This window comes from Oncorhynchus clarkii, chromosome 4 (genome assembly GCF_045791955.1).
Source record: "Oncorhynchus clarkii lewisi isolate Uvic-CL-2024 chromosome 4, UVic_Ocla_1.0, whole genome shotgun sequence".
Classification (NCBI taxonomy): Eukaryota; Metazoa; Chordata; class Actinopteri; order Salmoniformes; family Salmonidae; genus Oncorhynchus; species Oncorhynchus clarkii.
Genome location: NC_092150.1, coordinates 32,539,230 through 32,682,808, shown reverse-complemented (window position 1 = coordinate 32,682,808; position 143,579 = coordinate 32,539,230). Strand labels below are relative to the sequence as shown.

Sequence of the window (143,579 nt, the reverse complement as noted above, 5' to 3'; positions counted from 1 at the left end):
TTGAATCAATGGGGACAACTAATTTGATTTGCAAAAACGAATCAACATCAGGGCATTTCGTTTTTTCCCCACCCAACTTTTAACCTAAATCCAATGACATGGCGAATTTATTTAGTTGATTTCACATTGAATTCACGTTAGTTGAGAACTGTAAATCAAACTGGATGTTGAACTGATATCTGTGCCCATTGTGAGGACACATTATAAAACGAGAGAATGAACAGCAACAAAAACAGCACAAAACAATACAAGCTACCCAGTCATACAAAATGGAAAGTTAATCATAACCGAGAACGTTGTAGCCCTTTCCTGCAGTCAAATGATCTAGTGGCATCATGGGTTGAATGTTATTCATTTGTTTCATAATTTCATAATTAATAAACACAATTGTTTAAAAGACAACAATAATCCAGTGTTTCTATGTCAAACGGGTTTGTTATTGTTCAGTCTTCTGCAATCTATATAAAGTGTAATATTGGGATGCAAACTCCAAATTGAATACATATCACCTCTATATCTGACATGGTACAGGTGTCTTCTTTTTTTTAAAGCCCATGTGTGTGAGGTGTACACTTTTTTTCAACTAGATTTGTATAAAACTACCAAGAAACCCTGATTTAGCCCACTGCAGTAAATAAAAAAAGATTTGATGTATATATATTCCTTTAGTTAACATTCTTAGGCCTGACATACTGTATAGACCTATTTTAGTCAATTACACAATATGCCATATCTTGGGAGGCCTATAGTCTACATCAATGTTATAATTTCATCTCCAGACAAAATTAAATCAGGAAGTGCTTGTTCAAATCAAATCAAATTGTATTTGTCACATGCACCGAATACAACAGGTGTAGTAGACCTTACCTTGAAATGCTTACTTGCAAGCCCTTAAACAATGCAGTTCAAGAAATAGAGTTAAGAAAATATAGGTCCTGGATGGCAGGAAGCTTGGCCCCAGTGAGGTACTGTGCCGTACGCACTACCCTCTGTAGCACCTTACGGTCGGATGCAGTTGCCGTACCAGGCGGTGATAGAACCAGCCAGGATGCTTTCAATGGTGCACCTGTAGAACCTTTAGAGTATCTGGGGACCCATGACAAATATTTTCAATCTCCCGAGAGGGAAAAGGTGCCCTCTTCACGACTGTCTTGGTGTGTTTGGACCATGATAGTTTGTTGGTGATGTGGACACAAAGGAAGTTGAAACTCTTGACCCGCTCCACTAGAGCCCCGTCGATGTTAAAGGGGGCCTGTTCGGCCCTCCTTTTCCTGTAGTCCAGGATCAGCTATTTTGTCTTGGTCACATTGAGGTAGAGGTTGTTGTCCTGGCACCACGCTGCCAGGTCTCTGACCTCCTCCCTATAGGCTTTCTCATCGTTGTTGGTGATCAGTCCTACCACTGTTGTCGTCAGCAAACTTAATGATGGTGTTGGAGTTGTGTTTGGCCACGCAGTCGTGGGTGAACAGGGAGTACAGGAGGGTACTAAGCACGCACCCCTGAGGGGTCCCAGTGTTGAGAATCAGCGTGGCAGATGTGTTGTTGCCTACCCTTGCAACCTGGGGGCGGCCCGTCATTAAGACCAGGATCCAGTTGCAGAGGGAGGTGTTTAGTCCCAAGGTCCTTAGCTTAGTAATGAGCTTTGTGGGCACTACAGTGAAGACCCGTCATACAGGGCAGGTGGGGCAGAGCCTGTTTTGAGCACCACATTTAAAAAAAATGTGTCACATATCAGTTTGCAAACAATGTAAAATATATATACATATCATTGAGTTAATAAAGCCACATACAAACATGGTCTCTTTTTTGTTTTCTTGAGTAATGCAGCTCCAAAATGCATGTATTTCAGCCCAGTTCAGTGCTTTCTGTGATGGTGAGGCAAGCCAGAAGAAAATACGGAGTATTGCGCCATGATTGGCTGTGTTCTGTCGCTCATGGGGAAACTACATCACGCGAACTCTCAAAAATTCTAGCCCTTTGGGTGCTGACAAGAGTTACATTAGAAGAGCCCATCCAAGAAGGCTCAAGGTCATTGGCCACAGATAAAATTACGTCAAATCAATTTATATGTACAGTAGCTTTGATTGAACTGATCATGTCAACGTCATACTTTCAAAATCTTAGCTATCAGTCATCATCATGAATAAAGTCGACAATCTACTGGCAAATCCTTTTCAATCCACGTCATATGAAGATAAATAATGAAGAGAAATTATAGATAAAACGTATTGTGCTCATTGGACATTAACATTACAAAACAAGTTGGAAATCGCATATTCAACAATGAGTGGTTTCGAAGGAAGTGAGCACAGCACAACAAGGTGAGTCTAAAAAATGTCTTGTATGCTGCTGCATAAATGATGTAACATGCCAGGGAGATATGTATACTGTAGCTAAGAAAGTAATACTAAGTGTATGTTGTGTTGTAAGCTGTTAGTAGCCGATGTGACTGACGCTAATATTTTGGTCCCTTTTCCCTTATTCATTTAGTTTACTGTGCTGACTTGGTGGTGCACATGTACATGTAGCCTATGGCCTGTTTTAGAGAAATGTAATCATAGAATATTGTAAGAGCTTTCATTGACTGCTTATATGTCCCCATTATTTATCCTATGGTTCTGACTTGGTGTACAGGGAGAATATTGTAAGAACGGGCCATGTTCTGAATTCTGATGCTGTACATTTCAAAAGTGCTGAACTAATAGTTATGTTGACAAAGTCCGTCCTAGCTTGCTCATTAATGTCTTAATCAAAATTATGGATAGCCTCTTATCCGCTCTTCACTATAGGTTGTACATCTAAATTGTCAGTTGAAACCACATTTGTTTAAACAAGGTAGCCTTATCACCTATGTTTTTTTAAAGGCAGTAAATGAGGCTGAATTAACTGTTTCGCTGCCAGACAAGGCTCCTTTGATAGCCAGGTGTTGCAGTGGAAAGATGTTGGGCTGCTGTTTGTGGGCACCGTTTGTCCACGTTATAGGGCAATTCATGTATTGTTAGTGTTGTGTTGTGTAATGGCTTTGCTGGAAAGCATTATAAAGAAAAAATAAAAAAATGTGTTTGCCCCACCAAGATTTCTATGCTAAATCGCCACTGGGGCACTATGATGTTGAACGCTATGAACAGCATTCTCACATAGGTATTCATTTTGTCCAGGTGGGAAAGGGCAGTGGGGAGGGCGATTGAGATCCCGAAATCTGTGTATCTTTTGGGGCGGTATGCGAATTGGAGTGGGTCGTGGGTTTCCGGGATGATGGTGTTGATGTGAGACATAATCAGCCTTTCAAAGCACTTCATAGATACCGACATGAGTGCTACGGGGCGCTAGTAACTTAAGCAGGTTCCTCTACTACAGGGTTCCCATTTGACCTGCAGGTGATTTTATCCCCCCCCCCTCCATGTTTTCTCAGCAAAAAAATAAATACAGTGCATTAGGAAAGTATTCAGCCTCTTGACTTTTTCCACATTTTGTCATGTTACAGCCTTATTCTAAAATTGATTACATAGTTTTTTTCTCTCATCAATCTACACACAATACCCCATAATTACAAAGCAAAAACAGGCTTTTAGAAATGTTTGCTAATTAAAAAAAAAAACTGAAATATCACATTTACATGTGAATTCAGACCTTTTACTCAGAACTTTGCTGAAGCAATTTGGCAGTGATTACAGCCTTGAGTCTTCTTGGGTATGACGCTACAAGCTTGGCACACCTGTGTTTGGGGAGTTTCTCTCATTCTTCTCTTCTGATCCTCTCAAGTTCTGTCAGGTTGGATGGGGAGCGTTGCTGCACAGTTATTTTCAGGTCTCTCTAGAGATGTTCGATCAGGTTCAAGTCCGGGCTCTGGCTTGGCCACTCAAGGACTTTCAGAGACTTGTCCCGAAGTCGCTCCTGCGTTATCTTGGCTGTGTGCTTAGGGTCACTGGCCTGTTGGAAGTCCTGAGCGCTCTGGAGCTGGTTTTCATCGCTCTGGAGCTGGACCTCTGTACTTCACTCCGTTCATCTTTCCCTCGATCCTGAGTAGTCTCCCAGTCTCATGCCGCTGAAAAACATCCCCACAGCATGATGCTGTCACCACCATGCTACACCGTAGGGATGGTGCCAGGTTTCCTCCAGATGTGAAGCTTGGCATTCAGGCCAAAGTGTTCAAACTTGGTTGTAATAGACCAGGGAATCTTGTTTCTCATGGTCTGAGAATCTTTAGGTGCCTTTTGGCAAACTCCAAGCATGTTGTCATATGCCTTTTACAGAGGAGTGGTTTCCCTCTTACCACTCCACCATAAAGGCCTGATTGGTGGAGTGTTGCAGAGATGGCTGTCCTCCTGGAAAGTTCTCCCATCTCCACAGAGGAACTCTGGAGCTCTGTCAGAGTGACCATTGGTTTCTTGTTCACCTCCCTGACCAAGGCCCTTCTCCCCCGACTGTTTAGTTTGGCCGGGCGGCCAGCTCTAGGAAGAGTCTTTGTGGTTCCAAACTTTTTCCATCTAAGAATGATGGAGGCCACTGTGTTCTTGGGGACCTTCAATACTGCAGAAATGTTTTGGTACCCTTTCCCAGATCTGTGCCTCAACATAATCCTGTTTCTGAGCTCTACGGGCAATTCCTTCTACCTCGTGGCTTGGTTTTTGCTCTGACATGCACTGCCAACTGTAGGACCTTATATAGACAGGTGTGTGCCTTTCTTCAATCATGTCCAAACAATTGATTTTTACCACAGGTGGACTCCAATCAAGTTGCAGAAACATCTCAAGGATGTTCAATGGAAAGAGGATGCACCTGAGCTCCATTTCTAGTCTCATAGCAAATGGTCTGAAAACCTATATAAATAAGGTATTTCTGTTTTTTCTCTATTGTGTGTAGATTGCTGAGGATTTTTTTGTATTTAATCCATTTTAGAATAAGGCTGTAAACATAAGAACATTTGAAAAAAGTCAAGGGGTTTAAATACTTTCCCGAAGGCACTGTTTTTATGTTTTATTGTTGGACATAAAAGACTGTAAAAACACCAGCAAATCAGCTTGAAGTGATATTACTTTTGGAAATCTGTTCCAAAGTATTCCCACGCATAATAAAGAGATATCCGAATGTATATGTGATCGTTTACAAATGTAAGGAAGGTTGGAAATAATTGTTTTAGTGAAATATCATATCTGTTTGTTCCTCTTGCGGTCAATTTGCAGTCTACAAATGATTTGTAATTATATTACGGCCTCCTGACCATCCACTCAAGAACAAATCATCCCGTGGCTGAATCTAGTTGATGATCCCTTCTCTACTAACATTGATTGAAATCACTGACTCACAAGGATTTTACACGCCTCACTTCCCACAAATCTTACAACGTACAGGCCTGCAAAAATACTGAATATTTTAAACCCCCTGACGAATAGACTGAGGAGTACAGGAAAATGCCTGCTTATTTAATGAGGGAGAGAGAGAGGCCAGAGGAAAGGAGTATAGGCTTTGCTTTCGGGCCAACAACTATAGCAGGTAGAGCTTACTTAAGAAATAACCTGTGAATTATTTGGGGAAAGACCAGGACTAACCATGATAGTGGTATGCTACTGTGTATAATAATGATTTACCCTCTCCTTTATCCACTTGCAATAATCAAGGGGCTCTATTCAATCCACATCGCGGAAGTTCAGTTTTACAGCGCGATTGAAATTTAAAGGCAAGGTTCCCGCTTAAGCGGAGGCTGCATTCACGGTAAACGCTGCAATACGTCTGCTCAATCGTTACCTTTACATTTCTATTACGGAATGTGTAACGCTTCAGCAACACAGATTGAATAGAGCCAGAAGATTGTTCAATGTTTTAGAAATAGCCAACGGAGAAGGGACCAATTGTGGAGCTGCATTGAGGGAAAGATAATTTATTAAGTGTGTACTAACTACGAACGTCATAGTAAAATAAAACAAATAAATACAAAGTAAACTGTCATTACTGATCCTATTCTAGACAGCTGATTCTGTCATCATTTGCTAAGTGACAGGAGCCCTCTCCAACAGGGCGGGTGTATGTATGATCTATCCCTCTACATCTGATCTGAGCTGTGTCTGGTTCCATGGGGACTTCTGGCAGAACGAACAGTAGGCAGCTAGCTAGTACTCTATGAAGTGGCTTTAACACCCGGAGGCAGCCTGAAGCTACAACACTATTTAATGCTCCCATCCTCATCGTCATAGCTACACAGTACAACCCAGCCCAGGCCTGTGCCCCTAACACCAAATGGATTCCTTAGTGTCAGCCGGGTCAGGTGGAAAGTGTCATGGGCCGACTTTGAGCGATCGTCAATTTGCAAAGCACTACGTTGAAAGCCTACTGTGAAGAATATGTAAGTCACACGATTTCCTAAATACAATGTCTTTGGGAGACAGAAAGTAATCAATGTTTCGCTCTCCGCATAATGCTGCCATAGTTCAAAATGCTGTGAGATATGTTTGCAACAGCAGAAAGCATTGACAATAACTGAGTAACCTATAGTAACTATGCCTATAAGAGACAGGAGAGCAGTCCTTCATCTTTTCGGCCGAATGACTGACTGTTTGGCTCTAAAATAGACTCAGTAACTCCAATCTTTTGTGGTTTACTCTGAGAGGAGACCGAGGAGGAAGCAAAGCCTTCAAATGAGCCATTAGTCAGTCTGGCCAGATTTTTTCTCCAAGGCCTCTGGCTGCTGCCTGGGCTGAAGTTTTAAAGCATTACCCCATTGCCCCCAGGCATATCAAATATGAATAGAAGAAGTCCTGAAATGGTCCAATCGATTTGAGCTGGCGAATAATCAGAGCACTGCATTCTGTGGCTTAAATCTAGGCCTGCTCTCTCTCTCTCTCTCTCTCTCTCTCTCTCTCTCTCTCTCTCTCTCTCTCTCTCTCTCACACACACACACACACACACAAATACACACACACACACACACACACACACACACACACACACAGTATACTACACACACACAGCTGAGATGAACAGCTGAGACATCTGAGATGAACGAATTTCATCTCTCTTGACGAACATAGTTGTTCAATTAGAGAGTTGAGAGTTGAGTGCGGTGGTTTTGGTGGTTTGGGGCAATTTATTATTGATGTCAAATAACACATGAAATATAAAAGAGATACATTTTAAGTCATGCTTTGGTTTTTGATAAAATTCTTTGCATCTTCCGCAACTACAAGTAAAGAGCATAGTGCATAGCGGTAATACACTGATTTGGAGAGACTAAACAGCCTCCACAACAGCTAAGTTTTGGGTTCAAACACTGTTCCTTCCCAGCATCTTTTTCTCCCCTTTCCATGTACATACAGAGCCAATACAGAAAGTGGCCTGCTGTTGTCCGGTACAGAGTACCGGCACCTATACATTTTCTATTGCTCAAGTACACTTCAGGTACCGTGTAGACTAGAGCGCATCCCTCAATCTGCAGACCCATAGACAGACATACATCACCTTTCTCATCAGGGCCTGTTTGGACAGATCACAGCTCAGCTGTCTGTAGACCAGCCTCCACAATGCTACCTACCTCATAATGTCAACAATCCAGCTGCTGCTGCCGGTGGAGAGAAAACAAATAAATCACACACAGTCATCAGAGCCTGTTTACAGTTTACAATCACTTTAGTGCAATTATCACAAGTAGGCTATGTGGTACATTTTCACAACTCTAAGCACAATAATCTAAGCAGATCATCAAAATGGCTCATGTTTCAAAACTCTAAGCACATTTTCAATTGACTAAGTCACTTGTTTACTGTTCCAAATCCCTCTTTGAAAGTACATACTAATTCAATATACACTGAGTGTGCAAAACATTTTGAATACTTGCTCTTTCCATGACATAGACTGACCAGGTGAATCCAGGTGAACGCTATGATCCATTATTGATGTCACTTGTTAAATCCACTTCAATCAGTGTAGATGAAGGGGAGGAGACAGTTTAAATAAGGATTTTTAAGCCTTGAGACAATTGAGACATGGATTGTGTATGTGGGTGAATGGGCAAGACAAAAGATTTAAGTGCCTTTGAACGGGGTATGGTAGTAGGTGCCAGGCGCACCGGTTTGTGTCAGGAACTGCAACACTGCTGGGTTTTTCACACTCAACAGTATCCCGTGTGTATCAAGAATGGTCCACCACCTGAAGGACATCCAGCCAACCTGACACAACTGTGGGAAGCAATGTAGTCAACACGGCATGCTTTTGACACCTTGTGAAGTCCATGCCCTGATGAATTGAGACTGTTCTGAAGGCAAAAGGGGGAGTGCAACTCAATATTAGGAAGGTGTTGTTAATGGTTTGAACACTCAGTGTATGTATCTGGTTTCCACAATACAATATTCACATGACTTTTTCAATTTGTAATTGTATTTATTGTTTTAGCAAACATTCTTGCACACGAACATAGGATGTAGTTGCACACACAATAATTCATAAAGCAAGAAATATAATTTAATGCGCCCCCACCTGTAACGATCGTTGTTGGAAGGATGGTCGGACCAAGATGTAGGTTAATCATTTTTATTTATGATAACCGGCACAAAACAAGAAAGAGTAACAAACTAAACGTACAGCTTTGTAGGGCTAAAAAGCAACAATACAAAATCAAGATCCCACAAAAAACAGGTGGGAAAAGGCTGCCTAAATATGATCCCCAATCAGAGACAACGATAGACAGCTCTGCCTCTGATTGGGAACCATACCAGGCCAACATAGAAAATAAAAAACTAGACTATCCACCCTAGTCACACCCTGACCTAACCGAAATAGAGAAATAAAAGGTTCTCTAAGGTTAGGGCGTGACACCATCCATTACTTTTTTGTTGTTGTTTGTTAACAGTTCATTTATCTACCACTTAATCACACCGCTCAAAACTGATAATGACTGAACCAAAATTGTATTGTGAAAATTGACCTCATTTTAAGTAGAAATAATCAAAATAATTTATGGATGTGGCTGTAAATACTACATGATCATCCTCCATCAGCCAGTGTGCTTCAATGGGTCAGGGCAAAGTGGAAAGAGTCACTATGCGCTACCAATGGAAATGATGGTGTATAATACAATGCACTGCGGAAATACTTTTGTTGTAAATTACAGTATATTCCACTCATTCTCTAAATTTCATTGATACACTCACTGTAAGCTGGGGATTTTAGTTGGTGATACTGTTGCAGTTAGAGTAACAAGTCATGTATAAAGGTTTATGTTGTGCAATGGGTCAGAAATGGCATACATATACCTAGCCAAATTAATTCAACTCCGCGATTTACGATGGAGTTGAGCAGCGACTAGTTTGGGAGGACTGGACCTCCGACATCACATAAAATGAAGTTTTTATCAAAAACTACGGATTTCAGCAACCAAAGAATAGCATAAACAGGACATTCTCCTGTTTATACGAACAATAAAATGGACATTCATTTTACCCACTGTAGCTGGTTTTAATTGTTAGATCTTGGCAAATCACCCAACAGGTCAGAGAGAAAGATAAGGTAACTCTTCCTCACCTGCCACCCCCTCCTCCCCCCTGACTGGAGAGGTAGGAAGGGGGACAGTGTGGGAGGGAGGGCTTATATGGGGGAGGCATTCATTTGACTTAGCTTTGTTGTAAATGTTAGACCTTGGTTATCCAACAAGTCAGAGAGAAAGAGAAAGTAACTTTTCTCTTCACCTGCCTCCTCCCCCCTGACACGAGAGGTAGGGTGGGGGAGGGAGGGCTCATATAGAAGAACGACTCTGACTTCTTTTGTTACAGGGGGTTATTCATTATTCACCTGATCTAAAAAAAAAAGAAAAAAAATTGACTGAAGCCAACTGCACAGCTGTCATCAAGCAGCAAGACTAAGGCACAAATTATTCATGATTCTGGAAAGATAAAGGAAGGTGAATGAGAGAAAAATAATAACAAGAGACATGGCTGAACCAGGCAGATGACAGGCTGGGCAGGGTAGGGTGAGTGGGAAAGGTGGCATCTACAGGGTAACAAGAATTCTCTGCTCTGAGAGGCTTGGGTCACCTCCATCTTTACTGGCTTACACTGGAGTGGGCTTTATGCACTCTGATAATCAAATTAATTATTTACATCTCCATGCAATACAGCAGCCAATTCACATTATACAGCAGTGCTTTTAAGTCTATATCCATGTTTTTAATGTCATATATTGGCATACATACAGTGGGGCAAAAAAGTATTTAGTCAGCCACCAATTGTGCAAGTTCTCCCACTTAAAAAGATGAGAGAGGCCTGTAATTTTCATCATAGGTACACTTCAACTATGACAGACAAAATGAGAAGAGAAAAAATCCAGAAAATCACATTGTAGGATTGTTTATGAATTTATTTGCAAATTATGGTGGAAAATAAGTATTTGGTCAATAACAAAAGTTTATCTCAATACTTTGTTATATACCCTTTGTTGGCAATGACAGAGGTCAAACGTTTTCTGTAAGTCTTCACAAGGTTTTCACACACTGTTGCTGGTATTTATGCCCATTCCTCCATGCAGATCTCCTGTAGAGCAGTGATGTTTTGGGGCTGTTGCTGGGCAACACGGACTTTCAACTCCCTTCAAAGATTTTCTATGGGGTTGAGATCTGGAGACTGGCTAGGCTACTCCAGGACCTTGAAATACCTTCTTACGAAGCCACTCCCTCGTTGCCCGGGCGGTGTGTTTGGGATCATTGTCATGCTGAAAGACCCAGCCACGTTTCATCTTCAATGCCCTTGCTGATGGTAGGAGGTTTTCACTCAAAATCTCACGATACATGGCCCCACTCATTCTTTCCTTTACACGGATCAGTCGTCCTGGTCCCTTTGCAGAAAAACAGCCTCAAATTATGATGTTTCCACCCCCATGCTTCACAGTAGGTATGGTGTTCTTTGGATGCAACTCAGCATTCCTCCAAACACGACGAGTTGAGTTTTTACCAAAAAGTTATATTTTGGTTTCATCTGACCATATGACATTCTCCCAATCTTCTTCTGGATCATCCAAATGCTCTCTAGCAAACTTCAGACGGGCCTGGACATGTACTGGCTTAAGCAGGGGGACACGTCTGGCACTGCAGGATTTGAGTCCCTGGCGGCGTAGTGTGTTACTGATGGTAGGCTTTGTTACTTTGGTCCCAGCTCTCTGCAGGTCATTCACTAGGTCCCCCCGTGTGGTTCTGGGATTTTTGCTCACCGTTCTTGTGATCATTTTGACCCCAAGGGGTGAGATCTTGCGTGGAGCCCCAGATCGAGGGAGATTATCAGTGGTCTTGTATGTCTTCCATTTCTTAATAATTGCTCCCACAGTTGATTTCTTCAAACGAAGCTGCTTACCTATTACTGATAACAAGTTCAAACAGGTGCCATTAATACAGGTAACGAGTGGAGGACCGAGGAGCCTCTTAAAGAAGAAGTTACAGGTCTGTGAGAGCCAGAAATCTTGCTTCTTTGTAGGTGACCAAATACTTATTTTCCACCATAATTTGCAAATAAATTCATTAAAAGTCCTACAATGTGATTTTCTGGATTTTTCTCTTCTCATTTTGTCTGTCATAGTTGAAGTGTACCTATGATGAAAATTACAGGCCTCTCTCATCTTTTTAAGTGGGAGAACTTGCACAATTGGTGGCTGACTAAATACTTTTTTGCCCCACTGTATACTAAGCTTTTAATTTCCACAAATCCTTTTACCTTGTCTACAGTAGCACCATCTCTAACTCCATGTCATGTAGAGGTCGAAGACGCTGCATCTCAGTGCTAGAGGCGTCACTACAGTCCCTGGTTCGCATCTAGGCTGTATCACATCCGGCCATGATTGTGAGTCCCATAGGGCGGGGCACAATTGGCCCAGCATCGTCTGGGTTTGGCTGGGGTAGGCCATCATTGTAAATAAGAATTTGTTCTTAACTGACTTGCTTAGTTAAACAAAGGTTAAATAAACATTAAAATACTGTGGGAAGATTTACATCTAAATCCAATATGTGATTTGCGATACGTGTTCATACATTTCAGAGATGCTCGTATGTAAGATAAAGACAGCTAAACACCAGCTAAATACTAGATGGACGCTAAACACTAGATTACCCTCTCCCAGCTTGATGTGACACCTCCCTGCCTTCTCAAGAGGAATGGGAGGCTTTACAGACAGCCTACTCTGGGTCTGGGATGTCCCATGTGCACATGATGTGATCTAGACTTTCTGAAGCCCTTGTTTTTTTCAAGCATGTTTACATTGCAAGTCCCCTGTGTGTGTGTGTGTGTGTGTGTGTGTGTGTGTGTTCATGTGTGTGTGTGTGTGTGCATGCATGCGTGTACGTGCAGGAGGGCTAGCCTGAGGGCTGTCAAGCCAGAAGAATGGGGTGGCCAGTGCCCGCAAGCAGGCGGTGACATCACATCAGAGCAAGGCAGGCAAAGGCCAAATGAGAGCGGACGTTTTTGTGGAGCATCATGCCTTGAAAGCTTTCCATTAGTCCTGCAGGGAGGGCTGAGACGGGGCCGAGAGGGGCCCTGAACAGCATGGCTCCTAAAGGAAAGACCTGACCCTGCCCCACTAGGCTGACTGATAAAAAGGTGCGGTCGGATTCTAGTCGGATCCCAAATGGCACACCATTCCCCATATAGTGCACTACTTTTGACTAGATCCCTGGTCAAAAGTAGTGCACTATGAAGGGAATAGGTTGCCATTTGGGGCACATACTCTGACTGACTGCAAGGTCGTCTGCTCATTTAATTTAAAGACATGTTTATCCGCTTCATTTAGCATTACATATCACTACACTATTTGGATGTGAGCTGTCACTCACTCAGTCTGAAGAAAAGAGGGGGCTGGTTTTTCTGCTCAGCATGCAGTGCACTACTGTAGTCTACCGTATGTATCAGTCAGATTCCTCAGCTCTCACTGCTGCAGACACTGACAGACAGGCCTCTTTTCACATTTATGCTCATATTATATTCTGTGCCATCATGTTTCACAAAGCATAGAGACAACCTTCGTCAGATGGGCCATTAAAAGTGTAAAGCGAAGAAGCTTTCATTTCTACAAATCCTTTTACCTTGTCTACAGTGGCACCGTCTCCAACTCCATGTCATGTAGCCTTCGTTTCATCTTGATTTTAAGTTCCGTCTAATGTTAGGTGACTGTGGTGCTAAAAGGATTACATTTGGTTACAAGGGTTGATGACAAAGTGTTTCTCCAGGAGATAAACACGGCATGGAAATCCAGAACACATCAAAGTGTCAGTCAGGGAGGAGACCTTAGAACAACTTGCATTTGAAAAAAAGGGTCATTCTTGAATTGTGGTGGTGATGCTGCCCCCTGGTCTTTGACATTGTGTAAAACCAATTTAAAATGACAAACGATAATTGTTTTGTTTTATTAAACTGTTATTTAATAAGAAAACATATGTATTTCCTTTTACTGCGAAACATAATTTTTTTAAGCATTTGTTTCTTCCAATGATGATGTGTCGAGGTGTAGTACATTTTTTTATTTTTTAAATATACTGACTAAAAATCTAAAAGCAATGTGACGTTTTGGTCCCATGTCTCATGAGCTGAAATAAAAGATCCCAGAAATGTTCCATACATAAAAAAGGCAATTTGTCTCAAATGTTGTGTACAAATATGTTTACATCCCTGTTAGTAAGCCTTTCTCTTTTGCCAAGATAATCCATCCAACCGCAGACCGCGTTGTGATGTTGAGCGGTGTGCTGATGCCAACGTTGTGAACAGAGTACCCTGTGGTGGGCGTGGGGTTATGGTATGGGCAGGCATAAGCTGTGGACCACGAAAATAATTGCATTTTATCGATGGCAATTTGAATGCACAGAGACACCGTGACGAGATCCTGAGGCCCATTGTTGTGCCATTCATCTGCCGCCATCACCTCATGTTTCAGCATGATATTGCACAGCCCAGTTCCCACTAATATCCAGCAACTTAGCACAGACATGTAAGAGGGGTGGGACAACATTCCACTGGCAATAATCAACAGCCTGACCAACTCTATGCGAAGGAGATGTCTCACAATGTGTGAGAAAAATGGTGGTCACGCCAGATACTGACTGGTTTTCTGATCTACGCCCCTACTTTTTTAAAGGTATCCGTGACCAACAGAAACATATCTGTATTCCCAGTTATGTGAAATACATAGATTAGGGACTAATGAACTTATTTCAATTGACCGATTTCCTTTTATGAACTGTAACTCAGTCAAATCTTTCAAATTGTTGCATGTTGCATTTATATTAATGTTCAGTATATACAGTCTATTGTTTTGAATGCCATGAAGTAATAAATAGCATTAAACAGTGCATTCAGGAGAAGTATTCAGACGCCTGGACTTTTTCCACATTTTTGTTACATTACAGCCTTATTCTAAAATGTATTAAATCAATTCTTTCCCTAATCAATAAACACACAATAACTCACAATGACAAAGAGAAAACAGGTTTTTTAGAAATGTTTGCAAATGTATTCAAAATAAAAACAGAAATACTTTATTTACTTTACTAAGTATTTAGACCCTTTGCTATGAGACACGAAATTGAGCTCAGGTGCATCCTGTTTCCTTTAATCATCCTTGAGATGTTTCTACAACTTGATTGGAGTCCACCTGTGGTAAAATCAATTTGGACATGGTCACTGGTCTACACAAAATACCCCGTAAAGTCAAAGTGGAATTATGTTTTTAAGAATATTTAGAAACGAAATAAAAACGAAAAGCAGAATTTTCTTTTTGTCAATAAGTTTTCAACCCTTTTATTATGGCAAGCCTAAATAAGTTCATGAGTAAAAATGTGCTTAACAAGTCACATAATAAGTTGCATGGACTTACTAGATGAGGGAAGCAGCTCAGGGATTTCACATTGAGGCCAATGGTGACTTTAAAACAGTTATAGAATTGAATGGCTGTGATAAAGAAAACTGAGGATGGTTCAACAACATGGCAGTTACTTCACAATACCAACCTAATTAACAGAGTGAAAAGAAGGAAGCCTGTACAGAATAAAAACATTCCAAAACATGCATCCTGTTTGCAACATGGCACTAAAGTAGTACTGCAAAAAATGTGGCAAAGCAATTCACTTTTTTTCCTGAATACAAAGTGTTATGTTTTGGACAAATCCATTACTTAGTACCACTCTCCATATTTTCATGCAAAGTGGTGGCTGCATCATGTTTTGGGTATGCTTGTAATCGTTAAGGACTAGGAAGTTTGTCAAGATAAAAAAGAAATGGAATGGAGCTAAACACAGGCAAACTCCTAAAGGAAAACCTTTATACCAGACACTGGGAGATGAATTCACCTTTCAGCAAGACAATAACATAACCTAAAACACAAGGCCAAATCTACACTGGAGTTGCTTTCCAAGAAGACAGTGAATGTTCCTGAGAGGCCAAGTTGCAGTTTTGACTTAAATCTACTTGAAAATCTATGGCAAGACCTGAAAATGGTTGTCTAGCAATAATCAACAATCAATTTGACAGAGCTTGAAGAAATTTGAAAATAATAAAGACTCTAATAAAGAATAATAAAGAATAAAGAATCACTGCCAAAGGAGCTTCTACAAAGTATAACACAAGGTTGTGAATTCTTAGCTAAATTAAATATTTCTGTATTTCATTTTCAATAAATTTGCCAAAATGTCTAAAAACATGTTTTTACTTCGTCATTATGGGGTATTGTGTGTAGATGGGTGAGAAAAAAATAATGTTTAATACATTTGGAATTCAGGCTGTAACACAACAAAATGTGGAATAAGTCAAGTGGTATGAATACTTTCTGAAGGCTCTTTACATGTGTCTAAATCAAATGTGTCATTGGTGTTGTCATTCTTATGTAAAGAAACATATAATTACGAGACAAAACAATTAATGAAATAACAATTCATGGATGTTCGTATGAATGATTAACTCTGGTAACTCTCTGGTGACTCTCCTGCTGGTAACACCAGTGACTATCAGTAACACCAATGACCTTTTTGTCTATGTAAGTTATTATCAAAGTTCCTACAAATATGCTATCAACACAAACAAGCATTCAGTGTTGTTGTGGTATCTTATCCAAATCCTACTGCGTTACTTTTGTTAGGTATGGACAACTTACGTGCAGCAAAGAAGCAGAAGCTGTACAGACAATGCAGGGAAACTGCAACAACAAAAAATTAGCCTTTTCTATGTCAATTAGTGTTGAGTGCGAAATTGTAACATATTCCTTTGCATTTTCTGTTTTAAGATGTAATAAATGGTTGAATTTATTTTGATTGGTTTTACATTATGTGTGGTGTGTAACAGCATAGGTTGTTGGTATTTTCCATATGTTACAGTACCTAATTATAAAATCATTAAAAAGTAAACATTTTAAGGACACAATTATTACATTTTGATGACTCACCTTTAATTATTGATGACGTTACAGCAAAACAAAGGATAGTACAAATAGAAACATTTTGCACAATACAAACATACACACATAGCTGATTAAGTTCAAATAAATAACAATCAAAACCTTTCTTCAAATTACCATGACCCTTTATCTCCTTGATTAGATATGCAAATTGATTGACAGAAACAGCATTATGGAAAGCCAGAATTGTAATTTAAGGTGTGAATTAAACCAATGGCAAAATGGCAGCACAAGTATTATTTGAATGCATTTATTCAAATAAATAAAATAAATTCAGCTATAATTCATGTTGGTTAATAATGTTAAATAGTTACCTAATATTGTACAATATGTTTTGGTATAGAAACATCTATTTAAACAATTATGCAAGTTGAAATGCCACCGCAATTCAAGGACGACCCCTTCTGAAAGAGTCAGTGCACTAGCTTGTTCATATTTCATAGCATAGGTAATACTGGTGCTCACACACCACTTACAATATGTCATCTACAAGGGGAAATGTCTGGGGTTCATCCCAACCTAATTGAACAGCACATTTCATTTCCGACCTTAACTCACAGAATCTGATAACACACACACATTTGTCAGAAAAGCATAAAATTGTTTTTCACAATGTTCCATTCAGCCCCACTCACATGCCTCTTTCTCTCCATATCTGTAAAAATCTTGTCTATGCAAACAGCATGTGATTTTCAGAGAGAGAGAGACAGAGAGAGACAGAGAGAGAGAGAGAGAGAGAGAGAGAGAGAGAGAGAGCAGCAGATGTTGCTTTGTGATACAGTGTCCCACTTAACCAGGCCTGATTGCAGCTATGAATCTCTTTGAAAAATTTATAAGATCCATTTCGCCAGGCGTGTGTGTGTATCCAAATAGGAGAGAGAGAGAGAGAGAGAGATAGAGAGAAAGAGAAAGACAGTAAGTGTTGGGAGCTTTAAGAGAAGAGAGAGAAACAAACTGGAGGAAAAAAGGAGAACAAAATGACAAAAGATTTATTCTCAGCTATTTATAAAATATTAATGCAGAGGCATTCAAGTAAAGTTACTTTTTGTGTTCTGATTTAATGAATGATTTGAGCGGTTTGAGCGCATGCGGTGCGGGGGAGACACAGATGCTGGGGTAGCTGAAGCCTGGTCTAATGGTCGTTCAGGGGGCTGTGTGGTCATGTGTCAGACTGAGGCAGGATCAAAGCAGCGTAATGCCAGGGCCCAGGCAACGTGGGGACCAGAGTGGAGCGGAGGGGATACACATGGCCGGTAAGTACTTCCACAGCCCTAGAGGCCTTCTCCTCTCTGCGTTGGCTCGTGCAAAACAGGAGAGAGAAGAGAGCCCCAATGAAAACCAGCTGCCATGTTGGGTATAAGTCACCCACGTGCATGGATGGACACGCACGGATAAACACACACACGCAAGCATGCACGGACACGGGCAAAAATCACAAAACACAATGACAAAATACCATAAAGATCAATGTATCAAAATAAACTAGAAAATACTTGTATTTTGAAATGTACTTATTTCAAATACATGTACTTTGTATTTTAATGTACATACACTACCGTTCATAAGTTTGGGACCACTTAGAAATGTCCTTGTTTTTTAAATAAAAGCAAAAAAAATTGTCCATTAAAATAACATCAAATTTATCAAATTAAATAGTACCACCAAAAACACCAGTCTCAACGTCAACAGTGAAGAGGCGACTCCGGGATGCTGGCCTTCTAGGCAGAGTTGCAAAGAAAAAGACATATCTCAGACTGGCCAATAAAGATAAAAGATTAAGATTGGCAAAAGAACACAGACACTGGACAGAGGAACCCTGCCTAGAAAGCCAGAATCCCAGAGTCACCTCTTCACTGTTGAGGTTGAGACTGGTGTTTTGTGGGTACTATTTAATGAAGCTACCAATTGAGGACTTGTGAGGCATCTGTTTCTCAATCTAGACACTCTAATGTACTTGTCCTCTTGCGCAGTCGTGCACCGGGGCCTCCCACTACTCTTTCTATTCTGGTTAGAGCCAGTTTCTTCTTTCTGTAAAGGGTGTAGTACACAGCTTTGTTCAAGATCTTCAGTTTCTTGGCAATTTCTCACATGGAATAGCCTTCATTTCTCAGAACAAGAATAGACTGACGAGTTTCAGAAGAAAGGTCTTTGTTTCTGGCCATTTTGTGCCTGTAATCGAACCCACAAATGATAATGCTCCAGATACTCAACTAGTCTAAAGAAGGTCAGTCTTATTGCTTCTTTAATCCGCACAACAGTTTTCAGCTGTGCTAACATAATTGAAAAAGGGTTTTCTAATGATCAATTATCTTTTTAAAATGATAAACTTGGATTAGCTAACACAACGTGCCATTGGAACACAGGAGTGATGGTTGCTGATAATGGGACTCTGTTCGCCTATGTAGATATTCCATAAAAAAATCTGCCATTTCCAGCTACAGTAGTCATTTACAACATTAACATTGTCTACACTGTATTTCTGATGAATTTTATGTTATTTCAATAGACAAAAAATGAGCTTTTCTTTCAAAAACAATGACATTTCTAAGTGACCCCAAACTTTTGAATGGGAGTGTAAATGCATTAGCAATTAGCAAGGCCGAGCAGCAAAAACATTCAAAGTAATGTTTACAGAAACTTTTTACTTGCTATAACCGTGATAGACCCTCTAGTGAAAGTCTACACACCCCTTGTGAAGTCTTCACATTGTGCTGCCTCAAATTATTTATCTAAAAGGCATTACATTCGATATTTGTCCTACCGATCTTCATATGCTACTCCACATTTCCAAGTGTTAAAAAAAATGTGGAAAAAGTATCAAAAATCAAATATTTTTTTCAACCGAAAATGTCTTGATATGCGTCTGTTTTCAGACCCAAGAGTTAATACTTGGTGGAAGCACCTTTGGCAGCCATTACAGCTGTGAAGCATTTTGAATAAGATTCTCCCAAAGTCGGACAATTCTTAGAGCAACATATCCATTGTTTTTGTCAAAATTGCTCAAGCTCAGTAAATTTAGTTGGGGATCATTGTTGGACAACAATATTCCAACCTTGTCTTTGATTTTCAAGCCGATTTAAGTCAGGACTGAGACTGGACCATTCAGGAACAGTCAACACCTGTTGGAAAGCTATTATTGTGTGTCTTTGGCATAAAAATGTGTGTAATTGTCCTGCTGAAAAATACAACTTTATCCCAGTGTTAGGTTTTCAGAAGACTACGGCAGGTTTTCTTAAAATTTATGCTAGGGCTTTGCTCCTTTCCACCACAATACTGAATAACATATTTATTTTGATCCTGACAAACTCCCCAGTCCCTGCCGGTGACATGCATACCCATAACATGATGCTGCCACCACACCGCTTGAAAATACAGAGGATCAACAACGTTGCACTCACTCCATATTATTGGCCTGTATGAAAAAGTGAAATGAAGGAAGGCTGTGTTAAAAAATCCACTCCAAAACATGCATTCTGTTTGCAATAAGGCCGTTAAGCAATACTGCAAAACAACACAGCAACAAAGGATTTGACTTTTTACCAAAATAAAAAATGACAGGTTCGGGCCAGATCTAATACAGCACAACCCCTCTATATTTTCAAGTATTGTGGTGGCCACATAAGTGCACTCAGGCTACCCGGAAGGCCAAAGTTATTTACTTTAAGGAGGAGTTCTCTCTGTTTGGGTCTAACCCCAAGAAGTTCTGGAAAACGGTTAAAGATCTGGAGAATAAACCCTCCTCCTCACAGCTGCCCATGTCCCTTAATCAATCAATCAATACATCAATCAATCAATCAAATGTATTAATAAAGCCCTTTTTACACCAGCCGATGTCACAAAGTGCTCTACAGAAACCCAGCCTAAAACCCCAAACAGCAAGCAATGCAGATGTAGAAGCACTGTGACTTGGAAAAACTCCCTAGAAAGGCCAGAACCGAGGAAGAAACCTAGAGAGGAACCAGGCTCTGAGGGGTAGCCAGTCCTCTTCTGGCTGTGGAGATAATAACAGAACATGGCCAAGATGTTCAAACGTTCATAGATGGCCAGCAGGGTCAGATAATAATAATCACAGTGGTTGTAGAGGGTGCAACAGGAGTAAACCTCAGGAGTAAATGTCAGTCGGATTTTCATAGCCAATCATTCAGAGTTAGAGACAGCAGGTGTGGTAGAGAGAGAGTCCAAAACAGCAGGTCCGGGACAAGGTAGCATGTCCAGTGAACAAGTCAGGGTTCCATAGCCACAGGCTGAACAGTTGAAACTGGAGCAGCAGCATGTCCAGGTGGACTGGGGACACCTTAATGTTGATGATGTGGTTGTTACTGACAAGGACATGGCTGAGCTCTTTAATCACCACTTCATTAAGTCAAGATTCCTATTTGATTCAGCCATGCCTCATTGCCTGTTCAACATTTTCTCATCTCCCACCCCTTCAAATGCTACTAGCCCCACTGTTCCTCCCTCTTTTTTTCCTGCCTTGCTACAAAGTTTGAGGTGCAAAAGGAGTTCCTTAAACTTGACCCCCAATAAAACATCTGGGTCAGAGGGTTTAGATCCTTTATTCTTTAAGGTTGCAGACCCTATCATCGCCAAGCCTATCTCTGACCTTTTTAACCTGTCTCTCCTCTCTGGGTAGGTTCCCATTGCTTGGAAGGCAGCCACGGTGCGTCCTTTATTTAAAGGCGGAGATCAAGCTGATCCTAACGGTTACAGGCCAATTTATTTTTTGCCCTGCTTATCAAAAGTGTTGGAAAAACTTGTCAATAATCATCTGAATGTCTTTCTTGATGTCTATAGTATTCTCTCTGGCATGCAATCTGGTTTCCGCTCAGGTTATGGACGCGTCTCTGCAACCTTAACGGTAGATGATGTCACCATTGTCCTTGATTCTAAGCAATGTTGTGCTGCTATTTTATTTGACTTGGCCAAAACTTTTGATATGGAAGACCATTCCATTCTTGTGTCTCTGAGGGATCTTTGGCCTGGTTTGCTAACTGCCTCTCAGAACATCTGCTGTCTCAGCCACTGCCTGTCACCAAGGGAGTACCGCAAGGCTCGATCCTAGGCCCCACGCTCTTCTCAATTTACATCAACAACATAGCTCAGGCAGTAGGAAGCTCTCACATCCATTTACATGCAGCTGATACAGTCTTATACTCAGCTTGCCCCTCCCCGGATTTTGTGTTAAATGCTCTACAACAAAGCTTTCTTAGTGGCTAACAAGCTTTCTCTACCCTTAACCTTGTTCTGAACACCTCCAAAACAAAGGTCATGTAGTTTGGTAAGAAGAATGCCCCTCTCTCCACTGGTGTGATTACGTCCTCTGAGGGTTTAGAGCTTGAGGTAGTCACCTCATACAAGTACTTGGGAGTATGGCTAGACGGTACACTGTCTTTCTCTCAGCACAAATCAAAGCTGCAGTCTAAGGTTAAATCTAGACTTGGTTTCCTCTATAGTAATCACTCCTCTTTCACCCAAGCTGCCAAACTAACCCTAATTCAGATGACCATGTTAGATTATGTAGACGTAATTTATAGATCGGCAGGTAAGGGTGCTCTTGAACGGCTAGATGTTCTTTACCATTCAACCATCAGATTTGCCATCAATGCTCCTTATAGGACACATCACTGCACTCCATACTCCTCTGTAAACTGGTCATCTCTGTATACCAGTTACAAGACCCACTGGTTGATGCTTTATTATAAAACCCTCTTAGGCCTCACTCCCCCCTATTTGAGATACGTATTGCAGCCCTCATCCTCCATATAAAACACCCGTTCTGCCAGTCACATTCTGTTAAAGGTCCCCAAAGCACACACATCCCTGGGTCGCTCTTCTTTCCGTTCGCTGCAGCTAGCAACTGGAACGAGCTGCAAAAAACACTCAATCTGGACAGTTTTATATCCATCTTAATTGAAAGACTCAGTCATGGACTCTCTTACTGACCGTTGTGGCTGCTTCGCGTGATGTATTGTTGTCTCTACCTTCTTGCCTTTGTGCTGATGTCTGTGCCAAATAATGTTTGTACCATGTTTTGTGCTGCTACCATGTTGTGCCGCTGACATGTTGTGTTGCTACTAGAGGTCGACCGATTATGATTTTTCAACGCCGATACCGATAACGATTATCGGAGGACCAAAAAAGCCGATAGCGATTAATCGGCCGATTCTTTTATTTATTTATTTGTAATAAAGACAATTACAACAATACTGAATGAACACTTATTTTAACTTAATATAATACATCAATAAAATCAATTTAGCCTCAAATGAATAATGAAACATGTTCAATTTGGTTTAAATAATGCAAAAACAGTGTTGGAGAAGAAAGTAATATGTGCCGATATGCAATTTGTGCCATGTATGTGCCATGTAAAAATGTGTGCCTTGTAAAAAAGCTACCGTTTAAGTTCCTTGCTCAGAACATGAGAATATATGAAAGTTGGTGGTTCCTTTTAACATGAGACTTCAATATTCCAAGGTAAGAAGTTTTAGGTTGTGGTTAATATAGTATTTATAGGTATCTCTATACCATTTGTATTTCATATACCTTTGACTATTGGATGTTCTTATAGGCACTATAGTATTGCCAGTGTAACAGTATAGCTTCCGTCCCTCTCCTCTCCCCTACCTGGGCTCGAACCAGGAACACATCGACACAGCCACACTCGAAGCAGCGTTACCCAGCGCAAGGGGAATAACTACTCCAAATCTAAAAGCGAGTGACGTTTGAAACGGTATTAGCGCACACCCAGCTAACTAGCTAGCCATTTCACATTGGTTAGACCAGCCATTAGGCTGATAGGCTTGAAGTCATAAACAGCGCTGTGCTTGAGAAGAGCTGCTGGCAAAACGCACAAGAGTGCTGTTTGAATGAATGATTACGGGCCTGCTGCTGCTCAGTCAGACTGCTCTATCAAATCAGACTTAATTATAACATAATAACACACAGAAATACGAGCCTTTGGTCATTAATATGGTAGAATCCGGAAACTATCATTTCGAAAAGAAAACGTTTATTATTTCAGAGAAATATAGAACCGTAGGCCTCCCGGGTGGCGCAGTGGTTAAGGGTGCTGTACTGCAGCGCCAGCTGTGCCATCAGAGTCCCTGGGTTCGCGCCCAGGCTCTGTCGTAACCGGCCGCGACCGGGAGGTCTGTGGGGCGACACACAATTGGCCTAGCGTCGTTAGGGAGGGATTGGTCGGTAGGGATCTCCTTGTCTCATCATGCACCAGCGACTCCTGTGGCGGGCCGGGCGCAGTGTGCGCTAGCCAAGGTTGCCAGGTGCACGGTGTAGCCTCTGACACATTGGTGCGGCTGGCTTCCGGGTTGGATGCGTGCTGTGTTAAGAAGCAGTATGGCTGGTTGGGTTGTGTATGTAGCAATGAGACAAGATAGTAGCTACTACAACAATTGGATACCACAAAATTGGGGAGAAAAAGGGGTAAAAATAAAATAAAAAATACGGAACCGTTTGGTATTTTATATAAATTTTCTTGTTACATTGCACAAGCTTCAATGGTATGTCATAATTATGTAAAATTCTGGCAAATTAGTTCGCAATGAGCCAGGCAGCCCAAACTGTTGCATATACCCTGACTCTGCGTGCCATGAACACAAGAGAAATGACACAATTTCACCTGGTTAATATTGCCTGCTAAACTGGATTAGTGATTATGATTGATTATTTTTTATAAGATAAGTTTAATGCTAGCTAGCAATTTACCTTGGCTTCTACTGCATTCGCGTAACAGGCAGGCTCCTCGTGGAGTGTAATGGTTAGAGCGTTGGACTAGTTAACTGTACGGTTACAAGATTGGATCCCCTGAGCTGACAAGGTCAAAATCTGTCGTTCTGCCCCTGAACAAGGCAGTTAACCCACCGTTCCTATAACAAAAATGTTTTTTTTTTAATTGGAAATCGGCGCCCAAAAATACCAATTTCCGATTGTTATGAAAACTTGAAATCGGCCCTAATTAATCGGCCATTCCGATTAATCGGTCGACCTCTAGTTGCTACCATGTTGTTGTTGATGGTTCCCAACCAAACACACACACACACACACACACACACACACACGATTAAGAACACCTGCTCTTTGAGACTGACCAGGTGATTCCAGGTCAAAGCTATGATCCCTTATTGATGTCACTTGTCAATTCCACTTCTGTCATTGTAGATGAAGGGGAGGAAACAGGTTAAAGAGGATTTTTAAGGCCTGAGACAATTGAAACATGGATTGTGTATGTTTGCCATTCAGAGGGTGAATGGGCAAGACAAACGTTTTAAGCGCCTTTGAAAAGGTATGGTAGTAGGTGCCAGGCACAACAGTTTGTGCAACGCTGCTGGGGTTTTCACGCTCAGCAGTTTCCTGTGTGTATGGTTCACCACCCAAAGGACGTACAGCCAAGTTGACACAACTGGGGGAAGCATCCCTGTAGAGTCCATACCCCGACAAATTGAGGCTGTTCTGAGGGCAAAAGTGGGGGGTGCAACTCAATATTAGGAAGGTGTTCCTAATGTTTGGTACACTCAGTTTATACTGGAACAACAAACAATATTGCGTAGTCATAGCAGTAAAGTGTTACCCCTTTACCTAATCTTGTCATTGTGACTAGGCTGAAGGCAGCTGAAGGCATGTGGGAAGCAACAGCAGTGTTGCAGGAGAGGAGGTATATCTCAGGTCACTGCTATCACATAGCCATGTATATTTAATAGGCAGAACAACAAGAAGATAATTATTGTGTAACCTGACCAGCTAATAGATTCATCATGGCTCTGCAGGGTTACACTCCAGGATGATGTTTTTGTTTATCTCTCCTGAAAACAACTATACAAAAAAATATATATATATTATGATATATAATTAATGACGTTATTAATGACATTTATATAGACAAGTAATACAGGGTTGATATAGGTGTTTATAACAGCATTTTATTTGTATGGTCAAGTATATGCAGCAGGGGTATCAAACTCCATGGAGGACCTAGAGTCTGCAGGATTTAGTTTTTTTCCTTTCAATTAAGACCTAGACAACAGGTGAGGGGAGTTTACAGAGACTGGGGAATTTGTCAGGCTTGACTAATTAGTGACCATAATTCATCAATCAAGTATAAGGGTGAAGTGAATACTCTCAGACACTCGGCCATCCGTGGAATGAGTTTGACATGTGATATACAATATACATACAGATTTAAAATACATACAGGAATACAGTACACACATAAAGTGCCTTCAGAAAGTATTTACACCCCTTTTTCTGTCACACCCTGATCTGCTTCACCTGCCTTGTTCTTGTCTCAACCCCCCAACAGGTGTCTCCCATTTGTTCCCATTATCCCCTGTGCATTTATACCGGTGGTTTCTGTTTGTCTGTTGCCAGTTTGTCTTGTCTCGTCAATCCTACCAGTGTGTTTTTCCATACGCATGTTTGTCTAGTCCCTGTTTTCTAGACCTTCTGGTTCTGACCTTTTCTGCCTGCCCTGAGCCCGCCTGCCATACCATTCTGCCTGCCCTGACCTTGAGCCTGCTTGCCTGCCGTCTTGTATCCATCTGACTCTGACCTGGTTTACAAACTTCTGCCTGTCCTCGACCTGCCTCTTATCTGCCCCTTGTATATTAATAAATATCAGAGGCTGCCTCCTGTGTCTGCATTTGGGTCTCGTCCTATGTTGTTATAGTACGAACTGGCCATGACTAATCCAGCAGATTCGGACCAGCTCCGCAACACTGTCTCCCTGCATGGAGCCACCATTGGAAGACATGTGGAGCTACTCCAGAACCTTATGGAAGGACTCCATACTTTGGCTGAACGCCATGACCAGGATTTCAAATCCTTACTGAAGCAATTCCCTGCACTATCTATCAGGCAGCATGCCACAACGGAGACCTCCCGGACGCTCAGTAATCCCCCTACCAGTGGGGATTTTGTCCAGCCTACCTCGGCTTCCCGAGAACCCCACTTACCTCCTCCGGAGCACTATGCTGGGGATCCTGGAACCTGCCAGGCGTTTCTTCCCCAGTGCTCCCTCATCTTTGAGCTGCAGCCCTCTTCATTTCCTTCGGATCGTTCGAAGATAGCGTATGTCATAACGCTGATGTCTGGAAGGGTGCTCACCTGGGCTACGGCGGTTTGGGAGCAACATTTGCCTTTGTCTGGAGGATTTCATGGCAGAGATAATAAAGCTCTGACGAAGGCTGTGAGGCCGATACGTTAATCTTATTAAAGAGCAGTAATACTATCAAGGGCAGTGTGCGGGTTTCTTATTTTTTCTCATGGCAGAGGTGAGGAAGGTGTTCGATTCTCTGGTGTCTGGGAGAGAGGCGACCCCGAAAGCTACCTCTGCTGCGTCAAGACTCCCGTAATGTGGAAGACTATGCTGTAGACTTTTGCACGTTGGCCGCCGAGAGTGCCTGGAACCCAGAGTCCCTGTTCAACACCTTCATTCGTGGATTATTGGAAGAGATTAAAGACGAGCTCGCAGCTCGGGAGTTTCCCTTGGACCTCGAATTCCTCATAGCCTTAACCATAAGGATCGATGGGCGATGGAGAGGAGGACTGTTCTTGGCCACACTCGCACGTTCACGGCTACTTTCTCGCCTCCGAAGAACCCGGGAAATCCCAGATGCCTGCATTCCCGAGAGGAACCGAAGTTACCCGAGCCCCCTCTGGAATCATCGGGGACGGGCAACTCGTTTACTCCAGAGCCTTGTGCTAGTCTCCACCCCCCACCAGGTGTCTCCCATCTGTTCCCATTATCCCCTGTGTATTTACACCGGTGGTTTCTGTTTGTCTGTTGCCAGTTCGTCTCGTCAAGTCTACCAGCGTGTTTTTCCGTACTCCTGTTTTACTAGTCCTCCTGGTTCCGACCTTTTCTGCCTGTCCTGATCCTGAGCCTGCCTGCCGTCCTGTACCCATCTAACTCTGACCTGGTTTACGAACTTCTGCATGTCCCCGACCTGCCTCTTGCATGCCCCTTGTCTATTAATAACGTCAACGATCCACACAAAATACTCTAATGTCAAAGTGGAAGATATTATTTTTATATTTGTAAAAACATTATGAAAAAGAAAACACTTACATATCTTGATTTAGATAAGTATTCAACCCCCTCAGTCATTACATGTTAGAATCCCCTTTGTCAGCAATTACAGCTGTGAGTCTTTCTGGGTAAGTCTCTATGAACTTCACACAACTGGATTGTGAAACATTTGCCCGTTATTATTTTCAAAATTCTTCAAGCTTAGTCAAATTGGTTGTTGATTATTGCTAGACAACCATTTCAGGTCTTTTCATAGATTTTCAAGAAGATTTAAGTCAAAACTGTAACTCGACTACTCAGGAACTTTCACTGTCTCCTTTGTAAGAAACTCCAGTGTAGATTTGGCCTAGTGATTTAGGTTATTGTCCTGCTGAAAGTGAATTAATCTCCCAGTGTCTGGTGGAAAGCAGACTGAACCAGGTTTTCCTGTAGGATTTTGTCTGTGCTTAGCTCCATTCCGTTTCTTTTCTATCCTGAAAAACTCCCCAGTCAACTACAATGTTGTTGATCCATCCTCAGTTTTCTTAGCCATTCATCTCTGTAACTGTTTTAAAGTCTCCATTGGCCTGATGGTGAAATCCCTGAGCAGTTTCCTTCCTCTACGGCAACTGAGTTAGGAAGGACGCCTGTATCTTTGTAGTGACTGGGTGTATTGATACAACATGCAAAGTGTAATTAATAACTTCACCATGCCCAAAGGGACATTTCATGTCAGCTTTTTTTTATTGTTACCCATCTACCAATAGGGGCCCTTTGTGATGCTTTGGAAAACCTGCCTGGTCTTTGTGATTGAATCTGTGTTTGACATTCACTGAGTCGAGCAGTGAATGTCAAACACAGATTCAATCACAAAGACTGGGGGATCTTACATTTGTCTGTATGTGTGAGTTAGTCCACCTCCTAAGGATCCACCCCTTTTTTCAATTTTCGCCTAAAAGGACATACCTAAATCTAACTGTCTGTAGCTCAGGACCTGAATCAAGGATATGCATATTCTTGATACCATTTGAAAGGAAACACTTTGAAGTTTGTGGAAGTGTGAAATGAATTAAGGAGAATATAACACAGTAGATCTGGTAAAATATAATTGTATATTTTTGTACCATCATCTTTGAAATGCAAGAGAAAGGCCATAATGTATTATTCCAGCCCAGGCGCAATTTAGATTTTGGCCACTGGATAGCAGCGGTGTATATCCAAGTTTTAGACTGATCCTATGAACCATTGCCTTTATGTTCAAAATGTTGTATCAAGAGTGCCCAAATGTGCATAATTGGTTTATTAATAACTTTTCAAGTTCATAACTGTGCACTCTCCTCAAACAATAGCATGGTATTATTTCACTGTAAAAGCTACTGTAAATTGGACAGTGCAGTTAGATTAACAAGAATTTAAGCTTTCTGCCAATATCTATGTGAATCGCATTAGCCTATGTTAGCTCAACCGTACAACGTGGGACCCACCGATCCTGTAGAGGTTTTAATACATTGCTACTCCTGAACTTATTTTGGATTGCAATAACAAAGGGGTTGAATACCTATTGACTCAAGACATTTCGCCTTTTCATTTTTTATTAACTTGAAAAATATAATTCCACTTTGACATTATGGGTTATTGTGTGGAGGTCAGCAACAACAAACATCTAAATTGAATCCATTTTAAATTCAAGCTGTAATACGTCAAAATGTGGAAAAAGTTGTGTGAATACTTTCTGAAGGCACTGTACATACAGTACCAGTTAAAAGTTTGGCGACACGCACTCATTAAATTGTTTTTCTTTATTTTTACTATTTTCTACATTGGAGAATAATAGTGAAGACTTCAAAACTATGAAATAACACATATGGAGTCATGTAGTAACCAACAAAGTGTTAAACAAATCAAAATAGATTATATTTTTGAGATTCTTCAAAGTAGCCTCCCTTTGCCTTGACAGCTTTGCACACTCTTGGCATTCTCTCAACCAGCTTCACCCGGAATGCTTTTCCAACAGTCTTGATGGAGATCCCACATATGCTGAGCACTTGTTGGCTGCTTTTCCTTCACTCTATGGTCCAACTCATCCCAAACCATCTCAGTTGGCTTGAGGTTGGGTGATTGTGGAGGCCAAGTCATCTGATGCAGCACTCCATTACTCTCCTTCTTGGTCAAATAGCCCTTACACAGCCTGAAGGTGTGTTTTGGGTCATTGTCCTGTTGAAAAACAACGGATAGTCCTACTAAACAGAAGCCAGATGGGATGGTGTATTGCTGCAGAATACTGTGGTAGAAATACTGGTTAAGTGTGCCTTGAATTCTAAATAAATCACCGACAGTGTCACCAGCAACCCCCCCCCCCCCCCCACCCCCCACCCACCCACACACACCATCACACTTCCTCCTCCTTCACAGTGGGAACCACACATGCAGAGCTCATCCGTTCACTTACTCAGTGTCTCTTAAAGCAAAGGCAGTTAGAACCAAAAATCTCACATTTGGACTCATTAGACCACTTTTCTAATGTCCATTGCTTGTGTTTCTTGGCCCAAGCAAGTCTCTTCTTATTATTCGTGTCCTTTAGTAGTTGTTTCTTTGCAGCAATTTCGACCATGGAGGCTTGATTCACACAGTCTCCTCTGAACAGTTGATGTTGAAATGTGTCTGTTACTTGAACTCTGTGAAGCATTTATTTTGGCTTGAATCTGAGGGGCAGTTAACTCTAATGAACTTATCCTCTGCAGCAGAGGTAACTCTGGGTCTTCCTTTCCTGTGGCGGTTCTGAGAGCCAGTTTCATCATAGCGCTTAATGGTTTTTGCAACTGCACTTCAAGAAACTTTCAAAGTTCTTGAAATGTTCTGTATTGACTGACTTTCATGTCTAAATTGTAATGATAGACTCTCGTTTCTCTTTACTTATTTGAGCTGTTCTTGTCATAATATGGACTTGGTATTTTACCAAATAGGGCTATCTTTTATATACCTCCCTTACCTTGTCACAACACAACTGATTGTCTCAAATGCATTGAGAAGGAAAGAAATTCCACAAATTAACTTTTAACAAGGCACACCTGTTAATTGATATGCATGCCAAGTGACTATCAGGAAGCTGGTTGAGAGAATGCTAAGAGTGTGCAAAGCTGTCATCAATTCAAAGGGTGGCTACTTTAAAGAATCTCAAATATAAAATATATTATGATTTTTTAAAATACTTTTTTGGTTACTACATGATGTGTTATTTTATAGTGTTGATGTCCTCACTATTATTCTACAATGTAGAAAATGTAAAAAATAAAGACAAACCCTTGAATGAGTAGGTGTGTCCAAACTTTTGACTGGTACTGTACATATACTTCCATGAAACAACCCAAAATCCCCTCTCTCCCCCTTTTCCTTATTTTCTCCTTAGTGACCTCTTAGAGAACAAACACACAGAGTGAGTGGACCATTTACCAGCCAGCCATCTATCTCAGCCCTCAACCCAACCCAGTGTGAAGAAACAGGCCCCCAGGGCCCCCTAACAGACTGACTCTCCCTTCTGCTGCTTGTCAAGAAAAACTGCCATGTTTAGGTCCTCTCCCTCAGGTCCCCAGACCCACTTCAGCTGCTGTTTACTGTGGTTGGTCTGGACTGAATGCTGCGTCTGATTTCAAACACAGATATTCTTCTGATATGCTAGCCTTGATTTGCTTCTTTCAATGGATGGTGGTTTCCATTTTATCTCAGAGTACTGTAACTTAAAGAAGAGAAGTAGTAATTGAGCACAGAGTAAATTAGCAGGAATCTCACAGTTTTCTCTCTGATTTGTAGTTCCTTTTTTTTAACCAAAGGTTAGCTAGTATGTGTAGAAATTTCCCACATAAGAAACATGACATTTGCTGAAATATCAGTCTCTACCTTTGCAAAATGTTACTGCAAAGTTGCATCACAAAAATGTGTCAAGTTCCCTTGAGTCAAGTATGAACCCATAGACCACATTTTCTTAAGAATCACCAGCTTCATATGAAGTGCTTTCTTGCACTTCCCAAATTATGTTAAGGAGTCTACACACTCCTCTACAAAACCCAGTCCACATTTTCAAAGTGAAAGAAAATTATCAAACATTTTCCAAATTAATAAAAAAGAAAATTAACAAATACAGTTGAAGTCGGAAATTGACATACACTTGGAGTTGGAGTCATTAAAACTCATTTTTCAACCACTCCACAAATTTCTTGTTAACAAACTATAGTTTTGGCAAGTCGATTAGGACATCTACTTTGTGCAGGACACAAGTAATTTTTCAACAATTGTTTAAAGACAGATTATCACTTCTAATTCACTGTTCATCATCACAATTCCAGTGGGTCAGAAGTTTACATACACTAAGTTGACTGTGCAATTTAAACAGCTTGGAAAATTCCAGAAAATTATGTCATGGATTTAGAAGCTTGCGATAGGCTAATTGACATACCTGTGGATGTATTTCAAGGCCTACCTTCAAACTCAGTGCCTCTTTGCTTGACATCATGGGAAAATCAAAAGAAATCAGTCAAGACCTTAGAAAGAAATTGTAGACCTCCACAAGTCTGGTTCATTGTTGGGAGCAATTTCCAAATGCCTGAAGGTACCACATTAATCTGTACAAACAATAGTACGCAAGTATAAACCCCATAGGACCATGCAGCAATCATACTGCTCAGGAAGAAGACGTATTCAGTCTCCTAGAGATGAACATACGTTGGTGCAAAAAGTGCAAATCAATCCCAGAACAACAGCAAAGGACCTTGTGAAGATGCTGGAGGAAACAGGTACAAAAGTATCGAGTCCTATATCGACATAACCTGAAAGGCTGCTCAGCAAGGAAGAAGCCACTGCTCCAAAACCGCCATAAAAAAGCCAGACTACGGTTTGCAACTGCACATGAGGACAAAAATGTTACTTTTTGGACAAATGTCCTCTGGTCTGATGAAACAAAAATAGAACTGTTTGGCCATAATGACCATTGTTATGTTTGGAGGAAAAAAGGGGACGCTTGCAAGCCGAAGAACACCATCCCAACCGTGAAGCACGGTGGTGGCAGCATCATTTTGTGGGGGTCCTTTGCTGCAAGAGGGACTGGTGCACTTCACAAAATAGATGGCATCATGAGGTAGGGAAATTATGTGGATATGTTGAAGCAACATCTCAAGACATCAGTCAGGAAGTTAAAGCTTGGTCGCAAATGGGTCTTCCAAATGGACAATGACCCCAAGCATACTTCCAAAGTTGTGGCAAAATGCCTTAAGGACAACAAAGTCAAGGTATTGGAATGGCCATCACAAAGCCCTGACCTCAATCCTATAGAAAATTTGTGGAGACCTACAAACCTGACTCAGTTACACCAGCTCTGTCAGGAGGAATGGGCCAAAATTCACCCAATTTATTGTGGGAAGATTGTGGAAGGCTACTCAAAACGTATGACCCAAGTTAAACAATTTAAAGGCAATGCAACCAAAAAGTCTAATTGAGTGCATGTAACCTTCTGACCCACTGTGAATGTGATGAAATAAATAAAGCTGAATTAAATCATTCTCTCTACTATTATTCTGACATTTCACATTCATAAAATAAAGTGGTGATCCTAACTGACCTAAGACAGGGAATTTTTACTAGGATTAAATGTCAGGAATTGTGAAAAACTGAGTTTAAATGTATTTGGCTAAGGTGTATGTAAACCCTGTTATTGTAAAAGAGAATAGAATATGTTTCTAAACACTTCTACATGAATGTGGATGCTACCATGATTGCAGATACTCCTGAATGAATCGTGAATAATGATGAGTGAGAAAGTTACAGATGCACAAATATCATACCCCCCACCCCTCAAAAAATGCTAACTTCCTCTGTTATTGTAATGGTGAGAAATTAGCATGTCTTCGCGGGATGATATTTGTGCGTCTGTAACTTTCTCACTCATCATTATTCACGATTCATTCAGGACTGTCCATAATCATGGTAGCATCCACATTAATGTAGAAGTGTTTAGAAACATATTCTATTCTTATTTACAATAAAAGTGACTCCAAAATTATATTATTTATCATTCATTTCAATTGGGAACATAATCATCTGAAACACAACCAAATTAACGAGCAAATGCACCTAACAAGTTTGTAGAGTCACAAGCTTGATATTATCATTGCATGCTAGGAATATGGGACCAAATATTACACTTTGGACTACTTTAATACACATAAGACAATCTGTCCCAATACTTTTGGTCTCCTGAAATGGGGTGGACTATATACAAAAGTGTTGTAATTTCAAAACAGCTCACCCAATATGGATGAAAATGTCCTCAAGTTGTAGCTGACAGTCTGCACTTTAACCTTATAATCATTGTATCATTTCAAATCAGAGCCAAAACAACCAAACATTTGTCACTGTCCCAATTTCTTTTGGAACTCACTGTATATCAATTGTTTTTGTCCAAATAGCTCTAGCTTGGTGGCAAATTATTGATGCGCGGCTTTGCTCCTTTAATATTTTTTTGATCCTAACAAACTCCCCAGTTCCTGCCAGTGACAAGAATACCCATAACATGATGTTCCCACTTCAATACTTGAAAATATAGAGGGTTTCACTCTGTGTTGTGTTGGATTTGACCTGAACCTGTAGTTTATAATTTAAGCCAAAAAGTTAATGTATTTTCCGTGTTTTCTTGTTGCAAACAGAATTGATGAGTTGGAGTAGATTTCTTAACACAGGCTTCCTTTTCACTTTGTCATACAGACCAGTAATGGGGAGTGAATGCAATGTTGTTGAGCCTCTGTATTTTCAAGTATTGTGGTGGCAGCAATAGCATCATGTTATGGATATGCTTGTCACTGGCAGGAACTGGGGAGTTTGTCAGGATCAAAATAAATATGAAACGAGCAAAGGCCAGGAAAAAAGTTAGAGGAAACCTGAAAACCCGAAAAATCTGAAAACTTCACCCTTGGATATAGTTTTATTTTCCAGTGGGGTAATTACACACATTTTAAATGCCAAAGACACACTAGAATTGCTTTCCAAGAGGTGATGGGTGTTCGTGAATGTTCCAGTCTCAGTCGTGACTTAAATCTGTAATTTTGTAATGTGGGTGAACTTTACCTTTAACTTTGGGGCGTAAAGACATACACAATCAATACATATTTTTATTTTAAATGAATTTGGAAAGTATTCCATCATTTTTCTTTCACTTTGAAAATGTGAAGTAGGTTGTGTAGATCGGTAGGAAGAAATCCAATGTAGTTGCTATTTAGAATTCATTTTAACATTTTAAGGCAGGTAATTGTGAAAACTGTGCAAGGGGTGTGAGACTTTTACTAGCAACTGTATAGGAAGAATTGTGTGTCACTGTCAGGGAAGATTTTAGGAATAGATTTTGAAGAGCAAGACTAGTTTTGACAAGGATAATAACAATAACAACACTTGCATAGCACTTTTCAATGCATGTAACAAAGTGCTTCACATCATAAAATAATCTAATAAAATGACTAACAAAGACACTAGGAAGGAGAATGAAAGAAGATAGACAATTAAATCTTTCATTGAAATCATCTTTATCAAAGTGTGTCTTCAGCAGAGATTTAAAAAGAGATAAAGTGAGATGCCCTAGTGGACTGAGATAATGGAGCTCCGGACCTCACAAGGGAACATCCAGTCCATACCAAAACAATTCAAGGGAGGGGCTGTGCCCCTGTGTGGGAGCAGAGGACAGCTCTAAGTGTGTCAATGCGTTTGTGGGCATTTCTGTGTACTTTGGTGAAGGCTACCGTGCCATGGTACGCATGTTGTCTGGCCCCTTTTTTATCGACATCTTTCAACAGGCCTTAATGCTGCTTCATCCAGCAGAGTAGAGGGAGGTGACAGCATCCAAGGCACAGGGACAAAGGCCCAGACGATGAAGCAGGTTTCACTGTTTCCTGGACACTAGCATTTGCCTGTTTGCCTGTTGTCTGGGGCCGCTGGGGGCTAACACACACCAACAGATCCATACTGACTGCCGCTGTCACTGTACCATGCTTCCTCGACCAGCCTCTGCTCTGCTTGACTGTTTGTAAATCGGCATTTTGATGACAATTACCAGTGTTGAGTTGTTCCCCAATCAATACAGACAGAGAGGGGACCTTTAATAGACAGGGAGGGAGACACTGCTGGCTGTCTGCTGTGTCTCTGAGAATGACACCCTGTCTGGCTGTGATCAATAATCGACTGTGTGTCTCGACTCACAGACATGGGCCATGGTCGAGGCCTCTCTCTCTGCTATGGTGTTCATGGCAACTCAGGCATGGTTACCCCCGGCGACGGAGCCCCGTCTCCCGAGCAACTCTCCAAGGTGGAAGCGTCGGCGATGTTACATATGAACCGGCTGTCAAAGCAATTTTGTCACCCCCCCTCCTCTCTCCCTCTTCCAGTGTATAGAGATGCTGACACACTGAGTTTTGGGGTTATGCTGTCTTGTTGGAAGTGATAGAGGCTTTTAGCCTTTTAGAAAAAAATCTCTCTTCATCCGTTTAAGTGCTCGCTCAAGTGTTAGATTTTCTATTTCACCTGTCACAGACATCTCCTGTCTACTCTGTTTTCCGTTTCTGGTCCACTAGTCCTCCCTTATTCCATTCTCTATCGAGGGGCAGAGTTACATTCTCTGAAATATCTTTCATTTAGCTATTGTTGAGCAATATTCAAATCTGCATTTTGAGCATGTGTGCCAATATATTGCAAAAAAATAAGAATATACAATATAACATAATAATTAATACAGTAGAAAATGTTATTTTTCAAAACATTTCAATGACTATGCTGATTGGCTCTCCTGCTATTCTTATGTAAATACGTCAGTTGCCATTCCTAGTTTGCTAAATAAAAGTCTATCATCAACACAAAGTGCTGTATTTCAGTACTGCTCATCCTGGCCCACGGGCTTCCTATCCACTGGCCTCCTTTTTCAAGCAGTGATGTGAGAAGAGAAGGCTGTAGCTTGGTGGGGCGGTGGTTGAGGTGGAGAGCTGTAAGTGGCATTGGCCAGGCAGATCACATTCTCCTGGTGATCATTAATGTTTCAGGTTGTGCCAGAGGGTGAATGGTAGAGTCACTGCACAGCCAGAGACAGAGAGATACCCTGCCTGCCTGGATCGCTTTCCTCTAACTGGCGCAATGTCATCTGGGAAGAATCCAAACGATACACAGTATACAGCTATAGCAACCAAACCTATTCCACCTTTTGACTGTTTCAGGGTAATCCATTTGTCTCTTTTCAATGGACCGTATTACATGATTTGACAGCCACAGCACTAAAGTTTCCAATAACACAATATGAATGATATTTACAGTTTATTACACAGAACTACAAATATGATTCAACTTTTCTGCAGCTCATCTCACTTATATCTTACTCAGTGTATTCCACGTGTCACATCCATAACATCCCTTGAGATGTGTATTTGTATTTATTATGGATCCCCATTAGCTGCTGCCAAGGCAGTTATACATTTTAAGGACATTACAGTACATTCATAACAGATTTCACAACATATTCAGTCTGTGCTCTCAGGCCTCTACTCTACTACCACATATCTATAACAAAACATCCATGTGTACATGTGTGTATAGGTCGTATGTTATTGTGCGTTTGCATGCTTGTGTCTATGTTTGTGTTGCTTCACAGTCCCTGTTGTTCCATAAGGTGTACTTTTATCTGTTTTTTTTTATCTAATTTTACTGCTAGCTTGAGTTACTTGATGTGGAGTAGAGTTACATGTAGTCATGGCTCTATGTTGTACTGTGCGCCTCCCAAAGTCTGTTTTGGACTTGGGGACTGTGAAGAGACCTCTGGTGTCATGTCTTGTGGGGTATGCATGGGTGTCTGAGCTGTGTGCCAGAAATTCAAACAGACAGCTTGGTGCATTCAACATGTCAATACCTCTCATAAATACAAGTAGTGATGAAGTCAATATCTCCTCCATTTTGAGCCAGTAGAGATTGACATGCATATTATTCATGTTAGCGCTCTGTGTACATCCAAGGGACAGCCATGGTGCCCTGTTCTGAGCCAATTGCAATTTTGCAAGTCCCTCTTTGTGGCACCTGTAGGACATGCCTTGTTGATAGTGCTGTTAAATCAAATCAAATCAAATCAAATGTATTTGTCACATGCACATGGTTAGCAGATGTTAATGCGAGTGTAGCGAAATGCTTGTGCTTCTAGTTCCGACAATGCAGACTTCTCCCCATCCTAGCTACCGTTGTATCAATAGATTTTGACCATGACAGTTTACAATCCAGGGTTACTCCAAGCAGTTTAGTTTCCTCAACTTGCTCAATTTCCACATGATTCATTACAAGATTTAGTTAAGGTTTAGGGTTTAGTGAATGATTTGTGCCGAATAAAATGCATTTAGTTTTAAAAATATTTCGTTTATTCCTGGCCACCCATTCTGAAACTAACTGCAGCTCTTTGTTAAGTGTTGCAGTCATTTCAGTCGCTGTGGTAGTTGACGTGTATAGTGTTGAGTCATCCACATAAATAGAAACACTGGCTTTACTCAAGTCATGCCGTTAGTAAAGATCGATAAAAGTAAAGGGCCTAGACATCTGCCCCGGGGAATTTCTGATTCTGATTTTGCTGGAGAGGCTTCCATTAAGGAACACCCTCTGTGTTCTGTTAGACAGGTAACTCTTTATTGACAATATAGCAGGGGGTGTAAAGCCATAACACATATGCTTTTCCAGCAACAGACTATGATTGATCATGTGAAAAGCCGTACTGAAGTCTAACAAAACAGCCCCCACAATCGTATCAATTTCTCTCAGCCTATCATCAGTCATTTCTGTAAGTGCTGTGCTTGTTGAATGTCCTTCCCTATAAGCGTTCTGAAAGTCTGTTGTCAATTTGTTTAGTGTAAAATAGCATTGTATCTGGTCAAACAGATACTAAGGGTTGGTAACAGGCTGATTGGTCGGCTATTTGAGCTAGTTAAGGGGGCTTTACTATTCTTAGGTAGGGGAATAACTTTTAAACAATGAACAATCATCGGTCACAAATACAATAGCCAGAAGACTCTCATTTCCATGTGTTTTAACATATTTCATCAAGCCACTGAGCAAACTGATTTCTATTCTCAAGTCACAATTTAAAAAAAATCTTATACATTGTTCACCTTATTGCTCAAGTGCTTGGCTCCACTTGAAACCCCGTAGCTCACTTTGAGAAAACAGTGCTCTCTAGAGGTAGAGTTTGGTCATAGGTTACTACTGAGCTAAAAGGGTTTGGCTTTTTACCAAGGCACAATTTAGTAGACCCTCTTATCCAGAGTGATTTACAGAAGCAATTAGGGTTAAGTGCCTTGCTCAAGGGTACATTGACTGATTTTTCAGCAGGGGTGGCAGGGTAGCCTAGTGGTTAGAGTGTTTGGCTAGCAACCAGAAGTTGCAAGTTCAAATCCCTGAGCTGACAAGGTACAAATCTGTCATTCTGCCCCTGAACAGGCAGTTAACCCAAGGCCATCATTGAAAATAAGAATTTGTTATTAACTGACTTGCCTAGTTAAATAAAGATAATCATTTTCAATGCTTATCATTTGGCTTCACGTTATAGCATTTGGCTGTCTCAGACTGCATCATCTAAATGCCTAGTGAAAACAAATGCCCCAACGTATCATTGTGGTTGTTTTTGATATTGAGTGAGTACAGTGCTTGAAAAATAAGTACCACTTTTTTACAAGGCTATCATCCTCTACACCTGATTACTTTCCCATTTCCCTCTTTCCCTTCTCCTTTCCAGATATTTCTTAGACCTACAGAGATCCTCTGTAGCTCAGTTAGTAGAGCATGCCATGCATGCTACGCCAGGATAGTGGGTTTAATTCCTGGGATCACTCATACTTCAAATGCATGCATGCATGACTTTCAGTCACTTTGGTTAAAATCGTCTGCTAAACGGCATTATTTTTTTCATGTATTGTAGTAAGAAGCTTTGAGGTCACAACAATCATCAGCCTCCAATTAAAGATGACTAAATCAGAGTCAACACAAGGTCCCATTTCCTGTCTCTGTGTGTATTTGCTTTGTGGCTTTTGTTCAGAGCTTTGCTTTCATCAAGACGCAATACAGAGAGCAAACCTATCCTAACCAGCAGCTGCCGGCTAAATCCTATCGTTCAAACACGCTCCTGGCTAACCCTATCTATTTATTACAAATAAGGACCAAGGAGAGCAGCCCCTCAACTGGCTACAGCCATGTGTGTGTGTGTGTGTGTGTGTGTGTGTGTGTGTGTGTGTGTGTGTGTGTGTGTGTGTGTGTGTGTGTGTGTGTGTGTTCCTGTCTTTCTATCTGTCTTTCTGGGGCAGCAAGCTGATATTATATTACTCGGCTAGAGCCTTCCAGACAGTTCTGTTGTCTGCCGTGACCATGTAGCACTGCTTAAATCCGATGACATCTCAGGCACATAGGGCTTGATAAAGGTTTACAGAGGGCTCTGGACAGTCCACCTCTACCAGAAGTCATTTTTAAACTGCAACAGAAACTATCTGGTGTCCTTTTTAGGCAGTCATTTAAATACTATTAGTATTTCTTCTGTATTCTGAATATTCAAACTCTTGTTTTTTGGACCCCACACTAATTGTCAGTCAGGACAAACGCTGAGGATGGCTGACCAGCTGCAAGATGTCATCAAGAGATAGGTAAGCTAACATGCCAGCAGCATACCACCCTGCATACCACTGCTGGCTTGCTTCTGAAGCTAAGCAGGGTTGGTCCTGGTCAGTCCCTGGATGGGAGACCAGATGCTGCTTGAAGTGGTGTTGGAGGGCCAGTAGGAGGCACTCTTTCCTCTGGTCTAAAAAAAAATATTGCAATTCCCCAGGGTGGTGATTGGGGACACTGCTATGTGTAAGGTGCTGTCTTTCGGCTGGGATGTTAAAAGGGTGTTCTTACTCTCTGTGGTCATTAAAGATCCCATGGCACTTATTGTAAGTATAGGGGTGTCCTGTCTGAATTCACAACTTGGCATTCAAACCATCACGGTCACCTAATGATCCCCAGTTTACAATTGGCTCATTCATCTCCCCTGTAACTATTCCCCAGGTCATTGCTGCAAATGAGAATGGGTTCTCAACTTACCTGGAAAAGTAATAAATAAATGCTAACAGTGGCTCATATCAGAATGATAACAACTAGCTATGATTAATATGAACTGTTCTCCAATAATATGATGTGTCAGATGCATAACACTGTCAAAACTATTACTTTGAACTAGCTGTCTCTGTGAGTGGTGGTGTCAGACGTGACGTACAGTGAGAAGATATAGTGGAATACGGTTTGAGGCCAGAGGACTGTTCCAGAACACTGGGTTGACATGTATTAATCAGGGTGACACGGCAAAACTGGTGGACTTCATTCAAGATGAGAAGAACCAGGTAAATGCATTGATCACCATCACATGTATGAAAGGTCCTCTCATTTTCTGCCAAAAGAGTAATTCAATTCAAAGATACACCTTATTTCTATATATTTTTTAGCTTGTGTGTTTTTACACATTGACAGTACAGTTACGATTTCTCGTTAAATCCCAGAGGTCGATAATAGTGAAGGCAGACGCAGTCACACTCCAGTCTCCTCTGTGACAACAACAGCAAGTCTACTAGTACAGGCCACTTCGCTACCTTGCCACCATGGACATATAGTGTGCATTCCAAATGGCACCCTATTCCCTACATAGTGCACTACCTTTGACCAGGGCACTATGCACAGTATAGGGTGCCCTTTGGGGATGCATACATATAATAATGATCGGGACTCTGCCACTACCCAGACAGAGCTTGTTGTTGCCTGTTGACCTGAAGGTGTCAGGACTGAACCAGCCGATATCCAGTCGGATTTCTCGCTCCACTGATGGTAACCCTGTTTGCAAAGGCTCTTCTTTAAGTGCCCTTGGTTGTCCCACCTCCCCACGCCTCCCTCTCCTCTACAGCCTACACTTACATGAGCATTTGTCAGGATGGTTTTTCTATGTCTTTCAGGAGCTAAAAGAGCCTCAGAGGGTTTCTGGCTTGAAGAAATTGAATTGACTCACAAATGAGAAATTTGTGGCCTTAAACTTCGATGTCAAGGATTCTCTAACCGTAGTGAAGGGATATTTGCTTTGAAAAGAGAACATGTACTAAAAAATGTAGTTAATTTTGATGAGAGTCATGAAAGGGTCTGTATTCCGCAAGGACGTCAACTAAGCTTTATTGATCGATGTGAAGGGCTACGGTGCTCATTTGCAAGCCCACATGCAACCAACATTTTGTATACCCCCCATGCACTTGTGCAAATGTTCTTTATCACCAGCTGGAGCTTTCTTTCCAAATTTACATAGTAGATACAGAAGGTAGCCTAACGGTTAAGAGCATTGGGCCAGTAACAAAAAGGTTGCTGGTTTAAATCCCCGGGATGACTAAGTGAAAAATCTGTCGATGTGCCCGATCTGCATTTAACCCTAATTGCGCCGGATAATAGTGTCTGCTAAAATGTAAATGACTCAGGAGTCTTCGGTTCTTTCATCTGACTCATGGCATAGTGGAGTCTATGGGCTGTAGCCTCCTGGCTTCCATGGTGGCCGAGATCCTGAAGAAGAAGAAGAGCTCCTCTACCTGTCAGGCCGCTATGGCACACCTGGCCAAGGTAAGCTAAGCACTGTGAATTACCTTTGACAGAAGTGGCTAGCAGGAGGCTAAACAGTGGGTAGATAAACATGGCATGGCATCAGAGTTAACAGTAATGTATACATCTGCTCTCTCAGGCATGCAGCCCAATGGAACTCATGCTGGTTTTGCTAGGCCAAGTAGATGACCTTCATCCGGACCTTATCGCAGATACCATCATACTTATGCCCCGCATCTTCAGACAGGTAATACCGAGCAGTAGTTGAGCTGTTACAGGTAACACTATGCATTGTGAAGTCAATCTGCTGACGATGGTGTCTGCTGCCCACTACTGGACATTACAGTAACTTTCTCGTGATGAGCTTTTTCTTTTCAAATATATATTGGTAAATTCCCCCAAAACAAGTCAGAATGCAGTCAAACAACCTATGCATAATGCATTGCTTAAATTGCTTTTTAAAAAACGTATCATTACCTCTCCTAGTGCTACTCATCTTGGTGACTTTTGAACATCTTATTTTCTCTCGTAGTGCTGCTGTGGCTAATTGTATCAGTCACATGCGCCGAATACAACAGGTGCAGACCTTACAGTGAAATGCTTACTTACGAGCCCCTAACCAACAATGCAGTTTAAAAAAAAATCTGGATGAGAATAAGAAATAAAAGCGACAAGTAATTAAAGAGCAGCAGTAAAATAACAATAGCGAGACTATATACAGGGGGGCACCGGTACAGAGTCAATGTTCGGGGACATCGGTTAACTGAGGTAATATGTACATGTAGGTAGAGTTATTAAAGTGACGATGCATAGATGATAACAACAGAGAGTAGCAGTGGTGTGCAAGGGGGGGGGGGGGGGGGTGCAATGCAAATAGTCTGGGTAGCCATTTGATTAGGTGTTCAGGAGTCTTATGGCTTGGGGGTAGAAGCTGTTTAGAAGCCTCTTGGACCTAGACTTGGCACTCTGGTACCGCTTGCCGTGTGGTAGCAGAGAGAACAGTCTATGACTAGGGTGTCTGGAGTCTTTGACAATTGTTGGGGCCTTCCTCTGACACCGCCTGGTATAGAGGTCCTGGATGGCAGGAAGCTTGGTGATGTACTGGGCCGTTCACTCTACCCTCTGTAGTGCCTTGTGGTCGGAGGCCTTGCAGCTGCCTCACCAGGCAGTGACGCAACCAATCAGGATGCTCTCGATGGTGCAGCTGCAGAACATTTTGAGGATCTGAGGACCCATGCCAAATCTCTTCAGTCTCCCGAGGGGGAATAGGTTTTGTTGTGCCCTCTTCATGACTGTCTTGGTGTGCTTGGACCATGTTAGTTTGTTGGTGATGTGGACACCAAGGAAATTGAAGCTCTCAACCTGCTCCACTGCAGCCCCGTCAATGAGAATGGGGGCGTGCTCGGTCCTCTTTTTCCTGTAGTCCACAATCATCTCCTTTGTTTTGATCACGTTGAGGGAAAGGTCGTTGTCCTGGCACCACACGGCCAGGTCTCTGACCTCCTCCCTATAGGCTGTCTCGTTGTTGTCGGTGATCAGGCCTACCACTGTTGTGTCATCTGCAAACTTAATGATGGTGTTGGACTCGTGCCTGGCCGTGCAGTCATGAGTAAACAGGGAGTACAGGAGGGGGCTGAGCATGCACCCCTGAGGGGCCCCTGTGTTGAGGATCAGCGTGGCGGATGTGTTGTTACCTACCCTTACCACCTGGGGGTGGCCCGTCAGGAAGTCACAGGATCCAGTTGCAGAGGGAGGTGTTTAGACCCAGGGTCCTTAGCTTATTGATGAGCTTTGAGGGCACTATGGTGTTGAACGCTGAGCTGTAGTCAATGAATAGCATTCTCACATAGGTGTTCCTTTTGTCTAGGTGGGAAAGGGCAGTGTGGAGTGCAATAGAGATTGCATAATCTGTGGATCTGTAGGGGCAGTATGAAAATTGGAGTGGGTCTAGGGTCTTCCAGAACAGCTGGTGCTCTCATGCATGTTTCAGTGTTATTTTTCTCGAAGCGATCAAAGAAGTAGTTTAGCTCGTATGGTAGGCTCGTGTCACTGGGCAGCTTTCGTCTGTGCTTCCCTTTGTAGTCTGTAATGGTTTGCAAGCCCTGCCACATCCGACAAGCGTCAGAGCCGGTGTAGTACGATTCGATCTTAGTCCTGTATTGACTCTTTGCCTGTTTGATGGTTCGTTGGAAGGAATAGCGGGATTTCTTATAATCTTCCTGGTTAGAGTCCCGCTCCATGAAAGCGGCAGCTCTAGCCTTTAGATCAGTGTGGATGTTTCCTGTAATCCATGGCTTCTGGTTGGGGTATCACTGTGGGTACGACGTCATCAATGCACTTATTGATGAAGCCAATGACTGATGTGGTGTACTCCTCAATGCCACCGGTGGAAACCCTGGAACATATTCCAGTCTGTGCTAGCAAAACAGTCCTGTAGCTTAGCATCTGCTTCATCTGACCACTTTTTAATTGATCTAGTCACTGGGGTGCTTCCTGCTTTATTTTTTGCTCGTAAGCAGGGATCAGGAGGATATCATTTTGGTCAGATTTACCAAACGGAGGGCGAGGGAGAGCTTTGTATGCATCTCTGTGTGTGGTGTAAAGGTGGTCCAGAGTTGTTTTCCCTCAAGTTACACATTTAACATGCTGATAGAAATTTGGTCAAAAGGATTTAAGTTTCCCTGCATTAAAGTCTCCAGCTACTAGGAGCGCCGCCTCTGGGTGAGCGTTTTCTTGTTTGCTTATGGCGGAATGCAGCTCATTCAATGCTTTCTTAGTGCCAGCCTCTGAATGTGATGGTATGTAAACAGCTAAGACAAATACAGATGAAAACTCTCTAGGTAGGTAGTGTGGTCTACAGTTTATCATGAGGTACTCAACCTCAGGTAAGCAATAGCTCGAGACTTCTTTATATATCTTGCACCAGCTGTTATTTACAAAAATACATAGTCTGCCGTCCCTTGTTTTACCAGATGCCGCTGTTCTATCCTGCCAGCTGTATGTTGATAGTGTCGTCGTTCAGCCACGTCTTCGTGAAGCATAAGATATTAAAGATTTGAATGTCCCGTTGGCAGTTTACTCTTCCGTGTAGGTCATCTATTTTATTGTCCAAAGATTGCATGTTTGCTAGCAGAATGGAAAGAAGTGGGGGTTTATTTGATTGCCTACGAATTCTCAGAAGACAGCCTTTTTCTCTGCCTCCTCTTCACTCAAATCACGGGGATCTGGGCCTGTTCCCGAGAAAGCAGTATGTCGTCTGCCATACGCGTCGGCCTAGTCAGACTTGTTAAAGGAAAAAAGGATTCTGCCAGTCCGTGGTGAGTAATCGCAGTCCTGATGTCCAGGAGTTATTTTTGGTCATAAGAGATGGTAGCGGCAACATTATATACAAAATAAGTACCAAAAATAAGTCACAAACAACGCAAATAAACAAACAAAAAAACGTAATCGTTTGGGGGCGTGTAAAACGTCTGCCTTCTATTCCGTCTCCATCTTCACTTCCCTGGGTAGGCTCTGGCTGCTATACAGAAGGTGGAGGATGCGTACAGTCTGAGCCGTTGCTGCTCAGCCCCTGCCAGGTTCATGGAGCCATTCCTGGAGCAGGTGAAGAGGAGGGACAACCGCAAGGATGGTGGCAATACGTCAGACAATCAGCTAAAGACTGAGCTTCTATCTGTCTAACAGGCCTGTAAATCTGTGTGTGTGCTTGGTTGGATATGAAGGTTGCTTAAAGAAACATTGGTGTGTTGATCTGTAAGACATTATTATTCTTCTCTCTTAGGGCCATGCACACGTTTGGGGGGCATACCAAAAAAAGGCACCCCCCCCCCCAAAAAAAATACTCAACCACGGCCACAGATTCATTGAGCAATTATTACAAGAAGAGGGGAAAGCAGCACGACCTGATGAGTTAGTATTTTGCAATACTATTTTGAATTTGAATAAATGCTGCATTTACTAATAATGACCAACACAATTCCCCTAACAAAAAAAGATTGCAGTTTTTGAAACTGCAGTAAAAGTGCAGTAACTGCAGTCAACTGTGGTATTTGGATGCAGTAATTTCAGAATAACTGCAGTGGTCTAAGGCATCTCATCTTAGTGCTAGAGGCGTCACTACAGACCCTGGTTTTATTCCAGGCTGTATCACAACCGGACGTTATTTAGGAGTCCAATTGTAAGGATCAACGCTGGTAGAGATGAGAAGCAGGTACAGGGAGTGAACATTTAATTACTAACGGACATGGAACAGGACAGGACAGCGTCTGGACAAGAACACCTAACAAAATTAACGCAGACACAGGGAACAAACGGGGAAGCAGACAGTTATAGGCCAGGCAATCAACAAAGGGAAGGAGTCCAAGTGAGTCCAGTGTGCGCTGCTGTGCGTAATGATGGTGACAGGTGTGAGAAATGAAGGACAGCCTCGAGCGCCAGAAGGGGAGAGCAAGAGCAGGCGTGACAGTACCCCCCCTCTAGAGGCGTCACCTGGCGTCCCACCTGGGCGTGCCTGACGAGGCATGGGCACAGGACAAGCCGGCTGGGGCGTAGAAGCCCGACGAACTGGCACAGGCGTGGGAGCCTGGCGAACTGGCACAGGTGTGGGAGCCTGGTGAACCGGCTCAGGTGTGGGAGCCTGACAATCCTGCTGAGGCGTGAAAGCCAGACGATCACGCTGAGGCATGGGAGCCTGATGGGCCGGCTGAAGCATGACATGGGGTGGGCGCCTGCCGAGCCCACCGAGGCAAGACAACCTCTCGAGCCAGCTAAGGCGTGGAAGCCCGACGAGCTAGCTGGTTCCCTCGGCGATAGCACCCGGGCCCAAACTCCCTGAGTTTTGGCTTCTTTTAGTGGTGTGCATTCTATAAGTGTCGACGCTGGTAGAGACGAGAAGCAGGTACAGGGCGTGAACATGTAATTATCAACGCACTTGGAATGGAACAGGATAGGACAGCGTCTGGACAGGAAGCAGACCGGAAGCAGACCGGGAAATCAACAAAGGGAAGGAGTCCAATGAGCACTGCTGCGCGTAATGATGGTGACAGTTGTGAGTTATGAAGGGCAGCCTGGAGCCCTCGAGCGCCAGAGAGGGAGAGCGGGAGCAGGGGTGACAGCCATAGGGCGGCGCACAATTGGCCCAGCGTCGTCCGGGTTATGGTTTAGCCGGGGTAGGCCGTCATTGTAAATATGAATTTCTTCTTAACTGACTTGCCAAGTAAAATAAAGAATAAATGAAAAAATGCAGTTGTACTGCACTCTAACTGCAGTTACACAGCAACATTACTGCAGTAAAAAACGGTGTTATTTTGGACTGCATTTATACTGCAGTCTGACTGCAATCTTTTTTCGTAAGGGTCCAATCAAAATAGAAGATTGTGAGAAATACTGTAGCCTACCATTATTATATCCAACCCAAATCCATTTGTTACCACTATTATGTATCCCAGTGGTTTGCAAACCTTTTGACTCTCGACCCCCAAAAAGGAGTGGTAGACCTACGAAACTTGCTTCAGAACCAAAGAGTTGTGTGTTAATTCTCATAACCTGCAGCATAAGTTCTTCTAAACCTGCAACGAAAAGTCAATTTCGACAAAGGCTGTATCACTTCTAGACAAAACCAGTTCTGCCTGGCAAAAACGTAGTAGCCATAGGCCCAGGTTTATCATCCATATAAACTCAGCAAAAAAAGAAACGTCCCCTTTTCAGGACCCTGTCTTTCAAAGATAATTCGTAAAAATCCAAATAACTTCACAGATCTTCATTGTAAAGGGTTTAAACATTCTTTCCCATGCTTGTTCAATGAACCATAAAAAATTAAGGAACATGCACCTGTGAAACAGTCGTTAAGACACTAACAGCTTACAGACAGTAGGCAATTAAGATCACAGTTATGAAAACTTAGGACACTAAAGAGGCCTTTTTACTGACTCTGAAAAACACCAAAAGAAAAATGCCCAGGGTCCCTGCTCATTTGCATGAACGTGCCTTATTCATACTGCAAAGAGGCATGAGGACTGCAGATGTGGCCAGGGCAATAAATAGCAATGTCCGTACTGTGAGACGCCTAAGACAGCGCTACAGGGAGACAGGACGGACAGCTGATCGTCCTCGCAGTGGCAGACCACATGTAACAACACCTGCACAGGATCAGTACATCCGAACATCACACCTGCGGGACAGGTATAGGATGGCAATAATAACTGTTCGAGTTACACCAGGAACGCACAATCCCTCCATCAGTGCTCAGACTGTCCGCAATAGGCTGAGAGAGGCTGGACTGTGGGCTTGTAGGCCTGTTGTAAGGCAGGTCCTCACCAGACATCACCGGAAACAACGTTGCATATGGGGACAAATCCACCGTTGCTGGACCAGACAGGACTGGCAAAAAGTGATCTTCACTGACAAGTTGCGGTTTTGTCTCACATGGGGTGATGGTCAGATTTGCGTTTATCGTCGATGGAATGAGCGTTACACCGAGGCCTGTACTCTGGAGCAGGATCGATTTGCAGTGGGAAGGTCCGTCATGGTTGTGGTTGTAAGACTGGTTGGACAAAACACCAAATTCTCTAAAATGATGTTGGAGGTGGCTTGTGGTAGAGAAATGAACTTTTATTGTCCCCAGCACAAGGTACAGTGGCTTCCGAAAGTATTCACCCCCTTGGCATTTTTCCTATTTTATTGCCTTTACAACCTGGAATTAAAATAGATTTTGGGGGGGTTTTGAAGATGCAAAATATGTTTTATTGTTGAAACAAACAAGAAATAAGACAAAAAACATAAAACTTGAGCGTGCATAACTATTCACCCCCCCAAAGTCAATACTTTGTAGAGCACCCTTTTGCAGCAATTACAGCTGCAAGTCTCTTGGGGTATGTCTCTTGCTGGTTCCATTTTTCTGTGCTCTGTTTTTTTACTTAACACATGAGGAATACTCAAAATGTGCACTTATAAATCATAACAATTTTAATCGAAATACAGCTGTAGACAGAAGTCAAAGATCAAACATCACACATACAACTGATGTCTCTCCTGAGTTCTGCAAAATAGGAAAGGGTCCAAGTTATTGTATTAAGCCCGAAGTCCAGCCCTAGTGATGTCACTGCATACGTCATTATCTTCTACTCATGAGACCAAGCCCATACATACACAGCTATACAAACAATAGTTTCAGTGTTATCTAAAGGCTCAGCAGTAAATGTCCACTCCTCAAGTTGATTTATAGTGGTATGTCTGACCATATCATGACCCCAAGTTGACCTCATCACTCTATCAGCTTGGCGCATCTAGCCATTGGGATATTTGCCCATTCTTCAAGGCAAAACTTCCCCAGCTTCTTCAAGTTGGATGGGTTCCGTAGGTGTACAGCAATCTTTAAGTCATACCACAGATTCTCAATTGGATTGAGGTCTGGGCTTTGACTAGGCCATTACAAGACATGTAAATGTTTCCCCTTAAACCACTTGAGTGTTGCTTCAGCAGTATGCTTAGGGTCATTGTCCTGCTGGAAGGTGAACCTCCGTCCCAGTCTCAAATCTCTGGAAGACTGAAACAGGTTTCCCTCAAGAATTTCCCTGTATTTAGCGCCATCCATCATTCCTTCAATTCTGACCAGTTTCCCAGTCCATGCCAATGAAAAACATCCCCACAGCATGATGCTGCCACCACCATGCTTCACTGTGTTCTCGGGGTGATGAGAGGTGTTGGGTTTGCGCCAGACATAGTGTTTTCCTTGATGGCCAAAAAGCTCAATTTTAGTCTCATCTGACTAGAGTACCTTCTTCCATATGTTTGGTGAGTCTCCCACATGCCTTTTGGCGAACACCAAACGTGTTTTCTTATTTTTTTCTTTAAGCAATGGCTTTTTTTTCTGGCCACTTCTCTGTAAAGCCCAGCTCTGTGGAGTGTACGGCTTAAAATGGTCCTATGGACAGATACCCCAATCTCTGCTGTGGAGCTTTGCAGCTCCTTCAGGGTTGTCTTTGGTCTCTTTATTGCCTCTCTGATTAATGCCCTCCTTGCCTGGTCTGTGAGTTTTGGTGGGAGGCCCTCTCTTGGCAGGTTTGTTGTGGTGCCATATTCTTTACATTTTTTAATAATGGATTTAATGGTGCTCCGTGGGATGTTCAAAGTTTCTGATATTTTTTTATAACCCACACTGATCTGTACTTCTCCACAACTTTGTCCCTGACCTGCTTGGAGAGCTCCTTGGTCTTCATGGTGCCGCTTGCTTGGTGGTGCTCCTTTCTTAGTGGTGTTGCAGACTCTGGGGCCTTTCAGAACAGGTGTATATATACTGAGATCATGTGACAGATCATGTGACATTTAGACTGCACACAGGTGGACTTTATTTAACTAATTATGTGACTCTTGAAGGTAATTGGTTGCACCAGATCTTATTTAGGGGCTTCACAGCAAAGGGGGATGAATACATATTGCACACACCACTTTTCCATTTTAATATATATGTATTTTTTTGAAACAAGTTATTTTTTCATTTCACTTCACCAATTTGGACTACTTTGTGTATGCCCATTACATGAAATCCAAATAAAAATCAATTTAAATTTAGGTTGTAATGCAAACACAATAGGAAAAACGCCAAGGGGAATGAATACTTTGCAAGGCACTGTACATCTGTATAATGATCATGCTGTTTAATCAGCTTCTTGATATGCCACACCTGTCAGGTGGATGAATTATCTTGGCACAAATTTGTGCACAAAATTTGAGAAATAAGCTTTTTGTGCATATGGAGCATTTCTAGGATATTTTATTTCAGCCCATGAAACATGGGACCAACACTTTACATATTGCATTGATATTTTTGTTCAGTGTAATATAGTAGATATTCTTTGTCCTCTCTCCCTTAGGGTAATGGAGTGTCTCAATCTGTTTTACGATACTTGCTTATGCGAGACAAGGACTGGTCTTTTTTACAGATTCATATCATTCAAAAGATGAAACTTTGCTACAACAGTCAGTTTAAAAAAAATATATATAATATGTGTATTATTTTCCAATGAAAAATACATTTAAAAAGACAGCGATACAAACATTGACATTCATTGTACTGTTGAATGGGGTGGCAAATTTAGAGGACAAAACGAAACATAACTCACACACACACAAAATAAAACTAAATCCTATTAGGTGGTACATGTATAAGAAGACAGAATATAGTCATTACAAGCAGTGTAGTTAAGCCAAAAAGAAACATTGAGAGGAGTGCAGCACAGAATAGCAGCAGATCATCAACCCAGTTATGAAGTGGGACTAGACCATTTATCCAGTATTGGCTGCCATATTTGATAAAACATTGGATATCTATCGGAGGTATTGTATCAAATCTTTTCCATATCTATTACATTCCCTAAATCCCGTAACCACATTTCAAAAGTAGGTACAGTCTCCAGTTTCCAAAATTGCAATATGAGCCTTTTGGCTAATAGAGTACAAAGAGAGACAGCCTTCCCGTCCTGGTTATTCCCATCAACCGTATCAAACAGAGCGATCAATGGGTCTGGGGCTATTACTCTGGGGCTATAACTCTATCAAAGGCTTTAGATAAGTAATCAAAAATGGGAGCCCGGTAAGCATGTAACTTAGGACATGTCCAAAATAAGTGGGTCAACGTCCCCTCGTCCTGCTTGCAACTCTCACACAGTGGTGAGGTGTCCGGGAATATTTTATGCAGTTTCACTTTTGAGTGTATCATCTTAAACAGTACAAGCATTCACTGAACTGTGGTTTATATTCCTGAGATCTTCTTCCCAGTCCTCATCTGAGATTTCTGAACCAAGTTCTTGTTCCCAAGCCCTTTTAATCGTGTCTGTGGATACCTCTATGTGAGCCTGTAGCACACCAGTCTAGAGACCGACCCTTTTGAATGGGGTTTGACACCGGGGGCACACTGTCTGCTCTCCAGGACACCTACAGCACCCGTTGTCACAGGAAGGCCAAAAAGATAATCAAGGACATCAACCACCCGAGCCACGGCCTATTCACCCTGCTATCATCCAGAAGGCGAGGTCAGTACAGTTGCAAGCTGGAACTGAGAGACTGAAAAACAGCTTCTATCTCAAGGCCATCATACTGTTAAATAGCCATCACTAGCACCCGGCTACTCATCCCTGCACCTAGAGGCTGCTGCCCTATATACTGTACAGAGACATGGAATCACTGGCCATGTTACAAAAGGAACACTAGTCACTTTAATAATGTTTACATAATGCTTTACTCATCTCATATGAATATGCTGTATTTTATTCTACTGTATTTTAGTCAATGCCACTCCGACATTGTTTGTCCTAATATTTATATATTTCTTAATTCCATTCTTTTACTTTTATATGTGTGTATTGTTGGGAATTGTTAGATACTACTGCACTGTTGGAGCTAGGAACACAAGCCTTTCACTACACCCGCGATAGCATTTGCTAAAATATGTGTATGTGACCAATACAATTTGATTTGATGCTCGAGGCACATTAGTCCAAAAATTAGAAGGTATCAGACATGACCCCAGAGATGCAGTATCATTATTTGAATTGGCTTTGATAGTAATAATGATTCATTTCGACTTAACAGGTACTGCAGTGTGCTCTGGTGACCTGATGGAGAGTCTTGCGGTCAGTATTGAAGAGACAGAGGAAAAAGTGAAAACTGGGACTGCTGTCTAACAGAAACGGCCCAGTCATTCATTTATTGTTGCTTTATTTTAATTGTAATGTTTTTTATTCTTATTCGAGCTATTTAATAAATACACAATCAACACAAAATGCTCCCTTGTCAAAAAATCCTATAGGATTACCGATTATTCCAATAGAATCCTATAGGATTCTCGCAGTTCTGTAGGATTTTGTGTCACCTGTGTCAGAATCATATTGGACCACTTTTTTCCTATTGGGAATCAAAAGTAATCCTATTGGACCCTATATGACTCTCGCAATCCTATAGGATTGTGTATCACCTTTATCAGAACCCTATTGAACTACTTTTTTCCCTTTTTGAAAGCAACAGTAATCAGATTGGATCCTATACGTTTTTGATAAATATTGTAGGATTGTTTGACCCCAATCAGAATCCTATTATTCCTTTTTTCTTAACGGAACCCATTAAATTATAGTTGGTTGAAATGAGTTCCAGTACAATATAACAACATTGCTAGGAAACAACACTTTTATTTTAATTTCTGTTTTATTCACCTGTAATAAAAACGACAGCCCTTTAAGAGTGACTGAAGGCGTCACAGCTAGCTCAGAGGGGCGCTGTTTCGCTTGGTCGGAGGGCTTTATCTGACATTGACGCCTCTTTCTGCCCGTGCGCGTTTTGGTCAAATTAATGATCATTATTTCAATATTTCATTTGGACGGGCAAGGAGGTAAAGCAGGGCAGCCTGAACTTGAAGCAACAACATTAGTAACAGCGGACACTTTCTCGTGAGCTACGTTTTGCATATAGGATATAGTTTACCATTTAGGAAGACGATTTGGAGGCAGAGACAAATAGATGGGTGGGCTAAACAATATTTGTTGAAAATGAAAGGCGCAACGCTTACTCACGATAGGAGCCGAAGCGCACGTTGCGCCTTTTCCTTTATTATGAACTTTTTTGATTGCACCTCGACTCACGTTCGTTGAGCGCCCTCCACTTCTTCCCATTATCAATATTTATTTACAGACACGAGTGTGTGAATTTGACAATATTTCTATTTTACTAAGCATTCCAAACGTAACAAGTACTTTTGGGTATAAGGGAAAAGTTGTCAAAAACATATAGTAGAGTACAGATACCCCAAAATACAACTTAAGTAAAAAATATTTAAAGTATTACTTAAGTACTTTACACCAATGCCAAAAGGTGATTCTATTTAGTGCATTAGATACAGTAACAAATGCTCAAATATTCATTTTGAAGTGTATCCCTCATTTTAACCGGACATGTGCAATAAAAATCGATATCATTTCACAAATGATCTCTTAATTTTCTAAAATAAATCGAGTATTGTATTTGAATCAACTGTCACTAAACTAAAAACAATCAATGAAACCATTGTATTTAGAAGCACACATTTTTATTTTCATATACAACAATTAATGTAAAGCCAACATGTTCTCTAGTTTCTGTGAAACTCCACTGTCTGACCATCATAAAGACTAAAGAGCATGAGAAAGAAAGCTTTTTTTATTTTCTTCTAAATGTTGCAAACACCAAGTAAACATACAAAAAAATGTCTGCATGCACAACAGCTCATGTGTCTAAACTCTCAGTCCATTAAGTATTAAGGATATAAAGGAAGGTGATGGACTGAATGCAAACAAACAAGCGCAGCTTGAGAGTCCAAAACAACCTCAAGAGTCCCATGAAAAGCAGCATAAAAAGCAGTAAATAAATAGAGGAATCAAACATAATGAAATCAAGGTAGAAAACGGAAGAATTGTTGTACCGTAGTTGTCAAGAGAGACAGAAGACATGTTGTAAAAGTCCAGACAAAGTGTAACAGCTCCCTGATAGACAGTAGCAGTGTAGCAGTGTCAGTCTCCTAAATGCAGTCAGAAGTGTTGTATAGTTCAACGGTATTCAACCGGGGTACTGCAGCGGTCAGCCCAAAAAAATCTAACTTATGATTGGGGGGGGGTCGCCGGTTTGCCTGGGAGGGGGTCCCTGGGCAAGAAAAGGTTGGTACAGTATAGTTGATAAATGTACCAGACACCTGGTACAGTATAGTTGATAAATCCAGAGAGAGGTTAAGAGGCTAGTGTCTCTTTAATCCTTAAAGCCATCAATCAGTCAGTGATGTGTTTCTAGCTCCATGATGATCCATTCACTTCTAATTATTTTTGGTCTTTGTCAGTGATGTGTTTCTAGCTCCACAATGGTCCACTCCCCCTGTGGCGATGCAGCGTCTTCAGGAGAGAAGCTGGTCACAGTTATGCTAGTTGTGGAGTCCTCCAGGGGTGATATGAGCTCCGCCCAGCGTTTAAACGTCTCCTTCTCGTGGGGCAGGAAGATCTGCTGGGCGTCAAGGCAGTCCCGGGAGAGGGACAGGGTCTGCTTGATCAGATACTGGGCTAGGTTCAGGTCCTCAGGGACTGGATTTATGATGCCCAGACTGGACTCCTGGTCTGAGAGGAGTTGCTTCAGCATGCTCCAGTCACGCTCTGCAAACTTACTGCTCTCCTCATTGTAACCTTCATCATTCTCCTCCTCCTCCTCCTGCCCCACTGTGCTCCTCCTGCTCCTGTCCTTGATGTTGTCCGAGGAGCTGAGGTGCTCAAAGGCTTCTCCCACGTCCAGTTCGTAGATGGGAGAGAGGGCTTTGGACGGGCGGCGGTCTTGTGTACAGGTCGGGGTTGTTGTTTGATCCAATCTGTCACAATGTCCCTCATTGTCCCCTAAAAACAATTGACAATACTGCACAATGACTTAACGATTCAGCTTTCCATAAGTCCATAGTCATTACACAGGCATTCTTCTGGTCACTTCTTTCCAATATCATCCCAACATCAACATGACTAAAGTTTCCCCCTTAATGCAACTGTGTCCTCTTAACCATTTAATAATCAATGATTGGATCAGGCAATGGCCTGTATTCTACTAGGAGATGGGGGGGGGGGGGGGGGGGGGGCTCGTTTCACCATTGCATTGGTACTTGCGTTACAGACCAATGGATTATGATATGATATTGTTGATATACTGTACATTTATATCAGGTGTATAAATCACGAGTAATCACTGACCTGGACTGTGGGTGACAGGGAGGATGCACAGCTGCCTTAAAAGGTGAAGCACAGAGGGATGTAGTTGTCTGGATGCGTCTCTTTTATCCAGCAGTAATTAACACAGTAAGCCATGCATTGCATTGCCAGCGCTGGTTAGTTAGCCTAACTCTGCATAACTCCGTTTGCTCAGGCACCAGTGATATGTTTGAGGAAGTAAACCGTGCAGGTCTCTAACTATTGAGCAAACCTTATGTATTGTACAGATATGATTATTATACTGTAACAACAATCTAAATGCAGGCAGAAATGATTTAATTTGTAGCACAAAAGGAAGTATGCACATCACTCGTTTTCTCTGACATTTCCCATTTGTTTTTATATACAGTTTCTTTCTATCATAAACACTGCTTCAATATCACTAAATAAGAGGTCTATACAGTCACGGGCAAAAGTTTTGAGAATTACACAAATATTCATTTTCACAAAGTCTGCTGCCTCAGTTTGTATGATGGCAATTTGCATATACTCCAGAATGTTATGAAGAGTGATCAGATGAATTGCAATTAATTGCAAAGTCCTTCTTTGCCATGCAAATGTACTGAATCCCCAAAAAACATTTCCACTGCATTTCGGCCCTGCCACAAAAGGACCAGCTGACATCATGTCAGTGATTCTCTCGTTAACACAGGTGTGAGTGTTGACGAGGACAGGGCTGGAGATCACTCTGTCATGCTGATTGAGTTCGAATAACAGACTGGAAGCTTCAAAAGGAGGGTGGTGCTTGGAATCATTGTTCTTCCTCAGTCAACCATGGTTACCTGCAAGGAAACACGTGCCGTCATCATTGCTTTGGACAAAAAGAGCTTCACAGGCAAGGATATTGCTGCCAGTAAGATTGCACCTAAATCAACCATTTATCAGATCATAAAAAACTTCAAGAAGAACGGTTAAATTGTTGTGAAGAAGGCTTCAGGGCTAACAAAAAAGTCCAGCAAGCACCAGGACCGTCTCCTAAAGTTGATTCAGCTGCGGGATCGGGGCACCACCAGTACAGAGTTTGCTCAGGAATGGCAGCAGGCAGGTGTGAGTGCATCTGCAAGCACAGTGAGGTGAAGACTTTTGGAGGATGGCCTGGTATCAAGAAGGGCAGCAAAGAAGCCACCTCTCTCCAGGAAAAACATCAGGGACAGTGATATTCTGCAAAAGGTACAGGGATTGGACTGCTGAGGACTGGGGGAAAGTCATGTTCTCTGATGAATCCCCTTTCCGATTGTTTGGGGCATCTGGAAAAAAGCTTGTCCGGAGAAGACAAAGTGAGCGCTACCATTAGTCCTGTGTCATGCCAACAGTTAAGCATCCTGAGACCATTCATGCGTGGGGTTGCTTCTCAGCCAAGGGGGTGGGCTCACTCACAATTTTGCCTAAGAACACAGTCATGAATAAAGAATGGTACCAACACATCCTCCGAGAGCAACTTCTCCCAACCATCCAGGAACAGTTTGGTGACGAACAATGCATTTTCCAGCATGATGGAGCACCTTGCAATAAGGCAAAAGTGATAACTAAGTGTCTCGGGGAACAAAACATCTATATTTTGGATCCATGGCCAGGAAACTCCCCAGACCTTAATCCTATTGCGAACTTGTGGTCAATCCTCAAGAGGCGGGTGGACAAACAAAACCCCACACATTCTGACAAACTCCAAGCATTGATTATGCAAGAATGGGCTGCCATCATGTGGCCCAGAAGTGAATTGACAGCATGCCAGAGCAGATTGCAGAGGTCTTGAAAAAGTAGGGTCAACATTGCAAATATTGACTCTTTGCATCAACTTCATGTACATGTCAATAAAAGCCTTATAAAATAAACTTATGAAATGCTTGTAATAATACTTCAGTATTCCATAGTAACATCTGACAAAAATATCTAAAGACACTGAAGCAGCAGACTTTGTGAAAATTAATATTTGTGTCATTCTCAAAACTTTTGGCCATGACGGTACTGGCAAAATATCATAAAAATGTCCACTTATCGCTGTTGACAGCAGAAACAAGATTGACATGTTTTATTCTAGGATACCCCTACCTAGTATGCATCCAAAATGTCACCATATCCCCTATATAGTGCACAAAGTAGTGCACTATATAGGGAATAGGGTTCCATTTAAGATGTAAACCCCTAACTAAGTAATAGCATAAGGATTTTCTGTATAACATGAGTGAAAAAAGAGAGACATATCAGAACTATGGAAGATAAAGATTGTTCTAGACACACTACACACAGAAGGCTACCAGGCAGCACCACACAAAGGCTATTGAACCAAACCAGTACTACAGAATAAAACTAGTAAAAAAAAAATACAAACACAATAATATTGGGTGAAATAAATAAAAAGACAGACAAGAAATGGCTTGTATTACTGGCATGCAGATGTCTTTACTAGATAAGCAGACTGAGGAACAGACACAGGCTAGGAGGATCTGACAAATTACAACAAAAACAAGCCGATCCTGGGTAGGTAAGGCTCCCTGTAGGTAGGTAACACGTAGATTGACATAAGACTAAACCTTTCTCAAAAGCAATCTGGTCATCGTGACAGCTTAGTACTGTGGTCCATAGTACAACACAGATATTTAGGGATTTACCTTCTAAATCAAATGGCCATATTATTATGTGATTTGATTTGGTAGTAAAAATCATAGCTTGGCTGCATGTCTTTTGCATAAAACACAAATTATAAAGACATCAATCCCAATAAATAATATCATCAGCTATTATCTTATTGGCTTGACAAAGACCAGAAGCTGCTGGAGTTCATGGCATTCAATAAAAGAAACAACGAAAAATCATTGAATAGGCCTATTTGCATTTTTATGTACATCAAAGTGCATCGGTACAACTAGGCCACACCTTGTCACAAGGCAGGTGGTTTATAACCAACACATGGCATAGTACTTGACACTAAATTATTACGTTTTGGTCCCAAAATGGCGCTCTATTCCCTACATAGTGCACTAATTTTGACCAGAGCCCCATGGGCCCTGGTCAAAACTAGTGCACTATAAAGGGAATAGGGTGCCATTTGGGGACTAAAACGTAATAATTTAGTGTCAGTTTTCGCATTGACATTAACATAGCCCCCCCCCCCCCTTTCATATGTAATCTGAGTAGTCAGGGTCAGAATGCCTCTGAAAAAGTTGAATCATTAGGCTGATTATAGCTAAACTACTCCTGCATGTTTTTTGATTGACCAATCTCCATGTTTTAAATTGGTGTTGCAAATTCAAATCAATGGATTGGTACACAAACAGATGTTTTGTGTAATGATAGCAAGGTTTTAGCTATATGGGCATATACAAAAATTATCCCCTCATTGAATTTGAACTAGTTATATAATCTGCATAATATCCTTTTTGAGAGGAATGGGATAGCTAAGTGTACGTTTCATGATGCAAATGAGTAGTCCGAGCATTATATCATATGAGACAGAGGAGATTGTATCTTGCAAAGGGTGAACTAACTAACTATGCCTTGACTGATGGAGTTTGGCTGGGTGGGGAAGGAAAATGGGTGAGGGGTTTGGTTTTAGGGTTTAAATTAGGAGGGGTCCTAAATGTAGATTAGTATACATTACCTGCTGGGGACTGTGGGATAGCTGCATGTGCAGGAGACTCCCCTGTCTGCTGAGGGTAATTTAAGTCTAGATGTAAGTCTGCTCTCTTGCTCTCTGCAGGTACAGATGCTTGGTTAGGCTTGGTTGAGGGGTTCCTGCGTGGTGTCCCTCCGTTGCTGTACTGTTCAGCAGGCCGGAGGTCCAGGTGGCAGGGTCTCTCCCGCTCCTGGGAAGGCAGGTCACTGAGGTCAGGATCCAGGGGAGGGCAACCAGGGCTGGGCTCTACTCCCTCCACCTTGGTGGGGTTATGGTCATCTACCAGAGGATCCTGGATCTCAGTGAGGAAAACAATGGGTTTGGTGTTGGACTCCTGCTCTGTACCTTGTTCCTGCTGAGGTGTGCTTTTGGGAAGGTCAGACGCCAGGTGCTCCCCAGAGTGAGACACGGAGTTGGGGGCCGACTGAGGGGCTGGAGGAGGGTCACTCTCGAAGACTTCGCAGGGTGTGAGGGGGTCGTCAGGCTGTTGCTGGGGTGGAGTCTGCGCCCCGCCCTCCTCTGATCCCAGCTCCTCACACTCGTCCACAGAGATCAGAACAGAGCGGCGGAAGTTAGAGGCTGACTGGTAGTCCTGCTGCTCATTGTCCTGGTCAGGGTCAGCTCCATCCTCGAAGGCCAAGTTGATAATGCCCTGGAACTGAGGGGATGGGTCAACGGGAGGCAGAGGGGCATGATGACAAGGAAGAACCTCCACCTCTGACTTCTCGTCCTCATCCTCCTCTTCCTCAGACTCCTCCGACTCATCGGAGGAGAAGAGCTGGCTGTCGGGGACCTGCTTCACTGTAACATTGGCCTCCACTTTCTCTACCTCCTCCTCAACAGGGACCTCCTCTCTGTCCCTGCTCAGCCAGGAGCGTGGCCGTCGCCTCACCCCTTCCTCCTCACTGGTGGTCTCAACCTCGCGCCCCTTCAGCCTCACCTCGACCCGCAGCCCACCGTCCAGCATCTTCAGCTCCTCGGGCGTACTCGTGTCACTACTACTGCGGCCCAGGAAGTCATGGCAACGCATGGTTCCGCCTCCCTTGGTTCCACCGCGGTCGTTGGAGCAGCAGTCGTCCACGTCGTCCTGCGAGCCTCCGGCATCGTAGTCCTCAGAGCGGGGCTTGATGTCGTCTGAGGAGGTGGTGGCGCTGCCGGACTCTGACTCAGGGCTGACCTGGTGGTGCAGGCCACTCCACGAGTCCTCTAGAGGGTTATCTGTGCTGCTCAGGCTGCCTGGGTTCGGGGTGTCCAGGGGAAGATCTGTGGTTGAGCCAGGAGTGTGTTTACATATGTGTGTTCCCTCTGTGTGCTTAGCAGGCTCTCCGTTTACAAGAGCATTCCCTTGAGAGATGTGGTTGGTTGCTGGTGGCTGACTGGACAGAGCCCTGATTCCTCCTGTGCTGTTAGGTTTACCTGGTTGTTTGGCAGACTTCTGGGGACTCTGCTTAGGACTGGTGCTCAGGGGTAACGAGAGGGAGTCCTCTCCTCCACCGAGGCCCTGGGGGCCTGATGGTAGTATACTGTTATGTGTCGGGCTCTGCTCTGTTGATCCTGCTGCTGGCTCGAAGGCCGCCTCCCTGGGATTTGAATGGGAGGAGACCCTCTCTGCTTCAGCACCAGTGTCATTAGCCTGTTGAGTCTCCACAGAGGTTTTACCATTATATCCCTCTTTCTCTTTAGCTGCAGGCTTTTTAGAAGAAACGACAGAGGAGGAAGAGTTTTTAACTGGCCCTGCTGACTTTGGGGAGGCTTTCTCTGTAGGAGATTCAGAGGTACTTTTCTGCTTAGGTCCAGATTTGGCCATTGCTTGCGGAGGCTGTTTGGAAGGAGCAGAGCTAGAGTTGGATTTTGTTGGTTTAGAAGCAGATTTGGCTGCGGTAGCTGGCGTGGGTTTTGTGGTCTTCCTGGCTGCTTTGTCTGCTGAGGCTTTAGAACCATCCTTATCCTCCTCTTTCCTGGGAGACGCATGCTTTCTGGCACTCAGGGAGGACCCAGGTCTAGAGACTTCATGAGAGGAGAAACAAGAAAAAGGGAAGACTATTTCAATCATTTGGCCCACAGTGAGATGATGTTAGGATTTGTATTGGCACAAACACGCACGCACCATGGTTCTCAGCGGAGCCTGTTGGTGTGCTCCTTCCCTTCGTGTCTGCTCTGGCTCCTGTTCCTCTAGTTGTTGCTCTTCCTATAGAGGGAGGCTTGGCTTTATTGGCCTCTCTAGCACTGGGCTTATTGGTTGGGCTGAGGGAGATTAAAAAGACAATCAAATCAAAAGCATACACAGCCCCAGAGAGCAGAAAATTAAGCCTGACACTCACAGAAATGAAAGCTATTTTTAATTGTAAAAATATATATATTGTAATTTAGGAAAATAACAAAAATCAATACATTATGGGCTTGATACCATTAAGGTACAAAAGCTCATAAACCTCATAAGGCCTTAGCATAAACAAGCACTGTGTTGTTTCATTCATCTCCATCTCTGTATGGACTAGCAACTACCAATATATAACAGTGGAGGGCAGCAGAGCTTTTTCTACCATTTCTCAGGGATGGTCTTCTATCTAAGTAGGAGGTTCTGATTGTGGGTGCAATGCTGCTTACCTGTTGGTCTTTGCAGTGTCTGTTTTCTGGGGGGGTTTCGTCAGTGGAGATTTGGTCAGAAGTTTAGCCTGTGTTTTTGACTTAAGACCTAAAACACAGGATTGTTATAGTGTGCTTTAACCTTGCACCAAAACACTGATATGTATTGTTGGAAAATGAAAACCCCTCATTCTAAGTGAGCAGTTAAGAGGAGGAATAGGATTCGTTTAGCTATACAGCTTAGTGGGGAAGAAGAGTGAAACAATAAACAGACATTGTTTTGGAGGGGAAAAATGCACATTCATCTAAAGAAATTCTCAAACAAAGTACATTACATTTTAGGGAGAGCTAACAGGGATGTCAATATCTGACAAACAATTAGTGTTTTTTTTATTCATATTCAGCAAGCTAAAGGCTAGGAGCTGATAATAGTACTGTACTCCAGAGCCAAAATAATGCACAATCAGGGCCAATAAAACTGATAGAGCTGGAGTAGAGTAGGTGAATAGGGATGACTGGTTTGGTTAGAGAGAGAGAGGGAGGGGGAGGGAGAGCATATGGCACTCCGACTCTCTCTTCTTCTCTTTTGTATGAAAAAGAGAGACAGGCCGGCTGAGGCCCAGTTCCCCAGACAGACAGAGGGTGTTGCTATCAGTCTACACACCACACAACTCCCCTCCTTCTCCAAACTAGCATACACCGTCACCACGGGAGCTTGGACCAGACTGGGTGTGGAGAAATAAATTGGTCTCACCCCTGTGTGTGAGCTATGTTGGTTTTGACCTTCAGCTCTGCGGCTTTTTGGGGTGTCTGTTGCCAGGCTGTGCTACCCATAGGGATATTTATTTCTGTGGTTCTACATTCAACTGATTAATATGCATGAAAAAAAGGAGTGCTTCTTGATTCATATTAATGCACACCATTACTGTATATAATGTGTTTCTACTTCAATGTATTATCTTCCTTCTCTCTAGAACACCTCAGGGTTAAAGCATAACTCATGTAAATCAGTCTGCTACTTATTTCCACAAAACCTGCTGCCAACTATTTCTGCGCCAAGCTAATTTTTCAGATACTCTAACTTCCTACCATAAAATAGAATTATTGTCATCATAAGAAAAAAGAATGAGTGAATTAACCCAGCTGGCAAAACTGGTTCGGATGACTTTATTACAGCGTCATTATCACAACGTCATTAAAACGTAATTACAAAATCATCATGACGTCTTTTCAACCATTTTTCCCCATCTGGGAGGCAAGTAAATAACATTGGATGTTAAAACCTGGAAATTACAGTTATCCAGCTGGCAAAACAAGTTGAACGTCATTACAACGTCATTATGATGTATTTTCAACTAGTTTTGCCCACTGGGGAGCAAGTTAATAACGTTGAATGTTAGACCAGACCTGGGATGGCGTTGCTGTTGCGTGGGCTTCCGGAGCTGTTGTCAGGGGAGGCACTGCCTGATGTGGAGGGGGTGGTGGTGGCGGGGTGGGCTGTGCTGCTGTCTGCCCCCTGAAAAGAGTCACCCTTCCCTGCTGTACTCTTCTGCAGCTTCCCTGGCCTAGCCTGAGCTGTGGAGGTGGTACCTGGAGGAGAGGTCTTGGGCCTGGCTCCAGGGTTAGGCCTCCTGTCCTGGTCCTTAGCCCCTTTACCTCCAGTCGGGGAACCCCTGGCACCGTTAGCAGTGGCTACCTCCTTCCTAGCCCCCCCTGGGCCAGCTGTACCGTTGAGCACTGTGGCGGAGGTTGTAGTCTTGGCTTTAGCCGTGGTGCTTCGGTGGTCGCCTGGCTGCTTGGTCTTGCCGTTCTTTGCCCTGGATGGGTCACTGTCTCCAGGATTGGTAGCGTTAGTCCCTCTCTCTGTGGTGGCTGGGAGGACTGGCGTGCCCAGCCCGTCTGACTTCATGGTGGGTGATGATGCAGCCGTAGTGCAACTTCCTGTTCCTGTGTTCCTGACGACCCGATTGGCCCTGTGGACAGGAGGGCTCTCACACGGAGCTGCAGGACCTGAGGCGCATCTTACACCCCTTGGCTGCTAAAAATAGACGAGAGAGGTTTGAATGGAAAGGTTCCAATCACACAACATCATTTAAAATAATGGCATAGTGGTCTACGGACTCGATTTAACAGCTAAATACCGAGAAGGAAGTCCGACCTAAACTGGAATTAACACGCTATCTAGAAACTGATTAGCCAGATTTTGTAGATACTGGCTAAGAATATTTTACTTGTAATGATCGTGATACGTTGTTATTTAACCTACATTAGTTGAATCAATGGACTGAATGACTAAGTTGATCGCGATAAGAACTTCCGCTAAATTACTCAAATGAAATGGAATTGAATAGAATTGAATAATACTGTTGAGGATGCCTGCAAGCTACTGAGCTGTACTGTATACTCAGGCTTGTAAAACAAAAGCAGCCCCGGCCCTCATCACATCCTTCCAGGTGCTCGCTGCCTTGTGTCACATCAGTCTGATAAGACACAAGGTCTGTGTATTTATCACTGAGGGGCTGAAAAGGTAATTGCTTTCTGTGTCAATTACGAAATGACAGCCGTCAGCAGCCCTGTGTCGGGGTCAGCAGAGCGACAGAAGTATAGCATCCCAAATGGCACCCTGTTTCCTATATAGTGCACTAATTTGGACCAAAGCCCTATGAGCCCTGGTCAAAAGTAGTGCACCACAATATCTGTCAAGTTGATGTTGGCGGGGCCCCTCTCAGCCACTCACGTCACACACACACACACACACGTGTCGCCTCCAGTGTGTGTGTGTGTGTGTGTGGCTGGCTCTAGGTTTTCCACCATTCACATCTCTGTGATGTGTGAAGTGATTACAGGCTTTCAAAAACCAAAAGCCACCCTCCTAGATCATAATCACGCCATTACATCCACATTTGTGTCATTTAGCATCTAGATGCTCTTATCCAGAGTATAATTTGTGCATTCAACTAAAGTAGGTATCACAACCACATATCATAATCATTACACAGGTTTCTCGGTGTTATAGATGGGTTCATATCACCCGACTAAGTGATTTAACGACGAAAAAGAGGAATAAAACAATTGCTTTTAAATTAGACTAAATCAGCTATTATCATACATTACCTGTGAGCTGGTAAAAACAGGCTTTTTCCCAAGTCTTCTACTGTCTCCTTTATCAAGAGCAGCTATAGGAGAGAACACAATTAAAGCAAGGTTTAAAAGATGTTTAAATTACCATTACATTCAAATATACCAACGTTCCTGAAATATCAAATCCAAGACATGTCCATTGAGGATACTGCAATGTGGCTATTCCACCTCAGGCTTCCTGATTTTCATTTCAATGAGATACAGTGGGTGAAACAATGCGTACAATCCTGATGTGGTGAGATTTTCATTTAATCAATGGAACATCAGTCAACTGTGTCTGCCGAGCAAGAAGAGACTTCACAGCTTATCTTACCATATCCCCATGGGAATGCTCCAAATCAAGACCAAACTGCTGCACTGGAATGTAGTCAAGTGTGTGTGTGTGTGTGTGTGTGTGTGTGTCTGGTGGTTGTGTATGATGTGACATGTGTGACTAGATTACTGTATGCAACTACCAGTATGCATATTCATTCTATGTGCCTTGCCGTGTGTATGCATGTGTAAACTAGGGTCTCTATGTGAGAGACAGAGAGGGAGATTCCATCAGTATGAAATGTCAGTGGAATTCTAAAACCAAGTTCAATAAATCATTCACGCAAGGCATTTCAATGAATCGCAAAGCTAAACAGTCAAAACGAAGCAGTACTTCATTCGTTTCTCAGAGAATGCATGTAATTATGTGTGAAAACCACAAAGAGAGAGAAATTCAAGCATCCACCCCCGCCCCTTTTTTTACAACACAGAACATGCAGAGTATGCTGCAGTTACCATGTTAGCCTGGATTACGATTGGCTGAAAATGGGGTGAGAGAGACCGAGGCGGCACCCTCCTCGCCCAAACAATAGATGAACCTTCAGGTTGTGGCTGTGTGTGCTCTGTTCTGTTCTGCAGATGTGCTGAAAGCAGCCATTAATTGTGTGATGTTACCCAGAGGCAGCGGCAACAACATATGCCTCGGGGGGCTTTGGTTCCTTCCTCTCTAACGATACAGAGACAGACCCTGTGTTCCATCACTGAAGCCTGGTTCCAGGTCTGTTTGTGCTGTCCCTTACCATCTCCTATGGTCATTGTCACTATAGCCTGGTCCCAGATCTGTTTTGTGCTGTCGCTTGTCATCTCCTATGGAGATCTAGGACCAGGCTACCATCACTATGTGGTTGGGTTGAATAGAACAAACAAACACACCCTGCATAATATCCCATCTGAGTCGAGAGGAAGAGAGCTCTGGCTCTCCTCTGCAGTGAGGGACAGATCAGATCATCTCCCAGCTACAGCTAAAGCCCCATAGATTAAAGATGGCCGTTTTCCCTTGTCTTACCTGCCAGTATCCGCTCTCTGTGCTTGGAGGGCAGGGTCTCCCATCCCCGCGTGTGGCGGACGGCGTAGAATGACTGGAGCAAGAAGGTCCACAACCTAGCGCGCAGCGCAACAATCTCTCGCCTGAACGGCTGGTTTAGAGAGGAAAGGAGAGAGGGGAGGGAGGAGGAGGAGGAAGAGAGAGAGGGGGAAAGAGAGAGAGCGCGAGCGAGCGAATCAGCAGCTGCTTAAAGTACCCATCACCATGGTAACCATCACCCCCCCTTTCTCTCTCCCTCCCTCTTGCAGAATCCACTTGAGCTCCTTTGAGCTAAATGGATGATGTCATCAGCTGAGGCTGCTGCTGTGCTCCTGCCTCCTCTTCCTCCACATCGCCTCAATGTTTATAAGAAACAGAGCTTCCTCCCTCACACAAACCCTCCCTCCATTCAGTCCTCTCGCTCTCCCACCCTCACACACATACACATCCTCCCTCGCTCACTACCGTCTAACACGCCCACCCTCTTTCCATTCCTCTCACTCGCTCTGGCTCTCACGCCCTCTGACTACTGGCCACAACACAGAGGCAGATTAGAGAAGGCCACTCCCATGTCTCTACATGCTTTCCCTCCCTCTTTCCAACTCTAATCCACCCTGCCATATTCTGCGTAAGGACATGTGACTTAACCCAGCCAGCCTAACCCTGGCTGCAGCTCAAACCCAGCCAGGCCTCTACGCCCCTGGGAGTAATTACACAAGAATCATGGAGCTCTGGAACTGTGAATCTCTACCTTTCACCCAACGTGTGTGTGTGTGTGTGTGTGTGTGTGTGTGTGTGTGTGTGTGTGTGAAAGAGGGAAGAGGGAGGCAGAGAGCATAGCAGGGAATGTTTTAATGTTCACCCTTCACAGCTCTTTCTGTGTCATTTCACCATTATCCTTTGAAATGGAAGAAAACCCTCGTCATGCTTAGTCAACAAATAATAAAAAAGGCAAAATCGGAATAACTAGATTTTTGTTTGGGGGACTGTGAGTGAGTGAATGTGAGTATTCACCTCCTCCCTCTGAACCCTCTCCTCCAGGGGTGTCTCTCCTTCAATGTCTTCCTCCCCAGCCAGGTGATCCACAGCGGTGAACAGGTCACAACAGTTATCCACCGTGACCCTGTCCCGTATGGCTGAGCACAGCTTCTTCAACAGGGCCGGTTCCCGCGTCGACTCCTCTCTCTAAAACACACACACGTTATTTTATTCATTAGCACACCTTAAAAGTAGAGGATTTAAATATAACTAAATGTATGTGAAAGGGAGGTGGAGAAACCCCAAGCTGAATGAAGTTGAGAAACCCCACACCAGACCCTGAGAAACCCCTTGCTTACAACCAAACAGTTATTTCACTGTAGTACAGAACAATTGCTACACTGTAGTACACTGACCACTACACAGCTCAAACACATTAGGATGGATTATAATTACATCTCAGACTCCCATGCTAATACATGAACTGAATCAGACCAATTTCAGAGAGGCTGATGAGGATAATCCTTCAGGAAACCCGTTGTCACCACCGCTGTATAGCTCTGTGTCTGTGATAACAGGGTGGAATGATTGGGATTGGAATGCGTATTTCTATCAGGGCAGAGTCAGACACAGTGAGTTGGCACATTGAGGACAGACACCCACAGAATGAAATAGACCATTTACATGATGTATGCAGACACCAATGATACGAGTGCAAACCTCTTGGACTGTGACTCTGCATCTAGAACTGCCTCAGCGTCCAGCGGGATGTTTACTATGATGTTTTTGTGCATAGCATTAGCCTCATTTAATAAGTAACAATGAACCATCTACAACTGATCAAATGAATCAGTTTATAATTGGCTGTGAGTCTCTGTGTATGTTGTGTGTAGGTGTGTGTATCCGCCACATGTCCTGTGTCTGTCATGAGTGCGTCTTCCCTTACCCGTCGTAGGCTGTGGAAGGCCTGCGTGTGTGAGACCTGGGCCAGGTTTGTGACAATGACAGACAGACACTGGTCCTGCAGCTCTGTAGCCAGCAACACTGTCTGTTTAGCCCACTTGACCTCCGGGAGACTGCCCAGCAACTGCTCACTGCCACACAGCAGAGTCACCGTGTTCTGTACAGTCTGGATAGAACAGGATTATTAACGGTTATGTCTTATTTGAGAGACTTTTGTATTTCTCTCCTTCACATCACAACACACCCAGCAGGAGCCCAGCGCTCTGTACAGTCTGGATGGAAAAATAAAACATTACATCTCTGGGGAACTATTTTTATCAGAGCTCTTACGAGCTCTTTCGCTCTACCTCACAACACCTCCCCCCCCCCCCCCCCCCCCCCTCACCAAGGCAGAGGTGGATACCTGTGCAGAGGTTAGAGTGCATGTCCCAACAGCACGTCTTCAATGTGACAGGGAGGAATCCAGTGGCACGGGGGACACCCAGGACGACAGGCACCCTTTCACAGTTGCAGGAGGCTACCGGAGCTCCAGTTTTCCGGGGGAGCGCCTGTCGTGCGCCGCCAGCACGTTGTTTTTCTCTCAGGGTGAACTCCCCTAGCCTTCGCCTTCCCAGACTTACCCACAGGCAGCGGGACAATGGTTGGCCGATGCCAGGGCGTGCCCACATAACGTGGGCCTGCACACCGCACCCCTGCCGAGTTTGCCTGGGACTGCAGAGACACCCAGTTACTGTGTTGTCACGAGGAAGGCCTGGTAGAAGTTTTGGTGAAGGAGAGGCTGTGTAGTGGCAAGAGGAGGCTTACGCACAGAGCTGCTTCCCGGTTTACCACAAGGACTAGCCAGCGGCAGCAAGCTGTAAGCAGGTGGGAAGTAGGCATGCACATTCCCTCTTACAACCACACACACAGTCCAGTGAACAATATTTCTAGTCAAATCAAATTGTATTAGTCACACACGCCGAATACGAATGCTTACTTACGAGCCCCTAACCAACAATGTAGTTTAAAAAAAATACGGATAAGAAACCTTTATAAAAGTAACAAGTAATTAAAGAGCAGCAGTAAAATAACAATAGTGAGACTATATACAGGGGGGTACCGGTACAGAGTCAATGTGTGGGGGCACCGGTTAGTTGAGGTAATAGGTAATATGTACATGTAGGTAGAGTTATTAAAGTGACTATGCATAGACGATAACAACAGAGAGTAGCAGCGGTTTTAAAGAGTGTGTGTGTGTGGTGGTGGTGGTGGTGGTGGGGGGGGGGGGGGGGGGCAAATAGTCTGGGCAGCCATTTGTTACAGCTCTTATGATCTCTTATTTTAGAGACCTTTCTCATACTCAGTACTTCTCTTTCTCACAACACATACAACCACATACACACATACAAAGTGTTTCACCAACTATCTCATAATTGATCATTCACAGTCTGTGGAACAAGTTATTACGGCTCTTATGTGACCTGTTATCGTAGAGCCATTTCTCAACACATACAACATAGTTTGTGAAACACTGTGCATCTCATCATTCATAATTCATTATATCATGGATGACAAAACACACGTTTACAGTCTTTAACAGTTGTTAAGACATTTACACCTTTGATCAACTCTACTGTGTCCCACCACAGTTGTTCCTTCCGACCCTGCACTTGGCTATCGATGCAGGGGGAAACCCAAATTATGCAACACATTTTGGCAGCAGGCAGGCCCTCCTCAGCAGCAGCAGTAGAAGTAGTAGTAGGCTGAGCTCCAGAGTGGTGTACCCAGGGGAGGCGAGGGAAAGACACGGGCTGTGTCCCAATTCTCTACCCTTTTGTGCACTTGCACACTCCCTGTCATGGACTCCCTCCAGCCAAAACTAGACCAATCCAATGCTTTTAAATCTGGATTACCCTGCTACATCTGTCTGTATCCATACTAGACTCCTGAACACGCCTGCCATGAAGGACTTTGGAAATTGAGGTGAGGAAGTTGGGGTGTGTGTGTGTGTAGACTTGTGAGTGTGTGTATAACCCACCATGGCTCCAGTCACAGCATTTAGACAGGCTCTCTGGACCTCACAAGGCAACAGAGCAAAGTGTCTCTCTGACCAGCTCTTCACATAGTGTTCAGCCACCCACCTGTAACACACAGTACAAACGAGTGTTCGAGAGCCTGTCACTTCAGTACATATTCTGACATATTGCTTGTTAAACACCTTTGAATTGTGTTTTTATAGAAACGGGTATGAACGAAGGGGAGAAAACACTGAGTTGGGTGGAGCGGTGATTTGATGCCACACAGGCAAGGGGGGTCGTACATGTGCTGTAAGCAGCAGCCCTAAGCACAAGACCAAGCCTAGGTACACGCTAAACCACTGATATACAGTAACTATCCACAGAGTATCCAGCAAGGCTCAGCGTGACTGTGCACGGTGTGTGATGATGTTCAGTGTGCGACTGTGTGCTGAAGGTCTGGGTGAGTGGGGATTAATGAGATTGTTGGACTCAGTGAGAGAGCATGTGATTTGCATCAGTAAAACGGGTCAGGTCCGTGAACCAAACCACTTATACAGCCTGACATCACACAGAGAGAGCTGCCAAACTCTATATAAGACACAGGCAGGAGTCCCAAACGGCACGTTATTCCCTATAGTGCACTACTTTTGACCAGAGCCCATAGTGCACTATATAGCGAATCGAATGCCATTTGGGACTCATTCATTAACCTCACTGGTCCTGGTGCTAGGAAGGAACAGCAGCCAGAAGTGTCCAAAAACATGGCACAGCTCCCAATTACATATCAATATCCTGCTGCCCCAAATTTCCCAGGCAATGTGTGGCCACGTTCCAAATGGTACCCTATTCCCTTTATCGTGCACTTCATAGTACTGCACTATAAGGAATAGGTTGCCATTTGAAACACATCCTAGGAATATAAAACAACTTTTAGTTAAGGCAGCGGCACTGAGAGAAGTGATGAGATCCAGTGTCGTTGCGAAACTGAATGATGTGCCATCTCAGTTGTTCAGTCCCATTTTCTCAGTCCCAGCCTCAGGCCCTCAGGGTTGTGGCCAGAGATGGTTGGCTAGCTCCAGAGGCCTGAGGGTTGTGAATAGCAGCACCCCAGGGCTATAAGCTCAGTTCAGCTCGCATTACTATCATACACACAAGGGACGTGACAAATGTAAATAGAATCTTAATGTTTAAACTGACATTTATTAATAGTTTAAACGTTGAAGAAATCAATAAAAATAAAATGACGTGAATTCCCAATCCAGATATGGTTCTGCATATGACCACTAGGAGGCAATGCAGTTCAATCTACCACAGTCCTGGCTACGTACCTACTAGCCACAAAGTCATAAAGCCTGCCTATTTCTACAATTTCTATACTTAAAATGTGATTTTAACCCTAACAATAACCTTAACTACACTGCTATATGTTTTTCTTTTTTTGTTGTTGAATTTTTACCCCTTTTTCTCCCCAATTTCGTGGTATCCAATTGTTGTAGTAGCTACTATCTTGTCTCATCGCTACAACTCCCGTACGGGCTCGGGAGAGACGAAGGTTGAAAGTCATGCGTCCTCCAATACACAACCCAACCAGCCGTACTGCTTCTTAACACAGCGCGCATCCAACCCGGAAGCCAACCGCACCAATGCGTCGGAGGAAACACCATGCACCTGGCAACCCTGGCACTGCGCCCGGCCCGCCACAGGAGTCGCTGGTGTGCGATGAGACAAGGACATCCCTACCGACCAAGCCCTCCCTAACCCGGACGACGCTAGGCCAATTGTGCGTCGCCCCACGGACCTCGCGGTCGCGGCCGGTTACGACAGAGCCTGGGCGCGAACCCAGGGACTCTGATGGCACAGCTGGCGCTGCAGTACAGCGCCCTTAACCACTGCGCCACCCGGGAGGCCTCATGTTTGTTTTCATTTATTTTTACATAGCCAATCTTGACTTTGTGGCTGTGGTAACAAGAGAAAACCCTAACAGACGGCGCTCACCTTACTGCTGTCCCCCACCCACTCAGCAACAATGGTATTAATGCTGTTTTAGGTTCTCTGTTTTGTGCTTCTCCTTCATGTTCTCAATTGTCAGTACGTACTTCATGTCCGACTTCTTGTCAATGTGATGGCTCGTAGCAGTGATGCTTGCGCTTTGTACTTGCAGAGCAATCATTTCTCCATCCGGCCGTCACTTTTTTTTTTAGATGGGATTTTGTAGTCTGGTTCTAGATATGCCATCAGGGCATTGAAGCCAACATTCTATACCTTTGACAATGGCTGCATGACAACTGCAACCATTTCTGTAGTCAGAGCTGTGATTTTCTCACTCTGTCCCTTATCACACTGCTGCCAGCAATGGTTTGGATCTCACAGAGCCGCTCTTTTAGCATTGGACCTGTATTGCCACTGTAGCTCAATTCCACCTCGCAAAATTTGAATTTCATTACCTTCTCAAAGTATTGCCATACAGGACTTAGCTGCTGTCGCCTCCAAGTCGCCCTCTGACATTTTTCCAACTTAACAACGATGTCGTGCAGAGCGCTTTATACCGTGACGAGATCCTGAGGCCCATTGTCATGCTATTCTTCCGTCACCATCATCTCATGTTTCAGCATGATCATGCACAGCCCCATGTCGCAAGGATCTGTATACAATTCCTGGAAGCTGAAAATGTCCCAGTTCTTCCATGGCCTGCATATTCACCAGACATGACACCCATTGAGCATGTTTGGGATGCTCTGGATCAACGTGTACGACAGCGTTTTCCAGTTCCTGCCAATACACAGCAACTTCACACAGCCGTTGAAGAGGAGTGGAACAACATTCCACAGGCCGCAATCAACATCCCGATTAACTCTATGCGAAGGTGATGTGTCATGCTGCATGAGGCAAATGGTGGTCACACCAGATACGGACTGGTTTTCTGATCCAAGCCCTTACCCTTTTTTTAAAAGTATCTGTGACCAACAAATGCATATCTGTATTCCCTGTCACGTGAAATCTATAGATAAGGGCCTAATACATTTATTTAAATGGACTGATTTCCTTCTATCAACTGTAACTAAATAAAACCGTTGAAAAAGTTTGCATGTTGCATTTCTATTTTTATGCAGCTTTTACATTTTACTGGACATCTCCTCCTACTTACAGCATTGTTACATTAGGTATTTAAAAAATAAAAAAAATACCTTTGCCTTTTGGATGATGATTGGGACCTATTAATGGTAGTTTTGTGATAACTGCACTGTGATATCAAAACATTTAATAGAAAAGTGTGAGTTTCGGTTTAGTTTTATTTGCAATGTTAACGATCCCAAATTCATTTAAAACGTCACACCCCTAACACACACAACTCATCAAAAGCTTTCCCCTCAGCGGAGCAGAAGGCAGGCAGCACGGCTCAGCCCACGCACCACGTTTGAGTTGTTTTATGTCTGTATCTTACTGCCAGATGGAATCCACACACAGATGGTGATGTCAGAGTTAGCCCTGAATGACCAGACTTAAACACTATCAAGGCCATAATTATTCATACCACTGCCTGAGGGGTGACTGTTTCTGGCATTAGTGCAATTTAAGTTAAGTTTTCAGAGACTTTTGGACAGCTATTACATAGATTGTGACCCACATAACATGGTGACCTTATGTTGACCCTGTTCCTCCATCTATTGTGCTCTGGATTATGCAGATTAAGCCAAACCCTTCTTATACAACTACAGATGTTGAAGGTGATAAACAGGCTTGGGGTCCATTTCTATTCATTTTCCAATCAATTTACTTCCTGAAGTGACTGAATTGCAATGGAATTGACCCCAACCTCGTCGATAAAAATCTGTCAAACTGACAGCACCTAACTAAAATATAATGTGCCATAGAAATACACTCTAAAATGCTCCATACACACATACACACACACTCACCTCATACACAAGCTGTGGAGGCTCTGGAGTCCAAGGGTGTGGGTGAGGGAGAGGCACTCGAGGATGGTTTTCTGAACCCCATCTATAGGCTGCAGTAAGAATAAAAGGGAAAACGAACATGTCTAAGTGACGGGACTTTTAATGATAGGCCGTATTTTCAATTGGACATGGATTATAAAGGTACTTGCAAGTGAAGGATCTCAAATAAAAGCCTTAATAAACTAAAGGTACAAAAACACATCTACACTGTTTGCAGTTGACACACAGATGAGTAACGTCGTACACTGGTCACAGGAATATTGTTTTGTAATAGGAGTGAAAATAGATCAAAAAGAGAGTTCTCTCTGTGCCTGCTGCGGGGTAAAGTGAAGCTGCCTGTCGCAGTGGGCAGAACGGAACACCCCATATGAACTGTATCTGGGCACATGATGAGGTAAGAGTAATGAAACAGAGGCTGTTCAGAGAACCGGAACACAGCGGGACATTGTTTTAAGGGTGCAGGAATGCCTGTGAGATACAAAACAGTACCAAAACAGCTAAATGTGTTCATACGCATGGCTTTCCTCCTGACGCAGACTGGTATGAGACTACAGCGAGCTCTCTGGAGATGTAGCACTGATCTAGGCTGGTCCCAGATCTGTTCTAGCTGTATAGGCAACTCCTGTGAAGTGTGGCAAGAGAGCACAAACAGATCTGGGACCAAGCTAGGGCAGATCAGAGAAGCACTGCAATGGTAGGAAGAGCTAAAACACTCCACAAGAGAGCCATGTAAAAATAGAAAGAAAAAAAATGTTATTGTGTATGTGTGCGTGTGTAGCGGCAGGTAGCCAAGCAGTTAGAGAGTTGGGCCAGTAACTGAAAAGTTGCTGGTTCGAATACCCAAGCGGTCAAGGTGAAAAATCTGTAGGTGTGTCTTAGTGCCTTGACCAAGGCACTTAACCCTAATTTGCTCCAGGGGTGTCGTATTACTATGGCTGACCCTGTAAAACAACACCTATCGTGTGTATATGACAATAACATTTGATTTTGTGTGTGTGTGTTTGCGTGCATCACACAATACTGCATTAAGACATTAAGACAAAAACAAGTCGGCTTAATTGGCCTGCCAAACAGACATGTCAGACGTTTTCCCTCACATTCAGAAACCTACCTTGGGGAAGAAGCGGCAGTAGTCTCTGGTCAGCACCATCTCCACCACGTCCTTCAGTCCCTCCAGACCCAACATGTCTGCTGCCAACACGACCTGACTGGGAGAGAGGCGAGAAGGCTGGTTGAGGTGGTGTTATGGTTCTGACTGGGAGAGAAGGATGGGTGAGGTTGTGGTTCTGACTGGGAGAGAGGACTGGGTGAGGTTCAAATCAAATCAAATCAAATGTATTTATATAGCCCTTCGTACATCAGCTGATATCTCAAAGTGCTGTACAGAAACCCAGCCTAAAACCCCAAACAGCAAGCAATGCAGGTGTAGAAGCACGGTGGCTAGGAAAAACTCCAAAGGTTGGGTTGTGGTTCTGATGGAGACAGGGGCGAGGTGGTGTTGCGCTTCTGCTTGGGAGAGAGGGCTGGGTGAGGTTGGGTTGTGGTTCTGACTGGGAGAGAGGGCTGGTTGAGGCTGGGTTGTGGTTCTGACTGGGAGAGAGGGCTGGTTGAGGTTGGGTTGTGGTTCTGACTGGGAGAGAGGTCTGGGTGAGGTTGGTTGTGGTTCTGACTGGAAGAAAGGGCTGGGTGAGGTTGGGTTGTGGTTCTGACTTGAAGAGAGGGCTAGGTGAGGTTGGATTGTGGTTCTGACTGGAAGAGAGGGCTGGGTGAGGTTGGGTTGTGGTTCTGACAGAGAGAGGGCTGGGTGAGGTTGGGTTGTGGTTCTGACTGGGAGAGAGGGCTGGGTGAGGTTGGGTTGTGGTTCTGACTGGAAGAGAGGGCTGGGTGAGGTTGGGTTGTGGTTCTGACTGGAAGAGAGGTGCTGGGTGAGGTTGGGTTGTGGTTCTGACTGGAAGAGAGGGCTGGGTGAGGTTGGGTTGTGGTTCTAACTGGAAGAGAGGGCTGGGTGAGGTTGGGTTGTGGTTCTGACTGGGACAGATATGTATACACCAACCTCAACCACTCCAGTAAACCTGCATATTGAGTTATTAGTCACACATTGAGACAGCTTACTTAGAGTATGTTCCTTGTGTAACTTGCTCTTTATTATCTATAAATATGACTTTATTATAGCTAATAATAAGGTTAAGGATTTGCCAGTACTACAACAAATATTTTAATTAAGCCTAATATGGCTAATAAGACAAAAAAGGCCTTATAAGCTACTTATAGACATACTTATAAACTACAAATCAGAGTCTAAAATGTTTACCTTAAAATAAAGCGTTAACTTTGATTCTATTTTCTATTAAGTATATTATGATAAACAATATTACTGCATTGTTGGGAAAGAGCTCAAGTAAGAAATTCACTGCACTGTTTTACACCTGTTGTATCCTGTGCACGTGGAGATAAAACTTTGAAACTTGTTGTGGTTCTAACTGGAAGAGAGGGACAGGTGAGGTGGTGTTGTGGTTCTAACGGAGAGAGTGACAGGTGAGGTGGTGTTGTGGTTCTAACTGGGAGAGAGTGACAGGTGAGGTGGTGTTGTGGTTCTAACTGGGAGAGAGTGGCAGGTGAGGTGGTGTTGTGGTTCTAACTGGGAGAGAGTGACAGGTGAGGTGGTGTTGTGGTTCTAACTGGGAGAGAGTGACAGGTGAGGTGGTGTTGTGGTTCTAACTGGGAGAGAGGGACAGGTGAGGTGGTGTTGTGGTTCTACAGTGCCTTGCGAAAGTATTCGGCCCCCTTGAACTTTGCGACCTTTTGCCACATTTCAGGCTTCAAACATAAAGATATAAAACTGTATTTTTTTGTGAAGAATCAACAACAAGTGGGACACAATCATGAAGTGGAACGACATTTATTGGATATTTCAAACTTTTTTAACAAATCAAAAACTGAAAAATTGGGCGTGCAAAATTATTCATCCCCCTTAAGTTAATACTTTGTAGCGCCACCTTTTGCTGTGATTACAGCTGTAAGTCGCTTGGGGTATGTCTCTATCAGTTTTGCACATCGAGAGACTGAATTTTTTTCCCATTCCTCCTTGCAAAACTGCTCGAGCTCAGTGAGGTTGGATGGAGAGCATTTGTGAACAGCAGTTTTCAGTTCTTTCCACAGATTCTCGATTGGATTCAGGTCTGGACTTTGACTTGGCCATTCTAACACCTGGATATGTTTATTTTTGAACCATTCCATTGTAGATTTTGCTTTATGTTTTGGATCATTGTCTTGTTGGAAGACAAATCTCCGTCCCAGTCTCAGGTCTTTTGCAGACTCCATCAGGTTTTCTTCCAGAATGGTCCTGTATTTGGCTCCATCCATCTTCCCATCAATTTTAACCATCTTCCCTGTCCCTGCTGAAGAAAAGCAGGCCCAAACCATGATGCTGCCACCACCTTGTTTGACAGTGGGGATGGTGTGTTCAGCTGTGTTGCTTTTACGCCAAACATAACGTTTTGCATTGTTGCCAAAAAGTTCAATTTTGGTTTCATCTGACCAGAGCACCTTCTTCCACATGTTTGGTGTGTCTCCCAGGTGGCTTGTGGCAAACTTTAAACTACACTTTTTATGGATATCTTTAAGAAATGGCTTTCTTCTTGCCACTCTTCCATAACGGCCAGATTTGTGCAATATACGACTGACTGATTGTTGTCCTATGGACAGAGTCTCCCACCTCAGCTGTAGATCTCTGCAGTTCATCCAGAGTGATCATGGGCCTCTTGGCTGCATCTCTGATCAGTCTTCTCCTTGTATGAGCTGAAAGTTTAGAGGGACGGCCAGGTCTTGGTAGATTTGCAGTGGTCTGATACTCCTTCCATTTCAATATTATCGCTTGCACAGTGCTCCTTGGGATGTTTAAAGCTTGGGAAATCTTTTTGTATCCAAATCCGGCTTTAAACTTCTTCACAACAGTATCTCGAACCTGCCTGGTGTGTTCCTTGTTCTTCATGATGCTCTCTGCACTTTTAACGGACCTCTGAGACTATCACAGTGCAGGTGCATTTATAAGGAGACTTGATTACACACAGGTGGATTGTATTTATCATCATTAGTCATTTAGGTCAACATTGGATCATTCAGAGATCCTCACTGAACTTCTGGAGAGAGTTTGCTGCACTGAAAGTAAAGGGGCTGAATAATTTTGCACGCCCAACTTTTCAGTTTTTGATTTGTTAAACAAGTTTGAAATATCCAATAAATGTCGTTCCACTTCATGATTGTGTCCCACTTGTTGTTGATTCTTCACAAAAAAATACAGTTTTATATCTTTATGTTTGAAGCCTGAAATGTGGCAAAAGGTCGCAAAGTTCAAGGGGGCCGAATACTTTCGCAAGGCACTGTAACTGGGAGAGAGGGACAGGTGAGGTGGTGTTGTGGTTCTAACTGGGAGAGAGTGACAGGTGAGGTGGTGTTGTGGTTCTAACTGGGAGAGAGTGGCAGGTGATGTGGTGTTGTGGTTCTAACTGGGAGAGAGTGACAGGTGAGGTGGTGTTGTGGTTCTAACTGGGAGAGAGTGACAGGTGAGGTGGTGTTGTGGTTCTAACTGGGAGAGAGGGGCAGGTGAGGTGGGGTTGTGGTTCTAACTGGGAGAGAGTGACAGGTGATGTGGTGTTGTGGTTCTAACTGGGAGAGAGTGACAGGTGAGGTGGTGTTGTGGTTCTAACTGGGAGAGAGTGACAGGTGAGGTGGTGTTGTGGTTCTAACTGGGAGAGAGGGACAGGTGGGGTGGTGTTGTGGTTTAACTGGGAGAGAGGGACAGGTGGGGTGGTGTTGTGGTTCTAACTGGGAGAGAGGGACAGGTGAGGTGGTGTTGTGGTTCTAACTGGGAGAGAGGGACAGGTGAGGTGGTGTTGTGGTTCTAACTGGGAGAGAGGGACAGGTGTGGTGGTGTTGTGGTTCTAACTGGGAGAGAGGGACAGGTGTTGTGGTGTTGTGGTTCTAACTGGGAGATAGTGACAGGTGAGGTGGTGTTGTGGTTTAACTGGGAAAGAGGGACAGGTGGGGTGGTGTTGTGGTTCTAACTGGGAGAGAGGGACAGGTGAGGTGGTGTTGTGGTTCTAACTGGGAGAGAGGGACAGGTGTGGTGGTGTTGTGGTTTAACTGGGAGAGAGGGACAGGTGGGGTGGTGTGGTGGTTCTAGCTGGGAGAGAGGTTCAGGTGTTGTGGTGTTGTGGTTCTAACTGGGAGATAGTGACAGGTGAGGTGGTGTTGTGGTTCTAACTGGGAGAGAGGGACAGGTGTGGTGGTGTTGTGGTTCTAGCTGGGAGAGAGGTTCAGGTGTTGTGGTGTTGTGGTTCTAACTGGGAGATAGTGACAGGTGAGGTGGTGTTGTGGTTCTAATTGGGAGAGAGGGACAGGTGTTGTGGTTCTAACTGGGAGAGAGGGACAGGTGAGGTGGTGTTGTGGTTTAACTGGGAGAGAGGGACAGGTGTGGTGGTGTTGTGGTTCTAACTGGGAGAGAGGGACAGGTGTTGTGGTGTTGTGGTTCTAACTGGGAGAGAGTGACAGGTGAGGTGGTGTTGTGGTTCTAATTGGGAGAGAGGGACAGGTGTTGTGGTTCTAACTGGGAGAGAGGGACAGGTGGGGTGGTGTTGTGGTTCTAACTGGGAGAGAGTGACAGGTGAGGTGGTGTAGTGGTTCTAACTGGGAGAGAGGGACAGGTGTGGTGGTGTTGTGGTTTTAACTGGGAGAGAGTGACAGGTGAGGTGGTGTTGTGGTTCTGGTGCTATACATGTAGGTTTACCATCAAGCCCTATAGTAAGTACTGAAGAAATCCACTATTATTAAAAACACTTAGACAACTGAAGCAAGCTAACACACTGACCTCAGGAAATGTACCTTTACTAGTTGGGGATATTCATTTTTGCTTCTGATGGATTAATTATTTTCTACTCTATATGTATATGGGTTATTCCACAGAGGTGGTGTAAATTGCTATCCCACCCCAAAATAATCTAAGACAAACATATTGTTAAATTAGTAAAGTAGAAAGTCATTGTTTATACACCTATTTCTAATGAGAGGTGGCTGTCCCAAACCCTGACTGCTAAACGTCATGTTTAAAAATAAAGCAATTCATGATTGTCACTTTTCTAACTATTATTTCAATAGAACATATATATATTTGTTCTATTATCACATTGAAAGACACTGATCTAATAATTAGTTGATTTATTTTTAAACATCTTTCTCTGAAAATGCAGACAGACATTATAAAATAAATGTCAAATGAATGTGCCTTAAGCCACAACCCTACAAATATTACCAGGTGATGGGATTGCACCCCTCTCCAATATGGCACAATGTCAGTAGTCTGTATGTCTAAACATTATTAAGAAAATTAGTAAGAAAGTTGCTAAATCTTAATGTAATTTTAAGAAGTGTCACTACCGAACATCTGATATACAGACGGCATCCCCAGCCGCGCCCTTAGAGCATGCGCAGACCAGCTGGCCGGTGTGTTTACGGACATATTCAATCAATCCCTATACCAGTCTGCTGTTCCCACATGCTTCAAGAGGGCCACCATTGTTCCTGTTCCCAAGAAAGCTAAGGTAACTGAGCTAAACGACTACCGCCCCGTAGCACTCACTTCCGTCATCATGAAGTGCTTTGAGAGACTAGTCAAGGACCATATCACCTCCACCCTACCTGACACCCTAGACCCACTCCAATTTGCTTACCGCCCAAATAGGTCCACAGACGATGCAATCTCAACCACACTGCACACTGCCCTAACCCATCTGGACAAGAGGAATACCTATGTGAGAATGCTGTTCATTGACTACAGCTCGGCATTCAACACCATAGTACCCTCCAAGCTCGTCATCAAGCTCGAGACCCTGGGTCTCGACCCCGCCCTGTGCAACTGGGTACTGGACTTCCTGACGGGCCGCCCCCCAGGTGGTGAGGGTAGGCAACAACATCTCCTCCCCGCTGATCCTCAACACTGGGGCCCCACAAGGGTGCGTTCTGAGCCCTCTCCTGTACTCCCTGTTCACCCACGACTGCGTGGCCACGCACGCCTCCAACTCAATCATCAAGTTTGCGGACGACACAACAGTGGTAGGCTTGATTACCAACAACGACGAGACGGCCTACAGGGAGGAGGTGAGGGCCCTCGGAGTGTGGTGTCAGGAAAATAACCTCACACTCAACGTCAACAAAACTAAGGAGATGATTGTGGACTTCAGGAAACAGCAGAGGGAACACCCCCCTATCCACATCGATGGAACAGTAGTGGAGAGGGTAGCAAGTTTTAAGTTCCTCGGCATACACATCACAGACAAACTGAATTGGTCCACTCACACAGACAGCATTGTGAAGAAGGCGCAGCAGCGCCTCTTCAACCTCAGGAGGCTGAAGAAATTCGGCTTGTCACCAAAAGCACTCACAAACTTCTACAGATGCACAATCGAGAGCATCCTGGCGGGCTGTATCACCGCCTGGTACGGCAACTGCTCCGCCCTCAACCGTAAGGCTCTCCAGAGGGTAGTGAGGTCTGCACAACGCATCACCGGGGGCAAACTACCTGCCCTCCAGGACACCTACACCACCCGATGTCACAGGAAGGCCATAAAGATCATCAAGGACATCAACCACCCGAGCCACTGCCTGTTCACCCCGCTATCATCCAGAAGGCGAGGTCAGTACAGGTGCATCAAAGCTGGGACCGAGAGACTGAAAAACAGCTTCTATCTCAAGGCTATCAGACTGTTAAACAGCCACCACTAACATTGAGTGGCTGCTGCCAACACACTGACACTGACTCAACTCCAGCCACTTTAATAATGGGAATTGATGGGAAATGATGTAAATATATCACTAGCCACTTTAAACAATGCTACCTTATATAATGTTACTTACCCTACATTATTCATCTCATATGCATACGTATATACTGTACTCTATATCATCGACTGTATCCTTATGTAATACATGTATCACTAGCCACTTTAACTATGCCACTTTGTTTACATACTCATCTCATATGTATATACTGTACTCGATACAATCTACTGTATCTGCCTATGCTGCTCTGTACCATCACTCATTCATATATCCTTATGTACATATTCTTAATCCCCTCACACTGTGTACAAGACAGTAGTTTTGGAATTGTTAGTTAGATTACTTGTTGGTTATTACTGCATTGTCGGAACTAGCAGCACAAGCATTTCGCTACACTCGCATTAACATCTGCTAACCATGTGTATGTGACAAATAAAATTTGATTTGATTTGATTTACAGTTGAAGTCGGAAGTTTACATACACTTAGGTTGGAGTCATTAAAACTAGTTTTTCAACCACTCCACAAATTTCTTGTTAACAAACTATAGTTTTGGCAAGTCGGATCTACTTTGTGCACGACAAGTCATTTTTCCAACAATTGTTCACAGACAGATTATTTCACTGTATCACAATTCCAGTAGGTCAGAAATGTACAATTGTACAAAACAATTGTAGACCTCCACAAGTCTGGTTCATCCTTGGGAGCAATTTCCAAATGCCTGAAGGTACCATGTTCATCTGTACAAATAATAGTACACAATTATAAACACCATTGGACCACGTAGCCGTCATACCGCTCAGGAAGGAGACGCGTTCGTTCTGTCTCCTAGAGATGAACGTACTTTGGTGCGAAAAGTGCAAATCAATCCCAGAACAACAGCGAAGGACCTTGTGAAGATGGAGGAAACCGGTACATAAGTATCTATATCCACAGTAAAACGAGTCCTATATCGACATAACCTGAAAGGCCGCTCAGCATGGAAGAAGCCACAGCTCCAAAACTGCCATAAAAAAGACAGACTACGGTTTGCAACTGCACATGGGGACAAAGATCGTACTTTTTGGAGAAATGTCTCTGGTCTGATGAGACAAGAATATAACTGTTTGGCTATAATTACAATTGTTATGTTTGGAGAAAAAGGGGCTTGCAAGCCAAAGAACACCATCCGAAGCACGGGGGTGGCAGCATCATGTTGTGGGGGTGCTTTGCTGCAGGAGGGACTGGTGCACTTCACAAAATAGATGGCATCATGAGGAACGGAAATTATGTGGATATATTGAAGCAATATCTCAAGACATCAGTCAGGAAGCTAAAGCTTGGTCGCAAATGGGTATTCCAAATGGACAATGACCCCAAGCATACTTCCAAAGTTGTGGCAAAATGGCTTAAGGACAACAAAGTGTGACCATCACAAAGCCCTGACCTCAATCCCAAATTTGTGGGCAGAACTGAAAAAGCGTGTACGTGTAGGCAAAGAGGCCTATAAACCTGAATCAGTTACACCAGCTCTGTCAGGAGAAAAGGGCCAAAATTCACCCAATTTATTATGGCAAGCTTGTGGAAGGCAACCCGAAACGTTTGACCCAAGTTAAACAATTTAAAGACAATGCTACCAAATACTAATTGAGTGTATGCAAACTTCTGACCTGCTGGGAATGTGATGAAAGAAATAAAAGCTGAAATAAATCATTCTCTCTACTATTATTCTGACATTTCACATTATTAAAATAAAGTGGTGATCCTAACTGACCTAAGCCAGGGAATTTTGCTAGTGTTTTCCTGGCAACCGCCAAACCCATATTTGTTCGTCGGACTGCTAGATGGTGAAGTGTGATTCATCACTCCAGAGAACGCGTTTCCAGTGCTCTAGAGTCCAATGGGGGGCAAGCGTTACACCACTCCAGCTGACACTTGGCATTGGGATCTTAGGCTTGTCTGCGGCTGCTCGGCCATGGAAACCCATTTAATGAAGCTCCCGACGAACAGATGCTTCCAGAGGCTGTTTGGAACATGGTAGTGAGTGTTGCAACTGAGGACAGAACTTTTTACGCGCTACGCCTTTCAACGGTCCAGTTCTGTGCGCTTGTGTGGTCTACCACTTCACAGCTGAACCATTGTTGCCCCTTAGATGTTTCCACTTTACAATAACAGCACTTGCAGTTGATCAGGGCAGATCTAACAGGGCAGAAATGTTGGCAAGGTGGCATCGCTATGACAGTGCCTCATTGAAAGTCACTGAAAGTCGCTCTTCAGTACGGGCCATTGTACTGCCAGTGTTTGTCTATGGAGATTGCATGGCTGTGTGCTTGATTTTATACAACATATAGTGTATACAAAATATGCAAAGTGTGGTTTTGAGAATAAAATATATGTTTGCTGGGATGTACAGTGCATTAGGAAAATATTCAGACCCCTTCACTTTTTCCATGTCAGAGCAAAAACCAAGCCATGAGGTAGAAGGAATTGTCCATAGAGTTCTAAGACAGGATTGTGTCAAGGGCACAGATCTGAGGAAGGGTACTTAAAAATGTCTGCAGCTTTGAAGGTCACCAAGAACGCAGTGGCCTCCATCATTCTTAAATGGAAGTTTGGAACCACCAAGACTCTTCCTAGAGCTTGACACCCGACCAAACTGAGTAACAGGGTAGATGGGCCTTGGTCAGGGAGGTGCCCAAGAACTTGATGGTCACTCTGACAGAGCTCCAGAGTTCCTCAGTAGAGATGGGAGAACCTCCCAGAAGGAAAACCATCTCTGCAGCACTCCACCAATCAGGTCTTTATGGTAGAGTGGCCAGACGGAAGCCACTCCTCAGTAAAAGGCAAATGACAGCCCGCTTGGAGTATGCCAAAAGGCACCTAAAGGACTCTCAGACCATGAGAAACAAGATTCTCTGATCTGATGAAACCAAGTTTGAATTATTTGGCCTGAATGCCAAGCGTCACGTCTGGAGGAAACCTGGTACCAACCCTACGGTGAAGCATGGCGGTGGCAGCATCATGCTGTGAGGATAGGATGTTTTTCAGCAGCAGGGACTGGGAGACTAGTCAGGATCGTGGCAAAGATGAACAGAGCAAAGTACAGAGAGATCCTTGATGGAAAGCTTGTAGCGTCATACCCAAGAAGACTAGAGGCTGTAATCGATGCAAAAGGTGCATGAACAAAGTACTCAGTAAAGGGTCTGAATACATATGTAAATATAATAATACATTTTTTTTCTATAAAAATTTGCAAAAATTTCAAAAAAACTGCTTTTCCTTTACCATTATGAGGTATTGTTTGTAGATTGATGAGGGGGGAAAACAATTTCATCAATTTTAGAATAAGACTGTAACGCAAAACAAAATGGAAAAAAAGTCAAGGGGTCTGAATATGTTACGAATGCACTGTACATCTGTCCAAATGAAAGATAGCAAGCCATATGTTAGCTATGGTGATAAGTAAAAAAATATTTTTTTCCCAAACCGAAACAGTCACAACTGAAACAATTGACACCATAGAGATATATAAAGAGATCTCATCTTTGTATATGTGCCATTATGGAGTTTGTGACAGCCATTGAGGCTACCTTCAATTTAAAGTTGCATGCGCTATACTCTATCCACTGACCTACAGTGGACCACCATGTGGGTAGTGGAAAAGTGCACACTTAAGGAAAAAGTGTAGAGTATTGCGATGCATAGCCAGCAGGGGGGCTGCAACCCTCCAACAGCCCAAACACTGTCTATAATGTGCTCTACTGTACCCTATTCTACTGTTCTGTTATCTACTATACCCTACTCTATTATACTGTACTCTACTGAACTGTACTCGAGTTTACTCCACTTGAGGTTCTTTCAATTTAAGAAAGGGCCCTTGGTCATGGTCTCAACTCACTGGGTCTGGATCTTGGGACCAATGTCCTGGTATAAACATGGTCTTGGCTCCTGGATATTATTTTAGTCTTTGGTTTACAAACCATATGCAACCCAATTCAGGGTTAATACACATTTTGACAGATGGGAATTTCATAACTTCTACATGACTTTTCACCAAATTTCCATGACCAACAATTGGCGGCATCTCGATGTACTTCTTGATGTAAAAAGTATGCGTAATGTGGTATGTTTTTGGGACATAACGAAAACATGAATACATGCTAATAATAGGTAAACAGTTAACGAGAGGGTACAAGATATGTTTTGAATTGGCTAACTAATTATTAGTCTATAGTCAATTATATTTTATAGGCCATGCCTACCTGCAGCTGCAACATCCAACTGTCTCTCCCTCCTTGAGCAACAGCACACTTGTCTCACACACATGCATGCGATGCGCACAAACACAGACGTGCTAGTGTCATTCCGATCCTGGCTGATTTTTATTTGATTGATAAAATATCTAAAAACGGTGCCTAAATAAATTATATTAACAGAAATTACTAAATACATTTCCATGACTTTTCCAAAAACTTTCAGGATATGATCATTTTCCAAAACTTTTCCAGGCCAGGAAAACACCATTTTTGTATTTTCATAACCATATGAACCCTGCCAATTTGAAGAAGATAATGCTCTCTGATAATTGGCTGATCACTCCCGACCCATAGGAATCCACACCCACTTGGACTACTTTTAAATGGTGGAAACCCTTAATAGTAATGTCTATACCAAAACGAGTAATTTCTATCTACAGTCCTCTATTTCTCTCTATGATTGACACTTGACACGAAAACGCCTGGGGTTTTGCCAAAATAAAGAAAGGAAACGTGATAATTTAAACATCTAACAACATAATTAATTAGATGCACAAATACTTCAATCAATCAATGAAGTTTCAGATTCATGCAATCAACATTGAACATTTTACAGAGAACAATCAAGATTATTTGAAATATTTAACTGAATTCTTCATCACCCCACTAAATGGATCAGTACTGAAAATAGTGGTAAAAGTTGCAATAAAAGGGAGAACCATGTACAGTGGTGATCATTTTGATTAACCTTCGATTACAGATTCATTTGAAAGAAACGTTATTTTCATACCAAATTAACAAAATGGTAAACATATTATTTTTAACCTGATTTTCAAAACCTTTCAATTTAATTCAGAGAGATATATGCAATGCAAACAAAGTGTGTAAGAAGTATACAGTGCATTCAGAAAATATTCCAACACCTTGTCTTTTTCCACATTTTGTTACGTTGCAGGATTATCCTAAAATGTATTAAATTGTTTTTTCCCGCTCATCAATCTACACACAATACCTCCATAATGACAAACTATCACATTTACATAAGTATTCAGACCCTTTACTCAGTACTTTGTAGAAGAACCTTTGGCAGTAATTACAGCCTCGAGTCTTCTTGGGTATGATGCTACAAGTTTGGCACACCTGTATTTGGGGAGTTTCTCCCATTCAGAGTGACCATCGGGTTGTTGACCAAGGCCCTTCTCCCCCGATTGTTCAGTTTGGCCGGGCGGCCAGCTCTAAGAAGAGTCTTGGTGGTTCCAAATTTCTTCCATTTAAGAATGATGGAGACCATTTTGTTCTTGGGGACCTTCAATGCTGCAGACATTTTTTGGTACCCTTCCCCAGATCTTCGCCTCGACACAATCCTGTCTCGGAGCTCTACAAACAATTCCTTTGATCTCATGGCTTGGTTTTTCCTCTGACATGCACTGTCAACTTATATAGACAGGTGTGTGCCTTTCCAAATCATGTCCAATCAATTGAATTTACCATAGGTCGACTCCAATCAAGTAGAAACATCTCAAGGATGATCAATGGAAACAGGATGCACCTAAACTCAATTTCGAGTCTCATTGCAAAGGGTCTGAATACTTATGTAAATAAGTTTTGTCATTATGGGGTATAGTGAGTAGTTTGATGAGTAAATTTTTTTATTTAATACATTTTAGAACAAGGCTGAAACGTAACAAAAAGTTGAAAAAGGGAAATGGTCTGAATACTTCCAGAATGCACTGTATATGTCTACCTGACAGTATGTTTGGATACAACTTCACATTTTTTAAGGTACATACCTGGCACTGGCTCTGGGTGGTAGGTCTATTATGGCACCATACATGAACTGTAGGAGAATCTCCATCTCATCTGGACCCAGACTGAAAATAACAACAGTGTTGTTACCTCTGTAGGCAAAGTAGAACCATCATCCCACTTCAAATCTACTGTCTGATCTGCCGTCTGATCTGGGGTGCTGTAGGCTTTTAATTCAAGCTATAAGCGTGAAGAAATTGTACAAGTGTCTCTTGCAAAACTGATTTTATCTTACTGAACTAAAAATAATGGTTCAATAAATAATATCTAAACATCTATTTATTGAGCCAAATTATGTTTTTCATAAAATGCAATTCTAAGTGAAGAGCAGCACTAAAAAACATTGTCACTCGGGCCTACGGGGTATTTCCCCCAGAGTCCTCCAGTACAGTGCCTCAGCACACCCATCCTGCATGGTGACAGAGTGTCATCCCCAATTACTCTCAGATCAGCCAAGCTGAGACGAGTGACATTACTCTCCCCTTAGGAGAGTGCTGCCTCGTTTGTCTCTGCTGCCACACCGCTCTGACGGCAAGGGTAGAGAGGACTTAAAAACAAGGGTAGATGACCTGGTTTGGAAATTATCTGAGTGAGTGGAATCACACTGTCTGTAGTTAGCGGTTTGTTTGCAGTCAATTCAGATAGTATACAAAAAATGTAAATTCCACTTAATGACTTCTCAATAAAGCAGAAGCAATTTATTTTAAACGTTTTTACATTTCTGAATGTTAAATTTAAATAATTTCCTGAAGTGACTGCCTTCAATTCAAATTGAGACTAACCCTGGTGTGTGCATGAAACTCCATAAAGAGCCAGCCTGATATAGGCTAATATATTCTCAGCACCCACAGTATGAATTATTAATACAGTATAGGATAGGCAGCAGACTTCAATTATTGTTGGGAGACAATGAGCCTTGTTATTGATACACCAGAGTGGAGGTATAGGTTACGTCCCAAATGGCAGCCTATTCACTTTATAGTGCACACCTTCTGGCAAAAGTAGTGCACTATATAGGGAATAAGCTGCAATTTGGGACGTAGCCGTAGACATTACCGACAAATAGGCATTATAGACGAAGAAGGACTTCAGTCCTAATCATCCCTTGGCTAGTATGTACAGTTGAAGTCGGAAGTTTACAAACACCTTAAACTGATAAATGTATTTGGCTTTCACAATTCCTGACATTTAATCCTAGTAAAAATTCCCTGGCTTAGGTCAGTTAGGATCACCACTTCATTTTAAGAATGTGAAATGTCAGAACAATAGTTGAGAGAATTATTTCTTTCAGAGTTTATTTCTTTCATCACATTCCAAGTGGGCCAGAAGTTTACATACACGCAATTAGTATTTGGTAGTATTGCCTTTAAATTGATTAACTTGGGTCAAACATTTCAAGCAGTCTCAACAAGTCGGGTTCATCCGTGGGATGAATTTCCAAACGCCTGAAGGTACCACGTTCATCTGTACAAATAATAGTACGCAAGTTTAAACACCATTGGACCACACAGCCATTATACCGCTCAGGAAGGAGACGCGTTCGGTCTCCTAGAGATGAACGTTCTTTGGTGCGAAAGGTGCAAATCAATCCCAGAACAACAGCAAAGGACCTTGTGAAGATGGAGGAAACAGGTACATAAGTGTCTATATCCACAGTAAAACGAGTCCTATATCGACATAACCCGAAAGGCCGCTCAGCAAGGAAGAAGCCACTGCTCCAAAAGCTCCATAAAAATTACAGACTACGGTTTGCAACTGCACATGGGGACTTTTTGGAGAAATGTCTCTGGTCTGTTGAAACAAGAATAGAACTGTTTGGCCATAATGACCATCGTTATGTTTGGAGGAAAAAGCCGAAGAACACCATCCCAACCATGAAGCATGGGGGTGGCAGCATCATGTGGGGGTGCTTTGCTGCCGGAGGGACTGGTGCATGACCAGCACAAAAACATCCTGTGGCGGACTGCAATAGCATCGAATAGTCCCCGCGATATGCAACTGTTCAGGGAAGTTAAGAACCAATACACGCAGTCAGTCAGTCAGGAAAGCAAAGGCCAGCTTCTTCAAGCAGAAATTTGCATCCTGTAGCTCTAACTCCAAAAAGTTCCGGGACACTGTAAAGTCCATGGAGAACAAGAGCACCTCCTCCCAGCTGTCCACTGCACTGAGGCTAGGTAACACGGTCACTACCGATAAATCCATGATTATCGAAAACTTCAACAAGCATTTCTCTACGGCTGGCCATGCCTTCCTCCTGGCTACTCCAACCTCGACCAACAGCTCCGCCCCCCCCCCCCCCCGCAGCTACTCGCCCAAGCCTCCCCAGCTTCTCCTTTACCCAAATCCAGATAGCAGATGTTCTGAAAGAGCTGCAAAACCTGGACCCGTACAATCTGGACCCTCTATTTCTGAAACTATCCGCCGCCATTGTCGCAACCCCTATTACTAGCCTGTTCAACCTCTCTTTCATATCGTCTGAGATCCCCAAGGATTGGAAATCTGCCGCAGTCATCCCCCTCTTCAAAGGGGGCGACACCCTGGACCCAAACTGTTACAGACCTATATCCATCCTGCCCTGCCTATCTAAGGTCTTCGAAAGCCAAGTCAACAAACAGATCACTGACCATCTCGAATCCCACCGTACCTTCTCCGCTGTGCAATCTGGTTTCCGAGCCGGTCACGGGTGCACCTCAGCCACGCTCAAGGTACTAAACGATATCATAATCGCCATCGATAAAAGACAGTACTGTGCAGCCGTCTTCATCAACCTGGTCAAGGCTTTCGACGCTGTCAATCACCATATTCTTATCGGCAGACTCAGTAGCCTCGGATTTTCTAATGACTGCCTTGCCTGGTTCACCAACTACTTTGCAGACAGAGTTCAGTGTGTCAAATCGGGGGCATGTTGTCCGGTCCTCTGGCAGTCTCTATGGGGGTGCCACAGGGTTCAATTCTCGGGCAGCTCTTGCTGCGGGCAATTCCTTGATCCACCTCTACGCAGATGACACCATTCTGTATACTTCTGGCCCTTCCTTGTACACTGTGCTATCTAACCTCCAAACGAGCTTCAATGCCATACAACATTCCTTCCGTGGCCTCCAACTGCTCTTAAAACACTAGTAAAACCAAATGCATGCTTTTCAACCGTTCGCTGCCTGCACCCGCACGCCCGACTAGCATCACCACCCTGGATGGTTCCGACCTAGAATATGTGGACATCTATAAGTACCTAGGTGTCTGGCTAGACTGTAAACTCTCCTTCCAGACTCATATCAAACATCTCAAATCTAAAATCAAATCTAGAGTCGGCTTTCTATTCCGCAACAAAGCATCCTTCACTCACGCCGCCAAACTTACCCTAGTAAAACTGACTATCCTACCGATCCTCGACTTCGGCGATGTCATCTACAAAATAGCTTCCAATACTCTGCTCAGCAAACTGGATGCAGTTTATCACAGTGCCTTCCGTTTTGTTACTAAAGCACCTTATACCACCCACCACTGCGACCTGTATGCTCTAGTCGGCTGGCCCTCGCTACATATTCGTCGCCAGACCCACTGGCTCCAAGTCATCTACAAGTCCATGCTAGGTAAAGCTCCGCCTTATCTTAGTTCACTGGTCACGATGGTAACACCCACCCGTAGCACGCGCTCCAGCAGGTGTATCTCACTGATCATCCCTAAAGCCAACACCCGATTTGGCCGCCTTTCCTTCCAGTTCTCTGCTGCCTGTGACTGGAACGAATTGCAAAAATCACTGAAGTTGGAGACTTTTATCTCCCTCACCAACATCTGCTATCTGAGCAGCTAACCGATCGCTGCAGCTGTACATAGTCCATCGGTAAATAGCTCACCCAATTTACCTACCTCATCCCCATACTGTTTATATTTATTTACTTTTCTGCTCTTTTGCACACCAGTATCTCTACCTGCACATGACCATCTGATCATTTATCACTCCAGTGTTAATCTGCAAAATTGTAATTATTCGCATACCTCCTCATGCCTTTTGCACACAATGTATATAGACTATTTTTTTCTTTTTTCTACTGTGTTATTGACCTGTTAATTGTTTACTCCATGTGTAACTCTATGTTGTTGTCTGTTCACAATGCTATGCTTTATCTTGGCCAGGTCGCAGTTGTAAATGAGAACTTGTTCTCAACTAGCCTACCTGGTTAAATAAAGGTGAAATTAAAAAAATAAAAATAAAAAACTTCACAAATTAGATGGCATCATGAGGTAGGGAAATTATGTGGATATATTGAAGCAATATTTCAGGACATCAGTCAGGAAGCTAAAGCTTGGTCGCAAATGGGTCTTCCAAATGGACAATGACCCCAAGCATACTTCCAAAGTTGTGGCAAAATGGCTTAAGGACAACAGAGTCAAGGTATTGGAGATCACATCACAAAGCCCTGACCTCAAGCCCATAGAAAATTTGTGGGCAGAACTGAAAAAGCGTGTGCAAGCAAGGAGGCCTACAAACCTGACTCAGTTACACCAGCTCTGTCAGGAGGAATGGGCCAAAATTCACCCAACTTATTGTGGGAAGCTTGTGAAAGGCTACCCGAAACGTTTGACCCAAGTTATACAATTTAAAGGCAATACTACCAAATACTAATTGAGTGCATGTAAACTTCTGACCCGCTGGTAATGTGATGAAAGAAATAAAAGCTGAAATAAATCACTCTCTACTATTATTCTCACGTTTCACATTATTAAAATAAAGTGGTGATCCTAACTGACCTAAAACGGGGACTTTTTACAAGGACTAAATGTCAGAAATTGTGGAAAACTGAGTTTAAATGTATTTGGCTAAGGTGTATGTATGTAAACTTCTGACTTCAACTGTATGTATGTATGTATGTATGTATGTATGTGTGCCAGAACCTACCCCTGTAGAGTGATGCATTGTCTGGAGCTCTCCATCCAACTCCCACACAGCATAGCTCGGAAATACTGAGACCGCGCACACAGGACCGCCCTAAAAACAAAACACACACAAGTCAAATTTCAGCTGTGTGGCCTGTGCGTGTGTGTGTGTGTGTGGGGTGTAGCTGGCCCTGAAGGGACACATGGTGACGGTATGTCTGGCACACAGACCTTCAGAGAAGTGACTGATCTGGACATCAAAGAACCATTCTGCAGTCTCTGAACTGAAGCCCATGTTTTTACCAAGATGATGCTCAACTGCCACTGAGATGCACATATGACCCTGCAGCACATTGCATATCTAATATGATCTTCAGATCATCTCTAGCATCATGACAGCTCGGGAAAATCATCAGAGTGGATCCACAGTTTTACAGTCACCATTATTCACTAGCTTATCTTGTCATGGACGAGGAAGGCCCCCCCCCCTCCACAGTCAAACCCCTCTGCTTTTCTCTCACACACCCACATACTGTAAATAGTATAGTCTTTATTTAACCCCCCCTTTGCCATTCTGTGATTCCATATACTTGGAGTGTGCTATAATTCTCAGAGTGATCATTTAACTATACTTCAGGATGGGTGTCCTCTTCTGTAGCAGATCTTATTATAGAAGCAGAAATAGACCATGTGACTGGAGAGAATTGACAGCAAAAAAGGCTGCTGAAAGAATTGTGAATGTCTCGAAGCTATTGCAACACATTTCCATCAATTCTAAGTGATTACTGTCACTATTCCTTAAAACAGTGGCTGCCATCTCCCTGGGGCCACCCATACGAAAATGTATGCACACATGACTAAATTGCTTTGGATAAAAGTGTCTGCTAAATTGCATACACTAAATATACAAAAGTTTGTGGACAGCCCTTCAAATGAGTGGATTCGACTATTTCAGCCACACCCGTTGCAGACATGTGTATAATATCGAGCACACAGACATACAATCTCCATAGACAAACATTGGCAGTAAAATGGCCTTACTGAAGAGCTCAGTGACTTTCAATGTGGCACCATCATAAGACGCCAACTTTTCAACAAGTCAGTTTGTCAAATATCTGCCCTGCTCGAACTGCCCTGGTCACCTCTAAGTGCTGTTATTGTGAAGTGGAAACGTCAAGGAGCAAAAGGGAAAGTGGAAAGCCTTCCCAGAAGAGTGGAGGCTGTTATAGCAGCAAAGGGGTGACCAACTCTATATTAATGCCCATGATTTTGGAATGAGATGTTCGATGAGCAAGTGTCCACATACTTTTGACACATACTTTTGACCATGCAGTGTATATTAAGAATATTGGCCACACTTGTGTTATTGGGTTATTGGGAGACACTAAAGTCGTTTAACAAAAGGTAGTCATGATGGTACAGCGTTGTACTCCAAACAGCGTTGTACTCCAAACTTTAGTAGCACCATCAGCCTAACGTATAGAACATGACAAGTCCTCCTGTATGTGGAACAAAAGAGTGACTTCATACAATGAGCTGTAGAAGTCTTGCTGCTGTAAATGAAAGGCTCCAGATTGTGAATGTCAGTCAGTCTCCATGAGGAGGGGAATAGATCTTCTCTTCCCTCAGTAGAGGTAGGTGTGTGTCTGTGTCAGTCAGTCTTGATATCGCTTCTCTTCCCCCAGCCGGGGGAGGAGGGATGGATGAAAGTGATTGGTAGATCACAGCTCAGACCCAGTGGAGTGGCATCGAGAGAAGAAGGGAGCGAGAGAGAACTGCAGAAGGCAGGCAGGCACCACTGGGCTACCATACTAATCAGATTCAGCAGTGTTGCACTGCAGTCAAGGCTCACACGGCATGGAACGCTAGAAAAACACCAAAAAAGGTTTTCCCCGCTTTCATCTGAAGAGGAGCTGCATTACACTGTCTGTCTGTCTGGGTAGATCCCCTGAGCACAGGCAGGGAGGGAGAAACCTGTCTCCATGTTTACTACTAGCACTACCTCTGCACCACTGAATGACCTCACCACAGCGTAACGGCTTGGTGAAACCCTCTGGCCTTGAGGACTGTGATTGTGTTGTACAGCTTACTTTTTATCAATGAATGATAACAGAAACATGAAGATAAATCAAGCAACATTTTTGGACACAGAGACAGATGGTTGTGCTTGGTGCACATTATTGGTTTAAATGCTGGTCTGTGGGGCTTTTTCAGGTTGATGTTTGATTCAAAGGTCAATGTATAATCGTGACCATTTATTGGTGCCTGAAATCCAACTGTTCAGATTGCATGCCAAAATGGTAACCAATATATGCAAATATCCCTTCAAAGTGACGCCTGTATGCAAATGCATAGCACTGTTATAACATGATTTCATGTGACACACAAATACATGAAAAAAAACACACAAGATCAGTAGCTATTATCCAACTCTTCATGTACAAGAAGTGCATCAGTATGTATCAGCATATCATTAGCAGTATCTGTACTCAATCCACTTCCAAACAGCCTTGCATGTGTATCACTATTACATGAGGAACTGCCCAACAATCGATCAAGTTTGAGCATCAGGGAAGTCAATCAAATGCCAGAGAATGTTAATGTAGTAACGAAAGTTCAATCAGTAAGGCTGGTCTGAATGGATCATCCCTTCGTTTATCTAGTGAGTAAGGGGTAATAAATGAGGGGCTGTTATTTTTATGGAAAATAATTCACGTGTGGAACTGACCTTTCACGGAGTTGCATTATTTTACAGAGAACGCATAGAGCCCTGAGTTGATTATCCCTTTTATACCATGGCTATAATTGAACACATTTGCCGCTAGAAATGTGTTTATTTGCAGGTAGAAATGTGTTCAACATCCACTGAAGTAGCTAGCAAGTTTACTAGATAGCTACAGTAGTTGTTATGGTAACCAAATAAACAGACTTGGTAGCTTAGCTAACTATGAAAATCGAACTCAACAATCCCACTACTGTTTTCAATTGGACTTTTACTTTAAAAAGCAGCTCCAACAAAACTTGTAAAAATGAACTATAGCTATTGAATTCTACTGTGCAAATGTACTGTGCGTTACAGGGAAATAATGCACGTTTATAATGTTACCTCATTAGCATAGCAGGATAGCAGTGTTAGTGTTTATGTTACCTCATCAGCATAGCGTCACATCTTTAAACCTCCTTTACTATAAGCAAGTGTACGGAACGTCATTCATCAATTAACTTCAGCCTATGAGCATGGCACACTAAGGCAATTCCACCACGCTCGATGATTAATCTATGGGGTTACTCGTGCAATAATCACTTTCCTTTCCTTTAACATATGAGCATGAATCTAGCGGAGTATTTATATGTCAACTCAAACCTTATGTCTCCCACTCGCTGGGGGGGGGGCAAGGCCTAAAACTATAGAATAAAATTCCATATTGTATTCTGTCTCTATTGTCATGGAGTTAAGCCTTTACTATATGTAGGCCTGGTGTTATGAACTATAACTGCTTTGTGAAAATAATACACCTACTAACGCCACCTACAACGTACTGAGTTGCATCAAATTATGCATAGATAGAAGAGGAATTGAGATGTACAGAGGTTTGATAAGTCCCAGGCGGGGTTTTGTGTTGGAGATAAAAACAAAACAATCATAGTCATTCTCCTACACAAATATTGATTGACCTTTAGACCGTATTGTGCTACTAGGTTTCTTCCTTCTAGGGAGTTTTTTCCTGGACACTCTGCTTCAGTTTGGTCTGTGGTGTCTAGGCCAAGTTACACTAAATCCCTTTGTGACCACTGCTGATGCAAAAAGGACTTCATACATTGTATCGGCCGATTGATTACCTGTGACAGGAGAAGACCTGCTCCCCTACTTGGATGCTGATGTCAGATCCTTCTCCTCTCTGGTAGAGATCCAACAGGTCTGCTCCAAGACCAGAGGCTGGCTCCACAACCACAGCATTATCTGAAAGGGATAGGAATGGAGGGCAATAATAAGACAATAGAATGTATGTGCAAAAAACCTGGTCCTTTGGCCTGGGCAGATCTGACTAGAAGGGCTGTGCACTCCATCCGTTGGACAAAACACAAAGAGTGTTTGTGTGTGAGTGACAGAGAACAAAGCTAAACTGAATAAACATGCAGAACGAGTAGCGTTAGTGTTTACCTAAAAAGGTCAATAAAGCTGTGTTGCCTTATCTGCCCTGGGCTGTTATTGCCAGTAGCAACAACAAGCTACTAAAAGCAATTAAGGGTTAAAGGGAAATTTCACCCTTTTTCAACTTCATATTCATCATCTCCAGCACCACCACAACATCAACATATGTGAAAATGGCGCTTTTCTATGTGTTGTTGTAAAGGAAGATAACTGTTTCCAATGATATCATTAACCAATTAGTAGACAATTAGAAGGCAATCCCTACTCATATTTGGTTAAAACTCACATAATGCACACTGATGATGTCATTGGAAACACTTAACTTCCTCTATTTTCCCCCCACAAAACATAGAAACGAGCCATTTTCACATACTGTATGTTGATGTTGGGGTGGTTCTGGAGATGATGAATATGAAGGAGATTTTATTATTATTTTTATTTTTTTACATGTCCCTTTAAGTCAGATCATTTTGAGTCTCATGGACCGAGGGACCCATAGGGCTTTGGTCAAAGTAGTGCACTAAATAGGGAATAGGAAGCCATTTTGGATGCACATACTGTTGATCTGTTTACCTGAGTCAGTGTGGAGATCGACATCGGGACCATTGAGGACAATAGTAGGCGACTCTGAGTCCTCAGGGATTCCTTCTCCAGCCAAGCCCATGCGTTGGTCTGCTGTGTACATTCGCCTAAAGATTAGTTGAAACAGAAGAAAAGGAAGAAGATTATATTGTCCAATGTACAAGAGGAAATGTGTGTTCAGCTTTATCCCAACCCCTCTAAAACACCTAGGATTAGAATGGTAACAAATGCCTAGGTTAGAGCCTTTGTATACATTCTATGGGGGAATACTACAGTCAGTCATCATTGCTCTGAGCAACAAGGAGACACTGACGCACAGGGTGTAATGTTCCAGAACACAGAGGTGCGTGAGTGGAGCACAGTGCAGTGATTCTGACTGCTGCCAGAGTCCCAGTGCCTGTTAGCTAGCACACTGCACCCCAGCCCAGTGCCTGTTAGCTAGCACACTGCACCCCAGCCCAGTGCCTGTTAGCTAGCACACTGCACCCCAGCCCAGTGCCTGTTAGCTAGCACACAGCAGCCCAGCCCAGTGCCTGTTTGTTCACCTCACTGCAGTTGAACTGATTCTTCTGCGTCTGATGAGACCAAAACACCAGTTCTGTTCGAATATATACACACAGAGGTCCATTTATTAGGTACACCCATCTAGTACCGGGTCGGATCTCCCTTTGCTTCCAGAACAGCCTGAATTATTCGGGGCATTCGACAAGGTGGCAGAAACGTTCCACAGGGATGTTGTCCACGCTGATGCGATGCCTTCACACAGTTGCTACAGATTGGAAGGCGGTACGAACAGCACGTTCCATCTCATCCCCCCAAAAATCTATTGGATTTGGTCAGCAACAATGTTCAGCTACGCTGTGGCGTTCAATTGTTGCTCAATTGGACCTAATGTGTGCCAGGAAAACATTCCCCACACCAGTACACCACCGCCACCAGCCTGTACCGTTGACACCAGGCAGGACGGATCCATGGACTCTTGCTGCTTTCATCAAATCCTTACTCTGCCATCAGCATGACGCAACAGGACCCGGGATTTGTCAGACCAGGCAATGTTTTTTCTACTCCTCAACTGTCCAGTGTTGGTGATTGCGTGCCCACCGGAATAGCTTCTTATTTTTAGCTGATAGGAGTGGAACCCGGTGTGGTCGTCTGCTGCAATATCCCAGCCGTGGCAAGGACTGACGAGTTGTGCGTTCCAAGATGCCGTTTGGCACACCACTGTTGTACTAAATAAATAAGTACTGCGCTGTAATGTGTGTGTTTGTGGCCCGCCTGTTCGCTTGCACGATTCTTGCCATTCTCCTTTGACCTCTCATCACCGAGCTGTTTTCGCCCACAGGACTGCCGTTGACTGGATGTTTTTTCCTTTGTCGCACCATTCTTTGTAAACCCTAGACATGGTTGTGTGTGAAAAGCCCAGGAGGGCGGCCATTTCTGAGATACTGGATACGGCGCACATGGCACCGATGATCATAGGGCACTCAAAGTCACTTAGAATGGGCAAAATGAGTGACCTAACGCTCAATCAAACATTAACTGAATTCCTCGATGCCTGTCTGCCTGCTTTATACAGCAAGCCACGGCCACGTGACTCACTGCCTGTAGGAGTGATCCATCTTCATGAATGGGGTGGTGTACCTAATAAACTGGACCCTGAGTGTATATCTGCTGCTGAAGATAGTTGGACTGGCACTCAGAGGTTCTCAATGAAGGATGATAGACAGGAATGATGATCTATGATAAATGTAGTGGATTAAGCTTTTTGCCCATATCAGATATGTCTATGTCCTGGGAATTTTTTTGTTACTTACAACCTCATGTTTACCAGTAAAGAAGACTTGCAAGCATACACATTGGTATGGTTATGAACATAACAAATATGTGGTCCATTAAGAGCGAATTGTCCCAATCCAGGAGCTCTCACACATATACTGTACATCTACCAACAGGCTTTGTTTGTACGCCGTTTGTGTCCACATATACAGTATTCCAGAGTCATCATCATGGCACAACATGGTCTGCTCTGCTGCTGCTCTGAAGGCCTGATTAATACCCTGCTAATGAGCTAGCAGCATAATGACTTAGATCAAAGGCTGGTTGTACTCTCTCAGTAGACCATACTGCTGCTGCTGGGGCCAGATCTGACTCTAGTCTACAGTATGCCTAATGGAGAGTATCACTGGATCCATACCCTGATGTTGATATTACAGATGGATGCTATTAGTACTAACATGATCAGATAATCTCACAATGCCTTTGTAATCAGATTACACCGTTCTATTAATAATCTGCTTGACAAAATACTTACAGCAGGAGTACTCTACTACTATTTGAGAAGGTCCGGTCACACATTTCCTATGTGGCAAAGTTCCAGATGGATATTGCATTTATCAGCGTAGTAACAAACCTCCACTTCACAACCCATGTGACACCAAACTGTTCACACCCCCTCTTGTTGGCAGAGAGAAAATTTTGCCATTTTAACTTAATTTTCTGCAATTCTACACACTAGGGCGGCAGATACAAGCGTTGAACTTGTAACCGAAAGGTTGCCAGAACGAATCCCTGAGCTGACAAGGTAAAAATCTGTCATTCTGCACCTGAAAAAGACAGTTAACCCACTGTTCCTAGGCCGTCATTGAAAATAAGAATTTGTTCTTAACTGACTTGCCTAGTTAAATAAAGGTAAAAATAATTACAATACCTGACAAAAACAAAGGGGGCCTCCTGGGGGTTGAGGCCCCTGAACACTTAATCTGGCCATGATAACTACAAGATTTAGATAGCTGGTTAGTCTAATTTACCTATCTAGTTGATCAACTGGACATTTCTGACAGGTTATAAATAGCTCTCTAAGGTCTGTCAGTGAATGACATAACAAGAGGAAAACTCCCCATGCACTACCAACTTTTGAAATTGCACCTTGTGCATTCTACGGTTACAGCTCTAAACAGCAGTAAGTTCAAAGACTGAGTTCTGACTATTTAAAAAAAGTCAGGACCAGCGGTCCGTATTGAACATGTTCTGGGTCTGCATCGAGTATGGCTGATTTACAGCATCTTGGTCTGGAGAAAAAAAAAAAAGGGAGTATGGCGCCCTCTGGCTGAAATTCAACAGTACAGAAACTACACGCTAAGCACCACCTAACAATCATGTTAATTGACAGAGTTAGATTATCTACAAAGAAACACTCTCTTAAATGATTTAGATTCAAATATATTTTATGCATCTGTGATGTCTATTTGAGTAAGAATAGAGGGCCTACATAAGGATGATTGGACCATAGAACTAGCATTAGTAATTATATGTCTATGGATTGGTGAGTGTACTGAAACTGTAAAAACAATAACATATACTCTGACTCGGAGTGTACCTGATATACTGCTTCAGCTCCGTGCTGTCATAGTTGTTTAGCTGGATGGTCTTCGGGTCTGGATGAGAACCCCTCCTCAGTATTTGTGGGGCCCTGGCCAGGAGAACAGCCCTGTGAACCAGGAGAGGGGTGGAGCTGGCGCAGGAGCCCACCGTACACAGGCTGACATCTGCCTCTAACTCCTCCTGCAGCAGCCTGGGAAATCACAACACAGGAGTGGTTCACATCTGGCCGGACATAAACACATTGCAACACAAAATAATTTCAGTGGAGCAAGGATAGGAAAGGGACAATGATACAATTAATTTCTTAACGGAAGACATTTACATTTTAGGAGGCAGAGCAGTACATTTGGGAGGTGGGTCATCAAGGGGATAGCATGGTTAGTAGTGTATGGAGGTCAAAGGCAACCGTAGAAACCCTACAACCCTGCTTAACTATATATAATCAAGCTGACTGGACTTGATCTGGGTAAGTCAGCAGCACAGAGTCCTTGGTCCTTCCTTCTGCCCCTGTACCACTAACCACCATAATTAACTTCCATTGCTGTGTCTGAAGTGGGTGACCCAGAAATCAGCCCGCCTCAAGCCAAATGGACCATAAGAACTGTGGTACTACTGTAGCTACTGCCTCTGTGCCTACTGGAACTGGGCTATTTTATTGCCCCCAGGGAAGGCCGTGGCTGGGTAGCATGTATGAGCTGTCCTACTGCATGCTATTGCTGCTGTTGTATGTGTCCCCCCCCAAATGGCACCATATTCCTTTTGTAGGGCACTACTTTCGACCAGAGCCCATGGTCAAAAGTAGCAACTATAAAGAGAATAGGGTGCAGTTTGGGACACAGACAGTAACTGGGTTGCATGTATGAGCTGTGGTGTTACTGCTGCTGTAGCCATTTCATTTTACAGCCCTCAGGCAGATAAGCAGAGAGTGACTGGGAAGTGGGTCACCCATGATACAAGGAGTTAAATGGGAAATTATGTTCCTTTGTCGTTCCATTTCCCATAACCCCTTGTTGCGTGTGACTGTCATGAGCAGCAGGAGCAACACTGTGTCTGACCTGCCAACAGGGGGTACTAATGTTCTTATTACTACCAGGTAGTCAGAGGAAATTTTTAGTTTTAGTCAGGGGAGTAGGGTGAAGTTGGGTCGTCTCTAGTTACCTCAGCCACAAAGTCATAAACCCTATTTCTAAAATGTATTTTCTTAAAGGATTATTTTAAACCTAACCGTGACCCTAAACTGAACCACACTGCTTACCTTATGCCTACCTAATGTTAAATCAAGACCCAAAAGTTAATTTTGTTTACAGGAATTTTTATATAGACAATTTTTACTTTGTGGCTGTGCGATCTAGTGGAAATCGTGACGCTGATCTGGAGCATAGTCAGGGTTGGTGTCAATAAATGGAATTCGCCCCAACCCTAGGGGCAATTCCACGGTAACAGTGACACAGACTCCAGATACAAAGTTTGGTAACAGAATGGCAGTTTGTGTTGTCATTCTGCTACCAAACTTTGAATCTGCACTATTGGTCAGGTGAATGTGTTTTGTAAAATCTTCAGTGGAAATTGTTAAAAGTAATCATTGTGCATAGAGTTAACTTTGCAATCATTGTTTTTTGTTTTGATTTTTTTTACATTCAAATGTATGTCAGTCTTGGTGTCACTTTGTTACCGTGCAATGCCCTGTAGGCTGCAATTTCGTTTTTTGCTTAATAGGATAATGAGTGTGGGAATATTTTACTAATAAGGGCTTTCTTGACAGTTGCCTGACAACGCCTTATGTAGAGTGAATGTGTTTTTTACTAGACTTCACTGGAAAATAGGCTAAGGTTCTGTGTCCATAAACAGTGTTAATCATTACCTGTTGAGGTCTGCAGACAATGCAGAAGCTAAGCATTTCTTAAGATTGCTTCTGGATTTTCTTCCTTTGGCTTCAAATTCTCGTATTGCTTCTGTGTTGATCATAGTAGTTGTGTGCTCTCAAACAACAAGTTTGATGTCTCTCCTAAAAACCCACAAGATTGGGGCAGTTCATCACACCTAGGCTCAAAGTAGGGGGGCAGAAGGAGAGAAGATCAAACACAAAGAAGTGTAATAAAACTCATTTCATATTTCACGAATAACAGACATAGGTGTTTTCCCTAGCCATAGATGAGCTTCTTGTATAACTCAAAGGTCAGAGGGGTATACTACAAAGCAGGTTCAATGAGTTAGCCAGCTAACTTCAATAAACAATCAGAAATAACTATCGACATTCTGGCTCATTAAAAAAGCAAAACGTAGATGTGTTTTGGTTGTTAAGTCCATTAGACCATGCCCATTTCAAGCTTACCTAAAATAAATAAATAAATAAATAAAGTTCAGCAATTTACCTGGCTAACTCATTGATCCAGTTTTGTAGTAGACACCTCAGAGATCCTAACGGCACTATTTCAATGTCACCTCAAGAATAGGCTAGCTAGCTTTATCAGATAAAAAAAAAAACTGTAATTTCGTGAAATTCCCACTTACTTAGCTACTATCAAACGCAAATCACACCCTTTTTAATTGCATGGTAATAGCTACATTAATAATTAATAATAACATATAGTTGTTTTCCTCAGCTGTCAAAACAGTTAGATGGCTACCCTACGTCACTGAAATAGACGCCATCTATCTCAGAGGAACAAAAACAATGAGTAGGCAGCTCCTAAAAAATCACAAAAAACGAGCCTATAAAATATCTGTCGATTCATACAGCCATAAGAACTCAATATGGTCCAGTCACTGAGTAAGAGTTTGCGTCAGCACTCGACAGAAACAAAGATATTTTTTAATTCATAGCCACCATTTCAATTCCAATTATTTGCAATTAGCACGCTTGCTGTGCTCTCCGACTGACTGTGCTACCCACCCCAATGACGTATGCAAAAGGAGGTATTTTGACCGTAAATACATTAATATGCGCGAATGTAAACGGGTCCTAAATGTCATACTGTTTGTAGTAAATGCTCATATTGCATTCGATCTCTCCTAACAAATAAATTAAATAAAACAGTTAACGTAGCATATATACCACATGAGGCTGCTAAGGGGAGAAAGGCTCATAATAATGTCTGGAACATAGCAAATAGCATTAAACACATGTAAACCACGTGTTTGAAACTTTTCCACATTATCGTTTGGGAAAATCGATTTGAACCGTCATCCAACTCGGAATTGCAACTAGGAAACCCAGAACTCTTTCTAGAGCTGTCTTTCCTACCTGAGGAACACTGACGTCATGATTTGACCTCGTAATTTTCCTGAGTTCCCAGTCGTTCTGAACGTGGCATGAACCAAGCTATGCTCCATAACTATAATCATGTTCTAGTACAGGTATTCCCAATGCCGTCGGGGGTACGCCAAATAAAATTGTGATTCACAATTTTCAATTAACAAATAAAGTTGTATATGTAAGATGGTTAAATAAGAGCAAAATGATTGATTATTATTCTATTATTATTTGTGCCCTGGTCCTATAAGAGCTTTTTGCCACTTTCCACAAGCCGGGTTGTGACAAAAACTCACGCTCATTCTTGTGTTTAATAAATGTATCATTTAGCGTGTGTGTGTGGCAGGCTTTCAATGATGGCAAAAAAACATTTGAGAGTGCGTTGACCCTGGTGGTAGAGGGGGTACGCAGCTGTAGGTTGAATGTTTGAAGCGGTACGGGACTATAAAAAGTTTGGGAACCACTGTTCTAGTATAATGACATAGCATGACAGCAGGCATGCAAATGAGGACAGGTTGTATCTGTCCATTTGTAAATCTGTAGGTCAGGACTGTCAGTTGAAAAGATTGACAATGGCTCCCCAGGCTTCACATGAGAGTTTATTTGCTGCTTAAAAAACAAAAATGGTGCAGACCTGGCTCAGTGGATTTCAGAGAAAGGAATAGATACAAAAAAAAAAAAAAAGTGTACAATATTTAACCGTCACTGTTGTTCTATACAGGAATCTCATAATGAACAACATTCTCAAATAACTGAACAAACATTATTTTTTTTTTACAAAAATAATATTTTCAGTAAGACAACACTACCTGATAGAGAGGGTCTTCGTCCCAAATGACACCCTGTTCCCTGTACAAGTGTGCACTAAATAGGGAATAGGGTGCCATTTGGGACGAACACAAGGTGTGGGACAAGAGGGATCCCAAAGGATTGTGAGAGGAGCAATCCAGTGACACATACAGCAGACAAATGCCACAGCTCAACCTCAGAAGACATGGCACAACTTTACAACGCTGCAAAACATTATACAACATTACATTAAAAGGCACCACACAATACAAACTCACAATGAGATTTTGCCACACATTTGTAATGTTGTAACCTACAAACTTTAAGGCAGATGTCATGTGCAGAAACGTATTTAATATGCGTCAAACATACTACTGTACTACTCAGTGTCCTCTCAATAAAATGTGCTTTTTTCCTCTTTCACTTTTGACATCTTAAAAAATAGCTGAAATGTGTAAAGATTTAAAGAATGATTGCATTATCGTTATGTTGGTTGGTTTTTCACAGGCATATTCTAGGCTTCCAGTGGTAGGAGTGGCTGGTGGGGACAGAGGGTGGGAGGGAGTGACGGAGAGAGGGAGGAGGCCTCGTTCTAGAATTACATCCCAAATGGCACCCTATTCCCCTATATAGTGCACTACTTTTGACCCGGGCCCTGGTCAAAAGTAGTGCACTATAAAGGGAATAGAGTGCCATTTGGGACGCAAACCTAGCTAGATTCAGTTCCTGTGCGTTTTGCGCCCCTCTCCCTCTTTGAGGAAGGTCCAAATGAGTGTGTTGACGATGTCAGGCTGGTCCTGCTGTAGCCAGTGGCTGGCTCCAGAGATGATGTTGAGTCGGAAGTGGTTCCGGATGTAGACCCTGCACGCCTCAGCCATCTCCTGCTCCAGGAAGGCATCCCTCTCACCCCACAACAACAACACTGGAGACTTGACATCATTTTGGCTCAGTGGGAGGGAGCTGTGGAGAGTATTAACAATAGACCTTATATGGGTTGAGGTCAATTCCATTTAAGTAAATTCAGGAAATAAACTGAAAAGCATCTGAGAACCAGAAAACTGGTTCAACGCGGACCTTCAAATCACGTGATGTAGGCCTCGCCCACATATGTTCATGCTTTAAACATACACCACATACGTTCAAAAGTTTGAGGTCACTTAGAAATGTCCTGGTTTTTGAAAGAAAAACACATATTTTGTCCATTAAAATAACATCAAATTGATCAGAAACACAGTGTAGACATTGTTAATGTTGTAAATGAATCCTGTAGCTGGAAACGGCTGATTTTTTAAATGGAATATCTACATAGGCGCACAGAGGCCCATTATCAGCAACCATCACTCCTGTGTTCACAAATGCTGACGCTCCAGATACTCAACTAGTCTAAAGAAGGCCAGTTTTTTTGCTTCTTTAATCAGAACTACAGTTTTCAGCTGTGCTAACATAATTGCAAAAGGGTTTTCTAATGATCAATTAGCCTTTTAAAATGATAAACTTGGATTAGCTAAGACAACGTGCCATTGGAACACAGGAGTGATGGTTGATGATAATGGGCCTCTGTACCCCTATGTAGATATTCCATTAAAACATCTGCAGTTTTCAGCTACAATAGTCATTTTCAACATAAAAAATTTCTACTCTGTATTTTTGATCAACTTGATGTTATTTTAAATGGACAAAACATTTGTTTTTCTTTCAAAAACAAGGACATTTCTAAGTGACCCCAAACTTTTGAACGGTAGTGTACGTGCTTGTAACCTATGTTGTAATCTCTGGAGAGGCTAATTGATTCATTTATATATAGAACACATTTCTCAGACTAATTCATAATAAAGTCAGTGACATCCTTATTATAAAATCCCTGAGCAGAACAAAATATTCGGTTCTGTTTTGAGAGACACTGACTGGCTGCTTTAAGGAAGGAGAGCAGATGGTGAAGTCAGCCATTCCACGTTGAGTTCCCATGTCAAGAACATGCACTCTCTGATGTTGTGTGTGTTTGTATGGGTCAGTGTGGTGTGGACGTGTGTTTGGACGTGCTTAACTATACTTTTGGGGACAAGAAGTCCCCACACGAATAGTAAATGAACAAAAGTCCCCACAAGGTCAAATGCTATTTCTAGGGGGTTTACGGTTAAGGTTAGTATTAGGTATAGGGTTAGGAGCTAGGGTTAGGTTTACGGTTAAGGTTAGTATTATGGAATAGGGTTAGGAGCTAGGGTTAAGGTTAAGGATAAAGTTTGGGTTAATGTAAGGGTTAGGGAAACTAGGATTTTGAATGGGACTGAATTGTGTATCCCCATAAGGTTAGTTATACAAGACAGTGTGTGTGTGTGAGAGAAAGAGCCAGAGATAAATTACATTGACAAGTTGACTCCTGTAATGAGTCAAAGACAAATAGAAAACAAACAAACAAACCAAAAAACAGAATACATTCTTCCAAAGACCAATTATTTTTCATCGTGCATCTGATTCCCAGACTGCTGTACCACTGGCAAGTGAGGGGACTTATTATATAGACCACTGAGTTTTCACAAGAGGAACTCGTTGAAAGTACAATACTATTGTATCAGATGATATCATTTCCAACACAAGAGGGCAGTAATGATTGACATTTTTAGAGGGCGCTTGTGGTAAAATGAAGAGGCAAAACAACAATGGTCAGCTTCGACATGTTCACATTGTGCATGTCCTACATAAGTATGGATGCCCACAGGAGACATCCTAATACAGAGCTCACTAATGAATCATTTCATCATCTTCCTCACCTGAAGACATTCCTGTAGTAGTTGAGGGCCCCGGTCAGGGCCCCTGGCTGGGAGAAGGCGTAGAGATAAGCCTCCATGTCCTCTGAAGTGAGCCACCGACCCTTCCTCCCAATCCCTGTACTACGGCTGGTGAACAGGCCCTTCAGCGCCTATAATACAGAGGGGACAGAAAGACACACTAGGTGGGTGAGTAACTGTGTGTGTGTGTGTGTGTGTGTGTGTGTGTGTGTGTGTGTGTGTGTGTGTGTGTGTGTGTGTGTGTGTGGATGCGCTCAAGGTGTGATTTGATCTGGATGGCACTCACAGACAAGGCCCCTTATGTCACCATCACAGTAATACAGATCAGACGATCAGTTACTATAAATGGGATGGTCGTTGTGTTGACTACTGCGAGATGACCTACACTCAAATGAGAAGGACTTAGGCACAACACAATGATTTACTGCTGTTACTCTCCCTATAATTTGTAACAAAGAAAAAATGTGAATGCATTATTTATTTATTTATTAGGCCTGATCAATTTGATCACCTTCTGTCTTGCACAGTCAATAATTGTTAGATTTGTCTATTAATGACAGCTACCAGGAAGAACAATCGTGTTTTCGCCAATAACAAAAAAACAATTGTAGCAAATATTTTTTGCTCCATTTACAATGAAATCACAGCTGCAATCCATAAATTGTTGCCATACACAGACTCCTTGAGAAACAGCCATCACAACCATTACCCCTCAACACACACACACACACACACACACACACACACACACACACACACACACACACACACACACACACACACACACACACACACACACACACACACACACACACACACACACACACACACACACACACACACACACACACACACACACACACACATCACCTTAAAATCATTGATTGAGAGCATGAGCTCTGGGAAGCGAGGCAGCTGGAAGAAGAAGAAGTAGCTGGATTTCAGCAGCTGGCTGGGATGACGCAGGGCATAATCTGGAAACATGGAGGAGAGCGGAGCGTAGAGAAGAGAGACGGAGAGAATAGAGGTAGAAAGAGGAGAACAGGAGAGAATAGAGGTAGAAAGAAGAGAGACGGAGAGAATAGAGGTAGAAAGAGGAGAACAGGAGAGAAGAACAGAAGAGAAGGGAAAGAATGCAACATCAATAAAAGAGGATGAGAAGAAATCAAGAGTAAGGAGTTCCAAAATATACATTTGCACAACACTTAGAATGAAGCAAGGGTTTTGGCATGTATGATATGCAAGTATGGACGTTGGCATCTTGCAAGTGTGCAATTTAGGCAAGACACAAATGCAGCACAGTGCATTTGCAAGGGACAGAGAAGGGCTGTGGATGGGCTGTCGGTCAGTGACGTCCACTCTACAGTGCAATGCATTCGTAAAGTATTCAGACCCCTTGACTTTTTCCACATTTTGTTGCATTACAGCCTTACTCTAAAATGGATTAAATACTTTCCCCCCCTCATCTACACACAATACCCCATAATGATAAAGCCAAAAAAGGGTTTAAAATGTGTTTTTTTTTGTTGCTAAAAACAGAAATACCTTATTTACATAAGTATTCAGACCCTTTGCTATGAGACTCAAAATTGAGTTTGTCATCCTGTTTCCATTGATCATCCTTGAGATGTTTCTACAACTTGATTGGAGTCCACTTGTGGCAAATTCAATTGATTGGACATGATTTGAAAAGGCACACCTGTCTATATAAGGTAACACAGTCGACAGTGCATGTCAGAGCAAAAACCAAGCCATGATGTCGAAGGAATTGTCCGTACAGTTCCGAGACAGGATTGTGTTGAGGCACAGATCTGGGGAAGGGTACCAAAACATTTCTGCAGCATTGAAGGTCCAGAGCGCTCAGGACCTGACTGAGGCGAAGGTTCACCTTCCAGCAGGATAACGACCCTAAGCACCCAGCCAAGACAATGCAGGAGTGGCTTCGGGACAAGTCTCTAAATGTCCTTGAGTGGCCCAGCTAGAGCCCGGACTTGAACCCGATCTCTGGAAATACCTAAAAATAGCTGTGCAGCGACGCTCCCCATCCAACCTGACAGAGCTTGAGAGGATCTGCAGAGAAGAATGGGAGAAACTCCCCCAAATACAGGTGTGCCAAGCTTGTAGCGTCATACCAAAGAAGACTCAAAGCTGTAATCGCTGCAAAAGGTGCTTCAACAAAGTACTGAGCAAAGGGTTTGAATACTTATGCAAATGTAATATTAATTTTTAATACACATGCAAAAATTTATACAAACCTGTTTTTGCTTTGTCATAATGGGGTATTGTGTGTAGATTGATGAGGAAAAACACGATTTAATCAATTTTAGAGTAAAAGGCTGCAGCGTAAGAACATGTGGAAAAGGTCAAGGCGTCTGAATACTTTCCGAATGCACTGTATCCTCTTCACCCATGTCCTCTCCTCCAGCCCAGCTGCTCCAACTACATGTTAAAGCATTACTCTATAATTACCTCCTCCATCTCCCCCTTAAGGAAGGAGACTGAGGAGCTACTAGATGAATGGAGTAAACACTTCAAGGTTATAACACCTTATAATTAAAGATGGTAATCATGGTAATAACCCCAGAGCCAAACATATTTTTCTCTAATTAGCACAAGGAGGAAGAGGTTTCTCTCCATTCATATTGAACTAGTAATTGTACTAGTGACACACAGTAGGTCGTTTCATCTGTTGTTTATCTAAGGATGGTAGCAGGTGATGACGTATCAGTGAGGGATGGGGGCAGTTCAGGACAATGACGTGGTCAGGGACTAGTCGATTGGTGTATTAAGTCTATTGCATTCAGTGTACCCACCTATGTATTCACCTATGTAGTCCATGTCATTTGTCAATGTATTTTGTTATGGCTTTTATGTTTGACTATTGCTGCAAAACAAATTTCCCTCTGAGGCACTAAAGTTGAAACTTCAACTTGAACACCGAGGGATGGTAGGACGTACCAGTGAACACAGAGGGATGGTAGGACGTACCAGTGAACACAGAGGGATGGTAGGACGTACCAGTGAACACAGAGGGATGGTAGGACGTACCAGTGAACACAGAGGGATGGTAGGACGTACCAGTGAACACAGAGGGATGGTAGGACGTACCAGTGAACACAGAGGGATGGTAGGACGTACCATTGAACACAGAGGGATGGTAGGACGTACCAGTGAACACAGAGGGATGGTAGGACGTACCAGTGAACACAGAGGGATGGTAGGACGTACCAGTGAACACAGAGGGATGGTAGGACGTACCAGTGAACACAGAGGGATGGTAGGACGTACCAGTGAACACAGAGGGATGGTAGGACGTACCATTGAACACAGAGGGATGGTAGGACGTACCAGTGAACACAGAGGGATGGTAGGACGTACCAGTGAACACAGAGGGATGGTAGGACGTACCAGTGAACACAGAGGGATTTGGGCAGTTTAAGACTCGGAGTTTGGATTGTGATGACATACTAGTGCATACAGAAGGGTGGGGGTAGTTCGGTCCCATACCAGTGAATGCAGAGGTACCCTAACCAGGTCTTTTTGGGGGGTTGAGGGCTTTCTAGTAGCTGCAGGGCCCTAAGTGGCTGTATATGTCACTTATTGGCTGGGCCTGCACGGACAATGACCTACCAGTGAAGACAGATGGATGGGGGCAGTTTAAGACGATGAGTTTGGTCACCATCTCGGGGTAGTGGATGGCGAACAGCCAAGCGATGGTTCCTCCCCAATCATGGCCGACCAGGTAACATCTGTTGTAACCTGAGGAGAGATGGAGGAGAGTCTGAGTGCGCGTGACCAGCACCATTTCACTGGCCTTCCATCAGCCGAGCCTTCCATCAGCCGAGCCTTCCATCAGCCGAGCCTTCCATCAGCCGAGCCTTCCATCAGCCGAGCCTTCTTGCCAAGATATACCTCCTGAAGAAGAACAATCGTTCTGCAGTGTACAGTGAAAACAACGTGATGCCTGATTATTCAGCGTATTAGTCATCTTCTTAGGAAGGTTATTGGAAACAACTGAGCCAGTCTGGTGTGCAAGTCTAACAGATTATGTTTTGGGCAGGAGTCTTGCATGATGAATATAATATACTGTGACCATAGCTTATCTTGTTGTAAAAATTGACGTTATTTTCCATGTGAAGCAAATAATACTGACAGTTGTACTGCTATTTGAAATATCAGCCTTACACAAGGTGAGGGACACTGGTCTTACATAGAGGCCCCCAGGTCTATGAAAGCTTCCTGTTTCACAGAGTAAGTGTGCTCCGTGCTGCCAGGTCTGTAGTGTGTGTGTGTGTGTGTGTGCGCGCATTCTGTATCAGCACGACTACCCATAGTCAGTCAACATGAGTCAGAGGAAGCCTGTCATGTCCTGCTGTGTTGTGGGCCCACGGGGTGTTCACAGGCTGTCCAATCCACACAGTATAGCTACAATGAGGAACTTTGACTCAGCTCAGGACACCAGGCCGTGTCACCCTAGTCATGGTCCCTAAAGTGTTCATCCCTGAATCAGAGTGGGCATGTTTTGTTTCATCTTCCATCATATATACAACATACACCTGTCTCCTTATGTCTTTGTGTATAAACTAATTAAACTAATGAAAACATGTATATAAGATAGAGAGATAAGACGTGTTCGTCCACTCTCCCCTCTTACCTAGGTATTCCACAATGTCCTTGACGTCGGTGACCAGGTAGTCAAAGCGGTAGCTCTCTGTGGATGACGGCAAGTCAGACTCCCCGTAGCCTCGCAAGTCAACGGCCACCACACGGAACTCACTCTTAAACTCACGCAGCTGGTGGCGCCAGGAAAACCTGGAGGCAGATGGACAGACGAGAGAGAGAGAGAGAGAGAGAGAGAGAGAGAGAGAGAGAGAGAGAGAGAGAGAGAGAGAGAGAGAGATTAAGACGAGAACCATCTTTGTCTTGATGGCAGGGGAAGGTCACACACAGGACAGTATTTCATAACTAAACCCCATCTTCACTACTGCAATCAAGAGACGACATTCAGTAGAGCGCACAGTTGAAAAACAACTCACAGATAAACCGCGTTTCTCTCTTGAATACACCTACAGAGTTTATATATCCTTAACTGCATTTTTTCAACTGGCACTCAGTTTCCCTTCTTCCCTTCCAAACTGAGTGAAGGTCACCTTTGTATAATATATGTCTCCCCCCCCCCCCCCCCCGATTCTAATCCTCACAGTCATCACAGCGGAGAGGAAAAGCTCTCTGGTTGAAGATCTTGTCTGAGGTGGACTGGAGGCCGATTCTTCTCTGAACTGAAAGCCCTATAGAGGAGGACCACAAGGCCTGACTGGGGTTCTGATGAGTCAGGATAAGAGCTGGGCGGTGTCCCAAATGACACCCTATTCCCTATATAGTGCACTACTTTCGACCAGAGTCCTATGGGTCCTGGTCAAAAGTAGTGCACAAGGGAATAGGGTGCCATTTGGGACACACCTCGAGAACAGAGAAACCCAACTTTTCAGAATATAGAAGTTTAAAATAAACACAGGCACTTCCAGTTCCTCCACATAACCACATCTCAAACAGCAACCCCCCGCACCCAAGACCCTCTCTCTCTTCAGAGTGATATGGGAAGCTGTAGTTTAGCACTTTTTCAACACTGAAATAATTGAGAGGGGGAAGTTGTAAGTGTAAGAGTCTTTCTGTCCAGCTAGGAAAAGAGAGATAGAGGTCGTGTCCTAAAAGGCCAGTGCCCATAGGGCTCTGGTCAAAAGTAGTGCACTATATACGGAATAGGGTGCTATTTGGGATACACACAGAGTTCATCATGAATTCCTGTACAGTAGATGGGCAGTGAGGCAGCGTTCATTAATAATACACAGTGAGCTCCAAAAGTTTTGGGACAGAGACAAATGTGTTGTTGTTTTGGCTCTGTACTCCAGCACTTTGGATTGGAAATGATACAATTTAATTTACATCCAACAAATCGGGTGAACCGTTTAGAAATTACAGAACGTTTTGTACATAGTCCCCCCCCCCCGTTTCAGGAGACCAAAGGTATTGGGGACAAATTCACTTGTGTATTAAAGTGGTTAAAGGTTTATTAATGCTAAACTCCCCTGTTATGGTAATGGTGAGAGGTTAGCATGTCTTGGGGGAATTGTATTTATACACACAAATATCATATCCACAAGACATGCTAACCTCTCACCACTACAATAACAGGGGAGATTAGCATTTGTGGGGGCGGCTATGATATTTGTGTGTCTAACTTTCTCACTCTTAATTATTAACTATCCATTCGAACTATCTGTAATCTTGGTTGCATCCAAATGAATGTAGAAGTGTTTAGAAACTTTTATTTACAATAAAAGTGATGACAAAATTACACAATACATTATTGACCATTCATTTCTATTGGGCACAAAATAATCTGAAACACAACCAAAACAAACTTTGTAGTCACAAACTTGACGTAATCATTGCATGCCACTGTTGGAATCGGGGACCAAATACTAAACTTTTGACGACTTTAATAAACATCAATGAATTTGTCTCAATACTTTTGGTCCCAAAAATGGGAGGACTATGTACAAAAAGTGCTGTAATTTCAAAACGGTTCAACCGATATGGATGAAAACACCCTCAAATGAAAATTTCCAGTCTGCACTTTAATCTCAGTCATTGTATCAATTCAAATCCAAAATGCTGGAGTACAAAGCCAAAACATCAAAAGATGTGTCACTTTCCTAATACTTTTAGAGCTCACTGTATAACATATATGCCATTTAGCAGACACTTTTATCCAAAGCAACTTAGTCACGTGTGCATACATTTTACAACTGGGTGGCGCGGGAATCAAACCGACAACCCTGCCAGTGCAAGCACCAGGCTCTACCAACTGAGCCATACAGGCCATACTGTAGTATGAAGACTTCAACTAAGATACGTTCTTATGATGCAGTTGCAATGTACAGTAGAGAAGAGGTCAAAGCGTTGGTTACATAATAGAGTAGGGTGTCCACTCACTCTGCCCAGATGGAATTTTACCAAGACAAATATGATTCTTCATGTTCTGAATCGTTCAGTGGGGTCTTTCTGTAACATATCATTATATCAGAAAAGTCAGATTTCGTTTAGATAATACATCCGATAATAAGCGCCGAGCTCTGTTTGACAGAGCGCTAACGCTACCGCTTCTCGCAGTGACTTTCGAGGATTTAACGTCTTCTGCAAAGTTCTGTCCGCGAGTCGCAAAAAAACGCGAAATTAACATCACACGAGCAAAATTAAATATAAAAGGCTTTGAAAATAAAACGTGTCTGGTACGCTCATTGCTCCGTTGACATTTCACAAAGATATGCTTGTTTTACTCAGAAATGTTCCAAAACTAACAGGAATTGTACATGAATATAAAAAGCGCATACTAAAATATGAAAATACTACATGTCATGTCTCAAAATCGATATCCATCTTACCTCGTTGTTTTATGTCCTCCTGATTCAAGAAGAAAGAAGATGAGTTCAACGGTGAGCATGTCAGTTTGTCTCTCACAGAGCATCCAGCCTAGCTGACGCAAAGCTATTTTCCAGACTTTGGACCACTTGTTTCTCCACCTCTGGCCATTGATTTAGTCACCCTAATCTCAGCCATCCTACAAGGGTAAAAACTCCAATAACCTTTGACCGGATTATGATAGAGACGTGGTTTGGACCATTGATTTTCTTAGAGGAGTATCTACATAACATATTATTTTACTCATTGGTCAAAATATGTGTTTTTGATAGGACACCCACGATAGAATACTGTTGTATGAGGTTGATAAAGCAGTGGGCTACTGTAAGGGGTCGGTGATTCAAGGGGGACCTGGTTGGTTAGTTTACAACAGAGCTCCTTTCAAAAATGCTTTCTAACTATAAAAAACACAAATAAAAAGAACAAAACTTGATTTGACAGGCAATACCAATATAATAGTTTGGTCTATATTAAGACTAGATATTCCTGGACAAAAAAGCAAGAAAAAATAAGAATTTCTATTGAAAGTGACTATTAGTTCAGGACTAGGCTTAATCTGTGTCCTGGTTGGGACACAGGCCCCATATGTGTATATAATGTGTAGATGCAGTGTGTAGTCTAGAAGTCTTACCAGAACTCTGGGAAGCCATGCAAAAACAGCATGAGTGGTTTCCCTCGCTCTCCAGCAGCAACATAGTGAAACCTCAGACCAGACTCCTGAGAATAAAGACAGAGGACAGATCAGTCAGTCAGTCACCAGGGACACACTATAATATCGTGTCATCACTTCCCTGCCCTCTATCACGTAGGCTGTTACTGTCTGCTCTCTGGCTGCGCCCCAAATTAGTATTTTAGTAGAAGCTGTTATCCAGAGCAACTTAGTTGCATTCGCCCTATTCCATATATAGTGCACTATGTAAGGAATATAGTGTCATTTAGGACGAAGATACTGTCTACTCTCTGTGACATAAACCTATCATCCTCAAACATCGCTGTGTGCTTTATGGCACTGTAAAACAGGGAGAGAACAGGGACAGAGCAGGGCCATCGCATAAACACAGCGCTGGCCTGCCTTCTGGTCATTCCAGTATGAAGCATTCTGTATATTATGAAATCTGTCAATGACATTTATAGCCAATTTTATTCAAATTATTGTAAATGCATGTTTTAATGGTTTGTAGAATAGGTTATTTTTATGGTCAAACCATTGAGTAAAGTGCAAATTCATTTCTTCGGTTTTTAAATATTTTTAAACCTGCATATTTAGCTAAAATAAATCCAGGTTAGCAGGAAATATTAACCAGGTGAAATTGTGTCACTTCTCTTGCGTTCATGGCACGCAGAGTCAGGGTATATGCAACAGTTTGTGCCGCCTGGCTCTTTGCGAACTAATTTGCCATAATTTTACATAATTATGACATAACATTGAAGCTTGTGCAATGTAACAGGAATATTTAGACTTATGGATGTCACCCGTTAGATAAAATACAGAACGGTTCGGTATTTCCCTGAAAGAATAAACATTTTGTTTTTGAGATGATAGTTTCCGGATTCGACCATATTAATGACCAAAGGCTCGTATTTCTGTGTGTTATTATGTTATAATTAAGTCTGATTTGATAGAGCAGTCTGACAGCAATGGTAGGCACCAGCAGGCTCGTAAGCATTCATTCAAACAGCACTTTCGTGCATTTTGCCAGCAGCTCTTCGCAATGCTTCAAGCATTGCGCTGTTTATGACTTCAAGCCTATCAACTCCCGAGATTAGGCTGGTGTAACCGATGTGAAATGGCTAGTTAGCGGGGTGCGCGCTAATAGCGTTTCAAACAGCACTTTCTCTGAGACTTGGAGTAGTTATTCCCCTTGCTCTGCATGGGTAATGCTGCTTCGAGGGTGGCTGTTGTCGATGTGTTCCTGGTTCGAGCCCAGGTAGGAGCGAGGAGAGGGATGGAAGCTATACTGTTACACTGGCAATAATAAAGTGCCTATAAGAACATCCAATAGTCAAAGGTATATGAAATACAAATCGCATAGAGAGAAATAGTCCTATAATAACTACAACCTAAAACTTCTTACCTGGGAATATTGAAGACTCATATTAAAAGGAACCACCAGCTTTCATATGTTCTCATGTTCTGAGCAAGGAACTTAAACGTTAGCTTTCTTAAATGGCACATATTGCACTTTTACTTTCTTCTTTTACTTAAACCAAATTGAACATGCTTCATTATTTATTTGAGGCTAAATTGATTTTATTGATGTATTATATTAAGTTAAAATAAGTATTCATTCAGTATTGTTGTAATTGTCATAATTACAAATACATTTTTTTTTTATTATCTAAAATCGGCAGATTAATCGGTATCGGCTTTTTTTGGTCCTCCAATAATTGGTATCAGTATCGGCATTGAAAAATCATAATCGGTCGACCTCTATCAGTCACCCTTCTTTTTCTAACCAGAGACATTCTCTGTCACTTGCTCGTTGTAAGTCCCACTTCCAGCTAGTGAGTTGCGGTGAAGACAAGTGGACACTGTGAGTTCTCCTCAGAAGACAAGTTGCACCAAGTTTTAGCGTTGAGCAGAGCATGGACCGCCAGTGACAACGCTGTCTGCGTTTACACAGCCAGCGTGACGAGATTGATGAGCTTATTGAAGCAGTCAGGAAGATGGAAGGTTCCTACAGTCCACCCAATCAATGTCGCCAGTACCCACCTGAACCTGACGGACACTGCCAGTTGTCACATGACCGGCTCAGCCAGCCTTTCAACAGTTCTCTCCTTTAACAACTGAAAGAAGTCTCAGAGGGGGAGAACAGGGACTTGTGCCACCAAGCTGTCTAAAACATCATCTCAGAGATTGTCATGCAACAGAAGCACCAGAACGAGGTCCAGCGGTTCTACAGTCTTCTCCAGGGACAGAGGATCTATCCGAGCTCACTGTCGCAGTCAGCTCCTGTCCCAGTCTCAACTGGTACCCAGTGGTGCCATCGCCGTCTCCAATGACAGAGGTTTTGCAGACCCCTGTTCTGGACCCAAGATAAATCCTCACATCCCTGACTGTTGTCGAGGAGGAAAACCTACAGACTTCTCAAAGTATGGAGGAGCTGCCAGAGTCACCCAGAGGGAGAAGCCTACTCCTACTCTATCTGACACCTCCGAATGTCAGTTGGTCCATAATGCGGGAACACTGCATGCAGGTGCTGTAGGCGCCAAGTCCAGCCCTGCCACTCAGACCTTTCCCGTCCCTTCCTGGTGGGATCTGCCTAGTCTTACCTTCGACGTCCAGCCTGCTGCTGTCCAAAGATGTCTCCCTGCCCCTCCCTGGGAACCCCTCCAGTCTCTACTGCAGTAGCTCAGTCTGTGTCTGCTGTCAAATCAAAGTTTATTTGTCACGTGCGCTGAATACAACAGGTAGACCTTACAGTGAAATGCTTACAGTCCCTGCTGGTCTTAGCCTTGGGGTTCTTGCTAGTCCATCCGAACTGTGTCCCTCTAGCTCCTGCCTTGGGAGACTGAGGTGTTCAGTATCCTGTCGTAGGAGAAACCTCACCCTCTGCCCTACTAGGTCCTCGGTCAATAGCCTCAGTAGGTCCAGAGCATCTTAGCCCTCAGTTCCCTGATCACCTAGGGAAAGGGGATACCTATTCAGTTGCCTAACAATGCATTCAACCGAAATGGATGTTCCACATTTAACCCAAACTCTCCCAGTAGGCCCCGTGCTTTCTGTCCTGATAGATATGACATCCCATAGCTCACAGTCTGTAGCCCAGTCAGGCCCCAAATCACTAGCTCTGTCAGGCTCAAGTCAACAGCTCTGGGCAACAATCAGTCAGTTTCTCCTGCACCAGGGTTCCAGCTTCTCCCACCTTTGGGTATTTTTCTCACTCTCTTTTAGGTGTGCAGCTGTCTCCTGTCCTGAGATCTCTGACTATTGCCGCTGTGGGGATCCAGTTGATCTCAGTTCCTGACGCGCAGCCCTCTCCTGTAGCTGACGTGGGGTTCTGGCTGGCTGCTATCCTGAAATTGCCGCCCCTTACTGTTGTGGAGATCCAGCCGACTTCAGCCCGTCCTGGGGGCCTCTCCTGTCGCTGACGGGCAGGATCGCCATCTTCAGTCTGGAGGCTCTCGTTGAGCTCTGCTACGGCCCTGCGATCTCCGGTCCTGAAACCTTTGTTAATACCTGTGACCTTGCCATCTGCAGTCCCGGGGCCTTGTCTGGTCTTCCTGCTGCAGCCTGACCTCCTGATCCGGGGCCTTCACCTGGTCCCTCTGCCTGTGTCCGGACTGTCCGGTGGCCACCACCCATTGCTGCTTTGTGGATCCAGTCACCAAAGTATCCAGTCCCAGGGTCCTTGCCGAGCTCTGCCACTGCAGCCCTGATGTCTCCAGTCCTGGTGTCCTCAGTTGACACCATGCTGGGGGTCAAGATGACTCCTGCTCCTCTGCTGGGGGGCCGTACAAGCCTTCACTGCATCCTGTTTCTCCCATCTTCTAGAACAGCCTTACAGCCTAAACTGGCTCCCGCCATGTCACACGCCCTGATCTGGTGACCTCAAGCACCTTTGTGACGAGGCAGCCAGCTGCACCAAGAGACAGGACATCTGTTGGACCAGTCGCCTGTCTGGTTTACGTCTCTGCCTCGCTGGATGACCACAAGTCTTCATGTCATCCCTCTCGGTGACTGTCTGCCCTTGCTGCCCTTTGTTATTGAGTGCAACTCTATACAACACATTTTGGGGCGGCTTTAAAAATGGCCATGCAGTCAGTCATGGTAAGTCTCTATACATCTCTAGTTGGTCCCTTTAGTTAGAATGCCTAACATCTCCTCAGTCAATCACCCTTCCATTTCTAACCAATCAGAGACATTCTCTATCACTTGCTCATTGTAAGTCCCACCTCCAGCCAATGCACTGTGGTCAGTGTTGCAATGTTCAGTTTTCCCACCAAATTGGGCTACTTTGAAAACAATGTTGTGGGTGAAAATGTATTTGTCATGGGTTTTTGGGCTATTTCTAAGTTGCCCTGTGGCCACCATGAGATTTCTCTACACCCGCAATAGCATCTGCTAAATATGTGTATGTGACCAAAAACATTTGATTCAATTTGTCTTAAAAGTATATATATTTCACTGTGACTTGCTTCTGACTGTCAGGCAGTGAGGCAGGCTGTTGCTGAGTGAGTGGTGGGGAGGTCCTCAATGAAACTGATATTAGGCTAAATGTGAAGAATTATACATTTGCCTCTGTTGGCCATCAACTAGTGTATTAATTTATATGTCGTTGTAGTCTACCATCACTGGAGTCATTGCAAATCAATTTGTTCCACTTCTGTAGCCTACCTGGAGGCTGGCAAACCAATTTAATAAAGATCCTTTAACTTCAGTTTATTGTTGTTGTAGCCTTGTGTTATTATGCAGTTATTCATGGACATTTTAAGTTGATTAAATTGGAAATAATCAAAGCTCTATCACAATTGCCTATCAGTTGTTGGAACGCATTAGATTGACAGTAACAGCAGTCAGATTAGGCTACAGGTAAAACCAATTCTAAAAAATAAACACTGGCTGTTGTTGACAAGCATATTCAGTTCATATACATAATATTTAATTCAGTGATTGAAATTATGACCCCCCCTCCTCAGTAGCCTATTCCAGCAGGCTTTTGGGAAACACAAGCACTCTTAATCACCTCGCTATTCATGTTGAATAAATGAGTCTGTTAATTTGAACTAAGCAAGCTGCTAAATCGTTCAGTTTACATCTTACATACATATTGTCTAGGCTACTGTAGACTATCTGAATTGAGATGTAGGCCTATCAGGGGCTATAGGTTACCTGCCTTTATCCAAGAAAACCATGGCAAAATGTAATTACATTCATAAACCCAGATTTTGATCTGTAGTCCATGCCTATTGAAATCAAGTCAAAATCGCAAATGGGCCATTTGTTGTCTTAACATTTGGCACATAATATCAGCACAATTGCCAGAAAAAAAAACATGAGTTTGTGTTCATCCAAGTTTTCTTGCTCAGGGATTTCGAGATCCTCTGTCCATCCTTCATCACTCAAACTCTCAAATGGTCCTTCGATTCTACAACAAAGCCATATTTTTTCAGTATCTCATTTCTGATTTAACAACATCACAGTATCCTAAAATCCCCAGATACACAGCTCAAGTTTATTCTGGCAAAATGTAGCTAGGTTACTTACTGACCAAGTTAAATCCCACAGTTACTTTGGATTTCAAGTAACATATATTATTCTTACAGCTGAACTGTCACATTCTTATTATGAGTATGCATTTTATGCTATGTGAATCCTACGAGGGATATTGTCTTCATAAATAAATACTTTAATAAAAAGGAGAATTTACAGTTTAGCATACCTCCATTCTCCGTACTCACGTGAAATCGTGATATTTGTCACGAATCACAACAGGATAATATAACTGCTGCTGCTGTTCCTATGGAGCTCTTTTCAGCACTACCTCAGAGTTGAGCGCAGACATTAATAACAGTAGCCTACCGACACTGAACATCTTATACCTGCATAACGTTTCTCTGAAATGCCCCCAAAAATAAACATATGCGCCCACGATTTGCATGTAGCCTGAAGGCCTATTTTGATTTATTTCTGATTTCAACGCTACAGGCAAGCTAGGCGCATACAAAATGACCTATGCAGACCTCTCATGAACACAAAAGGCTATTTCCTAATCCCAAATAGTCGTATTTTCACCTGCGGTACTTTACCTTTATTCTAACATAACAGTGCGTTCCCAAGGACGTGTCGTTCAGGCATGCAGGGGGTGTTTCGCGAATTCCCCACTGGAAGGTTGTTGACGGCCTTAAAATTATGTTCCACCAAAGTTTCAGCAGCGCTACGGCAGTGCAAAGGGCACAATAACCGTATATCAACGACCAATACCCCAAAACTCGGATCCTCAGCGTGAGTCCGATTGTAAACATGAGCAAGTTATAGAGCACTCTCGCCATCTTTACATTAATGCGGAAAACACCGCGGTTCACGTTACCTACCTAGCTACCTATTTATTATTTTGTTAATTGGTTGATTATCATGAAATATCGCTCATCGTTATCCGGTAGTCCGGTGTCGCCCTACTAACAGTGTATCTGCATGACTGTCTGTCCGCCACTCGCACCAGGGAGGATTCCTGTTCTATTCTAAACCGGCTAAATGAATCGTTCACGATTGGAGCAGCAAATCAGAATTCACGCGTGAGTTTGATGACAACAAAGGTTGTATAGCTCGAGATGGTTGATTAACACTTCTGCTGTATAATACGAGACTCCTCGTCACCTCCAAAACCTCCCCATGTGTTTAGACTGCAAAACAGGAGATATGGAGTTTCTGACTGTAACTGATCTTTACACCTCACCCTCTCTGGGATTAAAGGTGAAAGACCGTTACTCATGCCTCAAGGGTAAAAAATAATCTCTGACTTCAAGGGCTGTAATCCATTGATCAAACCAAGGGTGAGGGATGCTGACATGGGAAGTATATGGAAGTACAAAGGTTCATGTACAGAACTGACTCCCAGTGAGCTATTATTGCAACATACTGGCATGCAGTTGGGGACAACAGCCTTTGGGTGCATGAGTAAAAAACCCTGAAATATTATTTCATAGATATTATATACAGTTGAATTCAGAAGTTTACATAGACTCAGGTTGGAGTCATTAAAACGAGTTTTTCTTGTTAACAAACTATAGTTTTGGCAAGTTGGTTAGGACATCTACTGTGTGCATGACACAAGTAATTTTTCCAACAATTGTTTACAGACAGATTATTTCACTTATAATTCACTGTATCACAATTCCAGTGGGTCCGAAGTTTACATACACTAAATTGCCTTTAAACAGCTTGGAAAATTCCAGAAAATGATGTCATGGCTTTAGAAGCTTCTGATAGGCTAATTGATGTCATTTGAGTCAATTGGAGGTGTACCTGTGGATGTATTTCAAGGCCTACCTTCAAACTCAGTGCCTCTTTGCTTGACATCATGGGAAAATCAAAATAAATCAGCCAAGACCTCCACAAGTCTGTGTAGACCTTTTTTGTAGACCTCCACAAGTCTGATTCATCCTTGGGACAATTTCCAAACGCCTGAAGGTACCACGTTCATCTGTACAAGCAATAGTACGCAAGTATAAACACCATGGGACCACGCAGCCGTCATACCCCTCAGGAAGGAGACACGTTCTGTCTCTTAGAGATTAATGTACTTTGGTGCGAAAAGTGCAAATCAATCCCAGAACAGCAGCAAAGGACCTTGTGACGATGTGAAGATGCTGGAGGAAACAGGTACAAAAGTATTATATCCATAGTAAAACAAGTCTTATATTGACATAACCTGAAAGGCCTCTCAGCAAGGAAGAAGCCACTGCTCCAAAACCGCCATTAAAAAAGCCAGACTAAGGTTTGCAACTGCACATGGGGACAAAGATCGTACTTTTTGGAGAAATGGAGAAATGTTCTCTGGTCTGATGAAACAAAATAGAACGGTTTGGCCATAATGACCATTAGGAGGCAAAAGGGGGAGGGCGGCTTGCAAGCCGAAGAACACCATCCCAACTGTGAAGCACGGGTGTGGCAGCATCATGTTGTGGGGGTGCTTTACTGCAGGAGGGACTGGTACACTTCACAAAATAGATGGCATCATGAGCTAGGTAAATTATGTGGATATATTGAAGCAACATCTCAAGACATCAGTCAGGAAGTTAAAGCTTGGTCGCAAATGGGTCTTCCAAATGGACAATGACCCCAAGCATACTTCCAAAGTTGAGGCAAATTGGCTTAAGGACAACAAAGTCAAGGTATTGGAGTGGCCATCACAAAGCCCTGACCTCAATCCTACAGAAAATGTGTGGGCAGAACTGAAAAGGCGTGTGCAAGCAAGGAGGCCTACAAACCTGACTCAGTTACACCAGCTCTGTCAGGAGGAATGGGTCAAAATTCACCCAACCTTTTGTGGGAAGCTTGTGGAAGGCTACCCAAAATGTTTGATCGAAGTTAAGCAATTTAAAGGCAATGCTACCAAATACTAATTGAGTGTATATAAACTTCTGACCCACTGGGAATGTGATAAATGAATTACTTCAGCTTTTATTTATTTCTCTCTAATATTGTTCTGACATTACTCATTCTTAAAATAAAGTGGTGATCCTAACTGACCAAAGACAGGGCATTTTTACTAGGATTAAATGTCAGGAATTGTGGAAAACTGAGTTTAAATGTATTTGGCTAAGGTGTATGTAAACTGCCGACTTCAACTGTACACGTGTACAAAACATTAAGTGCATTTGCTGTTTTTCCATGACAGACTGACCATTCAAGTTTCCCGTGTGGATCAAAAATGGTCCACCACCCAAAGGACATCCAGCCAACTTGACACAACTGTGGGAAGCATTGGAGTCAACATGGGCCAGCCTCCTTGTGGAACACTTGACACCTTGTAGTCTATGCCCTGACGAATTGAGGCAGATCTGAGGGCAAATGGGGAGGGGGGGGGGGGGGGGGGGGGGGGGGGCGGGGCAACTCCACATTAGGTGTCCTTAATGTTTTGTATACTGTGTATTTTGCTAATAATAACACACTCAATTGGCATGTAGTGAGTCCTGCATGTCTTGTCAAATCTCCATCACTTAACAAATTCAAGTGTGTGGATCTGCATAGTGCCACGAGCGCACTCTTTTTGCCCACTATTGAGTAATCACCTTTTTATTGTAATGAAGACTTTCTGGATATCCCACTTGATGGGACTGGCTGATCACCCATGAAATCAAAACACAGAAAATAAACAGTGCTTTAATTAAAAATATTTAATGATTTAGCTTTGTGTGATTTTCTCAATTATATTAGTTATTTCTCTATATGGTATGACATGCACTCATACCACAAGATACAGAGTAAAGTGCTGCTGTTCATGTCAAAGTGAAAAAAAAAACAAAAAAAACACTGCAGAACAGCTAGAACCATAGGATAAAAAACAACATTAAAGTCTGTCTGCCAAAATAAATGTAGTCAGGGTTGGATCCCATTAGAAAAAAACACAATATAGGCACCAACAATGCCTAAAGTTTCCTAAGCACACCACTATATATGGCACCTAAACAAGGTAAAGTGTAGTTTTAAATAAGACTGACATCCCCAGCCTCTGTGTAATAAAATACTAAGTATAATTTGATACAGACAAATATTGTATGTCCACACAAGTATATAAAAAAAATCTGTTCCCAAATAAGTCAAAAATGACATGTACAGTATAGCTCAGAGCATCATATTGAATATTTTTCCACAAAAAAGGTGCAGAATTGACTATGAATGGCATGAAGGAGTAAAGAACTGGAGATAAACTATACAGTACATGGTATACATAATAGTATTACTATTGGAGTGAAGCCCCCCCAAAAAAGTCAGGTTATGCATTTCAGCCAAGTCAAAAAGTTGGAAAGTTAATAAGCGTGTAAACAGGTTGATGTGAACACCAGATGAGGCTGGTGGGGGGAGCTATAGGAGGACAGTCTCATTGTAATGGCTGGAATGGAATAAATGGAACAGTCCAACATGTGTTCTCCATATGTTCACCGTTCAATTTATTCCATTCCAGCAATTACAATGAGTCCATCCTGTTATAGCTCCTCCCACCAGCCTCCTCTGGTGTACATGGGAGGACTCACCAAGTCAACTACTGAAATGGCACCCTATTCCGTATATAGTGCTCTGATCAGAAGGGCAATAGTGTGCCATTTGTGACGCAAGCTAGGTGAAAAGGAAAAGAGGACCGAACATGTTGGTGGAACATTTTTCAACAGCTCTTAATTTTTTACTCTTCTTTCTCTAAGAGTTAAGCATTTACAAACCAACCATCACAAGTACAAAAAGTCAATTTCCATCTATATATGGTCCGTTAAGTGTGTGTGTGTGTGTGTGTATGTATGACTCAGCAAAAAAAAGGGTCCTGAAAAAAGGCCGTTATCTTTCAAAGGAAAAAAAATCAAAATAACTTCACAGATCTTCATTGTAAAGGGTTTAAACATTCTTTCCCATGCTTGTTCAATGAACCATAAACAATTAATGAACATGCACCTGTGGAACTGTAGTTAAGACACTAACAGCTTACAGACGGTAGGCAATTAAGGTCAGTTATGAAAACTTAGGACACTAGAGGCCTTTTTACTGTCTCTGAAAAACACCAAAAGAAAGCTGCTCAGGGTCCCTGCTCATCTGCGTGAACATGCTGCAAGGAGGCATGAGGACTGCAGATGTGGCCATGGCAATAAATTGCAATGTCCGTACTGTGAGACGCCTAAGACAGCGCTACAGGGAGACAGGGCGGACAGCTGATCATCCTCACCGTGGCAGACCACGCACAACACCTGCACAGAATCGGTACCTCCGAAGATCAAACCTGCGGGACAGGTACAGGATGGCAACAACTGCCCGAGTTACCCCAGGAACACACAATCCCTCAATCAGTGCTCAGACTGTCCGCAAAAGACAGAGGCTGGACTGAGGGCTTGTATGCCCGTTGTAAGGCAGGTCCTCCCAGACATCACCAGCAACGTCGCCTTTGGGCACAAATCCACCGTCGCTGGACCAGATAGGACTATCAAAAAGTGCTCTTCACTGACGAGTCGCGGTTTTGTCTCACAAGAGGTGATTGTCGGATTCACGCTTATCGTCGACGGAATGAGCGTTACACAGAGGCCTGTACTCTGGAGCGGGATCGAATTGGAGGTGGAGGGTCCGTTGTGGTCTGGGGCGGTGTGTCACAGCATCATCGGACTGAAATTGTTATCATTGCAGGCAATCTCAATGCTGTGCGTTACAGGGAAGACATCCTCCTCCCTCGTGTGGTACCCTTCCTGCAGGCTCATCCTGACATGACCCTCCAGCATGACAATGCCACCAGCCATACTGCTCGTTCTGTGCGTGATTTCCTGCAAAACAGGAATGTCAGTGTTCTGCCATGGCCAGCGAAGAGCCCGGATCTCAATCCCATTGAGCATGTCTTGGACCTGTTGGATCGGAGGGTGAGGGCTAGGGCCATTCCCCCCAGAAATGTCCAGGAACTTACAGGTGCCTTGGTGGAAAAGCGGGGTAACGTCGCACAGCAAGAACTGGCAAATCTGGTGCAGTCCATGAGGAGTAGATGCACTGCAGTACTTAATGCAGCTGGTGGCCACACTAGATACTGACTGTTACTTTTGACCCCCCTCCCCCCTTTGTTCAGGGAAAATTATTAAATTTCTGTGAGTCACATGTCTGTGGAACTTATTCAGTTTGTCTCAGTTGTTGAATCTAATGTACATACAAATATTTACACGTTACGTTTGCTGAAAATAAACACATGACAGTGAGAGGACATTTCTTTTTTTGCTATATACACACACAACCAGTCAAAAGTTTGGACACACCTACTCATTCCAGGGTTTTTACTATTTTCTACATTGTTAGAAGAACAGTGAAGACAAAGCTATGAAATAACACCTGGAATCATGTAACCAGTGTTAAATCAAAATATATTTTATATTTGAGATTCTTCAAAAGGTATCCACCCTTTGTCTTGATGACAGCTTTGCACACTCTTGGCATTCTCTCAACCAGATTCATGAGGTAGTCACTTGGAATGCATTTCAATTAACAGGTGTGCCTTAAGTTAATTTGTGGAATTTCTTTCCTCAATGCATTTGAGCTAAGCAGTTGTGTTGTGACAAGGTAGGGTTGGAATACAGAAGATTTACCAAATAGGGTTAAGACCAAGTCCATATTATGAAAGAACAGCTCAAATAACAAAGAGAAACAACACTTCATCATTACTTTAAGACATGAAGGTCAGTCAATCTGGAAAATTAAGAATTTTGTCTTCAAGTGCAGTCGCAAAGACACATCAACTGTTCAGAGACTGCGTGAATCAGGCCTTCATGGTCAAATTGCTGCAAAGAAACCACTACCCAAAGGACACCAATAAGAAGTGACTTGCTTGGGCCAAGAAACATGAACAATGGACATTAGACCGGGATAAATCTGTTATTTGGTCTGATGAGTCCAAATGTGTGAATTTATGGCACACTTAACCAGCATGGCTACCACAGCATTCTGCAGCGATACGCCATCCCAGCTGGTTGGCACTTAGTGGGACTATCATTTATTTTTCAACAGGACAATGACCCAACACACCTCCAGGCTGTGTAAGGGCTATTTGACCAAGAAAGAGAGTGATGGCGTGCTGCATCAGATGACCTGGCCTCCATAATCACCCGACCTCAACCCAATTGAGATGGTTTAGGATGAGTTGGACCGCAGAGTGAAGGAAAAGCAGCCAACATGTGCTCAGCATATGTGGGAACTCCTTCAAGACTTCTGGAAAAGCATTCCTCGTGAAGTTGGTTGAGAGAACCCCAAGAGTGTGCAAAGCTGTCAAGGCAAAGGGTGGCTACTTTGAAGAATCTCAAATATATTTTGATTTGTTTAACACTTTTTTGGTTATATGATTCCATTTGTGTTATTTCATAGTTGATGTTTTCACTATTATTATACAATGTATAATAATAGTAAAAATAAAGAAAAACCCTTGAATGAGTAGGTCCCCAAAATTTTGACTGGTACTGTATATTTTTTGCAATATCAATATTTTACAGCATCTTCTTACAACAATACTAAAATGTACTGGGGTTATGTCATGTGAGGTTGCCATGCTACAGTACATGCTTCTCCTGTTAAGGATAATAATAGCCTGCATCCCAAATTGCACTCCATTCCATTTTTTTTGGTGTGTATTACGTTTGACCAGGGCCAATGAGGCCCAAAAGTAGTGCACCATATAGGGGATAGGATGTCATTTGGGACACAGGCATAATGACCCGTTTCCGTCATCTAGATGCAGCGTGGTTGGTTCAGACAGCCAGTGTCTGGAGGGAGAGAAGGCGCCTAGGGTGTCGTTTACTAAAACAACAAGCTCTATTATTTATTGTCCAACAACAACAGAAGACAGACGTCAGTCACCAGCTGCATGGTCTGCTGCCATTTTATTTTAGTCCAGGTTCTTCTCAAATGTTGCCATGATGTCACTCTGCATTGTCATGTCAATGACACCAGACATCTGAGGGAGAAAAGGTAAGACGTTTTATTACAGTCTGGATAAAACTACAACAAGGAACAGAAGAATGACCGGCACAATAAAACAAAAAGTGAAGGAAAGGAACGTACAGCCTCTTGTCTGCGTCGCTCCTGTTCTCTCCTGCGGGCCATCTCCCTCTCTCCGTCTACAGAAGTCTGGGTAGTTAAGGGCGGAGGTGGGGTTGAGGCAGCCGCTGGAGGCTCCTCTTTCAGGGGCTCTGGAGCTCTAGGAGGCTGAGGCTCCACGATTGCCTCCGTCGGCATGGGGATCTCTGCTGGCTCTGGTGCCGGAGTTCTACATGGAAGGTGCTCTTGTTCCGCAGCTCTAGGTGGCACTGGTACTGCCACTGGCAACGATACTGGCATGGTTAGGCTGAAAATACAACACTTTTAGCTGGCTCATCAGGTACCACTCACATATTAATAGAGATCTACTTTATTGGAGGAGTTTGGGTGAAGCAGCATTACCTACAAGACACATAACTGATAAGACAAAAACAAATTAAAAATGATTGGCTGGATGAATAAGTACCTGCTCTTCCCTGAAGCCTTCATCTGCATCCTCTTTAGAGTGAGAGCTCTCTCTCTCTCCTCCTTCTCAATGGCTGCCCTGCGGAACTTATCAAAGCTCTCCTTTGAAGACTTCACCGTGGAGGGAGTGGAAATGGCTATCTTCCCCAAACTAGCCCAGGAGTCTGCGTTCTTCAGGACAATATCCTACACAGGATAGTTTCACAAATGAAGTGTCACATTTTTTTGACAAATACAAATGCCTCCGATGGACATGCATACAGTATATTTCAAGTAATTCATTGTGCTAGTGCTATGTTTCAGTTACATTACCTTACCTTTTTGGCAGGTGTGCTTTTTCCATCTGCAGTGGGTTTATTAGCTGGATGAGAGAGGATGGTGTTTCCAACATCAGAGTGTCTGGGATCTGGGGAGGTCCATTAAAAATATGTTTTCATTTGTAATTTATTTGCAGACATTTCCATACACAAAAACGTTTCCACACCCACACACAGTTCTGCTTACAAGGCTGTTTCTGCAGAATCTTGGAGTGGGTCTCCCCCAGTGCTTCAGAGAGCCTCCAGTCATCTTTCACTGGCTGTAATGGGCTGTCTTGTAGAGGGGACAACAGCACTGGGCACGGCTGCTGCTATCGCAAAGTGAGATTTAGAGTATTATACCTCCATTACCACTTCAAGGGCTAAGGCCAATGCTATTTCACACAATCAACCGGCTGTCTCCACCCCTGAAAGATTTGGCCAATGAAAAACACATTTAAATTGCAACACAAAGCACTCTGTAGACTCGTATCGATTCTAATTAAATTACCGTCAAAGAAAATACACCAATCAACTCTTGCAATATTTATAAATGCCAAGAACGGAGACATTTATTTAAAAAGTGTTTTAATCTAACGTCACAATTCATCTATCAACAACAGGAAGATGAGAGCATACCTCATATCTGCTATCAGCAGCCTGTAGTAAAACTGCAGGAGGAGAGGTCAGAGGGGTCAGCAGCGCAGACAGACCTGATAGACAGGAGAAAAACAAAGCAGGGCCTTATTCTCCACACAGACAGACACAAACACTATGGATGAAAGCCGGCAGGCAGGCAGTTGAGGAACAGGATGAGACACGCAGCCAAGGGCTACAGCGATGGAGACATGGCATCTAACACTGTAAACAACGAGGCAAAACAACATCTACAGGCGACACACAGACCTTAGCAGCTATGGGTTGGGAAGCATGCAGCACGCAGTGGAGGGGACATGCTAAAAGCTAGGGGGGATGCTAAGCTGACTGAAGAGCCCTTACCTTCCTGTTGTGCCCTATCAGGTGGCCCAGTTTTCACCTCCTGTGTCTGGGCTAGTGATCGACACCGAGGAGAAGGGAGGAGTGCTAGGGGAGAGGGAGGGGTTTGGCGGGAACAGAGCAGGCTGGAGGGAGGTGCGTGTGTGAGTGCAGCTGTTGTGTTGAGTGGGTCTGTGGGCAGAATAAGAGTGGGGTCACAGGAAGAAGGGGGAGTGAGAGAGGGAGTAGTGGGGCTCTCAGATGGGACCAGCAGGTCCTGCCGTTGTTGGGGCTGACTGTCAGTGAGCTGCAGGGGGGCCACCCTGTTTTTGCGAGGTAGTGGTGCTGCTTTGGCACTTGGTCTTGAAGGCTGCGGAGGCAGGCGGCTGTGTAAGGCTGAGAAGGAAGGAAGAGGGGAGATTCAATAGAAATAGTGAGTAAAGGTTGTAGGCATCTGTCCCTAATCGGACCTCCTGATTAAACTAAAAACGTCACATCCCATGAGACATAGCAACACGGCCCAGCGAAATGACCAGGCAATCCAGCTTTTTCCATCTCTAATCCAAACAATACAAGCTTTTCATTATGTGATTTCCACAAGGGCCTCGGTCCAGTCTTAGACTTTCCATGGGCTTAAAACCTACTGTTTTACAGGGGAAATTGTATTTCCATAGATAGGGCTGACACTACGGATTTGTCAACAACCTTTAAAAATGTAATAACCAAAAGACAGTGTTACAGAACTTGAGTTCCTTGATAGCCAACACTAACACAGAATGTCAAGGCGACAAACGTTTGCTACCTGGGGGAGACGTGAGTAGCTCTAGAGGAGGCAGGTCTTTTGTTACTACTGCTGGGACTAGCGAGGCAGAGGCAGGCGGGGGCTGGCTGGTCTGGAGAGAGGACTCCGACACTGGGTCTTTCTTAGCAGATTTCTTCTTTTTGGAATTCTGTTTGACGGGGGGGGGGGGGCTTACAATTTATAATGAAAACACTGTAGTTCCAAGTATATTAATCCAAATAGAAGGTATAACCCATGTGAACTAGACCACTGGGTTAGAGGAAGTAGGGGCTGTTAGATATTTACCTTGATCTTGAACTTGTGTAGAGTGTCTTTGCATTTCTTTTTCTTCTCAGATTTCTTTACTGAAAGACATGCGCAATAGTAATTCAATTTATCCACAGTTGGATAAATGGAGAATAAATAAAAACATCTTTACTTACCTTTAAATAATACTAAAAACTGTTTGACGATGCGATACAAATTCAAAGAAAAACAATTTAACCGTAAAATGTAAAATTGTCTATCAAAATGTATTTATTTGAAACTCTAGGTGTCGACCACCAAGACACATACATTTAAAATTCTACCCATATGAGGTACAAATGGAACAAACAAAAAAACATTTGCAATGGCTACAAAATGAAGCAGTGTAGGAGAAATCCTACCCCATCAAGCTCTGCATTAGCGTTACAATCTGTCGAGTACTTCACATACAAATCTGATGTACGTGTATTATGCTTATATTGCAAAAACCAAAACCTGAGTACAATCAATTGGTGAACAGAGATGAGTGCCGCTGTCTAAAGTGAGGACCAGCTTTGACTCTGCAACGGTTCAGAGAGTATTGTGGGATTCTGTGTTTTACATTATAGCCATTACCATATATTATTGATTAAATATTATCTGATGTTGGCTGTGTGAATTATCTGCATTTGTGCACTTGAGCATCATCATGAGATTAAACAACTGCTTGCTACATCTACTTGCCTGTTTGTGTGTGAGACAAGAACTGAGTAACATGGTGTGACCTGCATGTTGCAAAACTGTAGATAACAGTCCAGCAGATGCTTTGTCCTTGTGTTTGTATGTAACAATATTGAGCACATGGTGTGACTTGCTGTATCTTACAAAGTTGTGTTTCAGCAGGCATAGGGAGGGGTGGTCATCACGAGGTTTAACTGATATGGAAAAATACTGAACAACACAATAGCAGGAACTGAACAACTGTTATAACTAGGCTGCGATACCAGAACAGTAAGAATCTATACGTCGACGGAGGGAGGACTCCAAGAAGCGCCACGAGGCGGGGACCCGCCTGAGCGCCTGCAATAGGCTGAGCAAGTTTAAACCCCGCCCAGCCTCTACTGTGATAGGCCAACAGACAGGTTGGAACTATGTCCATCACAGTATAAGAACACTGTTTACATACATCCTGTCAGTTCTCTGTTCTGCCCTGCGTGGTATTACAGTGAGCCCATATATACGAAAGTTGCATTTGCCATTTATTTCTTAGCTAATAAAAAATACATAGTATACAATCACTCATTGTTATATTTATCCTGATACCAGATTTGAATTTACGCAACTCTAACAGTATGGAGGGTGAGATAAGAGGGGGGGTTGAAGGGTATTGTAATGCTGTCTGGTACTTCTCGAACCGTATTCATCTGATTTTTGCGATGTTTATAGAAGATGTATAGCGGTAGGAGTGTAAATAAGATCTTTGGCTTATAAATAGCACTTGGCCTGTATGGGCTGTTTTTAAGAACTGGTCCCAATTCTTAATTTACTTCAGATTTGCACGGCAGCAGTCTGGTGCCCGCTGGATTAATGACATTTGGCACAGAAATCTGGCTGGCCTCATTTCAAACAAAGCACCATTTGTTTGCATTAAAACAATAACATACAAATAAATACAGCACTGTAACAATCAAAAGATAGACTTTTGTGACAGTTCACTGCTCTCTGTAGTACAAACGTGAAGTGCACAAATAGATAAATAAAATTAAAAGAATACACCCAATGAACGAACATACAAAAACATGAAACGATAACACACTAATATTTCTTCAAGTATTTTGGTTTTGCCAGCAGATGAAAAGGTTCTGTGCTACAGAGGCTAGAGTCCAGGTGAGTATTTAGCCATATCGTATTCTCTCACTCCATTAGTTTCAAACGAGTGGGGGGAGTGTGCCCTTGCAGGAAAGCAGGGTGGATATGTGTGTGTGTGTGTGTGTGTGGGGGGGGGGGGGGGGGGGGGGGGGGGGGGGTAGTGCTTAGTGCTGAGGAGAACAGCTAACCTGATTCAGAGTCACTGCTATCAGAAGTGCTAGAATCACTACTACTGCTGCTGGAGCGGTCAGAGCCGGAGGAGGAAGAGCTGCTGCTCTCACTGAGACGGGACAGCCGGGCCAAGTCTGGGACAGGAGGAGCTATAGGGGGCTCATCTGGAGGGAAACAGAGGGACAATGGTCACGTGTAGGACAACAGAGAGAAAGACAGAGACGAGCACTGCACAATTGCGTTACTCACTATTGGACAGCAGAGAAAACAGAAGAACCCGTTTCCCCTGGACAACAAGGCCCCTAAGTCAGACATACTGGTCCTTACTACCACAGCTTCAGAGTTCACTTACTTGTTGCCTTTTTCTTCTTGGCCAGTGAGCTCGGCTCGTCGGTAATACTCTGGCGAGATTTCTCTGCATCCTGCTCCTTCACAGTCTGCATCTCTCCTTTGGCTTTCACCAGCTTATTCACTGGAAGAATAGGGGAAATAATGACATTTGAGCCTAGTAAAGTCCTTGGTCAGGAGTACAGAGATACATGTGCAATGACCAACCCGCAAGGAACCAAGAAAGGAAGGTGTGCACTGCAACTACTCACGGTTGGGTTTCTTGGGCCGTTTCCTGAAGCAGGTCGTGACGAAGCTCTCCAGGGCCCTGAGTGTGGAGGGCTTGAGGGTCTCAAAGTCGATCTCTATCTCCTCAGGGTTGGCGTCACGGAGCGAGGCCTCCCTGCCCTGGATGATGTTCACCACCTTGCCCAGCTTGTCCCCCGGCAGTTTGTTGATGTCCAGGCTCAGCTGCCTCTTCTCACCGTACAACATGGGCACCGCTAGCACCTCGTCCTCCTCAGACTCATAGGGCACCACAGGGAGAGCCATCTTCCTCCTCTTGCCGTGCCTTTAGAGAGAGGTAAAAAGACATTCAGGAACACTTTGTAGGCCAATGAAAGTTAGTAAAATAATAACAGGCCACTGGCAACATGAAAGTCAATCCTTTGAATTGGTAAAAAAAAAAAATTGGTTCCACTGGGGAGGGAGATTATAATTTATCATCAACAACGACTTGGTCACTTACACAGATGATGTTCCCTTGTTAATGCACTTCTTCTGTATTTTGGGTTTCCTCAAGTCTTCATGCTTCGGTCTTCTACTCATTTCCTTTTTTCTTCTCTCCTTTGATTTCTCCTTCTTTGGTTTGAGCAGGGGCTCCTGGGTGAGTCTCTGCAGCTGATCGTGCACCGCTTTCAACTGAGGAGAAGAAGAGTGGAGGGGGCATCAGTTAGATACACAGTAGTAGGTAACAGAACAGTGACGTCAGCATGGCCAGGTACAATGACAGCAGCAGGTGACGGCATACCTGTTCCTCTAGCTTAGCCAACCGTAGAGCTCTAGCCTCTTCTTCCTCCTCAGAGTCTGAGGAGGACTCGGACTCTGAGGAGCTCTCGCCGGTACTGCTGCCTGTGCTGGAGCTCTCAGGCCCATCTCCTCTCCCTTTGTCCCTGTGGTGACCGTGGTGTCCTGGCCCACCCGCCCTCCTCACCGGCTCATCTGGAAGCTTGAGCCAGCGCTCCTCAAACACATCCTGGTGGGTAGGGCCACAATTAATCTAGTCAAACATTCTCACCAACCATCCATCTTCATATTTAGGGACGCAAACTGGTGACTTTTGTTTTGCACTGTAACATATGAAAACTGCGTGTGAAGTGCAAGAAAATGTGCTCATTTTCAGAGTAGTGTTGTCCTAAAACCAACATTTGACTAATGAAGCGATATCACAATACAGAGTAGTATCGTGATACCACAGGGATTCATTCATGTCTGCACACCCCAGCCCGCCATCACACAATTACATTTTAAAACTGGAGATGCGCAGAAACAGAGGACAGAGAGAAGCAGGCGTGAGCAATGGTTGGTAGGTGATGCAGCTGGCTGATCACAGCGGTCACACGTGACATTGGATAGAGCACATATCTAACATCACGGTCTGAATTCGCGCGCAACCCCCCCCCCCCCCTTCAGATCTACACGATTTACGTGGCTGGCCCATTTTAAGATCAAATGCATGCCTGCATATTGTAATATCGCTATTGCATTGCAATTCATTTAGACAACTTCTACAGACAAGACTGGTTGAAAACACGGGCAATCATACCTGGAGTTTTCTTGCCATAATAACAACCTCATGGGTGGGTGGGTTGTATTTGTAACAGTTGGAGAACATGAGTCTGAAATCAGCAGCAAAATCCTGGGCATCCATGTATTCACGTTCAACCATTTTTTTCTGTGAAAAAACACGTACGTCTTCAGCATCATCACAAATACTGTCATCTTCAATAGTGAGAGAGAACAAGAGACAAGATATTGATTGGCCAATGTAACCCTGGCAGATACTAAGTGGCCTCTCTCGTTCAACACAGGTTTAGTGTAACACGGCCATCTAACCCGTATGGTGCCAAGGTCCATGGGCTGCATGATGACGTTATGGTAGTCGTGTAGACCCAGGGCCTCCGTATCCACCGGCTTGTAGAAGGGCCAGGTGTAGGCCGCATGCCTCTTGGTGAACATCTCCTTCAGGATGCAGTTACAGAAGCGGAGCTGATCCGAGAGCTTACTATTCTGTCTCTGGTGGTAATCAGGCAGGTCTTTCCTGGGGGGTTTGATGGGCCGACCACTGCCCCGCCTGGAGAACAGCTTACAGGGCGTCGAGCCGTCGACGACAGGGGACGACTCGCAGCTGGTGATGGGAGAAGAGGCTGTCGGCGTGGTGGCGCCTGCTTTTCTCTTCACACCCTTCTCGATCTGAAACCATGTGAACACAACAGAGAAGGGTAGAAATGCATTCACAAAATACAGACTAAACCGTTTGCACAAACTTCAAAAAGGTGATGGGTCATGTTTAAGTATTATAGAAGTTAAATCTCCGCTGTTGAAATAAAAATGTTAGTCTAAAAGAAATGTGAGATCATGTATACATAATTTTTATAGTGGAGCTCTAGTATATAAATTGCCTGGCTGGGCTGATGAGACAGTGGATTGTGCAGTCAGATGGAACAGAGTAAACAGGCATTTTAATGTCATAGATTTAGCAGGTGGTAACTTGTGGAATAGACACCGGCTGGAAAGCGGTTTTAACCAAATTGGCATTGAGAATTAGAACCACCCGTTGTATAAAATATATAATGTACATATAGTGAGGTAATTGTGAAGAGGTACTGACTTTGGCTGCTATCTGAGAGGAGAGCTGGGCAGCAGGGGGGATGGTGTGGTGGGCCTCAAGAGGGATGACCGTCACCGTCTGCTGGAACACCACCTCAGACACAGGGGACTGGGGCCTCAGCTTTACCATACCTACAAAGAGGACATTAAGAAGTCAGAATGTAGACATTGGAATACATGAAAGATAGTACGGTTGCATCCCAAATGGCAACCTATTCCCTTTTATAGTACACTACTTTTGACCAAAGCCCAACAGCCCTGGTCAAAAGTAGTGCACAATAAAAGTGAATAGGGTGCCACCCATTTGGGAAGCATACAATGCTTGTGTAAGCCGCTGGAGAGGCTGTGTAGCTTACCAGCAGAGGACTTCCTCCCACCCTTCACTGGGGTCTTGGTTGTGATGGCAGATATCTCAGTCTCCTCCGGGGGAATCTCAGCCACTCTCTGTAGGAAGATCTTCTCCAAGGCCTGGGCCATCAGAACTATGTCATCTCCAGGCTGAAAACATGTTGAATAACAATTATTGAGCATTCACTGAATGGGAGAGTATGTAGGCCGACACTATGTGTGTGGTGAGTGAATACAATATGATTATGACATTTCAAAAAAAAAAAAATTCTTTACCCGATTATATACATAGCAGTTTGTGAACAGTTTGTTGAAGTCTTCTATGCATTCCATCGCTTTCCAGTAATAATTATTCTGAAGACGCTTCTTGATGGTGCTCAAGTCCATTGGCGTCTTGATAATTGTATAGTAATCCTAAAAACAGAAAAAAGAACGGAAAAAATCATTCATAAGAGGTCGTGATGGCTGTGCATGGAGGAAATTTAAAAAATGACCAAGTACTAAAATGAAAAACATTTGATAATTACATTTCAGTAACTTAGCAGATGCGCTTATCAGCTAGCAACTTATAGTCAGCGCATTCAACTTAGTTAAGTAGGGAAAAACCCCATATCAGACATTGCAAGTAACAAAAAGTGAGAGACTCACTGGAATGTGCAGTCCGACAGCATCCACAGGCATCCTGAAAGGCCAGGAGAAGTTGTGTCTCCACAGGACCTTGACCACCACCATCTCCAGGTACTGCAGCTGGTTTGTGATGCGGCCGGGCTTCTTGGGATTGTTGAACTCCGGGGGAGGAGGGTTCACGCCTCCCACCATGGACATTGGGGGACATACAGCGTCTGTCATTGTGGTGCAGTCCAAAGGTCGGTAGACACGGGGTAGGAGTTCAGAGCGGCACTTGTTTCCTGTAGCTCAGCTCTCACACATATTCCTCCAAGACCACTGAAAGAGAGGGGTGGTTTTCAGCACGGATGTGTTTTTTTTCCTCCCTGCACTAGATAACTGCACAATTGTGTGACAAAAAAAATGTTGTCACACTGCCATGCGAGCTGCTGAATTGACTGTTTAATTAGCACAGGAAGGCTTTTGCCCTGAAAGTCCAATAGGTTAGTGGTTTTCAAACCTCTCCTCTGGGACCCCCACCCGTTCCATGCATTTGATCTATTCCAGAGCTAGCTCACCTGATTCAACTAATTATCAAGCCCTTGAGTAGGTGAAACAGGCAAGCTAGTTCAGAGCTCAAACAAAATTGTCTAGGGATCCCCAAGGAAAGTTGAGAACCGCTGCAATAGGTAATCTAGTCACTGCCATATCATACACAGTGTGTGTCCATAGACCGAAACTAATCTGCCTTTTTGGTACTATTTTGTGCAGGGGACGAAAAGAAAAAAAAAAACATAAATAACATTACAAACAAGGGGTTTTGATAAATAAAATTCAGAGCAAAACACAACTACAAAAAGCAACCAATTTAAAGCTGCAATGTGTCACCTTTTGGACAATCCAACCAAATTCACATATAAAAGGTGTGTTGTAGATCCATCATGATCATTGAAAGCAAGTCTAAGGAGCAGTAGATCTGGTCTATGAGCGCTATTTCAATGCTTCCTTTTGGTTTAGTACACCAGCGGTTTCGACAGTACAATGACTCTCTACACTACACTTGCTGGTTTTGTCACAAACTGAAATTAGGCCAAATTTTAGCAACCAGGAAATGGCGGAGCCATTTCTGCATCTGGCATCTTTAACCCTATGCAATTCAGAACTGCTGGTTTCTACTGCCATCTACTGGAACTATGCATTGTTGGCCACAGTCAACATTACAATTCTGGTGTCCAATGTGGCATCTGAAGCACCAAACTCGCTTACCTCATATCTGTCAGAGGAACATGGCTTGAAAAACAAGACCGGAAATAATTTGACCAATTCTCTGCAAAGCACCTCTGTGAGCTGCGCTTTCCTCGCTACCATCAACTAAAACAGTTAAATTAGTTTTATGAAAAGTATGATTGTATTAATTGACACTACAAAGCATGCGAACTGATGAACTAAATAAAATATCAAAATATCAATGTTTTCAGTCAAACATTTTTGCAATTAGTTACACTCAAGAAGCAACTTTCTAGGCATCAACCCATGAAAAAGCATTAGGCCTATTTTCTCTTCAGTGTCCCAAAAGTAGAAAATAGTCACTAAGTTCAAGGTTTTGCTTCACAGTGCCAACATTATATTCCAGGACAATCGCTACTACATCTTTTTATGATGGGTCAACCCCTTGGTATTCCATTCAAAACAGCTTCATAAAATACCTAAATACATAAGAAATTACTTCCATAACATATGAACAAACTACATGGTCCATAATAAGGTAAACTATAGGCGCCATCTCGCTGGGAAATGCCCAGTCAGTAAAAGACAAGGTTTCTGGCGTAGGCTGAGGACCTTTACTGTAACTTAAAGCAGTGAAATTCAAACTAGGTGATAGCTCACAAACACAAAAAAAATTGTGCTGGCACAGATGGATGCCTTTGTCACCTACTTAACCCATCAAGAATTCTGCTATCTTCAAAGTGCGTATTCAATTAGCTTGGACTTTTGCCGATACCCAATCAAAGAATTTACATTACAAGTTATATTGATCTTCTAGGCAGTTTATTTTCATTAAATACATTGGATTGTTACAGAGAAACCATCATTTGTCCTCCCAAGTACAACATACAAAACCTGTATCAACAAAGAAAATAAACACTCATAACAAAACTCAAATCAGTTTCCAATTAACTTTACATAATCTAAGAGGTAGTATCTTATTTAAAAAAATATACACGACACTAATACTTAACAAAACATTTGAGGTGTGAAAGTCAAGGACTTAATGGAAAGAAAAATAATGTCATAATTGTTTTATTTACTAGAACCTAACGTTACACATTAATGGGTGTATTACATGTGATGGATGGTATGGGTGCGTGTCATTATTAAAAGCTGTTGTTTACTCGGTCCGTGCTATCCGGGATACTTTGAGACGTCCCTAACCACTGAAGTTGCAATGTACAATGGTTTAAGGTAAGGTTATGGTTGGAAAGTACCTGGTGCCAGATGAGGAAAGTATTATCATTCGAAATATTGCACTATATTCACTAGCAGCACAATATCACCAAGTAAAATTCAGAGTAAGTCCTTCACTTAGCGAATGAAGGTAATTCTGACTGTGTTAACAAAGGTAAGGGTATGGACGTCCCAAGGATCCCAGATAATAGGACCGAGAAACAATGCGTCACTGCCATTTCTGACTGCCGATTGCCTGCCCTCTACTGGTAGACATGATAGTAACTAGTTAGCTGGTATCGTTAGCCATCAAACTAGAAGGGGGGGTAATTTAATACAAATATAGCTAGTAGGCTACAACAATGATGATCAGACCAGTTAACGTTAGTAACTAGCAATTAACAATCGTTAGTTCTGTTAGTTCGTTTGCGCCCATCGTCGGTCAACTCCACGTTGAATGCATCACTCAAGCGTAGTCGACCAAAATGTGGTGTCCAGTAGCGCGTGAACTAGAGAATGTTAGCCTAGATTAGCAAGATAGCTGACGCGGAATTCGTACCAAAACACGAACGCTTTTCCCAGCCAACATCAAATTCTACATTAGGGCTCTACCGTTTATGTTTGAATCCTAAACCTAGTTCAGATTATTGTACCGCATGTGACACAAGCTAACCTTAGCAATAACAGTATACAGTAACGTTAGTAGCTAACGTTAGTGAAACATGTTAGCTAGCTAGTTTGACGGAACAAATGGTGACAGGAAACGGATCTGTCTAAAGGCCACCACACAAAAAGTAGGTCAACCTCTCAAATGAAACAGCTCTCCCCGCCACACACACAAGCCTTCCGTTTCAACGTTATGAGATACAATAAAGTAACCAGCTGATTAAATGCAATGTGTTGGATATCGAGCCCTGAACTCTTTACACATTTACCTCTCCGTCTCTGGCACAAGATTGTATTTACTGCCGAACTGAGACAGACGCTCTTTGCCGACCGTGTTCTGCTGGAAGGATGCCCAATGAGACTTTCGCAGATGATGCGGTGGATAAAAACGGTGCTATTTTTTGCCTTTTAACGAATAAAAACACAATACAAGGTTTAAACAATATTAAGTACGTTGAAAACCAGTCTTCAATGGCGGACGTCTCTATGGGCAACCGCCTCATATTTATACACTTCAGTCCAGAAGTCGATCGGTGATTGGTCAAACCAGTTCACGTGCTACATTCAGTTCTTGATTTATTCTATAGCGTGGGACAGGATTTAGTTTTACTTAAACACAAATATCCTACTAACATCAAACATCGGTTCACCGTAAGCTCACCGACATTCACGTCCTTTTTTCAATGTAGTAACCTAGATAGTTTGACAGCTACAGAGGCATTCGTTTAAAAAAAAATCACGGGTAACCCAGGGTATTTTTCAAAATGCAACACAACTGGTCAAACCACATCACATGACCATTCTAGAACCTTCGGTTGATGTGTGAGTAGGACATGTCCTCTAAACAATCAATTTCTTTCGAACATTATACAAAAATGCGTTTCTAATCCCTGTTTCATCGATATGGTGCCCGTCCTAAAGAAAGCGTTCAGCTGAGAAACATGTTGGAAAAGCTTTTCGAGTGGGGTTAGGGAATTCCGTCAAAATACGCATGCGTACTCTTTGGCTCTGCGATTGGCTCAACAATTGGAGTTTAACGGACGTCATGTCTAGCCATGTTGTTAGCCCAGCTGACACATAATTGATTTGAGCTCAGTGGTAAAATGCTGTCAAAGAGTTGATGATTTACTACATTCCAAACTTCTCTGATACTTTGTCGTCGTGGGAGGGATATGGTAAACTAGCCGCTAAACTTGAGTGGCAGTCTGTTTGTGCTATCATTCATCATATGCCATTTTTTTTTTTAATGTATTTATTTCACCTTTATTTAACGAGGTAGGCAAGTTGAGAACAAGTTCCCATTTACAATTGCGACCTGGCCAATATAAAGCAAAGCAGTTCGACACAGTTCGACACATACAACAACACAGTAAAACAAACATACAGTCAATAATACAGTAGAAAAATAAGTCTATATTCAATGTGAGCAAATGAGGTGAGATAAGGGAGGTAAAGGCAAAAAAAAGGCCATGGTGGCGAAGTAAATACAATATAGCAAGTAAAACACTGGAATGTTAGATTTGCAGTGGAAGAATGTGCAAAGTAGAGATAGAAATAATGGGGTGCAAAGGAGCAAAATAAATACAGTAGGGGGAGAGGTAGTTGTTTGGGCTAAATTATAGATGGGCTATGTACAGGTGCAGTAATCTGTGAGCTGCTCTGACAGCTCGTGCTTAAAGCTAGTGAGGGAGATAAGTGTTTCCAGTTTCAGAGATTTTTGT

The 143,579-nt window shown here is 43.1% G+C and overlaps 4 protein-coding genes across 9 annotated transcripts in view; 1 reads left to right on the top strand and 3 right to left on the bottom strand.

The window, feature by feature from the left end:
• LOC139406734 (zinc finger protein Gfi-1-like) overlaps positions 1 to 402 on the top strand; it is a 6,036-nt gene extending 5,634 nt beyond the window's left edge. The window contains exon 6 of the mRNA XM_071149714.1: positions 1 to 402. This exon is cut by the window's left edge and continues 3,174 nt beyond it. The gene's annotated coding sequence lies outside the window, so the exon portion shown is untranslated.
• A 53,721-nt stretch (positions 403 to 54,123) lies between these two features.
• On the bottom strand, positions 54,124 to 104,166 carry LOC139406732 (BTB domain containing 8). Of its 5 annotated transcripts, none has more exons than XM_071149703.1 (19): positions 103,631 to 104,166; positions 103,120 to 103,298; positions 101,254 to 101,448; positions 97,869 to 97,984; positions 96,983 to 97,103; positions 93,165 to 93,254; positions 88,252 to 88,332; positions 75,506 to 75,602; positions 74,356 to 74,444; positions 70,459 to 70,561; positions 68,425 to 68,607; positions 67,515 to 67,685; positions 66,483 to 66,612; positions 65,138 to 65,199; positions 63,431 to 64,061; positions 62,045 to 62,132; positions 61,545 to 61,681; positions 59,423 to 61,444; positions 54,124 to 55,461 (listed from the first exon to the last, which is right to left on the bottom strand). In XM_071149703.1, exons 2-19 carry the CDS (start codon positions 103,221 to 103,223, stop codon positions 54,917 to 54,919), a joined length of 4,965 nt encoding a protein of 1,654 aa, XP_071005804.1. In that variant the 5' UTR covers positions 103,224 to 103,298; positions 103,631 to 104,166; the 3' UTR covers positions 54,124 to 54,916. The 5 variants fall into 5 exon arrangements, with proteins under 5 accessions (XP_071005804.1, XP_071005806.1, XP_071005805.1 ...); XM_071149705.1 differs by having other exon boundaries at positions 63,431 to 64,058; XM_071149704.1 differs by having other exon boundaries at positions 104,086 to 104,137.
• A 955-nt stretch (positions 104,167 to 105,121) lies between these two features.
• Positions 105,122 to 122,872, bottom strand: LOC139407671 (epoxide hydrolase 4-like). Its single transcript, XM_071151517.1, has 7 exons — positions 122,319 to 122,872; positions 116,200 to 116,285; positions 112,741 to 112,898; positions 111,717 to 111,845; positions 108,957 to 109,060; positions 108,069 to 108,217; positions 105,122 to 106,260 (listed from the first exon to the last, which is right to left on the bottom strand). The coding sequence occupies exons 1-7, from the start codon at positions 122,559 to 122,561 to the stop codon at positions 106,020 to 106,022; spliced, it is 1,110 nt and encodes a 369-aa protein (XP_071007618.1). The 5' UTR covers positions 122,562 to 122,872; the 3' UTR covers positions 105,122 to 106,019.
• A 2,517-nt stretch (positions 122,873 to 125,389) lies between these two features.
• On the bottom strand, positions 125,390 to 142,852 carry LOC139406730 (bromodomain testis-specific protein-like). 2 transcript variants are annotated; one of them, XM_071149701.1, is made up of 22 exons: positions 142,128 to 142,852; positions 138,790 to 139,086; positions 138,418 to 138,555; positions 138,150 to 138,291; positions 137,795 to 137,925; positions 137,020 to 137,376; positions 136,730 to 136,858; positions 135,935 to 136,159; positions 135,653 to 135,825; positions 135,177 to 135,475; positions 134,930 to 135,049; positions 134,595 to 134,741; positions 132,598 to 132,656; positions 132,313 to 132,460; positions 131,535 to 131,906; positions 131,175 to 131,248; positions 130,744 to 130,867; positions 130,557 to 130,645; positions 130,241 to 130,425; positions 129,799 to 130,081; positions 126,966 to 129,691; positions 125,390 to 126,929 (listed from the first exon to the last, which is right to left on the bottom strand). In XM_071149701.1, the coding sequence occupies exons 2-21, from the start codon at positions 138,988 to 138,990 to the stop codon at positions 129,623 to 129,625; spliced, it is 3,465 nt and encodes a 1,154-aa protein (XP_071005802.1). In that variant the 5' UTR covers positions 138,991 to 139,086; positions 142,128 to 142,852; the 3' UTR covers positions 125,390 to 126,929; positions 126,966 to 129,622. The 2 variants fall into 2 exon arrangements, with proteins under 2 accessions (XP_071005802.1, XP_071005803.1); XM_071149702.1 differs by having other exon boundaries at positions 130,744 to 130,864.
• Positions 142,853 to 143,579: the final 727 nt, after the last annotated feature.

What these genes read in the sequence shown, in the direction of transcription:
- LOC139406732 (XM_071149703.1), bottom strand. Translation starts at nt 103,223, where the DNA reads ATGATCAACACAGAAGCAATACGAGAATTTGAAGCCAAAGGAAGAAAA. An exon ending in TTGTCTGCAGACCTCAACAG is followed by an intron (nt 101,449 to 103,119) that starts GTAATGATTAAC and finishes GTGATTTCCCAG; the next exon opens with GCTGCTGCAGGAGGAGTTAG. An exon ending in AGGCTCCGCTGAGAACCATG is followed by an intron (nt 61,445 to 61,544) that starts GTGCGTGCGTGT and finishes CCTCTCATGAAG; the next exon opens with TCTCTAGACCTGGGTCCTCC.
- LOC139406730 (XM_071149701.1), bottom strand. Translation starts at nt 138,990, where the DNA reads ATGACAGACGCTGTATGTCCCCCAATGTCCATGGTGGGAGGCGTGAAC. An exon ending in CCTCTCAGATAGCAGCCAAA is followed by an intron (nt 137,377 to 137,794) that starts GTCAGTACCTCT and finishes ACATGGTTTCAG; the next exon opens with ATCGAGAAGGGTGTGAAGAG. An exon ending in AAGGCTTCAGGGAAGAGCAG is followed by an intron (nt 130,082 to 130,240) that starts GTACTTATTCAT and finishes TTGTATTTTCAG; the next exon opens with CCTAACCATGCCAGTATCGT.
- LOC139407671 (XM_071151517.1), bottom strand. Translation starts at nt 122,561, where the DNA reads ATGGCGAGAGTGCTCTATAACTTGCTCATGTTTACAATCGGACTCACG. An exon ending in GGACATTGTGGAATACCTAG is followed by an intron (nt 111,846 to 112,740) that starts GTAAGAGGGGAG and finishes ATCTCTCCTCAG; the next exon opens with GTTACAACAGATGTTACCTG. An exon ending in TCTCAATCAATGATTTTAAG is followed by an intron (nt 108,218 to 108,956) that starts GTGATGTGTGTG and finishes TCTGTATTATAG; the next exon opens with GCGCTGAAGGGCCTGTTCAC.